The 144179-nt window shown below is 38.0% G+C and overlaps 1 protein-coding gene and 5 long non-coding RNA genes across 17 annotated transcripts; all 6 read left to right on the top strand.

Moving 5' to 3' along the window:
• Window positions 1-4015: 4015 nt before the first annotated feature.
• Window positions 4016-25316, top strand: LOC135302187 (uncharacterized). 2 transcript variants are annotated; one of them, XR_010363882.1, is made up of 5 exons: window positions 4016-8103; window positions 8253-8446; window positions 20244-20312; window positions 23989-24137; window positions 25147-25316. It is a non-coding gene; the product is annotated as an uncharacterized LOC135302187 (long non-coding RNA). The 2 variants fall into 2 exon arrangements; XR_010363880.1 differs by having other exon boundaries at window positions 4016-8446.
• Window positions 25317-33487: 8171 nt separating this feature from the next.
• Window positions 33488-45611, top strand: LOC135303833 (uncharacterized). Of its 3 annotated transcripts, XR_010365224.1 has the most exons (4): window positions 33488-35733; window positions 36014-36157; window positions 40514-40789; window positions 41964-45611. It is a non-coding gene; the product is annotated as an uncharacterized LOC135303833 (long non-coding RNA). The 3 variants fall into 3 exon arrangements; XR_010365223.1 differs by lacking the exon at window positions 41964-45611 and having other exon boundaries at window positions 40514-41953; XR_010365225.1 differs by lacking the exons at window positions 36014-36157; window positions 41964-45611 and adding an exon at window positions 39856-39961 and having other exon boundaries at window positions 40514-41953.
• A 2211-nt stretch (window positions 45612-47822) lies between these two features.
• LOC135302188 (doublecortin domain-containing protein 1-like) lies at window positions 47823-75910 on the top strand. Of its 8 annotated transcripts, XM_064422640.1 has the most exons (6): window positions 47836-47899; window positions 48696-48867; window positions 52574-52732; window positions 53209-53381; window positions 63771-63813; window positions 64182-64813. In XM_064422640.1, exons 2-5 carry the CDS (start codon window positions 48799-48801, stop codon window positions 63787-63789), a joined length of 420 nt encoding a protein of 139 aa, XP_064278710.1. In that variant the 5' UTR covers window positions 47836-47899; window positions 48696-48798; the 3' UTR covers window positions 63790-63813; window positions 64182-64813. The 8 variants fall into 8 exon arrangements, 5 of the variants coding, with proteins under 5 accessions (XP_064278710.1, XP_064278707.1, XP_064278711.1 ...); XR_010363884.1 differs by lacking the exon at window positions 48696-48867 and having other exon boundaries at window positions 47823-47899; window positions 63774-63813; window positions 64182-64807; XM_064422637.1 differs by lacking the exons at window positions 63771-63813; window positions 64182-64813 and adding an exon at window positions 74448-75910.
• A 474-nt stretch (window positions 75911-76384) lies between these two features.
• On the top strand, window positions 76385-82141 carry LOC135302190 (uncharacterized). The gene is made up of 3 exons (XR_010363886.1): window positions 76385-76889; window positions 76967-77212; window positions 82021-82141. It is a non-coding gene; the product is annotated as an uncharacterized LOC135302190 (long non-coding RNA).
• Window positions 82142-92633: 10492 nt separating this feature from the next.
• On the top strand, window positions 92634-96610 carry LOC135302191 (uncharacterized). The gene is made up of 5 exons (XR_010363887.1): window positions 92634-92708; window positions 92793-92851; window positions 93336-93465; window positions 94965-95103; window positions 96351-96610. It is a non-coding gene; the product is annotated as an uncharacterized LOC135302191 (long non-coding RNA).
• Window positions 96611-105657: 9047 nt separating this feature from the next.
• LOC135302192 (uncharacterized) lies at window positions 105658-116431 on the top strand. 2 transcript variants are annotated; one of them, XR_010363889.1, is made up of 4 exons: window positions 105658-105806; window positions 111913-112016; window positions 113556-113686; window positions 116274-116431. It is a non-coding gene; the product is annotated as an uncharacterized LOC135302192 (long non-coding RNA). The 2 variants fall into 2 exon arrangements; XR_010363890.1 differs by lacking the exon at window positions 116274-116431 and adding an exon at window positions 113953-114019.
• The last annotated feature ends 27748 nt before the right edge of the window (window positions 116432-144179 follow it).

A 144179-nucleotide genomic window follows, 5' to 3' on the forward strand; every position in this document is an offset into this window, starting at 1 on the left:
GAAGGGAAACTGATTCATTACTAATTGCTATGTGCTTGAACAATCAGTTTCTCTCTGTGTAATATCCAATTTTTAGCCTTTTCTTTACCTTCATTGCTTTATTTTTTGTCATAGGAAAATAAATAGACTCAGTTTGTTGTTCATGAGGGAATTCTAATCTGAATATTTCTCTATGAAGAGAATTGATAGCATTAAGAAGCAGCACTTAGAATGTTTGTGTAACTGAAATGTTTTATAATTTTCTTTTTGTTTTCATAAGGGAAACTATTCACATCAGGCAGGTTTCTTATCTGGAATGCCTTTAATGACAGTATCTGTTCCATTCAAAGCAAATACATTTTTAGAATGTCTGCTCCAAGTTTGTTTTTTTTCCTAAATATTTATGTTCCTAAATATCTATGTATGTATATTTCCTAAATATCTATATGTCTTGTATTATGGAGTTTATGTATTTTTTTCTAGTATTGCTTGGCCACTTCATTAAATACAGTTATTTCACTTAATTGTGCAAGATATTTCCTTGTGCAACAAATAATGAATTCTGAAAATTAATAGGCATGATTTTTTTTATTGAGACATTTTCTTTTGGCACCAGTTCTTAAAGTAATACGTATAAAGTTGTAATAAGTTGTTATTCCTTAATTATTTTTTGTCAAACTTACAAATTCAGAAAGACTTTGCATGACTCCAGGAATATTAAAGTAGTGTGCACTTACTAATTCCTTTTTAATTCAGCCAGCTTCTATATTTCCCTCCAGTTCACAATATTCTTTTTTTTAAAACCAAACTGAAATGCTTGAAAATATTCTGGGACTTAAATGCTGAGTTATTGTTGTCAGTCAGCCTCCATAGCTGTGAATTAATTGCTTTTTTAACTTCAGGAATTTTTTCTGACGTGTGATGTATTTGAGATTAAATGTTTGCCATTTTGTAGTTAAATGTAATAAGTTAATATTAGATTATTTGAATATACATAATATAATAGTTAATAACCTCTTTCCTTCATGTATGTGCTCAGCTACTCTGGGTTTATTTTGACAGATTCACTTGATCTTCACTCAGTGTTGGGTCAAAATTTCTCCTGTTTAAGTGCTTTGGGCTGCAGAGTGTCCATGACCTCAATAGCATCTCAAAATCCACAAAATAAATAAAATTGAAGGGGAAAAGGCATAGCTGGACTTGCTGGAAGGTTCTTTTGCTGCTTGCCTCTCACTTGTGCAGGTGAACTCAGCTCAGAGCCCCTGGCTGAGTTTCTGAATCCTGAGCTGATGTTTAATTGTCAGCCCTCCTGTGCAGGCAGGTTTTTCTCAGAGCACTGCTGAGGTGGAAGTCCAGTCTCTGTGGTTTTACTCAGAAGAACTGTAATGAGTCTGGGTTTTAACAAAGCTTTTAAATTCACCCTCAACTTCAGCAGCTGTTACTTTTATAAGATTCACTTCCCACATGTTCTCTGAGTTCCTCAGGGGTTATTTTCACCCTGGAGGTCACCTGCTTTCCCTTATATTCAGAATTTCATTACTCTTTAAGAGACATAAGGAACACCTAAAAATGTAGCTGATTCTGATGATAAAATCTCCTAAAAATTACAATTTTCAAACCACAAATGACATTTCCAGTGTACTGTAACCCGTAGCCCCACAGAGGCTCCAAGGCAAGAGAGACACAGCTGGAGAGCAGTGAACTCCCAAAACCCAGAACAAGTGCAGTGGTCTCAGCTGCAAATCTCTGTAATAGCTGGGATTTTACAGTGCAATCATGATTTTACACTCTGAAACTCTATTGATGAGCTTTTCCTGTTGGGCTTTCCCTATTGATCTGCCTTCTAAAATTTATTGAATGTTCATCACGGGGTTTTGGTGGGAAAATGCTGCTACATTTCTTTACTCTTGAAGAAATGCTCTGTAGTCTAAGGGAGTATTGGAAATATTTTGGAACAAGGATGAAGCTTATTTCCTGTGTGAACCTGTGCTAATTCCACAGGATGATGCAGAGATCATGGCTTTATTCTCCAGTTTCATTAGGCTCAACGGAAAAGAAATTTTGATTTCTGTGTCAGTGTAAAGAATACATTGAGTCTTGTTTTTAAATTGAAATGGAATTACTTTAAAATTAGTGAAGCTTTTTCTTTTTAAGAAGAGTCCAACCTAGACTATGAATGTAACTCCCTGCATTCCCTTGTGGAATAATAATATTGTTTATAGGACCTCCAATTTTATGGTTAAATCTCAAAGGTGAGAAATTATTTTAACTGATTGGGCTGAAGGATAAGGGTTCTCACCCTCAGCTTAACTAGGTGAACAAAAGTAACATTTAAATGCTGCCTTTTTTTTTTCCTGCAACTCGGAATTGAGGTGATTCAGCAACTGTGGGCTTATTCCCTTTTTTAGAAAAAGCATGACGTAGTACAAAGACATGTGAAAGTTCACTTATGTGCTCTTGAGTTCCTCAAACTGATTTCCTAAACTGATATTTACTCAGAGAGCCTTAGGACTAATTATATTTAGAGTTAATTATAGATATATAGAGTTATAATATATATATAGAGAGAAAGTTAATTATATTTAGAGTTAATGATATATGTAGAGTTATTATATATAGAGAGTTAATTATGTTTAGAGTTTAATGGCATTCCTTACACTGTCACAGATAAAACAAAGCCCATGAGGATGTTATTTCCTCCAGCTCTTGGCCACTTTATCTCTGTAAAATGCCAACAATATCCACAATATTCCCTCCCAGAGGTCTCAGGAGCTCGGTGAGACGTGTGAATTCCCTGCCAGAAGTGCGTGTACAAAAGCAGAGTGCGGGGCAGGGCTGCTGGAGGTGATGCTGTGGCTTTCCTGGGACAACCAGCAGCCACATCCCTTTTCCCATACATAAATGGCAGCTAGCAATAGCTAGAAACAAAAGGCCCCTCTCTCCCTCTCTGAATACAGTGACATTCATTCTCAGAGAAGCAGGGGCAGCTTTTTGAAAGCAGACTTCTTCAGTCCAACAATAACACACAATGAGTTATTGACTTGTTTATATATGGAGCTCTTTTCAGTAACTAACTCTGACTCCCCACAGTCTGGACAAATGATTGATTTCGTTGTTAGAAAAAGAGAAAGCTCTTGCACTAAACTCTGTAGTGCAAACTACTTTTTCCCCATTTGTTCCCCCACTGAATAGGACCTTATTAAAATGCACTTTCCAAAAAATACCTGCAGCTGGCCTTTATAAGCATGTTTTGTATATATAAATAAGTAATTTGTCCCACTCTTTTGTATGGTAACAAACCATTGGAGAATCTTGTCGACACAGATATGAAGGTTGAGTGTCAGAGAATTTTGGTTAAACAGTATTATTTCTATTGATCTACATAAAAAGCATAATTGTAAAGGTATTTACAGTACCTGTTTGCTGTTTGGTTACAAATAATGACTTCTAAAAATTAATCATTAGGCATGATTTTTTTTTGTTTCGACATTTCCTTTTGGCACCAGTTCTTAAAGTAACATGTAAAAATATGTTATTCTGATACTTTAATGTCTATGGTCAAACTAAACAAGTACTTTAATAACTATTAATTGAGCTTTTAACTTTTGCATATTTTTGTAATATACAATTTATGGGAGGGTTTATGTGCTCAGTATGTTAATTCTCCATATATGTATATACACAGAATTTTATTTTAAAGAAAATCAACTTTATATCTTTAATTATTATGGGTTATCTTTAATAAGCAAACAAGTGCTTTGTTTCTTTTTCACTAATTTGAATACTAAGGCATATTACTTTAAAAATATGCTGTAAATACCCCATAGGTGCATTGTAGGAAGAATTTAATATTGCCAAGAGGGGATGCAGAGTTCCAATGAGCCCTGCAATTTGTTGGTTACACATCACAAGCAGTCAGGGACTCATTAACATATTGCTGAAGGTGTTTTCCAATGCATTTTGCTGACATAAAAACATACAAATTTAAATGGAATTAATTAATGGAGCTATTGCCACAGTGATTCCCCAGGTTTTTATTTGGGATGTTGTGTTAGCCATGGCACACAGAATGGAAGATGTGAGCGTTTTGCTGCAGCTTCACATCAATTCTGTAGAAATGAGAAGTCAGAAGGAAGTGAGCTATCACAGCCCTTGTGTACATGTGACTATTCCTTGTGTTCCTTACAAGATGGAAGAAGTGTTGGGGTTTGGGTTGCATAGGTTTCTGTGTTTCTATTTCTGACTTAAAAAACTGGGAAAGTGTAAACTGTGGATTTCTAATGTATTAGCCTTGAATCTTGATTTTTTTTTTAATTCTAATTTGAGTTTATCTTGTCACACCTTGATTTTACTAATTTGTATTGTTTCTGACTTTTGTGTATGCATTTCTTTTACCTTCATTCTTTTCACTCTCAATATTTGTTTCCCCCCAAAATATTTTTTCTTATCACACTTCTTTTTTCTTTTTAAATGTATTTTTCCTGACATAATTTGTCTCCATCTTGGAGTGTCAGTACAGACAGTTCACCAGTTCCCACCTAATTGCCCAGATAGAGCTGTTTTACAAAATTAATAATATTAACTTGATTTAATATTATTATTAGAGAGCCCTAAGGTTCTCTGAGTAAATATCAGTTTAGAAAATCACAATAGGATATTCAGATGTTCACTAAGCCTTGATAGAACTCAGTTAAAATTATCAAAGATTTATTTTTAAAAAAAGAGCTGCAAGGGGAAAAATTAACAATGTTTCTCTGCTCTTTTCCATTTTCCTATGAACACCAGGTATTAGCATAATTTTGGAGAGAGGATGTATAAGCAAAGCAAAGACTATTTTCTCTAAAAGATCCTGTGTAGAGCAGAAGTTTGCTGCAGAAATGAATGCCTTTCTTGTTATCTCTAACTTCTGTTTATCAGGCTTGGGGGTGGAGACCAGGAGCTGGGAGCAGCATCATTTTCAGCTGGTTGTGGGGGCCTGGGGGAGGAAAAGGAAGAGCTATTCTTGTGTGTAGCTTCTGTAGCCTTTTGTGAGGACCCTGAGCTGCGTCAGGGTTTCTGTGATCTCAACGCATCCCCTCTGACAATCGAGTGGTGCCTCCCCCTGTGTGCCTGAATGTCCTGGCACAGACCCTCAGCTCTGCTGCCTGCTGGAGTTGGTGGCTTTTTGCTCATTTAATTGAGGGAAAAAAACAGAAAATTCCACAGATATTGGAGGGTTTGATCTGCAGCCCTGGAAGAAGCTTGGATTGTTGTAAAAATACAATATACAGACATTAAGCAGAAAAATCATAAACTTATGTTTCTAGAGTTGTAAGTAAGAATACGTCTTAAGTAAGTGAGAAACTGGATAAGTAAGATGGTGAAAAGTTTATAGTGTAGTAATATAATAGTATGGAGTAGGTTGGGAGTTTAGAAGTTATACTATGTATGCCTGTGAGTTAAAAGCCCATTGGATAAGAGTACCCAGAGTGCAGCAGAATTAAGTAAAGGTAATAGGCTAGAAAAACAAAATACACCCTGTGGCAACTGCCCATTGGGCTAGTAAGTTCTATACTGCCTTGTAACAAAGAATTTGGGACTACTCTGAGCTATGACTGACTGCTTGCTCCTCCAAAATCTCAGCCTCTGAGACTGATGTTTATCTGAGCAATAAATCGTTCTTATCTTAAAAATAATCCCATCCCTTCATTACTAACAGCAACAATAATAACGTCCAAACCTGGACTCAAGGCTTCACCACCTGAGGCTTCCAGAAAATCTGGGAACAGCAGCTCTGTGTGGCTCTCAGGCTTTTGTCTGACCTGCAGCTTCAGGTGTTGTGCACACAACCACACAAGGACAGTCAGAGCCTGGTCTTTGGAAGATATTTATGCCAATTTGTGGGATAAGTTACAGTCATTGGGCTGGAGAAATAAATATTTTCTATGAAATGCGCCAACAGTTGAAATATTATTGAGTCACAACAGTCCTATTTAGCAGTGATAGAAGAATAAAATTCAGCATATGCTGAGAAAGCAGGGCACTAGGTTTGTGTCCTCCTTTTTCACTACAGAGAAGTGAGGATGCAGTGTGTGATTTCAAAGAACTGTGACTGAAATCAACTCTTTTGGCTTAAACTTTTGTTTCATTTTTCTTTGAAGATGGTTTACTTTATTTTTACTTGTGCATGAAAGTTCAGATCTTTGTGCTCTGAAATCTTTAAGAGTTCTTTTAGAATTTGTCATAGCAAAGGTCTTAGCTCCTTTGCCAGGCATTTTCTCATATTTAGAATCAGTTTTAGCAATGATTTCCAGAGGTTCCATTTACCACTTGCTTCACTTGCCACTCGTTTCTTAGCTGAATGCTCTGGGTGGTTTAAAACTTTGGGATGGTAGATGTTTTCATTGGAGTCAGTAACTGATGATTTATGTTACCTGTTAATAAAATTGTTCATTTTTTCAGATGTTTGTGGTTCTCTTGCTCTGAGCTATACAGAGAACAATTAAGCTGAAATGCTCAAGACCAATATATAGTGTTCTTTGTAGTCTACAATTAGCACAACAATTTCAGAAGGTATACGCATAAAGAAAAGTAGAGAAAATTTGGTAAGGAAGATGAAGTATTTATGTACATTTTTATGGTTTATCTTAGCAAATTTTTGCTTACGATTTTCTCTAAATTTTCTCTAAATGTGAGTTCTTGGATGCCTACAGATGCAGACACAACTAGCCCACATGCAAATTTCCAAACTGATGCTACGTTCAAAATTGTTGAAACAAAAGGACAGGCTATCTTTAATTCTTCATGCCTTTGGAATTTGCATTTTAAATTCTGCCAATCTATATATTTATGTGCGTCTATTGTCTTTAACTTTAATAAACCTAGCTGCTCCTGGTGCCTTGGGAAGGCAAAAACCTGCCACTGCTCAGAGAGGAAAATGCACCTGGGAGGCCAATCCCACCATAGGTAGGGCACAAGTGCATTTAAAAAGTGAATTTAAACCAAAAAAGTGCATTTAAACCCCTCAAGGAGCTGGAAACTGGGAGTTTTATACAACCCCCACAAAACTGCTGACTACTGTCACAACAAGCATGGTTCAATTTTCTTTTTAACCTCATGTCTAGTGCATTTAACTTAGGCATAGCTTTCACTACTTTAAAATAACTTTCACCAGTTTCCACCACTTTCAAAACTTATTTGGAATATGTGAAGTTTTTAGATTATTCGTTCTGAAAAGGTGTGGCTTTTGTTAATTACTTTGCAAGCCAAGGAACTCAAATAACCTTTAAAAGATATCCATTTTCTATTTGATGCAAAAAAAGAGCAAGCACTTCAAAATGCTTCTATGAAAATGTATAAGAAAGTGCCATATGCATTTATATGAAAATTCTTCTTATGAGTTTTTAATCCCTGTGTCTGTAGTATGTCATTATTCATTAATCAGCTGGAGTTTGCTTTTAGGAGGAAAAAATCATTAGGTGTTCTTTCAGTGATAGCAGAAGAGTTGTGTTTAAAGCCAGAGGAAGTAAGTGAATTACATACAGCATTTTTGTTGACAAATAAGAGGAAAAGAAGACCATAAAGACTGTATTCGAAGGCCTGAAAAGTTATTTTTTGGCATTGAAGCTCACGGTGATCTCCATGTAAAATCTGGACGATTTCGTACCACTCTCCTTCTTAATGACCCAGTAAAGTAATTGCCAAAAACAATTTCAGGTTCCACATTTCTGAATCTTCAGATTTCCTTCTTTTTCTGTGGGGCGTTGTGCTCCACTGATGTAAGAGGTAATTTCTCCAAGAGAGAAAGGGCAAGATCAATAACTTAATCACACACCATAATATGATATTATATATTATATAATATATATATATATCAAACAAAAGTCTCCTGTACTATATGTATGTGACTCTATTTTGAATTTAGTCTCTCCTTAGCTTATAAAATATTCTAATTATTATTACTGTTCTATTAATAATTTTAATTATTCTTATCAGAAATAACCAAATACCTTGTAAAGTCAGCGTCAATACTGGCTGGCAGGGAAAACTTCAGTTCTTATTAAAGTAAATGAATTTATGATGAATGGCGACTATTATGAATAATTTTTATAGAACAATTATTCATATTCTGGAAGGCCTCTGAAGGTAAGCCTTTTTTCTTTGGAGACAATTCTTGCACTTTACCCCCAATTTTGTTCTCTTCCTTTGTCTTCCTAGCTCCATATTGAGTGGTCTGACATAGACTTGAACTTTCTTCTCTTTTCTGGCCTTTTCTGTGTAAAACCATATTGAAGTTTGACTTCCAGCTCCAATTACCTCCATGAAAAATCAAAAATTGAGTGGTGGGATGAAGATCCATGCCTAACAACCACAGATTGACTTCTGCTGATCTCTAACACTGATGAAAAAGGAAGTAAAAGCACCTAGCTCCCAGTTCAGTGTAAGAAGCAGAGCAGAGCCACTGATTGTGCCCCCAAAGAGAATTTTGGTAAGTGCAATTTCATTCTTCTTCCCTCACTGTGGCAGAATGGAAATTAATTTCATGACCCTTTTGCTTGCACAGATTTTCACCGCCTTTATTTTCATGATGAAAATGTAGAGTAAAGATTGTGTCCTCTCCTTCCTTATCCCTGCCAGCCCTCTTTCTGCCCATGTGCTTGGAAAAGGATAAAAATAAAACAATCAGTGACTGGGTAGGAATCTTTAAATGATGTAAAAACTCAATATATTCCAATTTAGTTGCTCTAGATTTGTTTGGTGTCATCCAAGCCCAGGTAGAGGAAGGATTCATCCTTCCCTGAGAGAGAACCTCCCTGACTGCAGTGTTTTTTTCTCAGATAATCCAAAGGGGTTGGGGTGTAGGTCATACTTTTTATCAATTCTGAACATTTCTAAAGGAAAAGGACATTTTCTTCAAATTTTCTTTGTTTTTCTAATATATGGTTGCTCTTGCTTGTAAACCAATTTTTAGAAGAGATTTTTCAACCGAGCAAAATATTTAGTATTCAGTTAAGAATTTAGGTAGATCTTTGCTTTTGTTAGAACTGTGCTGCTGCTTTAATTACAAACATTAAACTCTGTTCTTGTCTTTTAGGGGGAAAATGTAGTTTATAATGTCAAGATTCAGTAAGCTAATAATAAGATTATGCAGGAAATATTATAATGAAAAGCTATTAAATCAAACATTTTTCTTACAATATCTCATGCTGGGAAGTTGTCAGCAGATTCTACAAATGAAATATTAATACAAAATTGATGGCAGTTAAAAGTGAAGAATTATTTCAGAGTAAGTTTCTTGATGGCAAAAAGAAATAAGCCCTTCAGATATGATTTTATTAATACATGCATATTATCAGAATGCTACCTGTAAATGTATATTAATGGATATTATTCCATTTCTTGGAATAATTAAAAATATTTAAAGAATTATATCAATGATATTTTACTTCTCCACCAGTAATTAATAATTGAGGTTAGCTTGTCTCAGTAATAATACTTCTCATTATTTACTAATTTCTAATACATCAAAATTTTTTTAAATAAAACAGACTCACTAAACATCACATGTACACCTCAATCCTGATCTCATTACTTTGGCAGAATTTCTAAATTATCTGCCTGAGGTCAGCAGGAATTGCTTTTCCAGTTCCACGTACTTGGCAATTTTATCTCTGCCTACTACAAGGAGTGTACCAAACCAATTAGTTTTTATGGACCAATCACTTATTACCAGAAATATGGAAGTAGAAGACAAACAATATTAATTATGACCATTACCAAAATATTGCCCTGAACCACCCTTGAAATGTTTAGAAGGCCATGAAAATAAAAACAGAGCAACGAAATTCATGTAGATGAGGAGAGAAATATGTATTGTGGGCAAAATATTAAAAATGTTTTTGGTTCTAGATTTTCCACTGAATACTATTATTATTATTATTATTATTATTATCATTATTATCATTATCATTATTATTATTATTATTATTCATTAATTATATTTATATTCACATTAATATATAAATATATTATTGATGTTTATTTCCAGTAAATATTATTATTAGAGGTCACAAAAATATTATAAATATATAATTGTATATTGCAATTAATTTTTTATATAAATTTATAAAATATATATTATTGATATTTATTCCCAAGAAATATTATTTTTAGCTACTCCAATAAATATTATTCATTTAGAGACACCAAATTTTCTCTTTGGAGCACGTAAATTGATAACCTACACATACGAATCCATTTGATTTAATATGATGTTGAGAATTATATGCAAAAGCCATTCAGGTCATACACTAACTCGAGCAGAGTATTTTAGCTCTCCTCCAAAAGGCTTCTGGCCAACTAAAAACCAGGGAGGTGGTGCCAGGTACTGCCTCCACCCAGTGCCCAAACACCTCATGTGGGTCACACATCCCTTGGAATTCCTTTAGGAAGAATTTCTTACAGAAGGGGTGACTGGGCATTGGAAGGGACTGCCTTCAGCAGGGAGGTGCTGGAATCACCATCCCTGCAGGTGTTTAAGGAAAGGCTGGATGCTGCACTCTGTTGGAGCCCTGGTTAGTGAGAATTTCAGACTTTCTGTGCTGGCAGGCACTGACCCCCAAGAGAACACTGCATTGACCTGAGGCCATGGAGAAGGCTTCCAAAATGGAATGACAGAACTGGGATTGTGGGTGTGGAGTTTGAATAGAAGTGTGTGATATCACACGGTGGGAAACTCAGAGTTTAAAGGTTTAGAATACAGTAATATATATAAAGCAAGATGGAGGTTTTAGGGTGGAGGCTGCTCCTTCTTCTTCACCTTCTTCTTCACCTTTTCCATGGGTTTGGGTGGTTTTGTGTAACTGGATAAAAAAGTCCACACTGTGTGGTTGGTTATTGGGTTAAAAGTAAAAATAATTTAGGTGTCATTTCTCAGTTGTACAGTTTATCCTTAAAAGGCCTTGTGGAGAGGCAGATACAGCTCCACTTTTACCTTGTTAGAGTGAAGTGCTGCAGAACTCAGGGTTTGTGAGTGGTAAGAACCAATAAACATCTGAGTCCAAACAAGAAATACCATCTCACACATTTAACCCCCACCCTGGCAGAAAAAATAAAATTTAAAAAAAAAAATATTTATAAAACTCGACATGACTCAGTGCCATGGGCTGGGTGACCAGGTGGTGATGGGTCATGGGCTGGACTCGGTGACCTCAGAGGTCTTTCCCAGCCCAGCTGCTCTGTGACTCTGAGAGTCTGGGCAGGGATCTGCTCTCCCCTGGGCAGCTCTGCCCTGAGGACAGCCAGGAGTGACCCGCAGGAAGGGAGCAGCCCCTCTGAGCTGGGCAGTGGGTGCTGGGTGCAGGGCACTTGAGGAGACAAAGGACTCTGCAGATTCAATGTGAGTCCAGCAGAAGCTGTTTATTGTGCTTGTAAACATGTATATTTACTTCTTACCTTGGTCTGCACAGCCACACATTGTTTGATTGGTAGCTCCATGTGAGAATCAAAACACCAGAAACTTCCACAGACACTAAAAGATTGAATCTATGACCTTAGAAGAAGCTTAGATTGATATAAAAATACAATACACAGGCATTAAACAGAAAAATAATACACTTATGTTTCTATATTATAAGTAAAAATATACCTTAAGTGAAAAATTGTATTAATCAGATAGTGAAGAGTTTATAATGTAAGAGTACACTTGTATAAAGTAACTAAGAATTTAAAAATTGTAATAGAAACATGTACCTATGAGTTAGAAGCCCATTAAAGTACCTGCAGTACTGCAAAAGTAAGTAAAAATAAATAAATTAAAAACCAAATAAACCCTATAGTAACTGTCTATTAAATTAGAAAGTTCTATATTACCTTGTATCAAAGAAACTTGTGACTACTTTTAAGCTATAGCTAAGAGGTAATTCCTTTAAAATCTCACAGCCTCTAAGACTAATGTTTTACTGAATAATAAATCATTCTTAACCCAAAAATAATCCCATTCTTTCATTACTAACTGCAACAATAATATCTCTGCTTTGTCCACAAGGCAAGCAGGCATCTTTTTATTTATCCAATTGGTAGATGCTGTAAGAGTCATTTTACTTGGGTTGACACCCCTTTGTCTGTTAACAACTTTTCTACTTCTTTCTTCTCTACATCAGCTTTTTTATCCCCAAGGATGACCTTGTTCTTTAGTTCCAGAAGGTGAGGCTGGTTCATTCAGTACATGTCCATTTTCCTGTAAATATGATCCTACAGGTACTCACAGCTCTCTGATTCTTTTTGCAATTACAACATCCATTGCCCAGAGAATTTTTCTTTTGAATAACTATGCCAGTTGTCAATATTTCACTTGTCCTTCAGTGTGGATATTAATTTCAATGTCACTTGACATTAGCCTGCATACAAACTTGGTAGTGTTTCCACATTAAATGATCAAGCTTTAAATAGTCCCTATTTTTGTAATTTTTCTAACTCAACAACTTCTTGTAATTAAAACAGAAGGTGTTGATCACACTAGAGGGCATATTAATTATCATATGTATTCCAATAAAATGTAGATATATTTAATCAATCCCAGATTGGATTTTTATTCACTAACCATTTATACATTTAACCAATGACTAATTGTTAACATAATTGGTATCACTGGGCTACATTATATTTTTCATATTAAATATTTTTCATTTTAAAAAGGGCTGAATCTGAACATTTGAACCCACGGTAAATAATGAATTGTGGCACTGTTGCAGCCTTACTTGTGATGTTGGTTTTTTTCTGGTTTTTCATTACCTAATGACATAGTATTGTTTCTTTTTTACAATTAAAGCAATGAAGGGCCAAGAAAGTCCATTTCTTTCATCCCTTAGCCTTTCTCCTGTGAGATTCTAGAAGCTGAGTGCTGTTAAAGCTGTATTTTGAAACTATTTGGGCACATGGAGCTGCAGATAGGTGCACGATGTGATTTTCAAAATCAGGACAGTTATTCCCCTCTACTGGGAGGGAAAATGCTGGAAACTGGTGGGAATGTCATCATGACTTCACTCATTACTCATTAAGAAAAGTCTTCCCCATGATTCCCAATGGTGTTTGTTTTGCCTTGTTTAGAAAATAATTACAGCTGCTGAGCTCAGCTCGTGGCATAAATCAATACTGCAGCTGCTGAAGCCTGGCTGATCTGCAGCAGCTGAGGGTTTGTTCCTCTCAGTGGAAACTCTTACTGCTGCTCTGACAATTGGGTGTCCCCTGCCCCTTGTTCAGGTGGCAATTGACAGGTTCAGAGCAGGGTGGCTCAGAGCAATCTCTGATAACATGAGGGGCTCGGGGTAGCTGAGCATTAAAAGTGACAGCTGACTTTGCAGAGCCAGTCTAAACAGGAGAGGCATGAATGGATGCTGGTAATAACAGATGGACCCCATGCACTGACACAACACAAATACCTGGTCCTCCTGTTTGCTGGGGATTTACAGCAGCATCAGCAGAGCTGGCAGGATTGCCTTGAAACCAGTGCAGAATCACCATCATTAGAATCTGTGCAATTAGAAACCAGCTATTATAAATATTCATCAATCCAGGCACAAGTGACTTATACTATATACAGTATAGTCATATACAAGTGACTATATTATATATAATATAGTGGGAAGCATTGCCCACTGGAAAGGGTCCTTTATTTTGTTCTGAGGACACCTAGGGTAAGCTTGATATTTGAAAGCCTGGCAGTGATGATTTTCCCTGTATTTAGATCTCTTCTATTCTTCCTTGGTTTGAAGCATTCTCTTGTCCTTCCCAATTCTTCAATATATATGCAGATATATATATATATAAAGTGACACAGGCATCCCTCACCTGGGTGAGTTACGGAAGGAGAAAATAAAATAACCTCAGAGTAGCAAGAAATAGCCCTAGAGTAGCAAGAAAAGCAGGCTGCTCTCCTCAGGTGGAGCTTTGCAAGGCTGCAAACTCCTCTCCCATCCCTGCCCTTACCCTGCCACATGCCAGCAGAGGAGATGACCCTTCTATGTTTTTAACGAGAAAAGAAGTTTATTCTTTGCATGTGTTAGGTTGTTTTGGGGGCTTTTTTTTTTGTTTTGCTACGTTGTGCTCTTTTACCATTCCCCTCTTTTACCATTCCCCTCTTTTACCATTCCCCACCCAGCTCCTGTACAAGTGTCACTTCCATGATGAGTTTTCCTGGAGAATGAGGAGTAAAATGTGTAGGCTCTCTGTGGCACAAAGAAAGCAAGCATTTTTTTTCAACTTATGCGTACGTAAGCCTTCTTTTGTGAATAAGACTCATAGGGTCAGATAATGTTTAAAGGGAAAGGCTTTATGTCTCTCAGGCCTGCATGTTTCCACATGGATGCTTCTACACACACACAGATTGAATTATGAACAGACCTATTAATGCTGGGATCACAAAAGGTCAAGTTTTGTCTTCTTTTACCTCTATTCAGAATTGCTTTTGAAAGGGGGGAAAAAAAGGGATTTGCAGGAAAAAAAAAGATTCATGATGAAGAATTTTACAGGTCTTTTTTTTCCTGTCCTTTAGCAACATCTGGGAGTTGGAAAAAAATTCTTATTATGTAAAATAGTCCAGGGGTATTGTATTACTACATTTTAATATATCTCCTTTGGGTCACTTGGAAGGTTTCCTAATGGAATGACCTCCTACATAAGGAACAAAAACACCAAAAAGGAACTTTAGGAAAATATTCCTGCTACTATAATGGACATGTTTAACTGAAGAAAAATTGTCAAAGTATTCCAAGAAAAGTCTTTAAATGTCGGTCATCTTTTTGGATTTCTTTTTCAGGAAAATCTATCATTGAAGTTGAACTATTCCTTTAGACTATTCATTTGAAAAGTTATATTAAACTTTAATATCCACATCAGATGTTACAAAGTTCTCTGCCAGATCTCCTCATAAGTAATATTTCTATTATTTTCACCTTTTTTTTGCTATAAGAAAATCAAATAATCTCATTGAAGAGCACCCACTGTATTTTCACGTTCAATATCCAATGGTGCAAAGTCCTGAAATAACTCTAATACCTAAAATATAAATTCTCCTGTATGTTCCACAGAGGAAATGTTTGAGAGAACTCAGGAAACAGGAGATGATTTTAAGATGGCAAAAAGTTAAAGTTATACCCTAAAGCTCTGCATTACTTTTGGTACAGTTTTGGGTATGTGTTTGCATGTGTGCATCAGTGCAAATACTTGTAAAAACAAGTATTTAAGTTCACCAATACTCCCTCTTTGTAATTCTAAAAATGTATTTTTACATTTTTACATTTTACAGACATCAAGTAAAAATGTCTGCTTTTATTTGCAAAAAATGATACAAAACATCCTGAAAAAGAAAAATGCATAAGTGATATAAAATTTTTGAGTGTGATTAAGGCTGGACATTAATCATAGAAGCCCAGAGAAACCTATTGAAATTAAGGAAATTGATATGGTGATAACAAATTAAATACATTAATAGAAAAGGTGATTCACATGGAAAGAATCATTGGCATTATTTCTATAATTTAAGAATTGATGACTCAAAAATTGATAAAATCATCTAGGAATCCCTACAGGCTGAAGTAAATGAGATTAATGGAAGGAAGTCAACTTTGACACTGTATAAAATTAGGAAAGAAAATTATAGCAAAATACTGTAATGCTGCTGTATCAACACCAACCTCTGAAACTTCTTTTTTTTTATATTTGTTTTTTCCCACAGGCTTAGGAAAGAAAGCCATAGTGAAAAAAAAAGGCTTAAAGCTTTGTCTTCAAAAAGAGTACAGATATTTTATTTCAAGTAAAAATAACAGTGGCTCAATTAAGATGAAAATAAAACATTACAAAAATACCCATGCATAAAATAGATAAACAACAGGATTCCATCACAAGGCTCATTACATTTTTTTCCCTTCCAAGTACTTAATGAAATTCCAGAAGTCACTTTTGCATGTTATCCTTGAGTCCTGTTACCTTTGTTTTTTGGCAAGGGTCAGTGCCAGCAACAGCTGGGCTGGGCTGGGTTGATGACAATGTTCATATTCTTTTTGATATGCAGGAATCTAGGTTTTGTGGTTTTTTGATTGATATATTTTACTTATAAGGGAATAGAATAAGGTAAAATAATGTAGTAATAAAGAACAATCTGTTCCAGCAGTGGCAAAAGACTTCCCTTCTATATATGTGATGCTGTCCTTTAAAAAAAATTGTGGGGTGAATAAAACTGGAAAATCTCAGGCAGTTCAGGACTTCATGGGTGCCTTGCTGGTGTGAACATGGTTGTGTGTGTGAGCATGTTCTGTGTGTTTTGTGTTTTCCCTCTGCAGTGAAATTGTGTGGCTGCCCACCCAATCCACAGCCATAACTCCTTAGCTGCCATGCACAATCTACCCCAGTTATTTCTCCTGAGCCATTAAAACTAATGGCATATGTAATCTAATTTCCTTTGAGTTAGATGCACAATTACTCATGAGAAATGAATTGAGGAACCAAGGACAGCTGGAGGCACCAGTTCAAGCACTCTGTGGTCCCAGTATTTTGTGTTTGTAAATGTAAAGCTCACACTTCCTAATAACAATCAGATTTTTATGTGAGGAGAACATAGCTCCTTAGGTGTGCTCCTATGCTTCACTTATGTAACTGGGCTGTGACTGGTAAGACTGCAATTCTGAATCCTGAAAGTTCTGCAGAAAAATGTTTTGAAAGCATTTGGGCTGGGGTTTTTTTTATTTTATTTTGTAAGTGCCCCTCTTTTGAGCAGCCTGCTGATGTTTGCCCTTTCTGGAGGCCAATTCCATCAGCATTTCGTAGTGGTTTACAAAATGGAACATTGGGATGGTGGGGATCACACAGTTAGCATGATCAGCTATATTTGCAAAAATGTAAATTCTAAACAGGAGCTACATGGTTACTGTGTTCAGATGGAAGCATTGCCCACTGCAAAGGCTCCTTTATTTTGTTCTGAGGACACCTAGGGTAAGCTTGATATTTGGAAGCATGGCAGTGATGATTTTCCCTGTATTTAAATCTCTTCTATTCTTCCTTGATTTGAAGCATTCTCTTGTCCTTCCCAATTCTTCAAGAATATATACATACATATATAAATATAAAAAATATATAAATATATATTTATTATCTATATAATGTAATATACTCATATATACTATTATATATAATATATACAATAGAATACAATATAATATATAATATATATAAAATATTCTTATTATGTATATATATTATATATATTCTTATTTTATATATACTCTTATGCATATTCTTATAATGAAAATATGGTGTGATATATGTATAAAAGTATTGAAAATATTTTCATTAAAACCAGAAGAACATATGCTAAATATAATGAAAGCAATGTATAGCTAATACATACAACTTCTCTGGAAGTTAAAGAGCTCTGGCTTTGTTTTTTTAATTTGAATTTATGTCATTTTTCTGTGAATACAGAGATTGTAAATTACAAATTGTGGAAGTAATGAATGTGTTTTTTCCAGTTATTAAAGATCATTGTAAGCGTATAATTAGTGGTGATTTATGTGATTGCCTATAAAATGCAAGATAAAGGGGGAGGAAAACTGTGTTTATTCCTTGCATTTGCTCCTCTAAATTGTGGTTTTGCATATGATTATGCCTCATTCTTTGGAGAAATAAAAACATAACCATGCATCTATAGTAGAAATTAATTTCTGTATAGAAGTTACTCACTGAATTGTGTGTCCTCCCCAACCTGGAACTGCAAATTCCTGTAGTTCTGTGGGTTTGTGAGGAAAAATCTGAGAGGTGTGACACCAACTCAGCTCCTCCTGCAATTACTGAAATTTGATTGCTCAGGTGGGAAGGTTGAGTTGATGCCTTGTGCAGGCTGCCCCAGAGCAGAGGCTGGGCAGAGCTACAGAACAAAGCAGGGATTCATTCCAAGGATCTCCTCCATGGATGCACCTTGGGCAGCACCAGAGCCCAGCCAGGGCTGCACCCAAGATGAACCCAAATGGCCCCAAAATGCACGAGCGCTGCCGGGGTCTCTCCCTGGGCTCAGCTCTGCTCCATGTGCACATTGCAGTTCAGTGTCCAGTTCCAGCTGCAGCCCCTGCAGTCCCATCCTGCTTGTTTTTCTCTCTGCAGCCCACAGGGTTTGTGCTCTTGGGCTGAGATTTGGATCATTTGTCCTTGGTGCCCAGCTGGAGCAGGAATTGTTTTGTCTCCCTGCTCTGTGCACAGAGCTCACCATGCCCTCATGTGAAGCCCAGACCCACACACTAAAGCAGCACAGAATGTGAGAAATAGAAAAGCTGAAACGTAAGGCATCAGAGTGGTGAATTGCAAGCAGTACCTAAAGCTCTGGAGACACCTCTCTTACACGCAAAGCAGAACAGGGATCTTCTGTAGCTGTAGGTATGAGCCAGGGTGTCCCACAACCACAAAACCATTGCAGGATTTGTAACCAGAGGATGTTTCAGTATGAATATGGTCTCATAACTTGGTTCTGTTTGGTAACATCATACAAATTCTGAGGTGAATTTGTTCAAAATTAGGCTGCATTCCTGTTATGGTTTTGCATGGGATACATTTATGGAAGTAATTTGAGAGGAGGGCGTAGAGAAGGTTTGTAATAATTTTTCTCTTGAAGTTGTTAAAATATATAAAAGTTGTCAGTTCATTTCACTAACTAGTTTAATAGTCAGTGAGCAAGACATTATACACACACTCACACACACACATATATATTCACACACAATTAATTTACTTTTGGAAAATTAAATTCTATGAAATTAAAGAGTACTGCCCCAAATGTTTTCCCAGAACATTAAAAGAATTGCTTGGAGTTCTATGGTATTCCCCAAACATCTTAATACATCTGGAAAATACAGTCTTTTAACCTGTCCTGTAATCAACCTTCCTTTTACGGATAGATATTCTATGAATTCTTTGATTAATAGCACTTTAGCTGTGGGTGTGTGTATCCCCTTCTTAACCTATGACACCCCTTTAACCAGGGGATAGAAGTGGGAGAGCTGAAATAATTCAGGGTGAATTTTACAGAACAAGGTTTGCTCTGCAGTGCTTAAAACAGTGTTGGAGTTCTGCTATGGAGTTTATCAAGCCCAAGGGAAGGGAACAGGAGCATTTTTCAGGGTTTAGGCTTTATGGACATTGTGGAAGCAGTTTTGTAATTTGCTGTCTTAACTTTGATCCTAGCCTGGCTTTTGTTCTTTCAGCAGTTTCATTGCTGTAGTGAGAACTCCAAATCTTGTTTTTCTTGTTTATATCTTATTTTGTTTTCTCCCACAGAGAGAATATCCAAGTTTTACATGTTGTTTCCTATGGCAAATGATTGTACTGAATACTGGGCATTTTTTATACACCTACCAAATTCCTGGATATCCCTCAGGAAACCAACTTGCCACTGGCTCTATCTCTTTCAGGAAAGCCTAGCTCTAAAAGCAGAATTTTTCCTTTTGGCATTAGGCATTTTGCTGTATCACAAACTATATTATTTCAGACTTTGTTTTGAAGAAAAAGCTGCATTTCTGGACTGGAGAAGACAAGAAGAAGTTTTTGCAGGTCAGAATGTGGCAGTGATGTTTGATGGCTGTTTCTGGTGAAGTCTCCAGAAGGCAGGTGGTGAACCCTCAGAAAAGGGAGATAAGCTCTGTATTTTTGATTAAAATGCTCTAGCTAAGCTGTAACAGGCAGTAAAGTATTGATGACGTGAGTTATTCCTCAGAGTTAAAATCAATCACAGGTGCTCAGTTTTGGTGTTTTCTTTCAGAAACTTTTCAGAGAGAAAAAGGAAATTTGTGGTGGTGCCTATCAGAACAAGCCTGGGAACATCTGAGGAACAGAGAGTGCAGATGTTGCAAGTTAAATATCTGGTTATTTCATTTCAATTATTTCTTCATGTGACTGTGTCACCTACATAGCAAAACAGACTGGAAATTAGACCTGCACTGTCATATTTGGATATTGGTGACAAATATACACAATCCATAATCAGAGTTTACTCTTTATACATATACAGAATGAACCGTTGGCTGAAGCTAAAATATTTACCTGTCAGTACACACATAGGTTGTAACATTCATGTCTTCCTGAAAGAATCAGTAAGAAAATAAGCCTACAGCTATTTTTTTTTTTTTAATTTTGTGATTACCTCAGTGTACCTCTGTGTTACGCCTGGTTTGAGTGTGGAGTGAATATTCTTGTAAAAATTTTAACACTCTCTGTCAAAAATTTTTCTTTTCTTTTTTTTTTGTCAGGGGAAGACTTCTAATCTCAAAACTGTACAAGGAGATTACCTGCAAGCAGATAAATTCAGCATTCAGCAGGTAGGGAACTTATATTTTCTTTCTTTGTTTCTGTGAACATTTTGTCTTCGGAAGGCTTGAAGTGATCAATAAGAAAAATCCACCATCAAAAAACACTAATGATTTAGTTTTGGTTTAGGACTATGGTCTCTTGAGGTATTGATGATGGGGACATTTTAATATGCTGAAAAAAAAATCACATTATAAACAAGAATCCCAGATTGCATCAAATGTATTTTACACAAACATCAGCGCTACATTTTTGGACTTATTTATGGCTCACAAGAGAGCCCTGCTATTGACTTCAGCACGAATAGGGCTTGAATAGCTTTTGTTTAGAATATCATGTGCATGCTCACGTTTAATCACTGTATTTCAATTATTTTTTTTTCTAAATTTATATATCCAGTTATAAAAATGTCTTCCATCAGACTAGTATGTTGCAACAACCAGTCTCAACATGTGTGTTTTCAGAATGTCTTTCTCTTGAGAATTTTTTCCATAGAAAATGAAGAAAACTCCCATAATAAGGATTATTCAGGTTGCTAACACCTGGGGTCAATTGTTTAATAATAAAGTAAAAGGTGAGTGGGTGGGTGAGGAAATGTGAGCTGAGCTGCTAAATGGGATGCTTATTTATTGGGTTTTGAGGCAAATTTGACATCTGATTTATGGCTGTTCTTTACACCATTGTTGTCTGGTTCACAGTTATTCCTTAGTATGTTACAAAAAAGGTAAAAAGTTTATGTCACTGTGCATTCCCCCCCCTGCAGCCTCCAGTAAATTCTTGTCTAACCACTTCCCCAGCACAGACACATCTGGCTCTCCATCCCAAACCCCACTGAATCGAGCATTGTGTGTGTGCAGAGTGACTCTAATTCGATCATACATGACCAAACCATCCCACAGGTGCAGCAGCCTTTGGTGTGGGCAGGAAAGAGGGAGATAAAGGAGGAGCAGGGCTCCTAGAGCATTCCTCTCATAAGTGCTGTGCAGCACAGCCCCTGTAATCCTCTCACAGGCTGGAGTGTGAGAAGGGCCAGGGCTGCCCTGGAATGCCAAGACATGAGCTCATGTCTGCAGGGAATGGGGATCCTGCTCTAGGGTACAGGGATCCTGCATTGGAGAGCAGGGATCCTGCATTGGAGAGCAGGGATCCTGCTCTGGAGAACAGGGATCCTGCACTGGAGAGCAGGGATCCTGCTCTGGAGAGGAGGGATCCTGCTCTGGAGAACAGGGATCCTGCATTGGAGAGCAGGGATCCTGCACTGGAGAGCAGGGATCCTGCATTGGAGAACAGGGATCCTGCACTGGAGAGCAGGGATCCTGCACTGGAGAGGAGGGATCCTGCTCTGGAGAACAGGGATCCTGCATTGGAGAGCAGGGATCCTGCACTGGAGAACAGCAATCCTGCTCTAGGGAACAGGGATCCTGCACTGGAGAGCAGGGATCCTGCACTGGAGAGCAGGGATCCTGCATTGGAGAGCAGGGATCCTGCTCTAGGGAACAGGGATCCTGCACTGGAGAGCAGGGATCCTGCTTTGGAGAGCAGGGATCCTGCTCTGGAGAACAGGGATCCTGCTTTGGAGAGCAGGGATCCTGCTTTGGAGAGCAGGATCCTGCTTTGGAGAACAGGGATCCTGCTTTGGAGAGCAGGATCCTGCTTTGGAGAACAGGGATCCTGCTTTGGAGAGCAGGGATCCTGCTCTGGAGAACAGGGATCCTGCTTTGGAGAGCAGGGATCCTGCTCTGGAGAACAGGGATCCTGCACTGGAGAACAGGAATCCTGCATTGGAGAGCAGGGATCCTGCTCTAGGGAACAGGGATCCTGCTCTAGGGAACAGGGATCCTGCTCTGGAGAACAGAGATCCTGTTTTGGAGAGCAGAGATCCTGGTTTGGAGGATAGGGATCCTGGTTTGGCTCTCTGGGATCAGCTGCTTTGGCTCTGATTTCCACACAAAGCATCTTCTTTTGTGTGCCGTTAAAAATAATTATATAGTTATACTATATAGATAGTGTTCATAACTAGGTAGTATATGTATATCAATGTATATCTAGATAGATAAATATAACTAGGTAATATATATTTTTTTAATTTTATACTACTCTGTGCATTTATAGCTTCACAAAGAGGTTTAGGTAAATTCCAAACACCCAGAAGTTTCAGAGTTTAGTCCCAAACCTTGTAGATCTTCGTGTAGCAAGGCCTGCACTGGTTATCTGGCATTCTTCATCAAGAAGTGGCTTTGATTCGTTAATGAAATTATTGTACTGACTTTAAATTTTGATTGGAGTTTCCCTGCAATGGCCTGATTCTCCTTATTGTAGGAAATAGAAAGACAGGAACTTTCACAGATATTGGAGGGTTTGATTTGCAGCCCTGGAAGAGGCTTGGGTTGATGTAAAAATACAACACACAGACATTAAGCAGAAAAATCATAAACTTATGTTTCTATAGTTGTAGGTGAGAATATGCCTTAAGTAAGTGAGAAACTGTATTGGGTAAGATGAAGGGTTTTTAGTGTAGTAATGCAATAGTATGGAGTAAGGTCAGAGTTTAGAAGTTATAATAGAAGCACATGTGTGTGTACATTTAACAGCAGCCCATTGGATAAAAATATCCACAGTGCAGCAGAATTAAGTAAAGGTGAAAGGTTAGAAAATCAAAATAAACTTTGTGGCAACTTTCCATTGGATTAGAAAGTTATATATTTGCTTGTTATGAAAAAACTTGTGACTACTCTGAGCTATGTCCGAGATCTTGCTCCTCTAAAATCTCACAGCCTCTGAGGCTGATGTTTATCTGAGCAATAAATCGTTCTTAGCCCAAAAATAGTCCCTTCCCTTCAAATAAGGTGTTGATAATAACACTTATCAATTACAATTGAAAAGTTAAACTTGGGCCATGTAGCTGAAAGAATCAAGACTTCCATTTGGAAATGGAGTTCTCTTTTTCTGCTTAACTGCACACACAAATGTGTGTACAGATTTGTGCATGGTATGCCCTTATTTAAAGCAACAAAGAAATGGTTTGCATCCCACCCTCATAGCTTCCAGTTCTGAAATAGATTGGAAGATTGTAAACTTGAATTTTCACTTTATATACATAGTTATTTCTGAAGAATAAACTTTCTGTGTGATCTGTGTGCCTGTTTTGGGCTGTGCATTTCACCTTTTACAGAAAACTGTCCCTTAAACAAGTTTTACTTTAAATGAATTTGCTCTAGAGGAAGGGATTTAAACACAGTCATGCTCTGGATCAGGCATATTTGAAGGACTGAAGTGTTTAAATTTTCTTCTGAACCATTTACCAAATACATTTAAAATACCTAGATTTTTGCTGTACTTGTTCTATGTGGTCATTGATATAGAAAATAGTCTGTAACTTTTCTGAAAATATTAGCCTCTGACTAGCGGTAGATGGATTAATTTTATTTAATATTTTCTTCTTCCTGAATGCTGTAATCTGAAGGCAAAATAGAGATGTAGAAAGAAAAATGAAATTGCTTAGAAGAAATATTTGTTTTCCCTGTCTTAAAAGAATGCTTAGTTAAGTTCGATGATAAAGGCCACAGAGCTCTCAGTATGTGGGTGGTTGTGGCAATAACACAGCCAGATTTGACTCTAGTGCTTACATGAAGCACTCCCCAAGTGCTCTGCATGGTTTTTTTAAACAATTCTAACTTCCCTCTTCAGATATTCCTTTGGGTCCTTTCGTGTGGGCTGCAGAAAATCCTGGATCAGGGTCTGAGCACATCTTGTTCTTCAGCCAGAGCCATTTCAGCACTGAGATGTGCAAAATAACATCACAGGGTGCACACAGCTGAAATGCAGTTCTCATTTTGGTATGTCTGAAAAGTAAAAAATAAATAAATTTAAAAATGCTTAAGTGTAAGCATTGCATTTATCACGGGCAGTGCTGTGCACAGCAATAATCCTTATCTATAAAACATCTAAAGGTGTCAGCATTTATATTTGAATATAGAATATTAAATTATATTATATTGCATTGTATTATGCTATATTATATTATATCATATTATGTTATACTATATTATATTAAATTTTGATATTCAAATATATTATTTGGAGCTCAGGGCTCATACAGAGAAAGCTCTGAATTTGTGTTGGCCCTGCATTGCTTCTGTCATTCTGCTTAAAACCATTATGAGAAGGAAATAGTTGTTCTGAGCCTAAACTATGAGGTACAGAAGTTAAGATTTGCAAAATATCTTCTGTATTCAAGGAATATTAGGTTCATGTAACTGACATACTTTAGAATATCTATCTTCTAAACAAGAAGACTCTTTACACTTGGTAATTTTTTATACAGTAGTATAGACCTTTGTAAATGAACCAAATATTAAGAATATTTTAATACCAACTTTTGCCTTCAATAACAACATCTATGGCTTTTTCAAACCCATCCTTACATTCTTTTAAGCCAAAAAGTCTTGGAGAAATTCTAGGAGTTCTCAGGCAGCACCTTTGTCTAGCAAAGACTCACCCAGAGGCTCCAGAGAGCCAAGGAGGGAATGCTGCTGGTCCTGCAGCACTCAGAGCAGTTTGGTAGCTTGTGTTTGGCTGGCTCACACGTGATCTAAGAATATCTGATAAGAATACGTGATAAGAATATCTTGTTTGTGGTTGGAGAACATCAGGTGTCCTGCTGCTCAGAGGAAAGGAATCCAGTCCCAAGCCTACAGGGTGAAATGGAGTATGGAAAGGAGGGATGGCTGAGATGTTTGCCTTGACAGTGCCTTTCTAGAGCTAAATTAAAAGGTAGATGCAGCCAAATGATTACTGGGAATTAATTGTTTGATTTGCATCCTTTACTTGCATATATTTTTGCAGGTATACGAAGGTGATGAAGGCACAGGGGAAGTACTTCTCTATTAACAGAAAAGAATTGGGAAATTATTCTGAGAATCAATCCAGAGCTATTATGGAAAGACTAAGTAAGTGATGACTTTAAATTCAATTATCTTGTTCAGCATTAAGTGATTTTAGCTTTTCACTCAGAAAAAAACCCACATTTTTATAGGTTTGGTTGCTGACCCTTAGGATTCCCACAGGGCTCAGCATGCAGGGTCTGTCCCACATCAGAGGCAGGGTGATGTCCCTTGTGCAAGGGGACACGTGCCAGATGGAGCTGTGCTCAGACATCTCAGAGCCAGCCACTGCTCTGACGTGCAGGAGAATCCTCTGATGTGCAGGAGAATCCCCCCAGGAGCAGTAACACTGGAACCAAGCCCTGGTACAAGCTTGCACTGGCATTTCTCCTCTGTAGGGAGTTAAGGACCATGATGGGCTTAGGCCCTCTCAAGGTGCCTCTGAGTCAGAGAGCAGCTGATTTATCTCCTGCCACGTTATCTCAGCTCATTCCTGACATAGCCAGCATATTTTGTGGTGAAAAAAAAAAAATCTCCTTATTTCATCCCTTATCTGACCAGAATATCACTTTCTTAATTAACTGGAATTTTGTATCCAGAGAGGAATGTGTTCAGTTTTGAAAATGTATTTCCTTTTGTGCCTCTTCATGCAACAGCTTTTAAAAAAGTGACCAATTATTTACGCATTCGTGATAACCATAATGCTTTCTTCTGGTACCTGGTAGTTCTGATAGGACTTTCTAATCTGTAGCCAAATTCTCATGCAGAGACATTTGTAAACTACAGAGTCAGTCAGATTTTGTCAGTTCAGGCACAAAGTTGGTCAGACTGCAGCTTCTGTGTAAATTTCCATATTTTCTGTAAGTAGCTGTCTTTCCTCAGTCACTGTTAGATCTGTAAAATCTGGCTCTAGGGAAGCCTGGTAGAATCTGCTCTAGTCTGATCCATGCTCAGGTATGAATACTGGAAAAATAAAATTAATAGATAAAGAATTAAAATTTGGATCAAATTGCTCTTGAAACACCATAATTCATCAGTGCTACCTAGTGATCATTCTAGCTATAGGTTAAAGATTCAGCTGCTTCAAAAACAGTTGATAGAATCTGTCTCCATTCCTGGAGCTCTTTACTGAAAATCTCATGACAAATTTCACTTTTCTTTCTGGGAGTGTTTTTCATTTCTGGCAAACCACAAAATTTTGTCCCAAATGAATTTTTAAATTGCATTCAGGGCTATATCCATGTTTGAGTATAAACTACTTATGAATTACATTTTTGTCAGTAGTTCTGTTTCGTGCTTCTTCAGAATCAGGTGTCCAGGGGAATATTTATTTTAGCCAAGTCAAAATATTAAATGGTTGTCTAACAAAGACCAGATGAACTGAAAAGTGACACATGAGACTGCCTAAGTCAATTATAATAAACAGCATATACTAAATGAGATCTGTTGAGAGGGGTAAAAAAATCTATAAACAAATACTTTTAGATATTTGAAAGCAGCTTCTTGCTGAATTCAACAAATATGTGGTAATATCAGAAAGAAATTGTAGCAATACTGTTTGTGATGTCTTGGGCTCTTCATCCTTCACAGTGAGGCTGTTTGCTTCATTCTGCTTTGTTGGTTTATGGAAAAACATGTTCCCCAGTCCAGGGTCACACTGTTACAGTACTTTCGTAGAGTGGCTGATTTTCAAAATTACAATACTTCCAAAATTGTTTTGGTAAGCAATTGTTACATGCCTGACTTCTGTAGCTTAATTTGATTTCTCTAAATTGAGATTAACCACTGAGAGCTCCACCACGAGTGCCACATTTATGTCCACAGTTGCCCAACCAAGTGGCACTGTGCAATGGCTGAGAAAACTGGGATTGTCCAGCCTGGAAAAAAGGCTCTGGGGGTGGGTAAGAATCCAGGAATTTTACTCTGAAAGTGTAATTCTGCCAGATTCTATGACTTTCATCCCAGGTTGTGTCTTTTTGTTTATGTTTCACCACTGCTTGGTTTCTGCTGCTGTTCATTTTTGCAGTAGTTTCCGTCATGGTGTTCTATTAAGAATTTCACTGGGGAAATTTTTAAACTTTGCCACTATCAATAATAACAGTAACAATAATAACTGTATTATAATTATTGTATAATACATTATAATCTGTAATCATATTATATATATCTTATAATATAGTAAAATATCTAACAATATGATAAAATACATATACATTATTATTAGAATAATATATAATTGTATTATAATAGTACATAATTTTATCATAATTATATTTTATCTTAATGTATAAATTATGTTATATTATATTAATTATATTATGTTTATTATATTATGTTTATTATAGTAATAATATCAGTTCTGCCCTATCAATACTGTGAAGAGTGGAAGTCTATTCTTGCAGGCCTTTAGTATCAGGCTTGTTTTAAGCAGATCTGCTCAAAATCATGATGCACAACATTTTGTGCTGGATTGTTGCCACTATTGGTTGCCAACAGAATCTGGGTTTGCTTGGGCTGGGGATGGTGATGTGCACACTCAGACAAACCTGTTCCACACTCAGCAGAAACCCAGAGCTTTCAAATGCTTCTCCTATCTCAGAAGGCAAAATCATTTGGAGGTTATCCATCCTGAGTTGCTTTTTTTGGACAGAGAACAGGACAAGTACACCGCAAGTCCATGGTGTGAAACTGTTAAGGTGTGTTTAGGAGTAGAGATACCCCTCATATAAACAATTCAGATGCTTTAAGGGGCTGTTCATCATCCTCAGATGCTCAACTCAGAGCCCACAAAGGTGGCTGTGCTCAGAATTTTGCCCAGAGATTCCTAAATAAACCCCAGTGTGTACTAGGAGTACAATCCTGCCCTTGGAAAGATACCTGTCCCTTTACAGCTTTTGTGTATTAAAGAATCCATCGTATTTGTATGGACTCATTTCAGAAAAAACAAACTTGTGCTTTGCTTTTCCAATGGCGCCTGATTTGTTCTACTTTTATCTGCTAGATTAAACATTCCTTTTTATGGGGAGCCAGTGCTGCACTCAGTGGAGCCGTGCTTTTGTAGGTGGATGATCCCACATTTTACAGGAGGAGTCTCTGGGGACAGACCCCTTGTTTCTCTTGCTGGAACAACAGGGATTGCTACCTCTCAGCCCTTCTGTTCCTGGGATCTGTGACTTTATTAAGGTTCAAAGGAAAGATTATTTATTTATTTTCTCCACACATAAAAGACACATAAAACAAGTTGTAAAAATAAATCAGGACCTCTATGATCTTATTTACACTTTGATCTTTTCTTGATGGTTTCTTGAAGTTCATGTCAGCTTCTTTACTATTCTGTGTGTAAGATGCACCGTCCTCCCCTGCATGTTTCCTTGCTGGTGTGTTGGCTTTTATTAACCTTGATTCCCCCTCATCATTTCCTCCAACTCTTCTTGGTTTTGGTAACACTTTAATGTTTGCCATCTTCACTCACTGTGGAAAAAGTCAACTTTGTCTAGCAAGGAGAAAAGGAGGCATTGGCAATCCCATACCCCCTCCCACTGGGGAGTTGCTTCTCCTCCCCTTTTATTTCTCCCTCCTCTCCACCTGTTTTCCATCCCCTTGCTCAGAGCAGAGGAATGAACTGGACATGCCTCTGGAGGTTTCAGTAGCCACCTTGGCATCCAGGTGCTCTTCAGCTCAGCTCTTAACTCCAGTTCAAAGCAGGTCAGGGGTGGAGCCCTCTGCCCATAAATGCTGCCTGATAAAGCTTCAGCATCCTCTCACCCCATGGTTCCAAACTTCCAGAGATCAGCTTCTTGGAATCTGAAATGCAGGGAACTCTCAGGACTTTGGGCCTGTGAGCCAAAGCTTAGACTTAAACCCGGGATTTGATCTCAGACCTTGGAAAAGGCTCCCAAACTTGGGTGCTAGGAGCAAGAAGGTGGATTTATAATTTAAAGTAGAGACATGTTAAGCTAAGTAAAGTTTAGAGTTCTAGAGTTTAAGATATAGAAAAAATAAAAGTAGTTACAGAGGTAAACAAGAAGTTCAGAAGGCAGTACTGTAGGCTTGTGTCATAACATGACTGGCTAAGAAAGCTTACACTCCAACATGGGTCCATAAGGCAAAATATTGAAGGATTGGGTCAAAAGTATAAATATTCTTGCTAGCAGTGTTTTATTGGTCAATAAATCCTTAAAAGGTCTCGTAACTGAGGGTCTTGGGATCTTCTGAGCTATGCAGTGAAGATGTGAGCTGAACTCACCCTTCCTGCTATGTAGAAGATAGAAAAACAAATCCCATCATCAAAAACAACTCAGAGGTCCTGTCTCAAATTCATTCAAAATTCCCCACAGGTGAATTCTCACACTGGCTGGGAGCTCTGTCTCTGTTACTGATGAAATCTGATGTCCAGGATTTCCGCAGTCCCGGCCTTTGGGCTGCTGCTGGAGATGTGGTTGCCATTCCAAATGTTGCAGGTTGTTTCTTTGTTTGCCTCAGAGATGTCCTGTGCTAGATGCACAAATAAAACTAATTGGTTTTCCCTTAAGCCTTGGACCTCTAAGAATTAATCTGCCAGTCTTGAAGGGATTCTTTCATCTCTTCCTATCTGTGTCATATATCTGATTATTCCAGTGTTTTCATTATAATCAGAATAGTGTAAATATTTTTGCATGGAAATTATTTTTGCATTGAAATTTATTCTAAAATCCTCCTTATTTAAGAGACCATGATGGTTGGTTGGGTTTAAGCTCCTGCTAATAGCAGTGAAGTTCCTGATAGGAACTAGAAAGCTGTCTGATCTGTTTATTCTCAATAAAAAGAGAGAATGATGCAAAATGCCTTGTTTATCCTAAAACCAGTGTGAATAGCCTCAGGCTGGTGTTTATCTCAGCCTACAGATTACAGAAAAATCCTAAACCCCTACTTTAGACTGGATGACTTCTAAAATCTCATTTCTTCTACATGAAACTAGAACCCATCTTAAATTGGTGGCTGAAGTAGTTGTTGTGGTTACTGAAATTTAAATTGGCATGACTCAATTATCTAACTGGATGGAGGGAAATGCCCTATCCTTTTTTTTTTTTTTACTTTGTCTTCTATATATACAATATGTAAATTAGTGATTGAACTAAACTTAGAAATATGTTTATAGAAAACCTCATATTCCAAACAATAACATGCATTTTTTCATATTGCTACAAGCTGAAAAAGCAAGAAGATTAAGTGAACAATAAATTAAACAATTAAACTTCAGCTATTAGGGTATTGTCTTTATCTTTCCATGCAATCATTACAGACTTGAAATATAGATTTGAACTTAATTAATATTGGTTAATTCATAAATATTAGAATACCAAGACAACTGGGATAACAATGTGGAAAATATTGTTTGGTGTCTAATTAACCTCCAATACTTAATATCAAATACTTTCCATCAGGGTGGATTATTTAAAAATACAGAAGCCTAAATGTGTGTGTACATATATCCTCCATTCTTCAGCTCAAATGAGAATTTATATTATATATATATATATTTAATACATTTTTCAACCCCAAAAGCCTTGCCACATTTGTTTCCAATGTGCCTCTGCTAAGTGTGATTAGGAGAAAATTTAATTAAGTGTAAAATGGGATGTCAGTAGATAAGATGGACATGATTACACACACATATTTCTTTTAGTGACAAACAAGTTTAAGTAGTCCCTGTCTTTAACACCACATCCACATATTATTACCCCCTTCTCTCAAATTATTTTAAGTAAAAAACCCCAAAGCATCAGTTTTCCAGCCTGTTTCTTAGCATGTCTAAAAGAACAGTTAGGAAGGTGAAGCTGTGAAGAAAAATAGTGGAACTCAGTCTGTGGGTACGTAAAGAAGATGAGACTGAGGAAACTCAATTTATAAATAACCATGCTTCAAGAGAGTGCAGTAGCTGCAAGGATATTGCCTTTTAGACAGAAACGAGTGGCAAAATAAGAGGATTTATGATCCAAAGGAATCATTCTAGAGGATTCAAGATGTCCTGTCCCGGGGCTGGGCTGCCTAAGGGGCTCGGCGCGGCTGAGGAGCTGGGCTGTGGAGCCAGCCTGGGGCTGAGGAGCTGGGCTGTGGAGAGGGCCTGGGGCTGAGGAGCTGGGCTGTGGAGAGGGCCTGGGGCTGAGGAGCTGGGCTGTGGAGAGGGCCTGGGGCTGTGGAGCTGGGCTGTGGAGCGGGCTTGGGGCTGTGGAGCTGGGCTGTGGAGAGGGCCTGGGGCTGTGGAGCTGGGCTGTGGAGCCGGCCTGGGGCTGTGGAGCTGGGCTGTGGAGCCGGCCTGGGGCTGTGGAGCTGGGCTGTGGAGCCGGCCTGGGGCTGTGGAGCTGGGCTGTGGAGCGGACTTGGGGCTGTGGAGCTGGGCTGTGGAGTGCGGCTGTGGAGACCAGCCGGGCTGTGGAGTGGGGCTGTGTAACAGTTGTAGAGCCCAGCCTGGCGCTGTGGAGCCAGGCTTTGGAGCCAGGCCTGGCGCTGTGGAGCTGGAGCTGTGGAACGGGGATGTGGAGCCGGGCCTGGCGCTGTGGAGCTGGAGCTGTGGAACGGGGATGTGGAGCCGGGCCTGGCGCTGTGGAGCTGGAGCTGTGGAACGGGGATGTGGAGCCGGGCCTGGCGCTGTGGAGCTCCACGGAGCAGGAGCGGGAGCGGAGCGGTCCTGGCGCGCCCCCTGCCGGGCCCGCCCGCGCCTCACGGCCCGCTCCCTGCTCCCGGCCCGCTCCCTGACCGGAATTCCCGGGAACCCAGGGAATCCAGGGGCCGTTTGTCCCTCCGGGAAGCAGCGCTGGTTTATCACGGAAGTTAAAACGTCGCTTTGTTAGTTTATTTTTTATTGTCATCATCACTGTGGGATTCGGCGCTTAACGAGGTTCAAACCTCCAGGCCTCGCCATTCCCGCTCTGCTTCCTGGAGGGAAAAGGGCAGGAATTAAAGCTCTGCTTTAATGGGAGAGTGAGAAAAGAGAAAACCATTTAAAAATTGGGGTTTTTGCGGTAGAGACTCCAGGTAGGAGCTAAGTGTGCCTGTGGCTGTCAGCCGCATCCTCGTTGTCAAACTAATGCGAGGGGAAGTTTGATAAGCCCCAGGTAAAAAGCCCTTTGATTCTGATTTTAAATTCCACTAAAATTTTAGCGCTCCCGTTCGAGGCAGGATTGTTTTGCGGGATATGACATCTCTGTCTCTACTTTCTGTCCTAATGCCTTGTCATAGTTCTTGATGCCTGCCTGTCAGCACAGCGAGAGGGATTTTTTCATGTCTGAGTAGTCACCTTAATGATAGCAGATGGAAACGCCACGGGGGGCCCGAGCCCATCACACTGTCATTGTCACAGGCTGCCCTGACCCGCTTCCACTCCTCCGTTTTTTTGTCCCTTTTTAAAGGAGAAATGGATGGTAATTGAAAAGGATCTTAAGCAAGACTTAGGAAGCTGCAGACAGCGCGATTCCCCCGCTCTCTTCGCTCTGTTTTCGCAAATAAAGTCTTAACCTCTTAAGCACCAATAAGAGCAGGAAGCAAGCTAAATTGGTAAAGCTTTATAAAGATTGGCCTGCCAAAGCTTTCTCCTTTCCCTCCTCGGGATACATCCGAGCCGTGTTACATCCTTATCGTGGTTTATTTCCTTCAATGTAGCTTTTATTTGCACAGATTTATCGATTTCCTAAGGAAAATACACAGGCACTATCAATTCTTTGCTGTGTCTTGGTTGTGCATATTGACCAGAAGCTTCTAGGATCATACCTAAAACTAGTTAAAGACTTTAAAACTAGTTGTAAAGATTCATTCTGTGTTGTTGGCTTGAATATTTTAGGATTATTTTTTGTTAGGATTCTATAATCTGATTTGTGAAATCTGTGTTGTTACAATCAGTGAGAGATTAGATTTTGGTTTTAGTAATAGTTTTGAGCTAAGAAAAGCCATTAAATCATTACAACTTAAAGAAAGTGGTACGTCAGTGGAATAGTGGAAAAACATATTAGTTATGTACAAATATTAGTTATGTACAAATTTCTGTCTAATATCATGTGATACTAAAATACCCTTCATATCTCTAGAGGAAAAATTACAATCTCTCTAGAGGAAAAATTACAAGCTCTCAATTTTACTGGATTACAAATAACCTTCAGAAAGCCAGGGCTGTGATGTTTTACAGTGAAGAGACCACTTCTGAGGTGTGAAGAAACTTTGTGCATGGATTTGAGTGTTCCTTCTTCCATACAGAAATAACATTATTTTTTTTCCAGTTTTAAATATTTTTAAAAAAATTAGCCCAAATACTTTTTGAAGTGTGGTTTGTTTTTTTTTTAATCAGCCTCAGAACTATTAAATCAAATTATTTAATATTTTGGCTGCTTTCTTAAGCTGAAATGGAATCATACGCTAATTATCTTCATTGTTACTCAGGAGTTGAATGGAAGTGAAGAAAAGCATCAAAGCTAAATTCATTTCCTAAATTCTTGGATGAAAGCAAGTTCAGGATGCAGGAGAAGCAATTAAATAATTTTGTAGGCTGTCCCATTTAAATGAAGATAACACACTATGAGGGGTGAGCTGGCTTGTTTTATTTTTGTGGGGGTTTTTTGTTTGTTACTTTTTAGTGCTGCAGTGAAATGCCTACATCTGCTGAAATTAAATGTGGTAAGTGACAAGGCACTTTTGAAAAAGCTCCTTGGTACCTGCCTGAATCCTTAGACAATGAGTTACCTTTAAAAGCCTGGCTGTGATCAAGCTAATTGATTTTTTAAAAATCCATTTAATTGATTTTTTTTTAATGTCTGTCCTAAATCTAGATTCAGTAATACTCTGGGTAAATTCTGAATCAATTAGAATTGGAGAGTAAGCTAAATATAATTTATTTTTTTTTTACTTTTGTACTTGGTATAAGCCAATTTGACTCTTTCTTACATCAGCAAAGGATTGCTCTGGCTGTTCTCTCTTCCATACTCAAATGACCTGTGTTAAACCAATAAAATATATTAGTTCATAATTCAATGGAAAATCAGAGGTGGACTATTACATGATTTATAATGAGTAGTTATAGTATTCTAATTTCTAAAGCAGTTTTTCTGTCTCTCCTATCTCTTCTCCCATCAATTTATGATTGTTTTACTCAGAAGGAAATTCATGTATTGAGCAAATAACTTGTTCTATTTTGTACAATTTATAAATTTATATTTTGCTGTGTTTCTTTTAGTGTGTTATGAAATTATATTTCAGTCCATTGAATCTTACTATAAAGTCAAACTGACAACTAATACTGGCTAATTTCACCACAGTTAATTAAAAGTGGGTTTGTTTAGTTTTTAAGTTAGGCTGCTTTCTCAATAACCCTGCAGTAAAAATCAAACATACCACATAATCACAAGGGAAAAAAAGAGGATTTAGAAACAAACAAAAAGCCTCCTGACCCAAAACCCCAAAGAAGCTCCCAAAACATTTGCTTTCTGATTATCTGCCTGAAATACCCAAATCCACAGCAGGAAAATAAATGCCAGTGTGGTGGAGATGATTTAGGCACAAATACAGTAAAACGTACACAGTGGAAAGAAGGAAAAGATAGAATATAATTTATTAAATTTGTCTTTTCATAGACATGCACTTTCATGTGTTTTCTTAGTAATTTAATGTAATTCCATGTACTTGCATAGACATGTACTTTTTCATTACTTGTATCTCAAGCAAATTAATGAATTTTAAGAAAAGTCTCTTAAAATACCCTCTAATTAAAAGAGAACACGTTGTTCCTACTGTTCTAACAGACTCAATGTTTTCATGTATATAACTGTGTCACTGAACACTAACAGTCTTCAGCAGAAATTTCTTCATTGTATTCAGGTAAATAATGTTAGAATATTCATGATTTCCTAAAGACATTTATAACTTGTAATTAATTTATAAATAAACCGTCATATAGTTCAAATACATCTCTTTATGAACAGTTTTCATTTCTGGCACTATAAATCTAGCACAAAGATCAATCCCATGGAGTGATTCCCTACAGCCTGTAGGTTACAGAGGACAGAAATGTGGCTGCTGGGAGGTGTCTGAGTGGGAAGCACCTGAACTAACCCCAGCCAAGTGTGGGGCTGGAGTTTTGTGCCCACAAACATCAAAATGCAAGCCAGGTGTTGGTATTTCCTCTCCTAATTCACTCTGCAGAGCTCTCACTGCCATGTGGGCTGGCTCTGTGTGGGTAATCTCATTACTGCCTTTGCAGCTGTTTGATTTTACCCAGAGGTCAGCTTTGATGTGATTTCTATATCCAGGTCTCCCTTAAATCATGTTCTGAGGATGACCTTTGGCAGAGCGGCTGCGGCTGGGAACGGTGATGTTACAGTTTATTTACACAACTTCTCTGAGCCCTAAGTTTTATTTGCTGATTGGATGTGACAAGTGCATTAATTCCTACTTTGTCAAAGTTCTCTGATATAATAGAGTAATTGGGCTTAGAGGAACAGGGGGGAAAGAGATTTAAAAGAAAGAATTCAACACTGAAAAGCTAGCCTTGAGATTGAATTTCCCTATTGGAGATAATTGCTGGCTGGTAAGAATGTAGCACAACTAATTTTTATACCTGGTGAAACAATGACAATCTGGTAAAAAAACTGACCTTGTAACAGAGTATATCCTACAATAAATAGGAATGTGATCTCCATAAAATTTCTTCAGTGAAAATACCCTTTTCCCCCCCTGCTTTTGAGTGTATAATTATTAAATATTCTTTTGATGTTACTTTTGCTTTGATAATGATTAATCTCTACTGTTCTAATTTTTATACCTGTTGAAACAATGAAAATCTGGTGAAAAACTGAAATTTTATGAAGAGAGTGTGTCCTACAGTAAAAAGGAATAAGGAAAATGGAATATGATCTCCATTCCTGGCTGCAACAGTATGATGGGTTATTTCAATTCTGTGCTTACTGGAAATGAAGAAACAAAATGACACTTGTTTTGACATTTCCTCAAAGGTATCTAAGCAAAAATTACCAATAGCATAAACCTGGGGCTACATGAGTTTGTTAATGCCTTGTGATGTCTTTTGTGCGCTTTTGTCCCTGTACAACCTCGATCCTGTAAGTGCTTGGGCATCCAGGTTCTGAGCAGTCAGTGCTGGCCTTTTGATCAGCTTCACTCATTTTCAGGATGATGCTTCTGTGGTCACCACAAGCAGCCATAGGGGTATGTGAGTTTGCAGAATTAGAATCTATATTAAATACTGTTATATGTACATTTTGAGTCTTAAGTACTAGCACAAAAAGACAATTATCTACAACAGTACTAACCCAAATTTATCTTTAAGTCTTTCATTGGTATTTCTCCCCAGCTGGCTTTTGAAAGAAAAGTTGAGATTTGCACAAGCAAATTTGTTTTTTATACAATTATTTCACCTCATACTTGTGTGTGTAACAAGTAGTCACAATGTTTCTTGGGTACAAATTAAACTCGTGTCAAATGAAGAGGCCATTTATCCCTAAGAAGAGGTACTGGACTAGAATTGATGACCATAGCAGCATAAAGTAGTTATTTACTGTGAGTTATCTGGGCTACTTCTATATTTATCTGAGGTGGGTACTCATTTGTAAAGAGCTATCAATTTCATCCTGGAGTCAGTTTCTGGACAGGTTTCCTGCAATGCACTCCATTGGAGAAGCCAGCTGACTTGTCTTGGAGGAATGTCCCCAGATTGGGTTAGAGAGTCTCTACCCAGCAGTTTGTCATGATGGCCACAGCATCATAATCCCTTTTGGAGGAATTCCCAGTCTGATTCCATAACTGTAGAACTCAGTAGGCAGCACTGGGGGTGCTGGGTCCCCCTCCCAGTGGGACACAACTGATGGCTCAGGTTTGGCTTTTCTATTTCTCACATTCTGTGCTGCTTTAGTGTCTGGGTCTGGGCTTCACATGAGGGCATGGTGAGCTCTGTGCACAGAGCAGGGAGACAAAACAATTCCTGCTCCAGCTGGGCACCAAGGACAAATGATCCCAATCTCAGCCCAAGAGCACAAACCCTGTGGGCTGCAGAGAGAAAAACAAGCAGGATGGGACTGCAGGGGCTGCAGCTGGAACTGGACACTGAACTGCAATGTGCACATGGAGCAGAGCTGAGCCCAGGGAGAGACCCCGGCAGCGCTCGTGCATTTTGGGGCCATTTGGGTTCATCTTGGGTGCAGCCCTGGCTGGGCTCTGGTGCTGCCCAAGGTGTGTCCATGGAGGAGATCCTTGGAATGAATCCCTGCTTTATTCTGTAGCTCTGCCCAGCCTCTGTTCTCAGCCTTCACAAGGCATCACAAGGAGAAGATGAAGTGATTAGTACCTCCATTACTTGAAGACTTGAGTTTTACCCACCTTCATTTTGGAAACAGAGTAGTGATTTGCTTAGCAATTTTTTTTCAAAATAGTCAACGTTAACATTGTTTTTTGTTCAATGCTTTTATATTTTGTCATCTCACAGTTATCCAACATATCTCAGAGCTGTTTTGTGATCAGGAACATTTGAATATTCCAAGTTCAAATAAGTCATACAATGAGAGGCGTAGCTAATACAAACTTTAAAATTTAGAAATTGTGCTTGTATGTTCCGGCTTTGATATTAGACCACGGGATGAAAGGATCCCACAGTTCTACATCTGGAATGAACACTACATCACACATAGTGATGCAGTGTCTTCAAGAGGGACCCTTTGAAGCTAAATTTAGGATAAAGGTGCCAGGTACAGTATATTTTTATCCTCAGAAGCTTCAAGTTGAGTGAGGTACAGAAAACACTAAGAGGATTACACTAAGAGTGGATGCATGTTCTGGATGTGTGTGCTTTAAAAACATCTTCAGATTTAGGTATTAGAGCTGAGCCCCTGGCTGTTGCTTTTCATCTTTTATTGCCAAATGAAACCTCTCCAGCAGAGGAGAATTCAGGGTGTATAATCCTTGTGTATAAGCCTGGGATTGTAGCTAACCTTGGCAATTACAGCCTGTTGTCCTTTTATCACTCAGGAAGATCAGCTCTAAACCAGCAAGTTGGGATAGACAATCATCTCCTGATATAATCCCTCCGAATTGTATCAGATGTTTTGGGGTTTTTTTAGAGGCCTGTGGGGAGCGTTGGTTTTGGCATCTGGGTTTTGTAGAGTTCAGCAGTCTATTTCTGCTAAGATTTAGAAGCATTTTTGTGTACACTTCTGTGTCCTTGATCTGTTGAAGAATGTGGAACAATTTAAATTTCTCCCTAAAGATTACTAATTTCTTTCATTCATACCAGGAAATTTTCAGTGTTTTGCCTAATTCAAGTCTGATTTTCCATCATGCTGTTACATTTTATGTATAACCATTCAATAATCGAGGCATTCTGAAGAGGAGAAAGCCTAATAGACGAAAATAATTGAGACCCATTTATGAGTTAAACACATTGAGTAGAGCTTTAGCCCTTTACTATGAATACTTTGTCAAACTATTTTTATTAGAATTAATTTTTGTTAATTTAAAAAAATAGGAAAAAACCTTTACTGCCTGAAGTTTTGATTTCACTGCACTGGCATTCTTTTTGAAGCCTTTCCCCCTGATATTTTGTAAGATTACAAGGTTTTGCTTTGCTAAATACTGAACAAACCCTTTTTATTCTCGAATTGTTTTTTCCCTGTAGGCTCTTATTAGATGCCTTATACTCTTTTCTAATTTTTACTACTTGATTTGATGTTTAACTAATGAATGCTTAGTGAAAACTCAGAAGTGTCATCATGGCACCCTATCTGTGATGTGTGATACAATAGTTTTGCATGGCACAATAAAAAAATATGTGTAATTTTTCTTGCTCTTTGCAAATTTGACAAACTTTTTCAACTTTGTTTGCAATTTTGACTGTAACAATCAGAGTGGATTCTTCAAAGTTGAAAAGGCTGGACTAATTTCAATTTAAAAGAGAATTGAATGTTACAACATGGCAGTTTACTCGGCAGAAAAAACCAAGATATTACAAAATTATTTTCCTTAGTTTAGTTGCTATGAAGTAAACTCGGGTTTCTATAATTTTGCCAGTGCGATGATTGTAAAACTCATTATGGCGAAAAATGATCTTAAAATGCTTCTGGTGTAAATAACTTTTCCCTTTTCCCCTTTCCTCTCCTCTCTCTCTTTCCTTGTTGGGTTTTGGGGTATTTTCCCTGTACTCTGAGCAAGTGACACAAAAATCATTACTGTGCTTGGAAGGAATTGTGGTGTCTAAGCCTTGTGGCCATGGAAGTGTGAGGTGATGACAGAAAGTAGTCATAAGGAAAGTAAAGATAGAACTGAAAACTTCTATCTAATCTTTCTTGAAAAAGACATGGCAGAAAAATAGCACTGGAATTTACAGGCAAATTCCTGTAAAACGAATGCCCTGTAAATACCATAAGGAACAGAAACATAGCTGAATATCAGACAATTCCTAAACTACAAACCTGTTTGAAATTGCTCCCACTCCTATCTGATTTTAAACTTTATTCACTTAAAATACCTCTTTACAGCTATTCAGATGTTCTGGTAAATTACCTACATCAGTAAGTTTTCCCAGGGAGGGCTGAAGTTAGCACAGAGTTCGCTTGATTCTAGGATTCTATTCCAAATATCTTTTGTTCAAAATCAGGAGTAAATATTAGATTTCATTTCTAAGGGTTTTTCTCCCTCTGTAATCCAGCCCTGTGTTCCTGTCACATTTCATTGAGTAGCTTTGGAACAACTGATGGAACCTTGCAATACCTGTGGGAGCTTAATAGTGAGAGGAACCCAGAGGCTCTTTGGAGGTCAGTGCTGGGGGAGTGAAAGACAAGGTTTGGAAGAGAATCTTTAGTGATTGTAGGATGAAAAGTGTTCATTAAGGATGATTGAACATTGAAACAAGGTGCCAAAAGGATTGTGGAACCTCAGTCCTTGGAGGTTCTCAGCACCTGAAAGAACTCACCACTGAGCAACGAGGCTTCAAGTCAGGGCTGTCCCAGCTCTGAACAGGACTTTGGAGCAGATAAACCCCTCAAGTCCCTTGCACCATGAATGATTCTGTGATTAATCTTTTTTTTTTTTTCCCTCTCCCATTTCTCACCACAACCTTACAGGAGCAGGGCCTTTGCCATACACTGAACTGGACTGCCCAAATGGACCACACAGGGAGAATTGCTGGCCAAAAAGGGAAAATTACTGGCCAACCAGGGAGCATTGCTGGCTGTTCTCTTGACTGACAGCAGAGGGAGTGAATTCGAATGAGAGCTGAGATCCAAATTCTAGGGGGAAGGGTCAAGACAGGGTCCTGCATGCCAAGTTGTCAGCTAGCATAGAATAATAATTTTATTTCTTGGCAGGCACCCTGTTGGGGAGATGGGAGTGGGACAGAAATTACCACTGCTGTCCTCTTCTTGACTTCTTGCTGAACGATGTAGCAGAATCGGATGCCATAAATTGCAAATGTGAAGAACTTCAAGTGAACTCTTGAAGAAAAGGAGAAACCTGGCTTTTGCCACTTTATCATGCACTTTAATTGAAAACAAATGTATTTAACCTCTTTGAAAGCCTGTAAAAGCCTTGGAATACAATAAAACTGGAGTCCATGTAAAAAAAAATTTCATTATGAAAACCAGGTGATATTTCAACATAAAATCAAAATAATTTTGTGATTTACTTGTTAAAAAGCATGTTACATACCAGACATTATTAAAGCCTTGCTTAGCCCACAGTCAGATGCTGAAGAGCTGTTATTGATGTTGTGAATACTAATTGCTTCCACCACATTATCTTTGCTGTGAAGCTTCACCTCCTGATGAATGTAGCCAGTCTCTGGATGCCAAATCAGCCCTAGCAAGTTCAAGTCAAAGGTCTGGCAGCACCAGAACCTTTCCCCACTCCTGGGGTGCAGGAACATATTGCCAAGTTCCCTGCTCCATGTGAGCTCCTCGTGCTGGGGGATCCATCTGAAGGGAGGTGCTGATGCTGGGAGCATCACTCAGCACAAGGAGTATTTGCCCAATTAGCTGCTTGAGCCTGGTTACACCAACCATTATTTGGAGTTCGATACCTGCCAAGAATTACAGGACAAACAGCTTGTTCTGGGTGTGTGTGATGTGTGTGCACAACAAGTTGTGTGTCTGAGTGATTTGCAGATTTTAGTTAAACTCCAAATTGTTTATTTCTGCTGTTAAATCTTTTGTCCTGATACACCTAAATGGAAACATTCTCCTTGTTGACCTCACATAACTGACCATCCAGAGTCCACTCCTGAAAGCTCAGTGTATGAGCTTTCTAAATGTACCGGTTTTAGTTACATTTTCCCTGCAGTTTAAGAGGGACATTCACAGTACTCTTGAAACACGTAAAGCAAACTGGATAAGTTTTCAATAATCCTATCAAATCTGAATATTGATAGCTTTTTTGAAATTACGTAAGTACAATTTCTTTTTTTCTTTTTCTTCTTGTTTTTACTTAGGGGAAAAAAAAGGTAAGCATTTACTGAAGTATCTAGTGCTATTGGCAAAGTGACTTAAGTTCATTTTAGTAGATGATTTATTTTATAAATTTGTCTTTGGAAGAGTTCATCTGGTAATACAGCTCTTTTTATGGTTCCAAAATGCAATGTCTGATTTTATTCTCCTGCTATGCTGTCCATATGAGACTTGGGTATGATATGACCAATAGGCTTTGAGTAATGAAAATTCTAATATTTAAAAGCTTTTCCCCCCCACAATTACTTCAAAGTCTCCCTTTTCATCTTTATATTCTGCTTAATTGAAGTTCACCTGTCTTTTTTTTTTCTTGCAGGAAAACCTTTATCTATGGAGTTATGAAAAGCAATGTATACAAAGCATGTAACAGGAAGCTGAAATAGAACATGGAACCTTCAGAAGTTGAATTACATCAACACAGGGCAGTCTGAAAGCTCCTTTGAATCCACCTAAAATATTTTTAGATGGAAAACGCATGAAACTGGCATTTTTATGGTTTTCAGTATTTTCTTCTTTTGGTCAAACCAACAATTAAGGATAAACTTAGAATGTTTTCATTCCTGGCCTCTGGTAGCAGAATAATAACTTTCCCAGAATACCTGGGAAAGTTTAGATACAAATCTTTATCAGCACTTGTACAATCATGCAGTCCAGTTCTTGGATATGCTGCTGAAACATATATTTTCATGCTTAATTGAACAAAATAATGTTTTTCTGGCATTCTACAGTCCACAGTAAACTTCAATTATGCTTGTTTTTATCCCTTGCTCTTCTGTAGCGTAGTGTTGTCTGAAACATTTCCAGGCGTATGTGTACAGCAAATGTTTCTTAGAAATTAGGAACTGTCTTCTCAGACTGACATTTTCTTAATGTCACCTCTTAATCAGTGGTTCAGAATGGTTGTTTATGGATGTGCAGAAAAAATTCACAAGCAGAAAATGTTCTTAGAAATACGAATATAGAAATACCCACCATTATTCCCAGTCTAGAATAGATGTTAATGGCATTTTCTCCTACAACTTTTTAAGAAGGATTGAAATATCACTGACAGTGTCCTTTATAAAAATAATTCCCTTCATTCTTAATTTTTCTCACCTTGTAGTCAGTGTAATAAAATGTTGACGACTAAACACTTTAATTGTATTATTACTATAGCCATTCTTACTTTAAAATGGGATTTAATTAAAATATTCTTTTGAGCTGTTGACCTGTAGCCAAGGTTTAAATGATCTAATTCTGTAGTGAATGTTGCATTTGAATGTGAAATTATAATAATATCTGGTGTGTAACATGCTTTTTAAAAAGTAAATCACATGTTGTAAATGTTGTAGTAAATTTTGCGTTCGAAGCAAAAATAGTTCAGACTGCACTTTTGGTATGTTTAACCAACATTGTTTCAGACTTGGAGTAAAACTTTATATTGACCCAAAGAATATGGATTTGTTGCAATCTTTGCAGTTCACTGAACTTTTTTTTTCTGTGCATACATATTTCAAGTAAACTCTGTAGTTATAACAAGTGACACGTTATGGACCCTAAATCGTTGCACTGTGAAATATGCACAGCAAAAGGACAAATGAAGATATCAAGGGTCTGTTCCATTTCTCACTGAACTGTAAAATGCCACCCTTGTTGTACAGCAGATCACTGGTTCTGAGCAGGGCTCATTGACTGCTAAGTTGTGGGTAGTGTTTCACTTTCTGCAACTGTTAATATCCTGGCTTATCCAGGCATAATGACCTCTCTATTTGTGACACATTGTTGAATTTTCTGGTTCTTTTAACTTATTCAAACCTTTATTTTTTTTTTTCCTCCTCCTTTTTCTCCATTCATTGGAGGGCTGGAAGGATTCTGAATTGAGCTGCAGTACAGAGGTTGGTCAGCCAATTGCAGCTGAAATACGTGGTGGTGGCACATCTGTAAATGAATAAAAACTTACAAATGTGCAGGAAAGGTGCTCTGCATCTGCACTAACCCTTCTTTTATATAGGCTAATGCATGTCTTTTGGATAATATTGGTGTATCTGTGGTATAGTTTGGTTTCATTAGTTCTCATATAGTAAATAATCCATACTACAACAACCTCTATTATGTTATAGCTCACATTTGATATTTAAACTGATAGGAAGGAAATACCAACTTTTCAACTAGTCACGAAATTACCATTACATCTCAATACCTACGGTATTAAATATGTTAAATGTTGATGAAGATTTGCATTTTTAAAAACTTTGATACTTCAAAATATGCAAAGAAAACAGGGATTATATGCAGTGTATAACATTTGCTTTCCAGACCTAAATCCAGACCTGGCTTATATGGATTTAAAATTAGTGACAGCTAAAATTTTGTCTCAGGTTTGAGCCATGCCTATCTATTCTATAAAACAATGTTTATTTTGTTTTTATTTGCACAGTATATTCTGGGTAGCTCCAAGTTTTCTCTGGTCCTGTAGGGAGCAAGTTGCATTTTGGAGGGCTGCTTTAGCTGTCTCCAACAAGGAGTAGAGTGTGTCTGCACTATGTCAGGTGGATATTTTGCTCATCTTCAGCATTGTTGGCTCCCTTTTATGTGTTTTTTTGTCTCTTTTATGTGTTTTTATGTGTTTTTTGTGTTTTCTATGCCTTGTTTCCTCTTTAAAATCTGTAAATCTTGCCCAACTTCAGTGTTGTAATAGAAGAAAATACTTGCTGCTTTCAGCAGCACTGCTTTCACTTTGAAACCAGGGCCCCATATGGTGAATAGTAGGGAGGATCTAATATTCAGTACTGAAGGATTTTCTCCTTGTATCAATCAATATTTTTGTCTCAAACATTGAAATGTTCTGACATTTTTTGTTGGTAAATTGAAGCCTCTATGATGTGACAAAATTATATTAAAAAAGGAATCTATTTGTAAAAATATATTCATAATATATTCATAAATAAAGGAATATATATTCATATAAAGGAATATATTCATATAAATATTTGCTGTCAAGAACCTCAAAAAAATTCTACTTACTGTCTTTCTATGTGGCTCCTGTAAAAACACCTGCAAGTATTTACAGCATTCACTCTAACCAGGCCTAGGCCATCCCAGAAGAGTCCAGGGCAAGACCTGTTAATAAATTAGACCTGGCTGAGCATGCCATCCTTTGCTGGGGTGGATGTGCTCCCAGTGGCACAGCTCCAAGGGTCACTGTGCCTTTTATGCCTGGACTTTGCAGAGAGGAAACGGCGGCACGGGATAGGGTGAATGTTTTACTAGACCATTGGGCACATTGATTTTTATTTTCATGGATATGTAGATCAAATCGAAATAACCTAAAGGGGCTGATGTGATACCCTGGGACTGTTAGGCATGTCAAGATTTGTAGGAAGTCTGTGTCTTTCTGCTTCTTGGTACTCCCTGTAGAAAAATAGCGTGGGGTGTCATTGAGATCTGTCACTGGCTGACACTTAGGGAGAAAAAGAGGCCCCACCTCTGCCAGCCATTCCCTAGATGTGTCCCAGCTGAATAAGATTGTGTGCTGGACCTAGTTTGGATTTATTTACATTTTAAGCAAGTGCTGTGCGAGTCAGACATGCAGGATCCTGGCTGGCTGATATATCCTTGAGCAACTGTCTGCATGTTGGCATGTGAAGGATTCTTTCTTGCCTGATGTAGGACACTACTTGGGAAATGTGTTTTTGTAAACACCCTGAAACTGCAGGGCAAGAATAGCTTCTCTTTGAAGGCTTGATAAAACTGCATTTATTGAAGAAACCTCTGTTCAACTGTCATGTTAGAAAGAAACTATTTATAGAACCATAGAGCATCAAAATTCACAGGGAACAAAGAAATCTGGAAAACTGAAATTAAGGAAAAAAAAACCAGCACAAAACAAATCCTAATTGAAATTTGGGCTTTTGAATTTAAAGGCTTTATTACATGAATTTTTTTCACTGAAGGCTCAAAATATTTTGTTACATAGGTTGTGTAGATCTCAGAGAAAGTAGGACTATAAACTGTATTTTAAACATTAATAAATATTGCTCTGTGTTTGCAGTGCCTTTTCATTTCTTGAAGCTGCTTTTCAGTTTAAAAAAAAACTTAGATAAAGATAGTTATCTTTATATCATACATTTAGATCATATCTTTATATCATAAAAATTTAGCAGATATGTCTGTGGAAATTAAGTTTTGTGACTATCTGTTTTTTTGTTCAGCTGATATAGATAAAAATAATTTAAAATTTATTTAATGTTGCAGAGCTTGTGGGACTGGCAGGGAGATTTCAGTTTGGCCTTACTGTCAGGAATACTTTGTGTCTTCTTAGCATGTCTTGTTCCCAACTTTCACATCTGGGATGAAAATCTTGTCTGTCTTTTGGTATATAAAAACTAGTCAAGGACAACCCATTCATTTTATGTAGTTTGACTCATGAGCTGATTTTCACCTTTTCTTTAACCTATAAATAAATAAAATCTGGAGTGGTTTCAAGAACCTTACTAGAAAGTCTTTGCATTCCAATACGTTAAGCTTTCAAAACTCTGTAATATTTTTTGGTGAACCTTCAGAGGCAGAGGCAATTCTCAGGTTGAAAATCAGGTTGAGGTTATTATTCTGGGGAAATTTATTACATTCTGATATATTTACTGGGTATTTCAATAACACAGATGGTGAAACAAAATGCCACACACGTGTACAGACGTGAATCTTTGGATTTATCTATATATTATTTATCTCTATATGTTGAGAAAAGAAATTAAGCTCTATGAGGCTGGTGAGCAGCCACCAGTGGTGCTCCTGAGGGCCCAGTTCCAGGGCCACTTCAGTTCCATTCCATTATGGAATCCAAATGCAGGATTTGAATGCAAGTTTGCAGCTGATGCCAAACTGGGATGTGCAGTTGACTCTCTTGAAAGATGAGACATATTGCAGAGGGATCCAGATAGACTGGGGAATTGGACAATATCAATGGGATGGAATTTAGCAAGTCCAAATGCTGGATTCTTGTCTTGGTTTTGGGTAAATTTTGGAGAAAACCTCTGAAGAGGTTTCCTCTGGTAAGTAAATTCAAGTGGTCTCCTCCCTAATTGGTTCGGGAAAAAGATTTCTTTGAAGAAAAGTGGAAGAAACCAGTTTCTTTAATAGGTAAAGCATTTATTAGTACAAAAATGGGATAATATTAAACAATAAAATCTTTTGTCATTTTAAAAGAGACCATGAAACTCAGAAAGTTCCCTCTGCGGGCTGATTTAGTCTCTTATTAGCCCCTTCAGTGCTGGAAATGTTGTGGTTTAGGTCTGGTCTGGTGGGCTATAGGTGTGAGTTGTCAGTGTTTTTCTGGGTTTTTAGTCTAGAGTAGGTTTATATAGAAATTATATATATATATCCTTTTTCTTTTTCCTAAAAAAAAAAAAAGGAGAAACCAGTCCAGGGAAGTTCTTTGCCTCAGCTAATTAAAAACCAACTAAAAGCATCTGTCCTGCCATCTGCAAACACAGGAGCAGGAACGTAAAGTAATGATTGCAGTTTGTGGAAACAAACTCCATGCTTCTTCTTCCCCCCTCTTCACTCAGAACCAGCTTTCAAGGTGCAAAACCTATCTCTGGGCTAAACAGAAGAATGGGGATAGGAGCATCATGAAGTCACCCCAGGCCAATTCTGCCTCTGGGATGAGTGACACGAGGCACTGGTGTGAACTGGGAGAGGGTGGAGAGCAGCCTGCAGACAGGGGCCTGGGGGTGCCTGCCAGCCAGGAGGGCAAACTCCATCCCGGGGGGATTAAAACCAGCTCAGCCAGCCCAGCACAAGAGCTGATCCTGCTGAGCCCAGCTTGGTGGGGCCTCACCTCGAGCGCTGTGAGCAGCTCTGGCCTCCCAGATTGGGTGTGAATGTCCTCGATGCATCCAGAGAGGAGCAACAAAGCTCCTGGAAGGGTTGGAAAGGACAGGCTATGGAGGAGCCCCTGAGGATTTTGGGCTTGTCTGGTTTGGGGACATGTAGGCACACAGTTGGTGGTGATTTGGGCTGGCCTAATTGATCCCTAATTGGTCCCTAATTGGCTGCAGCTGTGCAGCACAGGTGAATGCTGTTGAAGGTGAGGAGCCATGGAGTGCCCAGGGGTGCTGCCCAAGCCCGCAGGGAGCAGAGGGTACACAGGGGCACTGCACCAACAGCAGGGCACTAAAGGGGGCTGAAGGACACAAGGAGCAGACATTTGCAGCCTTCTGAAGTGCTCTGGTGTTACTCTGTGTGGGCAGATGCCTGAAGCCCTCTGATGAGGTGAGGTGTTATTCTGTTTGGGAGAATGTTTAAAGCTTTCTGATATTTTGGGGTGACACTCTGTGTATGGTGGCCATCTCAGCTGTGACAGGGAAAAGGAGGCTGAGGGGTGACCTTGTTGCTCTCTGCAGTCTGCTGGGGAGGGGTAAGAGGAGACCATGGAATCTCTTCCCCCTGGGATCCAGTGGTGAGCAGAAACACTTCAAAGCTGTGCTGGGGTAAGTCCAGACTGGGTATGAGGATGCATTTCTTTGTGGAGAGGTGGTCAAATGCTGGAACTGCCTTCTAGAGAGCAGCTGCTGCCCCAGGCCTGTCATGGTCTATCATTGCTGCTGCTAGAAATGAAGGGATGGGACTATTTTTGTGCTAAGAACGATTTATTGCTCAGATAAACATCAGCCTCAGAGGCTGTGAGATTTTAGAGGAGCAAGAACTCGGCCACAGCTCAGGGTAGTCCCAAGTTCTTTGTTACACAGCAATACAGAACTTTCTAACCCAACAGACAGCTGCCACAGGGTGTATTTTGCTTTTCTAACCCATCACCTTAACTTAATTCTGCTGCACTGTGGGTGCTTTTCCTCAATGGGCTTCTGTCTCGCATGCACACATCTGCTTCTATTATAACTTTAAACTCTTAATTTATTCTATACAAGCACACCCCTACGCTATAAACCCTTCACCATCTTACCCAATACAGTTTCTCACTTAAGGCATAATCTCACCTACAACTATAGGAACATAAGTTCATTATTTTTCTGCTTATTGTCCATGTGTTGTATTTTTACATCAACCCAAGCTTCTTCAAGGCTACAAAACAAACCCTCCAGTGTCTGTAGAAGTTTCTGGATTTTCCAATTCCCACAATGGTTTAGAGGCATTTGGACAATGCCCTTTGTCACATGCTTTCATCTTTGGGCAGCCCAGAAGTGCTATGTGAGTTGCATTGTAAACCATTTCCAACAGAACTGGTATGTCTTAGATTAAAAAACATATATTTTCAGAAATCTGTTCTTTTTTTTCTTAATTAATATGGTTTGGGTTCAAATGCTGTAAAAGAGAAATGGGAAAAGCAATCATTTTGAACCTGATTTGTGAAGTCCAATGTTGTCAGTACCATATAGAGCTGGAAAACTGCTCTGGTTGAACTAGGTTTTCTGATTTAATTTGCGCTATTATTAACATTAATTCATTTTCCCTCCAAAATCTTAAGGCATGACTCATTTCCCAATTCTTTTATTCAACAGAGTAATCTGCACAGGATTTAATTCTTTTCCACATCTTTATTTACTGTACTAGGTGATTTTTTTATCATGTTAGTTTCAGAAATCAAGTGTTCTTTCCTGGTGAAACCATGCTATTTCAAGTATAAATACTGCTTTATCTGCTGATTTATTTTTGAGCTCTGGTAACATGGGTTTTGGAAACAGCATAAGTATTTGTATTTCCCGTGAAATGGATTTTTGTGAGGGTTTTTCTCACTTGTTTTTGTCTTCCCTTTTTCAAAATGAAGCTTTCAATGAATTGCTCTTTTGGTGTTGTGATGTCATTGTTCATGTTATTTCCATAAATATTTTATATTTCTTAAATAACTGGAAACATACTGTGTTTTATTAAAACCTTTTTAAATTGAACAGAACCTATTCATAATTTTCATAGGGAATTTTTGTTTTAATGATTTGTTCCTTGAAATGCAGTGCTTTTCTTATTTATTTATTTTAATTACGTGGCAAAAATGAGCCTTATTCTTTCATCTGTGTAGTAACCTGTGATGACAAAGAGTCAGTGTTTAGAAGTGAGGCCAGTCTAAAAAAAAAAAAATCTAAAGAATCATTGGTATCTAAAATTAGTTGTTTGCTTTTATATATATCTTGGTTAACAAAAGCTTAAAACACATTCTGGGATAGAAATTAAGACCACTGGGCTCAAGCTGGGTATGCTACTAATGCCTTCTATTAGCAGTTAACAAGCACAAAATAAAAATTATTCATTTATGGAACAAATAGGGCCAAACATTAGTAAATAGTGAAATGTTCTTTGATTAGGTTTGGTTGTCCTTACTCTTGCATAGCTGAAGAAAATAATCCTTTCAAAATAGATTGTTGATTAAAACAAACATATTCTCCTGGAGTAATAAACTGCTGAGAGGTTCCTTTCCAGTATGTCTGGTCAGATTGAGGGTTTAAATGGCAGTGAAACTCCCAATATTCTGAAGAAATGGTGACCATGTTCCCATTGTTCTGTCCATTATCTGGAATTTTTCCAGAATGATCCAGATCCATAAATTAAGTTGACAGCTGCACAATTCTTTATTTCTCTAAGCACATTCATTGCTATTTATACAAAAAAAATGTGGTTTGTGTATCATGAGGAGAGAGATTTCTGAAGTTTTTGAGAGTTAATAACTACAACACTGCTTGGTTCTTGCCTGTGTTTCTTTTTTTCAGGAAAGATGATAGTGGTTAACAGCAGAGCTCCTTGGAAAATGGTGTGTTTCTCCATGTATTTCACATCCACTTTATCTGGAGTGTCATGTTGTTTTAAGTTGCAGCATATGTAGGCCAACAAAAGCTGACATAAAGGAAAGCAGCACAGTGCAGGGTAATGATATGTGACACATCCAGATTGAGAAGGAAATTCAACTTTCTTGGAGCTAGTACCTACTGCTCACTCTGTTTGCCATGAGCATGACTTCCCTATGCAATCAGAAAATATTTATGTGGAAATACGTAAAATGTTTTGAAAAAACCATCCAGTAAAATCATCTGGTGTTTTTGAGATGATCCTTAATTCAATACCGATTTTACCCCCTATTCTTATGCAGCAACAACAAATTAATCTTGATATTTTCCCTTACATTTTAGTCAAAATATTAATATTTAATTGTATTCGTGTTTGTGAAAGGTCAAGTTATGTGCTCTCATTCAGGTAAACCTTATGGACAACTTAAACAAAAGACAAGTTGAAAAAAAGTACATTTAAAACTCCAAATAAATGAAAGTACAAGTCAATTATCAGTCTGAAGATATACTATGAATCTGAGTTTATTTACTCAGAATTAAAATGTGGATGGAACTATGAAGCAGGAGATAAATGTTTTGGAATATATTATCTATTGTATATATTGGGTGTTGTATTATATTTGTAATATATTGTCCATACAAGCTGATAAACAGCAGGATAGTCACTGATATTGATCAGTGAAGAACTTTTTTCGTTAAGGAATAAAAGCCCCTACTGTTTATTGTATTCTTGCTCTTGAAGGGGTTTATTTTAAAGTAAAATATAAGTGGTCTTAAATTGAAAATCACTGCACTCATGGGAAAAGTCTGAGAGAAGGCTCAAGAAAATGCCATGCAACTAAAGCTAAACTGTTGGAATTTTCCAGTACAAATCAAGATCAAAACTACTAAATGCTTTAATATTACTGAGTATTCTTAAGATACAAGGAAAAAAGGCTTCTCAAAACTCGAAGTTTTGGTATTTTGCTTTCCACTTGAGCTTAGAAGGTTCACTGAATCTCTGGGTTGCCCATTCAGAACTGGCTTTGGGAAATATGCCCAAGTGTTTAACTACTGCTGTGTTACCTGCCTTCTAAATGGAATTACTTCTGTTTATTCAATGAATGATGGAACAGAAAAATGGGGCTTTCCTTGTACTTGTTGTACATTTCATTCTGTGACTACAAGGTTACAATAGATTATTGATTTTTGTAAAATTTGTTAGCGTTACCTGTCATTTTCATAGCTCTGGTCTTGGTCTAATTTAGTCTGCCTAATATCTATATATTTTTTGTTAAAAGTAATATAGCTGCTCAAAGAACCTTAAATGAAAATTTCAATCATAAATAAATAATGTTTTCTGTAAGTTCTTCCCATTCCATCATGAGGATAGTGGGGTGACTACTGCTTGAATTGAAGTAACACCTGAGGAAATGCAAAATAAATAACATTAAACACATTTCCATGGTGCAAAATCTGGATTTTACAAGGCTAAGTAGATGAGATGTTAATGCCTTGAATTCAACAGATCATAGTTGATGATTGTCTGTCTTTTTTATTTGGGGCATTTTGCCCCATAAGCAAGGACCTAAAGAGCATTAATGAGGCAAATTGACTGAATTGAGGAATTAAACCAGTAAAATTTACTCGGGTTTCAAAACCATCACAAAGGCTTTTTCTGTGTAGTATGTGTCTTGATTTCAGACTATTATGAATATTCTGAACTAACATATTTCATGTATATATATTTCTAAATATATAATAATATTCAGAATAAATGCAATTTTAAAGTCTTTTAATGTACTACATGGAAATGTATCAAAAACGTCACCTATAACTAATTAAATATTCCCAAAAGCCAGGGATACAAAATTTTATCTTTCTATTTACAAAAATTTTTATTTTGAGAGCTGTTTTTCTTTATTCTCAAACTGATATATATATAATATTACAGTATTTTTGGTTTTTCATTGTAGTGCATATGAAAAGGTCATTATTTAACCCTGACTTTGAAAAGTTTGTGGAACACAAAGGCCTGTCCGTGCAGGAGCTCCTGTGACATTGGTGCACCAGCAGCCACTTCTCCCACTGCTCCCTGGTGCTAAGGCTGTTGTGATTCTGCTGATGTAGCTGATGTTGTTCCTCATTATTCCTCTGCCTTTGTCCTTTCCTCCAGGCTTACCCTGAGTTTGTCCTGACCTACCTAGAGGAGCTAAATGAAAGAGAGGAGGTGACCCAGACAGAAAACCACATTCACCATGGGGCCTGGGCTGCAGCTCATCAGGAGACAGACAGCAGCTCAGCAGAAGAGGTCACAGCACTGAGCCAGAGGCAGGTCAGAGACAGTCCTTTCAAAAACAGGTTTTGGAAAGAGAAATATCAGTGTGGAAGCTTATTTCCTTAAAAAAAAACCCCGAAAAAAAACCCCCTATTTGATTTCTTAATTTCTTAATTTTTCTTAAATGTCTTAATTTTATTTGTTTTCTTAAGGTGTTTGTATATTAGGCAAATAATATTAGTAGGATTATAGAAGAAGAAAAAATTACATCCATTTGTGTATCAGAGCAGTTTATTCTTATAGTGCAAATTCTGGAAATTTCTTATTTTCTATGTGGAAAAACTGAAGTAAGGAAGACAAACAAAAAAACCCCAAAACCCCAGACCACTAAATCTCTAGATTTGTGCTTCTTGATGCATCTTGACATAACTATTTGTATTTCTGACATTTCCTGCTAATCAACAGCCTTGCTTGAAAAAGTAGACACACATTATTTTAATTAGCAATATATAAATTGCACTTTCATCTCTTAGGTTCTGGGAAAAAAAAAAAAAACAAAAAATGTCATCAACCCAAATCAGAAACAACTTTCAGGACCTTTGGACGCCCATTTAATGCCTGCAGATCCCCTGGGGCAGACTGCACAGCTGACAGTGGCACTGGTGAGGAAACTAGAGGAGAAACATCCTAAGGCCCCAGCTCAAAGGTAAGCCACTGACAGAACTGATATTTATTGTTCAATGACATTAGATGTTTTCCTTCAGTTTCATGTAAGATTGATTTCCTGGATATTATTGAAATATCTCAGAAACCCTCTGGCTGGTAAGCAAACAGGGTTTTTGACCAAAATTAATAAAAAGGGGTGACATTTATGTGCTTCTTTCTTTTTTTTTTTTATTATTTTGAAGATTGATGTGGATGATGTTTGGTAGCAATTGCAAGTTTACTTTTAAATTTTTTATCTACAAACCTCACATGGTGCAAATTACAAAAATGAATTGGATTTGTTCCAACATTGTGACATATTTTGTGGCACAAGACTTAAATTTAAATGGTAAAGGTTTTGTTAGAAACCTGAAAGTCATGCTGAGCCAAAACACGAAGTGACAGTCCCTTTCCATGTAGGACTGGATTTTAATTTCAGTAAAAGATAAGGAGTAGTGTTCTTAATTGCTTCTACTGACAGCAGGCAGAAGACTTTGTCTTTCTTTAGATAACTGAAACAGTGTTTTAGAAATGGCATTTGGCTGGTTATCTTTGTGGTTTTGGAGGTATTTTTAGAGCAAAATATAATAAAAATGGAGCTGCCATTTTGGTCACAAGGCATCACTTGCTATCAGGAATGAAACTGAACTTCTAAAGTTGTTGTTAATGGCAGTAATTTGAGATTATTCAAGCAACAAGAGGGTTTGGTTCATCTAAGTTGCTGTAACTCTTCCCTTGGAAGAATTCCCCTTAGAGAAGCCATAGATTGGCTCCTCTGGCCTTCCTTCAAGGACTGCCACTTCAGGTATTTCCTTCGTAATATTATTTTACAAGTACTTTCGGTTTTATCTGAAATGTTTTTCGAAATGTTTTTCAAAGTCCTCCTTCAAGGACTTTAACTCCAGGTATTCCTTTATAATATTATTTTACAAATATGAAGTCTTTTTGTGCCTGAAATGTTTTTCAAAATGTGCCTGAAGGCTGTGCCTTGACTGAGGTGTTTCAAAGTGTTGGCTGCCCGCAGCTTTTAAGGAGCTGCATAGGTAGAGGTAGCTCACCTGTATTTTGGGTAATTTGATGGATCAAATAACTCTGAAGCTTTGTTAAAAATAAATTATTAAACTACTAGTGAATAATCTTGTATGTTTAAAATGTAAACTCTATTTATTGACTGTATTGACTCTTTCAAGAGATGCCATCTGCAAAGCAATGTGAAGATTTAACCACCATCATTTGCTCCTCTGTGCTTTGAGTATGGATTTGCATGCTTTAAATATGTCATGTGATGTCAGGGTCACTAAAAGCTACTTAACTTCTTTTCAGTACAATGAAATAAAAGATTTTCCAACTAAATGTCTGTTCTTTTAGCCTCAGGTTATAATAGGGTATAAATACTAAGCAAAAAAATCTCTTGCAGAACAAACATATTTGATTTAGAAAGCTCTCTGCAGTCAAGATCTTCCAAAAGTAGACTTCTGCAGCCTAGAACATTTTCTTGAACTTGAATTAGATGTATAAAAATTCATTTTTATACCAAAATAACATTATTTTGCTGTCAGAAATATTTGGCATTAAATACCAATTATAACTAATGCAAAACTTTTGCAGTTCCCACTGTTAGGGAGGTACTAAATGATTTGAAATCTCTTTTCTGCAATTTTCCACTAGATTGTGAAAAGTACTAACGTATTCTGTTAAACACCTGCCACATCCCACTCTGTAGCTGTAGAATCCTTTCAGTGACTGAAAAGCGATGTAAGATTAGGAGACAGGGTTTTATCTCCTGTGACTTGAAAAGCTGTTCAATTTTCAAACAGCAAAAAAATTCTGCCTAACGTGTAAAACTTCCAGGAGCACAAATGAGGTATGAACTGTGTGTTAGAGGAAAAGATACCTGTGTTCAGTTGGTCCAGCTACATGAGTTGATAAATTGAGGATTATGATCACTGTTCCTGCAAGGTTCAACAGGTTCTTGTGAAATTCTTTTGGTTAACAGCCCTGCTCAACAGGTTTGTCAATTTTGGTGAAACTTTGCTTTGCTGAGAGGGAGGGAAGGAGGCTCAGCTGCCCAGACGCAGGTGTGCAGAGGGGTTTTGAGGTGTTAGGTGGGCTATCACCAGGCATCCAGCTGCTTTGGAGTGCTGCAAGTCTCCTGCCAGAACCGTGATGGATTTGTGGAACTATGCAGATCCTTGGGGTTCAGTGACAGTCCCAAATACCAGCCAGTGTTTCCCTTTAAGCTACTGAGTCCTGCCCTAAAGGTTTTGTTTTCCAGCTTAGTTTCATAGGAACATACATCTCAGCTATGTCCAATTTAGTGTTTGGTTCCTGAGGAGCAGCCACCCTTTGACAGTGAGCCACAACAGCCAATGAAATCCTTACTCTATAAGATGGGGTAGCAGAACACTATAATAGGGTTAAGTTTCAAAGGATATAATTAATTAGGTTGCAAGGCTGTCTGCATAATTTTCATACTTTCAGACTGTTTTCCATATTTATCGTAGCTGGTTGAAGGCTGCAGGCAGTCGCTGTCTTACCTGCACATTGTTCAGCAAGTTTTACATGTTCCTCTGACATGTATTAAGGTAACAGTGAAATGAAGTTGTAGTTTTGGGGGTTTTTTTGGTGTGTCTCATGTTAGTAGTCTGAGCAAGTCCTTAGCATCTTTGCAGACATCTTACCGAGTGTTTTTCCAATGTTGTTTGCTTAATGCATCTCACACTTTTGACACTTTGCATGATACGTGATGCCTGTAAGAGAGAAAAGCATGAGCCTCCTCTCTGATTTACCTGAGAGAACCCCTGAGTTTGTCTGAAAGGCAGAAAACTTGTCCATTCCAGCAAATACCATGGAGGAAAAAGGGACAAGTCCCAAACAGACCAAAACCCAGCACAAGGCAGTTGCAGACATGGAGGGTCCAAGCTGCTGGCAAGACTTGGCTTTTAGGATAAGGTTGGGCAGAGCATTGAGTTGTGTGACTGTGATTTGTGCTCTTCCCTCAGTGCACAAGAGCTAATGACTTAATTGACTAATGACCACTGGTTTCCTTGCCATCCTAATTCTCATTCTCACTGTTTGTGTGTGGGAGATGGCTAATACATTGCCTCCTCTCACTCAAAAATAGTTTGGAATGGACAGTTTTATTAAAAATGACATATTATCTTTGATGGGTCAAGATAATAATGGTTTAAGTGTTGTGGAAATGTAACCTCTGTAACTTCTGGCAGTGTTTGAAATGATTTCTCTCATTGTTGTGGTTTTATATGTTGGGCCCAACTAGGAAAGTAAGAAGGTGCTCTTGTATCAGCTGCAACAGATTTGTGCTGTCCTAGCAGTACATTCAATGTCAGAATTGTCCCTTTGAAAGGTGCTGGTCACCCTTCTAAACTAATCGCCTGTTTTGATGCAGTTTTAATTTCAGGCCTTATTGGACCACTTTGTTTCTCTAAGTAACTTGCTCTCACAAGTTTCTGGGTACTTGGTCTCTAACCCAGACCTGAATTTAGTTATGCTCCAAGCTGGGTACATGCTAGGTACAAGCTCTCTTGGATCTGAGTCAGAATGTTGATAACCTTGTCACATTTACTCCTGACACAGATCCATCTGGGACACTTGGTTTCATTCTAGTTTTTCTGAATCACTTGGACAAATTCGGTTGTTACATTTTTCTAAGACTTCCTAGTGTAGGGAAAATGACTAAGAAATAGCCCCAAGGAAATGGAAACCTTCTCCCACTTCCATTGTTACAACTAAGCAAAGGCTTGACCTTGATTCTTGATACTCTGTTAACTAATTTTAAACTCCATGTGGGCAAAACAGAGGAAAAAGTCATTATCTATGTCTATATTGTAAATTGGTTACTCCATGAAGACAGAAGAAGAATGTATTAGAAGCACTAATTTATTACTGGAGTATTTAAAAAATCTGTTTATACACATTCCACAAAAAAAACCAAAAACAAAACAAAACAAAAACAAACAAAACAAAACAAAAAAAAACACAACAAAAAACAAAGGAGAATGTGTGCTTTAGACTGTGTTGTCTGTGTTCATTTTAAGTAACCCTTCAGAAATCTATTTGAGGAAAGTCCTCTCTGAGAAAAGCATCTTTTCCCAAGTTGCAATGATTTTTCATGATGCATCTGCCATGTGAGTGTTCTAAAAGTTAAAACTTCCAATTGGTGGCAAATTAGCTTTCATTATCTGCTTTAGTCACATATAACAAAATGATTCCAGTAGCTGTATCTGCTACAGATACAAATCCAGCACAGAGAGGGTTGCCACCTATCCATCTGAAAAGGAAGGTGTACTAAACACCACGCTCCCATTTGCAGGGAGCATTTGCAGATATTTGTTTGTACTAATTCCAGGAGCTTACCTTTATTCCAGTGGCATCAGAACTGGGGGGCTGTGGGGAAGTTGGGAGCAGCCGACAAAGCAGGGTGACCCAGCTTGTCACCCAGTGACCTGTGAGAAGGAAATAATGAACTGTGAGTGGCTGTCACCCTAACTGCTTCTGACAGTTTGGCTCTGGGCACATCTGTGGTAGTTGCATGGAAAGGCCTTTGTTGTTTTCCCACTAGTGACTCTGCAGACCGCTGTGGGCTTTGCTGGCTGCCCTGCTCCTGCACCTCCCCTCCTCTTTCTGCAGGAACAGCAGCTGCCACTGATAGAGCTGACATTTCTTTTAATGATTTACTTGGCATTTATGGCATTAAAGAAATTCAATTGAAATACAGCATTTATACAGCATATGAATGAAATGCAGTACAGGTAATAACTGTAAATTCATTTATGATTATTGTAAATGAAAATATTCTCTACATCCACCTACGACCTGTTGGCACTATTCACATAATCATTCTGTCTTAGCTGCATAACTTGCAGCAGGGTTCAGTGTCTGGTGGTACCCCTCCATCCCAAAGATTTGCTAAACACTTGGAGTAAAACATTGAGTTTATGGTAATAACATTTTAAATAATCTAGTATACAGTGAAACTAGGCAGCTATTTATATATCTATAAATATATAAATTACATATAAAATATGCATTTATATATAAATATGGTAATATATAAATATATAAATCTGGTTATAACATTTTAAATATTCCAGTAAACAATGAAACTAGGCAGCTTTTAATATATTTATAAATTATATATTATATATATTTATAAATATAAATATGTAAAATATATATTTATGGCTAAATTATATTTATATTGATATTTGTGTTTCTGTAATTTTATTATGCCAATCTAATATAATTAATGGTATTATATTTATTATATATGAAAATATGTATAAAGAAACTATACACATTTATGTATTTATTATATTTATGGCAAAATTATAGATTACAATATAAACCCAACCTTGCCCATTTGTTTACTGTTAAAAGTAACAATTATTATTGCAGGTTGACCAAAACCTGCATGTCTTTGCTGGTACAGCGGTGCTAAATCTTGGGTAACTTTGCTCATATTATTAGCATTTCAGCTAGGAGACTCTTAAATAAATGCTCTCATAATGGGTTCTTAGCTGATTTGTGAATGATGATAAAGAACAAAGTGAAATCCTGACTTTTGAAAAATTAATTAGTAAAAAATTGCTTAAAATGTGTGAAGATATTTCAAAAAAAGTGGAAGTTTTTGCATGGTTGCTATACCCTATTGCTTTTAAGTTGTTATATGCTTGGAGTAGGCTGGTGCAAATTACTTTGCAGGAGTTGAATATTCAAGACTGCACTCTCTAGACTGAAAGAACATCATGCTGGAACTGAAAGCTTTTTAGTACTAATTGTTTGGGGGAGGTTTAGGTTGCCTGTTTTTGTATTTACACTTTTTCTTATTCAAGTTCAAGCTGTCCTCGATAGCGCTCACATGCAAGGAAAAAGCAACTTATATTTTACCTCTGAGGGCAGAGATTTCTGAACTGTTTCCTTTGAGGGCTGTGGAAGTGTGTGCAACCTGCTCTAGCAGACAGCTCACAACCACTGCCTAACTGAGCTGATGGAGTCTTTGGACACATACACCAATGGGTCCTGTTGCTCCATTTTTGCTTTTTTGCTTCTCACCAGTGCAGTCCTGTGCCCTTTCCTGCTTAAAAGTGCAGCTGTGGGAATTAAACGGGTGTTGCCATTTCTATACTGACAAATTACCTGAAGCTGGACATTTCCAGCAGTATGGGTACCTTCATGACTGAGAGAGATCAGTTTAAATAATGTTTAGCATAACCAGAAAACATCACTGCCTTACTGTCACTGTCATGTTTTCTGGAAAAATCTCTTTGCCCAGCATTATTCTCCTGAAAAGCTGAGAAGCTTCAGAAAAATGAAAACAGTATTGTCTCATTTGCTTTTCCTGTCTTTTGCTGCTTTGGAATGTGTTTGGAGATTGTTTATCCAACAGGTGATTGTTTCATTGGTGTCATGTGAATTGTTTTTACTTGGCCAACTGGGGCCAAGCTGTGTTGGACTCTGGAGGAGAGAGTCATGGGTTTTCGTTATTATCTTTCTAGCTTCCTGTCTGTATCCTTTCTCTGTTCTTTAGTATAGTTTAGTATAGCATTCTTTAATATAATATGACATCATTAAACCATAAATTAGCCTTCTAGAAACATGGAGTCAGATTCATCATTCCTTCCTCCCTATGACAGGGTTCTCAGAAAATACCACACCTTACAGCAAGTATTGACACCCCTCTTTGTTGTAGAAAACAAACCACAAAGGGCTGAGTTTTGGGTTTGTGGGCTTTGGTAACAAAAGAGGGCACAGCTCTGGCTTCCCCTGAAGCGGACAGCAGCACTGCTGTCCACAGCAGCAGCAGGAGTTCTCTGTGCAGCAGAGCTCTGCATGAAGCTGCTCAGCTCTACAAACATTTGTGAGAGGCAGGTGAATGTTTTGGCAAAATCTGAAATGGTACAACATTATTTCTGGTGGGAGAAAATGAGAACTCTGGCACCAAACGCTTTTTTTCCCATCAGATCTCCTTGAAATCTGTTATTTCTCTTAAGAGGGGTTAATAATGCCACAGGTGCTGGTTGAAGCCATGGAGTTGCAGAGGAACATCTGTCAGATCTTTGAACCTGTTTGTTGTTTGCAGAGAAATTGCCCTGCTGTCATATCTATTTACATGTATCTGTATGCATTTAGGACAGTTAAAGGCATTATTTTTTGTGCTAAACTACTGTTCAAAAAATAATAATGGTGTGTTAATACATACTGAAAAGTGGCAGAGATGGTGGGCCTCGACTTCTACACATGTTGCCAGTTTTATTTGGAAACTCTATCCCTTCTTTTCCAGAGATTTTTAGTACTCACTTGAGTTTCAAGTCCAATGGACTTACCAAAACAAACAAAAAAACCCAAAAAACAAAACAAAACAAGTTATAATTTCTTTATATGAATTAATATTGTCATATAGGTAATGCTCTTGAAGGGAAAATGCAACTTTTATTTGCTGGTTGGGCACTCACTCATATAAACTTAGTTTTTTGCTATCATTGTCTTAATAGAACAATCACAGTTAAAAAATGTCAGCTATTGGAAAACTGTCAATCAGTCTTAAATTCCCAAGAAAGTGCAACAGCTGCCTCTTGGATCTGTCAGTTTTGAAGGATAAAAAGATACTGAAAATTTCAAATGAAAAGTTTGCAAGAAGATATTTTTTCACAAGAATTTTGCACATTTCTGCATTATTCACAAATTAATTTTTTGGGAATGTACAGAATACAAAACAATAGTAAACAAATTAAAGAGTCGTGCACAAATGCTCTCCTGAGGATGTTTTTCCAAGTTTTTTTGTTTGTAAGCTGGTTTTTGAGTTTGTGTAGTTTGGGGTGTTTTATGTGTGTTTGGGATTGCATTTTTTTTAAAAAAACATTTTCTTTCTGGGTAAAGTGATACAAGAGAGAGAAATGTGCTTATTCTTAACTTATATATTGAGGTAATCATGTCTTATTATCCAGATATAATTTAATTGGTGAAGGTAAAAGATGAGAATTTATCCTAAATTACAGCAAAAAGTAGTTATTACCTTGGACAACAGTTACAGCACCCCTTTTTCTTGCTAAAAGTATGTCTATCAGGAAGTGACAGTGAAACTGAGGAACGGGGCTGAATTTCTTTTGAGATAAAGCTTTAAAATGCAACAGATGGGATGGGATTGGCGTTGAATTTTTGGTGGGTGTTTTCTTCTTTGATGCCATGTGAAAACTCTGAGCCTTAGAGTGAGAAAAGGTTAGAAAATGTGTCAGTGCCTGAAATGGAGAGTGTCTGATAGGTTTATAATGCAATATGTGACAAAAGAATTTTATAAGGAGGCTTTTTGCCAGCAATCCTCATGTCAGTGCAAAGTCTTGGGATATTAAAATTGAGAAATGCTGTTTTACTCACTTAGCTTGTTATATTGAGCATCACCCCTACAAACACCCTGACAAAGATAAAACTGACAAATGCACAGCCAATCTTCCCACTCCCAAAGACAAGAAAATTAGTTCTGTGCTGCTGGAGCACAGCTCAAGGCTTCTGCAGCAATAGCAGAGATTAATTTGTAATTGTGTAATCTGTAATTGCCCCCTGCTCCTGCAGCCATCTGTAGGTGATGGGAAAGGTGGGAATGGCAGGAAACAGGGAGGGAACCCAAAGGCAGACTGAGATTTCCCTCCTTGCCATGTGTGATCTGTGCTCCCCCAGTCACGTTCTGAAAATGTCAGGAATGAGAGAAGAGAAAGGTGTAACAGTCATTTAAAAATCTTTTTTAAAGCACAGGACTGTTTTCTACAGCATCTTCTGCAGTACCTAATTCCCTTTTAAAGGACTGAAGGAATGAGACTTTCATCACTTCCCTTGGGGGTGGCTTTTCTGCAGTATAATAGTTGTCTTCTCTCTTAGGACTATTTTTTCTGACATTCAGCCAAAAAACATTGTCTGCTCAATTTACTCCCATCACTCCCCTTGTGCTGCCTAGGTTTGCACCTTCCCAGTGTTTTTGATAGGAATTTATCCCCCTCCATGCAATGGTGAAGCTTGGTTTAGCTGTGTGTGGTTACTTTGCAAAGCTGTTTAATGAGGAACGCCTTTGTCTAAATTACTTCACCTTGGCTCACCTCATTTCCAGGGGAATCTTGTGTTTCATTCCAAGGGTGTTTGCCAGGCAAAGGTTTGTATTCTGAAATATGTGTATGAATACTCTGAAATTATTGATACCCTTTTAATAACTGATTGATATCCTGAAATGAGTGTATAATACTCTAACCCCCTTTTTTGCATTCCAACTTGCAAGCCTTTTCTTGTATACTCTAAGTTTGTTTGAGAGAAAAGTCTGGTATTTAAGAGCTTTAACACAGTTTTTTGGGTTTTTTTTTAAGCTTGTCTAGGTTCCCAAACACACCTGAGACATGCAGGATCCAAAACTGAGGACTCTGAAATGGGGTCAGGAGCTTAAGAGAAGCTTCAATGACTTTTCCATAGGACAATATGGGACCTTAAACATTTGTAAGGTATTCCAAGTGAATGGTTAATGGTTAGGACTGGTAAATAATTGTACAAGCTCTCAACAAAAACAGTGCAGGTCTTTTTAATAGGTCGGGGGCAATATTTTATTGTTGCAATGCTATTCAATAACATCTTTAGATTATTTTTCTTCCTGTGAACATAAACTTTGGCCTTAGCACATCTTTTTGGTTTTTCTGACCAGGATTTCCTATGAGAGAACTGTACCTACAAGGAGAGCATTCCTAGTGCAAACACATTTATTACAACTTAAGGTTTCTGTCAACATAATAATACTTAATTTATTTCCCTCCATGCTCAAGAAAAAAACTATACTGATGAAAGCCTAGTTGCTGCTTTAATTCAGTGCTGTTGTGTCTATCACAGTATTGCACATGACCATTTTCCACACAAAACCACTCAGAAATTATAACATTTGTGGGTAGGTTTGTTTAATTTTTTATTAACTTTACTTTCTGATCTTTAAGAATTTGCCTCAGCTACATGGAATAAAGCTAAGAATCAAAATGTGAGTTTTTCTCTTCTATAAAATAATGTCAGGTTTTCCCCAACTTTAGGAATTTCAACATTTCTTTTTTGTTGTCCAGTGTTTTGTTGTTGACCAATATCATTACAGCTGTTTATAAATGTATTAAAATTAAACTGTACTTCCAGTGCACTTCTATTTGATTGCTAGAATATGGAATTTTATTTAATTTTTTTTTTCTTTCAGCTTAGTATTCAAGATACTGCTAGTTGTTTGCTTTCAGGTAAAGCTTAGTTTAGTGCTCACTGAATTATCTATTTTATAATTTTCCTAACTTTATTATCTATTTTGTAATTTTTATTTTATCATTTTCCATTCACTTTGAAAATGGTTCATTTATTTGCCGACCAGCAGAAACACTTGGCAGTAATAACCAGCTGCCAACATGAAAATGGTAAGTTAAACACTTTAAAATGGGAAAACCAAGACTCAATTTGAATCTGTTTCCAAAAAAGGATAGAAATTGTTTTTCTACTTGGTTATGCGCCTGAATTTTTATCAATGCAAGGCACATCAATTTTAAAAAGATAGAGGTTTTATTGTCTAATTACACTAGTATGAACTGATAATGAAACTGAAAATATAAGTATTTTTATTTTTGCCAGACCTCCATAAATATTGAAGGGCAGATGTAAAAATAAATGTTAGCTAAATAAGAAAGCCATCAGAACTTTGGCTTTCTTTTTGAACTCTGTGTCAGTCATTTTCAAAAGCCATTTTTTGCAGTGGAGCTTTCATTCCTTTTTCATTTGACTTTGCCAGCAGGGACCTCTGCTCAGTGTTTCATCCAAAGAAGACACCTTTGACAGTGTGGTTGCTCTTCCCCTACGAGCACTGTGCCTCTGTGGCACCACTGAATTAGAGCCTAAGTTTTTATCTTGTCCTTCAAGCCCTGTCCTGCAGGCCTGGAGGCAGGAAAATCACCAGCACAGCTATGCTGGGGCAGGAAGCAGAGCACACACACACAAAGATAAGATAAAACAGTGTGGAACCAGCAAAATCCAACCAGCTCTGTTTCCCTCTGCTAAAAAAAAAAAAAAAAAGCAAATCCCTCTTTCTTGTCTCTCCAAGCTTGAGTGTGACTTTAGGCAGCTTTGGCTTGCTCACTGACCCAGGAACAAGAACCATCATCCTATTAGTACCCTGAATGTGAGATAACTGTGCCATGGCAGTGGCTTGAACTACAGTGTGTACATATGTTTTGAGGCAGATGAGGATAATGGGTTTGGATTTTTGAAAGGGGGGGTGTGGTGGTGTCTCTTCATGGTGATAATTATGATTATTCCAGTCCATTAAAAAGAATTTTTAAAGAATATTTTGCTTAATGCGTAATGAATCCTCAACAGAAATAATTCAAAGGAATGCTGCAGTTGTGTGTGTTGGAACATATGTATATTTCAATTTGCTTTCTATTGCCGAAATGAAACATTTCTTAGCATAAGAAATTTAAAAGCCCACTGTGATTTGGCTCAAAAATTGTAGTCCTTCAGTAGCTGCAGCATTTTGTGTCAAGTTATTCCACAGGTTAATTAGGCACTTGTTCCTTGCTTTGTTCTGGAGCCTGATCATCTGATCAGCTGCAACTTCTAAAATTGAAATACCCAGTGCTCAGCCAGGCCAGGGGACATCTTAGTCCCTTCTCCTTGCTCACCCACTGCCATCATGCTCCCTGCTTTCTCATTCCACACTCAAGAGTTACACTCCCCTCTTATGTCTCTTTATGCTTTCCTCCAGTTTTCCTCTGTGTTCTTTTTCATATGGCAAGAACCAGATCTGCTGCTGTTCATGGATTTAACAGTGGCATAGGAGTATTTGCGGGTTTTTTTCAATGTCTGTTTTCCAAAAATATCCAAACCATGATCTGCTGTCCTGGCACTGATCTGCTGTGCAGGTGAGGCTTCCATGGAACCTTATTTTATTGCAATATCTGGTTCTTCAGCAGGCAACTGGTGTTAAATAACTGCAGGTTTTTTTCTACAAAATAATTGGAGGATTTTTCCTACAAAAGCTGTAGAAAACACAGTAATGTGTTCTAAGGAAGCATATGAACAAAGATCTTCTTTTGGAGGTTTTTTTCCCTTTTATGTACATAGATCTGTTCTAATAGGGATAAAGTTTGGTAAACATTGTAGAAGTGTTTCTGCACCATCTAGCTGAGCTAAAACTGATGGCTGTGAGGTGCAGAGGGCTGCAGTGGAAGCCAGGAGAGGGGTGGCATAACATTGCAAAAACCACTGCTTTCTATTTTATGCCTCTTCAAGGGACTCCTGCAGTGCTGGGTTTTGGAAGCACTCCATTCAAATGGAGCAGTAGCAGATTTCCAGGACCATCAGGGGTGTTTCCTGGAATCAGAATCCTGCAGCACATCTAAAGTGCCAGAAAAATAATCAAATATGTCACTTGAAGAAGCAACATCTAAGTTATCAAAGCATCTAGACTAAACTTATACTGGGTTCTTTCAAATCCCTGGGAAGGAGTTTTGTTAGTACAAATGAGTTAGGTGGAAATCCATCACATAAAGCAAAGGAGCTGGAATTCACATTCAGCCTCAGTTTCCCAGCTTTCATTCTGTGGTTTTATTTTCCCAAACAGTCATTTTTCATGGATTGTAGATGACATTTTACATTGACTTATGAACATTGATGGAGTTTAGTGTTATCCTTATAAAATTAAGCCCCGACTCCTTGGTCTTTGTGCTCTGAGCTTGTCTGGTAGTGCAGAGCAGCTGTGAAGGTGCTGAATTTGGTTCCTGGGGGATCCCAGCATTGCTGCAACACTTGACTTGCAGCAGGACTGCTTTTGCAGTGTGCCTGTGTTCTGTGGGGTAGCTGGGCTGAGCTCTAAGGACTGGGCACAGATCCTGATTGGAACTGAAAAGTGGCAGTGAGATGGAGAAGGATGGGTCCCTTTCCATTTTCTGCTCTCTTTGTCTCCCATTCAGCAGGAAGTGACACTAAACTCAAATAAACACTTCCAATAGCTTTAAATTAGGAGAAGTATTATAAAACATATTTTCTTTTTCCAGTTTCTTTGGAAATATTAAATTCCTGGGGCTTTTCTTGCCTTATTCCTTGATTTTAGTATAAAGCATACTTATTTTGGACTTTGCAATGTATTTGTGATAGAATGAGTGTTTTCTTAGACTGTTTATTTCATGATCTGCCAGAATTTTTACTCATTCTCCTCTGCTTTAGGCAATGGGAGGTTGGAATGAAGGAGAAGCAGGGAAGGAAATGCATCAATTTCACCAGGTCCTGCTTCCAATATAGACAAAAATTTTCACGGGAAAAGTTATAATTTCTAGCTAGATTATGTAATTTCAAGGTTGAGATCCATCAATTATTTAATTAAAGCATTTATAAAATAATTTATTAAGCATTGCTAATAATTACATGTAAAAGAACACCTTAGCCAGAAAATAAGAAATGTTTTTCTTCACATATATTTACGTAGTAAAGATCAGAACAATCTTCTGAGGAAGAAAAGCAATATATTTAGTGCTCTTGGTAGTTTTGTACTTAGGGACATAAATTTGCAATAAATAGAAATTTTAAATTCCAAAATCTTACTATTTTCTTACAGTGACTTCAGAGAATACAATCCTTTCATATTTTGCTTAAATGTTCTTTTTAAAGGGCTCTATAGATGTGTTTTAAGAGAAGATCAAATATGTTTAAAAAAACTCAATTAACATTTGAATAAATGTAGCACTTGTATGTGTCCTTAAAATGAAACAGGTCTTTAGAATTACCTTCACTCAAGATAATGCAAAAAGCATCTAATATTTAAGTGGGTGGTTTTATTTGCTTTTTATTTAAAGAACTTCTGTATTTTCCTCTGTAGTGTCTTCTTCATTCAGAGAGATAATTTCCTGCAATGCCACAATACCTTGCACAGATTCTGCCCAGTTTGAATGAAAAATCTATGTATCCTATAATCTTATTTAAAATGTTGATGGAAATTATTTGCTCAGCTGTTATGACCTTTAAACTTATGAAATGTATAGTGTCTAAATGATTAATCTGAAGGCACATCCATTCTGCGTATTTTCCACTGTACATTATAGTAATAGAAATGTCCAAAGAGGTATGAGCATTCCTCTGCCAATCAGAATTTTTAATATAAATAGACAACATTGTAAGTAGATAATGTAAGATTACTTTTTTATCCATTTGGTCTTTTTTCCCTAGGGGAAAAAAATATAGAAAAGGTTAGTTCTTTACTGCATTTTCCTTAAGAACTCAGTAACACTTTATTCCTGCCAAGCTTATTTAGAAATTACATGTAGCAAACTTATACAGATATTATTTTTGTGCCTAACAGAAAAATGCAATACATTAGAAGGCATATTACCTAGGAAATACTACATGTTCTTTTAGTTCAAGCTTTAATGGAACTTTATGAAAATAACAGTATAAATAGACTGGGTTTTAGGAGAATCCTTTTTTTACTCTTGGCAATCTGAAAAATCTTGCTAACTCTGCTGTTGATCTGTGGGCTTTAGCTTGCAAGGTTCTCAGCAGAGTTTTTTTTTCAAACACAGTGAAACCTTTGTCCATCTGGCTAAGCAAAAGGCACTAATGTTTGGTTTTTAGGGAGCCTTTTTGACAATACCCGCTTGCTCAGCACCAAGCACTCTGTGCAGCACTTTCTCTGATCTGTCAGGGTACAGAACTGCAGTGGAGAAGGAGACTCAAAATACAGGGAACTTGGAAGTGCAGAGGGCAGTGCCCAGACCTGATTCCTCTCCCCTCCATTTGCCTTTCCCAAGCACCTTTTCCTGACTCATTTATAAAGCAGAGGAGCCCCAGGTTCCTGCTTCTGTTGCATGTCCAACGTGGCTCTTCATTATGGAATGCCAGAAGTCCTGGATCACACTTCTGCACATTAAATACTTCTGTCTTTGGTAATTTGGCAAGTTTTCACACATTTATGTTGGGTGTTTGGTGGAAATAACTCTGTTCATAGCGCTGTCAGCAGAATGCCTGCTGTAGGACTGAGATTGTCCTGACTTTTTGAGTGGTGAGAGTAATCTTAAAACCTTCTTTTCTCCTCAGTACTGGTAGAACCAAATAGTTTTTGCTATGTTTACAAGAGAAACAAGCTTTTCTTTTGAAATCACATGACAAATATGATCAGCAGTCCTGTAGGAGAAACAGCATCCCAATATTTTCCTTATTCCTAATGGGCTCATTGGTATGTCAAACGAGTACGGAAGCAGGAAGGAGGGACCTGCATTTTACACTTTTAGTACATAATACATCATCACACTGCGTTATAATTTTGCTTTGCTTAAGCTCATAAGAGCCCAGGTAAAAATAACTGCGTTCAGAAGTATCTTCCTCTGCTTCACAGACTCCAAGGGCGGAATCTCTAAATTAGTTTCTTCCCCCCCCCAAGCACGCACAAAGCCCTCGGCGTTAGTCCCATTAACGCTCGGTAATAAGTTACCCTTGCCATACCGAGGAGCCCTGATGGAAGATAAACGTCCCTAAATCCCGTGAATTGACGGGCAGGAGGTGTTTTCCACATGAGCGGGGCCCCAGCCAGGCGTACATCCGCGGAGCAGCGGAGGTCAGGGCGGCAGGAGAGCGGCCGCGGAGCCCGGCTCTGGCGAAGCCAAGTGAAGCGCGCACGCCATGCTCAGTGGCATTTCCAAAATCAGCTCAGCTGGGGGCCTCTGCTTATTGCATCAGTGGTGCATCCTGAGAGGGGTGGAAAAAAGAGCCACACACACAAACACAAAAAAAAAAAAAAAGGAAATACATGATTTTGTCGAAGTAGCGGATCGCCATCTCCCCCCTCGTCCTCCCTCCTTCAAAATCATCACCGGCACGCGCTAATAGCTCTAATAGATACAGATTTTATGCATATTTCAGTCACAGCAGTATTTCTAATGCATATGTGAAAGGGTCCTTAATTTATGTCTACCAACTGTGTGGTGCCCTTCTTTTGGGTAATGTCATCATCCTAATGGTGTTTCTATTATACTCAAAGGTAGCAAATGAGGCTTATTGCAGGAAGGTAATTGATTTTCACTGAGTGAAAATGTAAATAGCCATAAGAAATCCTATGAAAGACAAGCAGTTCGGAATTGCCAGCAAATTCATATACATTACTTATTGGTGTTAGTACCTGTAAAATGTGTCTTATTATGAGAAGCCCACAATGACTGTATTTCACATTATTTTATTTCAAATTGAAGTAAAAATTGGAGAATTTAGATGATTTTGCCTTTACCAGTTTGACTGTGCATTTTATGAAAATTGCCATTCTGTTCGCTAAGGTTGCTTCATTTTGTCAGGTTTCTCTCAAGTGGAAGCGAAAACAAATTCCTGATAGAGACGTGTAAAGAGAAATGGTTCTCTGGGATTTCAGCAATAAGAGGCAGTCATTTCATGCACCTCTTTGTGGGCTGTCGGTGTGAGCCTGCCTTTGCATCTTGAAGGGTTATTTGGGATGGTGCAGTTTACTCAGACCTCAGGATTCCAGAAGAATGCATAAGTTAAAGTGAAAACATGCCCTTGGTGTTCTGGCTGCATCACAGCCACCGTTTTAGGGAATTGTTTTAGGTCAGCAGAAATAGCCACCTGTGGTTACAGTCTTCCTGTGTATTTTGCAAAGTGTGGAGGCTTTTTTTTTTCCCCCACTCAGAATATTGTCTTCCCATTATTTTTGCTATCCACAGTGTGCTCCTGATTGCCAAAGTGATACCTGCTATGAAGGGCAAAGCTGATTAGATGCACATTTATTTCCTTTCAATATTGCACTGGGAGTTTAAAGTTCTATGTGTTTTATGATCAAGGACTGGTGGCAATAGGTTATTTTTCTCCCATGAATAAACTGATTTTCAAATCTTCCAGTGAGTAAATGACCAGGAAATGCTGCACATTTTAGTCCCTGCTGGCTCTATCCATTATCTCCCAAGTCAGAGTTTTGTCCCAGCATAATTGTTTGAATGTTTTTGCCATGTGATTATTATTTTCATAGCAAAAACGCACTTTAAAATATTGATTTTATTTAGAGTTGGAACAGTTTTGATTTTCTAACTAACAAGTGTTTATCCTTCTGCAGTTTGCTTGGAGGAAAATAGAAAGCCCAACAGAGATTTCACTTAAAGCATGGACTTGAGAATGCTGAATTTTAATATGGAATGACAATACTGGAGTTAAAGGTTAACGTAGAATGTATTATATTCAAACGTCTTAGAAAGTTACAGATTAAATTGCTGTTAGTTCCTTTAATTTGCCTCAGCATTTGGCTTTTTTTTTTTTTGCACATGTTATGTGTTATGGCTGTTATAAACACAGGTCAAGTTTAGGAATGTGTGTCAGTGCGAAACTGATCAGAAAGCTCTCTAATTTTACAATAGCTCTTTAATTTTTACAAAGCTCTCTAATTTACAATAACAGAAAGCAAAAATGATTTGCGTCTTTTTAATGCCAAGTTCCTATCTTCAGTTTTATGCAACCCACTGCTTGACTCTTACTAGAACCTAGAGTAAATTTATTTTTAAAAATAAATCCATTATTCTTTCAAAAAACTATTCACCTTCTAATTGAAAAAAACAATTCTCAAGTTTTGGAAACCCTGTAGAAGTAACAGTATTGCAGAATTTTATATATGGAATTAATAGTATTGCAGTCTTAACTCTCTACAGGTGCAAACTGTGGTTTAACATCTTAGATGTACAGAGAGTACCTCCATTACTACCTGTTTCAACTTGCTATTAATCTGTGAAGCTTGAAAGCATAATAAAAAAATAATAATCCAGGTGTGCTGCTGAAATCTTCATATGTGGTGTTACCAAAGCAAAGCCCTGCTCCTTTTGAGAAGTACTTTTGCAATGAGTCTAATTTTTTGTCTTTGCAAAAGCCTTTGCAGATTTTCTGATATACCCATTTATGGTGCAATTGATAGCCCTCTACATTTTGGGTCTTCAGATAAAAAGGAAGAAAGATTTTTTTTTTTTACAAGAATGAGTAAACTGACATGGGCAGCAAATCTGAATATCCTGTTCTGTTCCCATAATTTCAGTATCGTGGCCTATTCAGGCAGGTCTGTGTTAATAAATTTAGGGAGGGATCAAATATAGAATAAAAGGAAAAGCTCTGTGCAGAAACATTCCACTCTGTTCAGCAGAGAAAAACAACTCAGATAAGCAAACAATTAGCAAAATGCTGTATCTGTCCAGTCACTACATAAATATCTGGCTGTATTATATAGCCATATGTTTCACTACTCTAATTATTACAATCTAACAATAATGTTCAACATCCTCTGTTTTTTTTTGTTAAAACTGAAAGAAAAGCTGGTACCGTGTAATTCTGTGGGGGAGATTTTTATCTGCAAACTTGAATGCTGGTTAATAGAGATTATTTGAAACTTGAATCCAAATGCTTTAAAAAAATTATGCCATTTTGTTGTTTGACACTAATTTTCTACCCAGCATGTATTAGCAATGACTGAAATTAGCTCCCAGTGAATTGTAGTTAAGCTGTTTTATGCCATCTGCAAGGAGTTTCTGATGGCAGCTCTCTCTGTTGTGTTCGCTGGTTTTGTTGGTTTGTTTGTTTGGTGTTTTTTTTGGTTGGTTTTTGGGTTTTTGTTTGTTTGTTTTGTTTTTGTTGTCATTTTTGGGTTGTGGTTTGGTTGGTTTTTTTTTTAGTTTTGTTTTGAGTTTTTTTATGTAATTCCCTGCAAGTTTAGAGCTCACAAAAGGTGAAATACAGCATTGTTAGCGGAGTTCCACCATTCCAGGTCCTTACCCTGACCCCAAAATACAGATTTGACCTCTGTGGCATTAATTCCTACAGTTAATTCCTAGAGTTCCTGAGCTCAGCTAACTCAGTGGGCTGGTGCTGTACACTAGGAGAGGAGGGTTTGGCCACCCTTTGGAAGTGGGAGTGGATTTTATGGGCTCAGGGGTGAAAGCCAAACCAGGTCCATATGGGTTAACCTCATGTGGCTTTTTGGGGAGCAGGATTTCACCCCTCACAGCTCCCCAGGGAAGTGGTCACAGCCCCAAGCCTCAAGGACATCTCTCTCAGACCCATGGTGTGACTCTTGGTGGTTGTGTACTCAGAAATCCAATATTTCTATAAAATCTACATGTGCTAAATCACCACGTTGTAGATGACACGTCGTGCACACACGTTTGGAACCACGTTGTGCACTATGATCTAATAATTCTCCAAGGGATGTGGAAAATGTCCTTAGCTCCTGGAGAACAGCCAAGATTCTTTGAACTTTGGATGTGCTGGGGTTTATCTCAGAAATCTGCTAGATTACGGTATAAAATTACAAAAGTTCTGTGTTTTCAGATCAGGACCTTTACCAAGCAAACACATTTGCAGTGGTAACATAAAGGCAGTATTTGACCTTCTCCACCCCTTATAAAGAAGATAAATCATGATGGCTGGTTAGTATTCATAAGAAGGCACCAAAGAGATGATTTGCCTTGGAATAAATATGATTGAATTAGAAATGCACAGTACTGATACCCTGACCTCAAGTAAATGGGTTCCTTATTTGTAAAAATGTACCTAGATACACTTCTCTTTCAGTCTGTTAATTGTGATCGTGCCTTAAGTAAATATGTAACTCAATTCCAAAAGTAATTGAAAGGTTTTATTTGGGAAGATGAAAGGAGTCTGGCAGTTCATTCAGACTTTTGAATAAACTAATCAGACTACTCTGAAAACTGATACATATTTGCATTTTAAAATATGAAATAGAAAATGTGTCTGCTTCATAAAGTAGATCTATTATGGAGTAGATCTATCATTTTTAGGGCTTTAATTAAAGATGATTTTAGATTGTTTGAGACTTTTTTGAGGAATTAATGTTAAGCTTTGGCAATGCTGTTTCTTTAATATTGCTCTGCAGTTAATGTTTCTAAGCTGCGAAACAACTGTTAAAGTAGTTGAAGTAAGTAAATAAGTAATAAAAAGCACATCAAAGTAGTTATGATGAGACAGCCAGATGGCAGAGAATTGCAGTTCTTGCTGTAATTTTATCAAAATTACTATTGTCATGGCATGTTAGTTTTCATAAGAATTTGTACAGTCACTGATCTCATACAGACAAATTAATTTCAGGTTCTCTCATGTGTAGTCGCATAACAGCTATACTTGAGCAGGCACAAAGGAAAATTAAATAATCATAGTCACATAAACTTGAAAAGCAGCACAATTTAAGTTTACTACTCCATAACGTCTTGGGATCAGTGATCATTTTTCTTATGGTAGACTCAATTTGATCTACAGCAGTTCTGCCATTATGTGGTTTCTGCTGCATTTAATCTTCATTATGAAAAGATATAGTATCATCTAATAGGGTGGAATTAGTAGTAATGCACAAGCATTGTAATAATTCCTCTGAGTTATTTCGTGGAGTTTCATATTTCTACCTCTCTCATAAAGCTACTGGGATGAAAATAATTGAACCACTTAAGTTTCATAAATATGTTATCATTATGTGTTCTCTTCTTGGTGAAGGATACCCCGTGTCTTATAAATGCTTGCAGAGGAGAAAAGATTGAGCACTGCATACAGTGAGCATGTAATCTGATTTTGATTTGAATCCCAGGTAGGATAATGGCAGTTTGTTTCCCCAGAGGAGGAAGCCCCATGGCAGACCACCAGGGGATTCCTCAACTGAATCAGGTTTTGTTAGGCAAACAGTTTTTTCCTGATATTTTGTTTGTTTGGGTTTTTTTGTTGTTGTTGGTTTTTTTTTTTTTGTTTTGGTTTGGTTTTTGTTTTATTTTGTTTTTGTTTTTCAGGTTTTCTTGGTTTGGGTTTTTTTTGCATTTTTTTTTTTCCTTTGTTTGATAGTTTGTTTGTTTGTTTTTCTGCTGTGTGAGTCCATGCAAATTAAGAAATGCTGGGTAGAACTGGTGTTTTAAAGGCTCGTGTGGTCTGGCCACAGCAGATATCTGTTGTATCTTTAGCCAGTTTAAGGCAATGTAACTAAATACTATTTTTGAGACTTTTCACTTTTCTTATTTTTTCTGTGTTGGCACAGGAACTCCTCAAGAAGAAGTGCTGAAAAACTTTATGGAGAAATCATCAGGCTGATACTGGTGGACCTTTGTGGTGCTGAAAGCTCATCAGTTTTCTTAGTAATGACTACAAAAAAACCACAGATGTGGAGGAAAATGAAATCTCACCTACGTTTTTACTTTGGTGAAATTATATTTGCTACAGCACAAATATAAAATCAGTGTAAGGAGGCAAGTTTAATGCTGCTCAGGTTTTTTCTCCATCCCTGTGTAGCTCCCCAATATATCTATACAGTCAACGTAGGTTTAGACATTTGTGCCTGCTGTTCTCAGTGATGTCAAAATACTCTAAGATGACATTTTGGGTTCTAGTGGCTGTTTAGTGAATGTCATCACAAGAATGTGGCTAAATACAATGGAAGCATAACAGCAAAACAGATTATTTCTACATAAACAGCTGTTTATTGACATATCTGGCATGGCAAGCAGTTACTGATATAATTCTAACAGCAATTGCAGGTTGTTTCATTTCAGTCCGTGTCTGACTTTATTGGTGTAACTGCCCAAGTGAAAAAATACCCTGCTAAACCACCAGAGCTGGTCACTGAATAGATTTTCCTACTGCTACAGAAGGAAATATTGTATAGAAAAAAGCTTTGTCGTGTACCTTGTGCAGTTTTTATTCTGCTACTTGACTTGAATATGGTTTCCAGGTTGTAGATCATCTGCAACTTACATGCACAGAGAGAGAAAAGTTATTTGCCACCAGGCAATTCTTCTCAAATATAAATTCCAACTACGTATTGATTTTGGTGAGCTGATGGTATGTTTACTTGAGCTGGTAATCAATAAATAGAAAGATGATATTATACTGTCAAATGAAGCTGTGTTCAGCCACAATTTAATCTCATGTATTTATGCCAAAAAACCCCAACAAAAAATTACTCTAGCAGGAATAATCATGATTTGATAAGATTGTTTTAATTTGAAACAGCAACAATAAGTCCCTAAAACGTAGCAATACAATTGAAACAAATCCCTCCTAGAGAAATCTATAGAATAGTTGAAATCTGGTATTGAAACACCTGGAGAGAGGGAAGATCGAAAGAGAAACAGGAAAAATTAAGCAAGTAATAACATGAGCAGCTGGGGAGAAAAAGAGAAACAAAATAACAGTTGATGAGAGGCAGAAAAGAAAAAAAAAAGGCACATTTTGTTCAAAACCTGTTATTACCAAGAAACAATTCTCAGTGTGGCTAAAAATCATGTTTAACAACAATCCAAGGTTTAATTCATTAAACACCCAAAAGCCTTGGGCTTCTCTTCTTGGAGGTTAGTGAACATAATTTTAATCCTGTACTTTTTTCCTGTTGTGTAAAATTTAAATAATTTTTATTTCAAGCAAATGCTTATATTTATCTGCTGGTCGATGGGTAAATTATTGGTAATAATGGAAAATAATCAACAGTGAACAAATGATCTTAGAATATGGGACAGATTGTCCCCAGCATGCTCCTGGATACTGATTCAGTCAATATAAGTCTTAATAGAATAATTTAAGTATATTTTTTAAGAATTAAAAATTGAGCTCAGGAAAAGTTATCTAAAAGAATTGGCCACAGGATCTGTAACATGACTGAGCTTTTCCTTGCCCCAGAGAATCCTGAAGGAGTCAAGGCACATGCATGTTTGACCCTGCAGGGTGTGCAGCACAGGGTGATGGTTTGCCCCTTTGTGCTGGCATAAACATCCCACAGTTTCACTAACACCACTCCAATTTGTTTTTTCTAGAGGAAACCCCTTGAGAAGTTTTTCTCCCAAAGTTACCCTAAACCAGGACGCCTGGTAAAACCACTCTTAATGGTAAAACCACTCTTAATTCCACCCCTCTCTTCTGTCCTCCACCTGACTGGCTGCTCTTCTGTGACTCAGAATAGGTATGGATCTGCCTTTTTAAATTTGAAATTAGTTGAAACAGGTGCAGCAATAGGGCAGAGCACATCTGATCTTCTCCAGGACAGCCAAAGCAGAAACTTCCCTTGTGGAGAATCCACTTCTCAGGGTGAATCTGATGATTCTTCTCATTTGATCTCTAACAAACAAAGGAAACACCCCACAACAAAACCAACCCAAATTTTTCTGTCCTTTTCTCTCTTTAAGAATAATTGTGAGGTCTAAGTATGGCTCAGGGGGATGGGATGTGCCTTGTGCAACTGAAGGAGCTTTATGCAGCTCCATTCATCTCAGTTATGCTGCATTTTTCTTTCAGAGTTCTTCCCAAAGAAGGAAGGGGACCTGAGTCATTACAAATGCTGTCTGACTGGCAGGAAATTTCTTCTAGAAAACACATGATTTCAATAATGAGAACTCTTACAAAATGTCTATTAAAAAAAAAAAGGAAAAGAAAAAGAAAAAAATAACGCATCAAACAAAAGCAAAAATGCCTGACCAAAAGCAGTGACAAGGTAAATTTAATTTCTAGCAGAAGAAATGGAGATGCAGAATTGCTGCTAACCCAGCACATGTTGGTTTCCTCCCACAGAAGCTCCATTGGTTCTTCTGGAAATGCTGCTCTGCTCCAGGGTTTGTGGCCATCGTTTATGGGAATTGCATCTGGGAGTTTGCTGCCCCTCAGCTCTCCCTCCTGGCGTTTCTGAGAGCAGCAGGGCCACTGCCAGTGATGAGCAGAGGTGGCCAGAGAGGGAATTGTGTGTCCATGGAAGGAGCAGCCATTGGATGGACAGAGCCTGGGGGGAACACGGGCACAAATCCTGCCACTGCTGGGAAGGTAGGGTTTAAAAACCTCCTTTTTGGCAAGAGCTGTGCCAGGAAGGTGTAAAGGCACTTACCTTTAGACACAACATACCCTTCTCTAGGATTTTTTCTATACAAAAAAACTGTATTTTTCTTTAATTTACCAGGCTGAGGGCGAAAAAACAATTTTTGTTTTAGCAAAGGATCTCGGTGAGGAAAAAGGCAAAGTTTAACAGCTCTTTTATGTCAAAATTTTGTCAGGATGTGTATGGTACCAGCACCTAACCCTGATTAATAATTACTGGGATAAGCTGTTCCCAGTGTGATAGAGCTTTAAGCCAGAGATCACAGCAATGGCCAGTGAGATGTGGAGAGACAATCCTCAGTGTGCATCACCCTTTATTGGCCTTGTGGCCAGTTACAGAGTGCCTGCCTGCTCTTCCTGGGGGAAAAATATTTTTAGACATGTTAAATGAAGCATACTAGTGTTGTTTATTCTTTAAAGGACCAGAAGCACCCATAGCACTTTACAAATGTGTACCACAGCAAAGTTCCTGCCCTTGCAAGCACCTGATGCACAAGAAATCATTTAACTGTGTGGACTAACTAGCAACAGCTACCTGGAAACAGCAGAGAGAAAGAAAGAAAGCCTCCTCAGTTTCTTTTATTGGCTAGAACTAAAATAACACATCATTTCAGTAGTAGTTAGTTATCTGTAGCAGGACAAAAAGATACCCTTGGCCATTGTGCAGTTTTGGTTGTTTTTCCACAGATTAGAATAAATAAAATTACATATTAAATTGGCCATTCTATGCCTTGCTACAAGGCTTTATCACCAAATTGAGAGACAGTTCCTGTATGTTTTCCTCTGCAGAGACAACACCCTGAGTGAATCATTTAAGGCAATCATTTATGCAAATCATTTAATAATTTCTGCAAAGGCACATGCCATCCTTAGATAAGCTCTCAATGCGCAGATATGCACTTGGAGCACATAGACACTTTTAAATTTTATTTTGGGCTCTCCTGAACACCTGTGCTGCCCGTGTTGCTTTATAACTTGTGAGGCATGACTTCTGGGCCCTCGGGCAATCCAGGGAGGGAATTCAGGCAGCTGCTTCTCCTTGACTCTGACTGTCAGCAGGGTCTGTTTACTCTGAATTCCCCAATCAGGTATTCAGGAAGTTGGATTGCTAACTTTATTTTTTCCGACTTTAGAAGTGAAGTGTGGGCTCTTTTCAAAGTACCAGGGTGTCGGGGTCGGCTGTCACTCGTCTCTGCCCCAGCACGGGAAAAGGTGGTTCTGGGCAGGCTGCACTTTGAAGAAGGAGTCTGGACTCTTGCTTTTGGTCTTCAGTTGAGTTTATTGTTCCTTATCTACAGAGTTTTTCTGTCTGTCCAGCCGAGGTCTGATCAGCAAGACAGCCAAGGGCACTCTCTCCCACCCACAGGGCAGTTGTCTCTTTTATAGTGAAAACTACATATATGATACTTACCTTAAATTTCCAATACTTTTCACCCTTGTTGGCAAGTGCACTTTCCCTATGAACCAATCCACACATGCCAACATCATCCTGAACATGGATGCCAAGGAGAAGAAAGAAGAAGGACAGGGCACGCCCAAGTTCCTCCATCTTGGAACCCCTGACTCCCATGTGCAGAATTTCAAACCCCCCTGTACAACACACAAAACCCCCCTGTACAGTGCATTATAATCTATGTTTCACCCAGTGAATATCATCCCCTCACCATTCAAACTTGAAATTCTCTCATCTCCTCACATTCAGGTGTCATTTCTTTAGAAGGATCAAAGTCAAGCCACCAGGCACTTTTGGCAACATTCCAGGGTTCCCGAGCCCCCCAAGAGTTGTCTCGGTAGCTCTGGACATCCGGAGTGATGTACTGAGTTCCCACACCAGGGGTGTGTTAACTTGTGAGCAGAGGTAGCCCTGAGTGCTGTCCCCTTCACTGCTGCAGCAGTGCCACCTGCCAGGGAGTCCTCCAGGAACCTCCAAAATCTATACGTATCTTTCTCTGCATGCTCACCAATTTTTCAAAATTATTTCCATTATAATTTTCATAAAGCAGCTATAATTTGTTAAGATAAGTTACCCACCATTCTTTCTGCCCAATGCTTTCTGATTGATTTTGCAGTGAACACTTATTTCATCAAATTTTATTGATTTACTTTAATTTTATATGCGACTACTTTTGGAAAACCTACATAATTTAGTGTAAACAGATTCCAAAAAGTTTCTTTTTAGCCCTTTTGGGTCATCAAAATATACAAAAAATCAAGAAAGTGCCCTGGAAGTAGCTGGAATTTTATGGAGGGACAAAGCAGATATAGTGGTGATGAAGCTACAATTTCTGAAGAATTTAAAAGCCCTTTCCAAACTTGTGGAGGGCATCTCTGAAATACATCAGGGCTTATCTGTGTGCAGCTCCCCAGTACTTCTTAAAACAACTGGTCCCATGTCTGGGAAGGCATGAACCAACAGCTTTTGTTCCATGGGTAGGATGAAAATGTGGAAAAAGAGCTAATGCTTGGAGTAATTCCTTTTCATCCTACTGAAAGTCCAGAGCAACCTCAGAGTAAGTGAGTCACTGGGTTACATTAGTCATGTTCTTTAGTAATCAGCTGGTAATTTTCATTTCTGGTAATTTTCACCCTTCTGTGAACATTGCCTTCCTGGCTGGTCACATTAATCAAGGAGAGCTCATGATGTTCAGGCACTCGTGATGTAATGATTTCACAGAGACCAGGCAGCTCATTTGATTAAATAAAGATTATTATTGTTATTATTATTATTATTATTGTTATTATTATTATTATTGTTGGTGTTGTTATTGCTATTTTTGTTGTTGTTTTGTTTTTATTATCATTATTATTATCATTATTATCATTATTATAACAATCATTATTATTATCATTTTTATTATATCATTATTATTATTATTATTACTGCAAGCCAACCATTCATTTAAGTAGGAAGGTCCAAAGCCTAAGTGCTCTCTAGTCCAGGGTCTGCCTGGATGAATTAAACTGTATATCAGGTTTGAGGTACCAGAAGTTTGGAAGCATCAAGGTTGTGGTTAATTTTTTTAGGTCTGATTTTTCTTGGTCATCTTCTACCAATACGAAAACTGTCAAGTTTTTATTCCTCTCCATCCCTTTTAAAGACACCTCAAGGTTGCTTGTTGATTTCCCTAGCAGAGATCCGAGAGTTTGACAGAGGAAGTGGGGATATAAGCTGGTCTGCAAATTATGCTTTTTCTCTTTTTTTTTTTTTTTTTTTTGGTTTTTCAGACTCCTTTTAAAGAGAAGTGGACTGTAGGTCTTTCATAACCTCAGGCGGGACACTTGCATCCACACATGATGTGCATGACTGGCCCCAGAGTGGAAGTGCTTTTAAATAGTTCATAAAGTGTGTGGCAGTGCTGTTAGTGCAGCAGAGAGCAGAATTTACCTTGGGAGCAGCTGACTGAAGCAGCTCCAGTGGGATAAGGAGAGCAAGCGCACTCTTGCTAACTACACTTGTAGATTAATACTGCTAGCAAAGAATTTGACTTCCCATAAAATAATTTATTTTAAGACAGAAAACCACTCCAAAGTTACAAATTCTCTGATACTCCAATGTTAAAAATTCTCTGGTGAGGCACAAAGACTTAATAAACCACATTTGATGTAGTGCTGTGTAATTGGGAGCTACTACTGGTAATGTAGGTCTGTTAGCTCTTATGCCTAGAAATATCAATCAGAGCCTGCTCAAATCTTAATTAATTTAGAATATTATGTAACTTATACCCTGTCCCACAGTGGAAGGTATCACCCCAAGCCATGTAAATTCAATTATGGCTAAAGCCAATATCTTGCAGAGAAATCAGCGTGCTGCACTGATTACAAAACTGACTGAATCCAACAAGATGTGTTTTCCATATTCCATGCTAGTTTTCTGGTGTAATCTCAAGTGCAATATGCTGCAATAGTCATTTTAGTAATGTAAAAAAAAGAGATTAGTGCTGTGAGTTCACAGTATTAAATTTAATATCTTAATCCTTAACGTCTTTCCTAAAAATGTTAGCAGGAGGAATGGAAATGGAAAATAATTCTGGAGTCCAAAGTAACTTTAGCACAGGGTGACCATGTTCTGTCTGTAAGGTTTGCTAATTCTTTTATTGCTTCTGTTCACAGTCCTGTCCCTCACCTGTGCTAATCAGCAGTGTGTTTATCCCAAAATGCTGAAAGAAATATTTACAAATAAACACCTCATTCACCTTCTGTGTCTTAGTGATACCACAGGGTAAAGCAAGCATGCCTCACGTCCTCTGGTTTTTTTTTATTTTTGAGGTTGGAAAACACTCCTCTTCAGCAAAAGAAAGTGGTATTTGCAATGCTAGTCAGTAGAGCCCAAAAACTTCCCTGGGGCTTTTCACGGGCCATTGGGAGCAAATGCCCAGCTTGCAGGTCAAAATCCACAGCACTGCTAGAACCCATGGACATGAAATCTCTCGTGCTCCATTGAACACTGTATTTCTCCTGTCTTGTTTTGACATTGCTCACAGTGAAACAGCCAAATCAATCTAGATGAACTCAATCCTTTCTGGGCAGGAAAGCAAGAAAACTGTTCAAATCTGTTACTTTGCAAGGATTTGTAACACTCAAACATGTTCGGAGATCATGCTTATTGGGAGGAAGGGCAAAAATTCTATTTCAAAACTAGTAATTCTCCCCTAGGATTCAGCTAGGAGATTTTGTTTTTCAAAAACAAAATACTTTCAGGGGAAACAGCATTGGCAATTAAAGCCAGGTTTTATCCCTTTGCTAACTTTCCTTTTCAGGGTGTTTCAACTTCACTAAAACTTCCAGGTGGGCACGTGAAGCTTTTGCATGCCAGGATTTTATGTTGTGAACAGGACGCGTGACATCTGTGAGCAAGCTGGATGTGCTTGAGAAACAAAGAACCAGGCAGGAAAAAGTGGGGCACTCTTCTGCTCCCCCACAGTGGAGGTTCCCTAATAGTTCTGAGAAGAAAACAAGCATAGAAGCACTTGCTAAGCACTGTGCACTGAGCTGTCACCTCCAATGTACCTTGGAAATGCTGGCTGTTTCTTAAAGGGGAGGATGGAAAGCAGAAAGTGTAGAGTTTCATTGGCAGAGACTTTGTCAGGGAGTGAGGCTGTGATATGATTTCTGTCAGAAACAATCTGCTTGAAATTTCTCTGTCTTTACTTTTGAGCACGGAGTTGCTTGTCTGTGTTCTAACCCTAGGTGATGGGATCTGCTGCCTTGTCAGATAACATTTGAGTTCACTCACTACCTGCTTGTTGACTAGTGCACAGACTCACTGTGGTGGCAGGGAAAGCCTTAAGGCTACCCAGCATCTGTCTCTTCTTGTAATTAGTTGCAGCCTTGTGTACAAAGCAAAACAGAGATTTTTTTATATATATATATATTTATTTTTTTTCTGTGAAAGAGTAATGTGCACAGACAGGAGCTTTTAAACTGCAAAAGAGTTTGCTGGTGTTTGTCACTCCTCTTTTTCAAGAGGAAATAGCTTTTTAGCTGCTGAGAATGAAGTGTTGACGTCCTTTTTTCAAATTACACCAAGGACACGGATTTTTGCGAGAGTTAACCTCTATATGAAATCTGAATAGCCAATATTTCTTCTCTTACATCTGATGGAGAGAATTGATTATTATGTTTCCTTAGACTCCTGCCCTGGTGATTTTTTTGTCCCATGTGTGCTTTGTCTGACAATTTGCATACTTGTGTTCTGAGCTGTGGCACTGGCAGCAGAGTGGTGGGACAGCTGTGGTTTGTGACTAGAAAATCAGATTTCAAACATCCAGGCTGTAAGAATAAGTACATTTGCCCCTGTGGATCTTGCTTCTAGAATTTTCCAGAAATTTCTAAACTCGATTACAACAGGTTCAGAAGTTTCAGACCTGAACTTAAAATCAGCAAGAACTGAGTAAAAGAAGGGTAGAGAGAACAGAACTCAAGAGTGAAAAAGCATATCTAAGACCAGAAAAAGCAGAAGATTAATACAGGGAGATAATATTTAAAAAAACCCCAAAGAACAGCAACAAGAAGAAAAACCAGGGAAAACAACCAACCAAGAATAAAAAACCAACCCAATTAATATATAATTTCTGCAATACTCTGTCCCATTCATCACAGCAGCTTTACTCTTCAAGGTTGCTGTGTCAGCACCAGGGACATCCCTTAGGCTGCTAAATGGAAAAAGAAGAAATATTAAAACTCAGTTTGATGTAGTTTACTCTGGACTAACTAAGTGATTTTCCCACTTTTTATTTTGTTCTCCTTAACATGACTTGCCTTAGAGATCTATTGCACCAATATTTTATAATAGGTAATTTCTGGGCAAAATTATTAAAGATGAACTATAGTTAGAAGTAAATATGCAGAAAAATATAAATGTCTACTTCCTCTGGCATTGCTTCTCAGTATCACCCCATTTTTAAATATAGGCACAGAGCTCTCTGCTATTTATTAGCATCTGTCTCCTTCATTTCAAAGAAAATATTTCTGTCATGTTATGAATACTAATTTTATCTTCCTGATATTTTGACAGTAATATTTAGCTTTCAACAGAACTTCTCTTTCTACAGCTGCAGAGGACTTCATAAACTGAGGTAGTAGTTTGTTTTTACAGAGGGGATACCTGAAACATATATTAAGTGATTCATCAAAAGCTATCAGGAAACTATATCCTTAGGCAACCTGAGTTTGTTCCTCACACCTGGCACCACTATATGGATTTTTTGGTTTTTTTTTCTGTTAAGGTTGGGGTAAAATTGGGAGACAGTTTTTTTCAGATGTTCATTAGTTCCTATCTATGTTACAAACTGTGAGTTTTACAGCACTTCACTATAACAAGCTTAAAACGGAGTTGTATTTCTCTCTCCATAAGGCTTTTTAAGGATAAATTGTTTAATTAGGAAATGACACTTACATTATTTTTACTTTTAACTTAATAACTAACTAATCATGTCCTGCAATATGGACTTTTTTATCTAATTACATAATATTACCTAAACTCATGAAGAAGAAGGTGAAGAAGGGCTAGTTTCTGCTTTAAAACCTCTATCTTGTTTTATATATATTATTATATTCTAAAACATTAAAGTCTAAGTTTTATACTATGTGATATTATACACTTCTATTTAACCTATACACTCATAATCTCAGTTTTATCATTCAATTTTGGATGTCTTTTCTACAGTCTTAGGTCAAATGCAGTGTTCTCTTGGGGGTCAGTGCCTGCCAGCACAGAAAGTCTGAAATTCTCAGCAGCCAGGGTTCCAACCTTGAGCCCCCTGACAGTGAAACCTTTCTTCCCATATGGAATCTGAGTCTCCCCTGTCTCAGTCTAAGGCTGCTTTCCCTCACTCCAGGCAGAGCAGGAGAGCCTTGCAGGCAGTTGTGGAGAGCAGAGTTATGGAAACCCAGGGCACTGGGAATGTTTCTCTGTCTGCTCTGGGGCACCCTGACCCCCAGGGGAGCACTGACTTTGACCCTCATCCATGGACAAAGTTTCCTAGACTTCAAGACAAGACTAGAATCCACAAAAGTGTGCAACAGATTATAGAGAGCAGTGTGGGTGTGTCACTTGGTGAGAAATTTAGGTTTTGGGATTTTACTATATTGTGGCTGGCAGCAAGATGGGAGGGCACAGGGTGTTGTCCTGGGTTTCTCCTTCATGCTTCTTCTTCCTTCTTCTTCATGGGTTTGGGTGGCACTTTGTAACTGGACAGGAAAGCCAACATTGTGGACTTCCAGGGATCAGTTATTGGGTTAAAAGGGAAAACAATCTAAGTGTCAGCTCTCAATTGAATAGTTTAGTCTTAAAAGACCTTGTAACAAGAGATATGTAGCCATTTTGTGCCTTCCAATGAAAAGCTGCAAAACTCACATTAGTGAGTCTGTTTTACTGATAAGAAATAATAAACACCTGAGTCTGAACATGAACTACTGTCTCAAGTGCCTTCAAACCCGACCCAGAGAAACCAACACAGCTTCTCCAGACTAACCAAACCCAGCTCCCTCAGCCTCACAGGACTTGTTCTCTACACCCTTCACAAGCCTTGTTCCCCCCTCTCTGGACGCATCTTCAGTGGGATTAGAATCCTCTGTTGTCCTTCAAAAGATTCCCATTCTGACAGACAGTAAGGAAAGTGGTGAATAATGGCAGGTGTTAAATAATATCCCTTTGAGCTTGAACTGTGAGTCTAGTCTCTGTTCTAGGTCAGCCTTCACAAGGCACCAACTCAACCTCCTCACCTGAGCAGTTAAATTTCAATAACTGCAGGAGGAGCTGAGGTTGGTGTCACACCTCTCAGATTTCTTGTCACAAACCCACAGACAGCATCTTCAGCCCTGCTGGAAGGCTGGGGGTGACACCTTGTGCAGGCTGCCCCAGAGCAGAGGCTGGACAGAGCTACAGAACAAAGCAGGGATTCATTCCAAGGATCTCCTCCATGGATGCACCTTGGGCAGCACCAGAGCCCAGCCAGGGCTGCACCCAAGATGAACCCAAATGGCCCCAAAATGCACGAGCGCTGCCGGGGTCTCTCCCTGGGCTCAGCTCTGCTCCATGTGCACATTGCAGTTCAGTGTCCAGTTCCAGCTGCAGCCCCTGCAGTCCCATCCTGCTTGTTTTTCTCTCTGCAGCCCACGGGGTTTGTGCTCTGGGGCTGAGATTTGGATCATTTGTCCTTGGTGCCCAGCTGGAGCAGGAATTGTTTTGTCTCCCTGCTCTGTGCACAGAGCTCACCATGCCCTCATGTGAAGCCCAGACCCACACACTAAAGCAGCACAGAACGTGAGAAATAGCAAAGCTGAAACGTGAGGCATGAGCCTCAGGAGTGCAAAGGTCAGTTCAGATCAAGTTCAGTTAACTAAAGATTCTGAATTATATTCTGGGTATATCTGAAAATCATGATTTAGGTTGTGGTAGGGTGTGTCCAACATGTTGCATCCATTTGGAAATCCCTCAATGACAGATCTCCCACAAAGCTCAGGGAGTTCAGGATATGTTATTGTAATAACAGGAGGATAGAGACAACATGGGAATTAACTTGTTATATGAACAGAGGCTCCCAGAATAAGTTTTATTTTCAGTATTCATGTTCTCTTTGCTCTAATCCCTAGCAGTGTCTATAAAGTATCCTCAGACAGAAGATGCAAGGTATGAGCTAAGTGAGGATCCAGGCTGGAGTGAGGAATAAACCATGTCTCTGTTTCAGCTTGGCACTGCAGGAATAATAAACTTACTGCAATAATAAGAACAATTAACTGCAATAATAATAATAACACTGATAATAACAGGTGGGAATCCAGTGTTGTTCCTGGTAGATTTAAGAAGATAGGGCATGTTTAAAAGTAAAGTTTCCTCCAGTTAATTGGAAAATTATGAAATGAAAATTATGAAATGAATAGTTATAAAATGATTATTCTTTTCATAATTTTGCAGTGTGGGTACCCAAAAAATAAATCACTAGGACAGTACAAAAGAACGTTGACAGGTTTGTTCTAGCAACAGCAGCCCTCTCATTATTTTCATGCCAATTGCTTGGTTGAGCCTGTGGTAATATCTGTATATAAAATATACAAATATTAGTAATTGCCTGAAAATGAACATTTAAGATTGCAGGTAACAGAACTGGGGTTCAGGAAAATATGTAAAAGCAGAAATAGTGTCACCAAATACATACCTCAGTAAGACTTATATGTTGGGGTTTTTTTCCTGATTCATACCATTCAATTTCCAAATTATTTCTGGTCTTCTCCACCAAATATTGCACCTTGGTTTCAAAATCTTTCATTTCTGTGCTACCCATTTTTTTGTTTCTACACATAAAACCCCAGTAAAACATACTTTTCTGAGCATCCACCACAGTAAAAGATATTTTAAGGACATTTAAGTTCAATTCCCTGCTTCTGGGTCACTAGGCTCATACCCAGAAAGCAAAGTCTGTTGTTGCCTTCCATGCAGCATTTCCCTCTGAGCATTGTGGTTTCAGAACATGGGCCTAAAGCCAAAGGTTGGTACCTCAGCAGCAAAAATGGAGCAGCTTGCCACCTGACTTCTGCAAGGCACAGCATCAGCCTGGCCTTGATCAGCTCCTTTCCTTGTGCTCTTTTTAATGAGTTTTAGTAATACCTCTGTCTTGCACTTTAGGAAAATTTGGGGTTTTTTCCCAAAGCTGGACTCTCAAAGCCACCCTTTCATGCCCATCCTTCAGCTGAGAGCATCACCCTGAGCCAAGGAGGGCCAGTTTGGCACTCTGGGGATGAACTACCTTAGGGGGAAAACTGAATTTAAGCTGCAGCTGAGCATGCTGGAATCACCTCAGCTGACAGCTCTGGGGGTGCATTAAAGGACTTTTTAACAGCTCCTTGTCTGCTCCCTAGATTGCTGAAAAAGGGACCTTGTGGGGCCACATGTGTTTGTAGAGGAAATATCTGTATGTGTGATTTTATATATTTATTTTTTTAATATATTTATATATATATGTATTTATATATATTATTTGTTTATATTTATTTATTTATATATGCGTGGATATGTGTATAAATATACGTATGTATGAATATATATATTATATATACACATATAAATGTGTGAATATGTGTGTGTATATATATGTATGTATAGATATGTGTGTAAATATGCATATATATGTGTATATATATGTATGTATGCATGTATAATCTTTTTTACATATGTGTCTTGCTTGGTTTAAATGTGTAAATTAAAGGACACATACTTTCTTTTAAGGCTGAAATAATCAGGCTGACAAGATTTTTTACTTCCAAATGTTCTCCATGTTTTGTTATAACTGTGAATGCAGGCATTTGTTTTCTAGAAATGCTGATTTTTGTTGGCTTTCTGCACTGTTTGCATTCCTCTGGCAAAGGAAGCACATGATTTTTGAGGAGGTGTGATGCACATCCATCATGTTTCCTAAATCTTTAACTCCTTGCCCTGAAACCTGTCCTGTGTGATCACGTGCTATTAGACAACAGATATTTTCCATCCTCAAATGTGTGCCCACAGCTTGTAAAATAATCTCTTCATGCCTCTCAAATCCCATGAGATTGTGGCAATTATTTGGAGTTAAACACCAGAATATCACTTGCAACCTTTTCAGTTGATTCAGAATCCTCACAGGAAGCTGTTACATAGTAGTTTTTTTATATATTACCTATTATAATAGCAGAACTGTTCCAGTAGGACATGATGAGTGCAGCTTATAAAAACATTATATGGATATCTGTGACAGAGTAATATATGGAAAGCTGTCATATAGAGAAGGGCTTGATAGTTCTCTTATTGTATTTCTGTATTAATGCAATCATAGAAGGTGTTTTCTACAGAAGGTGCTAAAGCTTGTTGAAAGACAGTGAATAGCAACTATTTTAAACTTGGTTCCATTTAGCAGGGTTCTAAATCAGTCAACTGATCTAGTAATATTTTAAACATGTTTTGCTGTCTTTATAAATTGATTTTCTTCCACACCATTTTTTTGAGGGAAATGTCTGTTTGGTTGGTTGGTTGGTTGGTTGGTTTTTTTTTCCCTAAATAATTAACTGTCTTCACTCCTCACACTTTAGGTTTCACCTGTTTGGTGTTTTTTTTTTTCTGAATAGATGAATTGTACCATTTATGTAGTCAAGCTGTTGGGTATCCCCAAACTTACCACAGTACAGTTGTTTTCAAAAATCACAACTGGGGGAGATGAGGAATGAATTTGTAGACATTTATAGGCATCAAACCCTACGGGTTATGTATGTCGGAGATATTAAGGAGGTCTTGGCTGGAGGCTGGAGACCAGGCAGAGCTCTGGGACCAGTGTGGGATCCTTGGTGGCTTTGCTGCAGTTGTGACCTCAGGTGTTGTGGTTTAACATGAAACATTCCAGAGTATGATTGTGGCTGTCAGTAATGAAGGGATGGGATTATTTTGAAGCTAAGAAGGATTTATTGCTCAGATAAACATCAGTCTCAGAGGCTGTGAGATTTTGGAGGAGCAAGCAGTCAGTCAGAGCTCAGAGCAGTCACAAGATCTTTGTTACAAGGCAATATAGAACTTTCTAATGTAATAGAGGCAGTTGCTACAGGGTTTATTTTGTTTTTCTAACCTATCACCTTTACTTAAATCTGCTGCACTGCAGATACTTTTATCCAATGGGCTTTTAACTCACAGGCACACATATTATAACTTGTAACCTCCCAACTTATTCCATAGTATTACATTACTACATTATAAACTCTTCACCCTCTTATCAATACAATTTCTCACTTACTTAAGGCATATTCTCACTTACAACTATAGAAATAGAAGTTTATTATTTTTGTGCTTAATGCCTGTGTGTTGTATTTTTACACCTACAGACCAAACTCTTCAGGGTCTGTGGAAGTTTGTGGTTCTGATGATTCTGATTCGAAGGAAGGGCTGAGCATGAAATTGGTCATGCCTGCAAACACATATTCTATTTGGGTGTGCAGTAACACACATTCAGCTGTGCAGCTTAATGAAAAGTAGCTCATTAAGCTGTGGGTTAATCAGACCTGTACAATCACAGCTTTAATGTGTGCAATTCATAGGGGCCATCTCTGCTCCAGTGCCACAGTGCCTCTGTTTTTCCAGCTCAGACTGATAAAGACTGTCTTTTCTCTATTACACATCACATTTACTCCTCGGAGATTAGCTTTGGGGATGTGGATTTGTGGGAAGACTTGTAAAACGAGTCTCTGAACTGACATTACATATTACAATTTTCAGAACATGGCTCTGAAGGGAAAACTGCCTTTTCAAAATTCAGCTTCCTTATAAGAGAATGCTTTTTGTGAGAACATGTTCTTACACCTGGATTCAAATTCCAAGTGAAAATTAGAGGCACAAGTGTTCATATTCCTGAGTGCTAGCAATCTTACAGCTGTAAAAATGACAGCTCTGGCTGACAGCATTGCCTTATTCCTTAATGCCATAAAGAAACACTTTTGCTCCTTTCCTAAAAGAAGAGAAATATAATTTTTTACAAAGTAAATAAGAATAGCTCTTCACACTTATAGACTTCAATGTTAGTATCAATAATTATAAAATACCCATCAGTGTAACCTCCTTATCCTAAATTTGTTTTCAAAGTCTGTTGTTTAAATCTAAATATCCAGTTTTATGCAATTTTATTCTGTGGATACACATAGATATGTAGAATAATGTACAGAATGTGTTAATTTGTAGACAGAACTTACGTTTTTGTGTGTCTTAACAGCTTTAACATTAGAAGGTTGTTTATGTAAGGCCCTTACCACTGCAGTATATCACCAGATGATTTCTTGAATTGTATCTAAAATCAAAATATAATTTGTACTTTGAGCATGCTGACCAATATAATTTTTTTCATCACTAGGCAATATGTTTTTGTAAGTCCATTTGTTTTTATTCCGAAATTGGAAGAATCCCCTTATGAAGCATTCCCACAGCCAAATGTTTACAAGGGCATGAGGAATATAAAACAAAGACAATTTTTAGGATTTTGTTAAGACTCATGTTTATCACAGTGTGGACAAAAATGCAAAGAGAAGCATTTTCTTATCTATTCCTGTTACATTAGAAAAGTTCATGCCCCACTCTTAGCATTTTCCAACACAGCTGTAGAGTAGTTTAAAGCCTATTTTTTAAATAAGTGATGCTCAATTTGTCTTTGATGATCCGCATGATTCAGGTGAGATGGGAGCACGGTCGGGCCCTTATTTGCATAAAAATTAATCACAGAAAAATGTAAATTGATAAAATTTTGCCTGGCTTTTCCCCCCTATTCGGGAACCCATGGATGGCTCCCAGAAGCAATCATCTCAGTATGGTGCCACGTTGGATGCTACACAAACGATCACATTTGTGTTGAATACTCATTCATTTAAATGTCAGCGCTGATGGGGCGGTGCGCCACCAGAAAAAATGAAAAATAAATACACAGCAGCTGAAGACCATCAAATCTGTGGGCACTCTTTAGGGATATATGATCTAATGCGAAAAAATTGTAGATTAATTATCCTTTTTTCAGAATGGTAATTGTTTTAGTATCACAGCAGAAAAGAAAAAAAAAGGCAATTTATTTGGAATCAAACAAAAACCAGTAATGTTAAATACGTCATTACACCATTGTGTTTATTAGAAGGCTGCAATTAATTCCTGAGGCTCCTTTGGTCTCTGGGACTGCATAAAATGGCACAAAAGAACATCACTATTAATTTTCAAACACACTCTAAACCTGCAAATAATTTACCCAACAAAAATAAAGTAAGTAACCATTCAGAATACAAATTTTGTAGGTTTTTTATTTTTCTAAATTGTGTATTTGCATGACACTGCTGTCACATAATAGAATCTCCATAACAAATTTTTCATCTTTCTAAAGAAATAGAATAATTTTCCTAATTTCATATATATGTGTAATATATGGAATATATTGTAATATATGGAATATATTGTAATATTCTGGAATATATTGCAGAAAAATTGCCAAATCTCCCAAGAGTGGGCGGCAGAGAACCCACCCCCTCTTGTAATTTTATGTTAAAAAATAAACTTTTTTCTGCTTTCTCATGGTGTAAATTTCAAGTAAGAGAGTAAATAAATGGTTTGCAGTGGCTATGGCTCCAAATTTGTATTTCTGACTGAGCTAAAACCAGCACAGAGAAAAGAAATGGTAGTTTATTCTCCTTTCCTGGTTTGTTTTTCTTTTTTTTTTTTTTTCACCCTCTGCCTTTAAGAAGCAATCTCTAGAAAATTATAGCAACACAAGGCCTTGTGTAATTTATAATCATCTGTAATAGGTCAGGCACAGTGCATTAGATCAGTGCATTAGATCTTCAGGGGCTGGAATTCTGTGTTTCAGCAATGCAGTCTGAGCCTGAGCTCAGAGGAGAAATTTTAAAAGCCATTTATTAGGCCTGAGTTGGAGAGCTTTGACTATTAGTATAATAAATAGTATAAGTGATTTTTTTTTTTCTCTTTACACTTTTTGTTTTAATTTAGAGGAATCTGGAAGTAGTTGCTTATGTGATTTATCAGAGACACAGCCCAACTGTAATTCACGTGCCTTTATATATTTTATTTACTGTGCCATTATATTAAAAATTGCATTTTATATATATATAATGTATTATATTTTAATTTATATATTATTTTATATACATTTAAATAAAAAAATATATATTTGTATATAATACAAATTAAAAGAACCACCTTATCATAGTTCCACAGAACAACATCTGACTTTTTACAACAGTTTTAAATGCAGAGCAGAGGTTCTACTTGCAGCTAGAATAAGATATATTTATTTATATATATATATATAATATATACTTGTTATATTTTTACATATTATACTATATAATTTTTTTTTTCTTTTGTTCCTGAAGCCCACATTTCAGACCCTGGCTGCACTGAGGTTAAGAACATTTTGTCAGCTGTTTCAGCTCAGCAAATATTTTGGTAAGGGTATATATTTTTTACTCTCTGAAAATGTAGGGAATTTGAAGTTTTGGCTATGAGTAATTGTATTTTTGTGCTGTAAAGGACACAGTGTGGGACTGCATGGTTGCTGAAGGAGGCTTGGAGAGCACCTGCTAGCACAGGTGAGGATGTGGGCAGTGCCTTGGGTGTTGGCAGGGTTTGCAGGCATTGCAGGGATGGGAATTTAACCCCTGATTGGAGCAGTGGGGTTTTTTTAGGGTTGCAATCCTTTGTTCAGGTTTACAGCTGCCAGTCTTGGCACTGCGGTTGTGCCCTTCTTTCTCATGGATTTCCTTTGAGCCCTTTGACTGTTCCTGTCCCTGCTGCTCCCTTGGACATGCAGATCCTTCTTTTGTGCTGCACAAATCTGTATTTTGAGTATGCTAACCAATATATTTTTTTTTTCATCACTAAGCAATGTATCTTTGTAAATCCTTTTGTTTTTATTCCAAAATTGGAAGCATCTCCTTATGAAACATTCCCACAGGCAAATGTTCACAAGGGCATAAGCCTTGACCTCATCCCTACACACTGCCCATGCTCCTGCCCCATTCCCCATTCCCCATTCCCCACTGCATTTAACCCTTCAATATTGATGATTATCAGCAACTACTTCACTTGAGATCATCTGCAAGCAAAACCAGGTTAAACTCTCTGCAGCATGGTACTCCCGTGGCAAGAAGTCAAAGGAAAAGCTCAGATGACCCCTCCTAAAGGTTTTCTTTACATGTAAAAGGTAAAGAATTTTTTTCTTTCCTTCTCCCTTAACCCCTGCACATAGAGTCCATATTGGAGATATGGAGAAACATTTATGAACAGCATAACACCAGATATGTGGAAAATACTATAGCTTGCAAGAGGAAGGAAAGTATTATTCCCCATCAGATTTCATGGAATTTCTATTTTTTATAAATATTAGATAATTTCAACAAATTTGCTTTAGTTAACTTTAAGTTTTCTTAAGATAAAATCTATCTTTTCAAGCCTAGTACAAAAAGGGATATTTCTGCTAACTCTTCAGTAAAGAGTCTTTGAAAATCTGATTATTCTTCTCTTACAGACTTCAGAGTGCAATTTTAAATACCAAGGCTTCAAAACTTTAGTCTGTATTAAAACACAAAGAATATAAAGACAAAAAACAATGTGTTTTGCCATGTGCAAAGTGAGTAACTGCAGAAAAGCTTCAGTCCTTGGCAATAACAAGTCCTGATCTGTTAAGTCTTTCATGCATGTTTGTTACAGACATGCTAATTGGGTGCTTTGGGTTCCCTAAAGCTATTATAATATATTATATTTAATCATTATATTATGTTTAATAATTATATAAGATTCTATTATAATTTGAGTGATAATGATAAACAGTATCATATTCAAATTATATCCTGCACTGGATCTTGCACTTCATTGCAACACTACAAAGAATATAGTTGTTTTTTTAACAAAAAAAAGGCCCCTTTTTATACCTTAAGATTTAATCCTGTATTTCATGTTTGACTCTCCACACAAGAAGAAATTCATGGTATTCTCCCTATGTAAGTGGAGCCTTCTTAGAAAACATGGAAAAGAAGCAGAGCTTTTTTTAAAAGTAGTTATTTAACAGCTGGCTTTAAGGGTTCATCATACCAAAAAGTCATACCTATGTCTTATTCAAGCTCTTAAAGTCAAATTACCAAGGGAAAAACAATGCTCTGAAATTCATTCTACTGTCAGCAAAATCAGGCCCAAAGCACGTGGCTACCCTGATACTCTTCAAATCCTATCGTGGAAGATTTAATGGTCTTTTATCCCCCCCCTTTCCTCTGGTTGTTGTGAATATACACACCCAGCACAGCTTATTAAGTTTATTTTTCCCAGATTTCATATAATTACCCTTTCTTCTCGGGAAAGGAAGTAAAGCAAGGTGCTGTGAGTGCATCAGGAAGAGCCAGGATTCAGAAACAAGCTAAAAAAAAAATAGACAAACGCAAACTACCTGCCCTAACAGGGACTCTGACAATGCAAAATCACTGAGAATTATAAATATACTGCAGTTGCTTCACTTCAGTATAAAGGGATAGCTGAATATAGGCATTTATTTGTTCCTCCCAAACGACTCAGTCTGTAACTACTTTTTTAGTAATAAATTAATGGTAATAATTAATTACATGAAAAATGAGTGAGTCATTGAAAAAAAAAAACTAGAACGAAGAGAAAAACCTAGCTGGTATTTTGTGGTTGTTCTTGTTCATTTGTCAGAAACTGAAGATGGAAATAAACTGGTAATGAAAGGCTCCAGAAGGATATCTTGGATTTTTTCCTGTACGTATCACAAACTATAAACAGAAATTCTGCCTGCCCTGAGTAGGACCTTCTTTGGCCCCTTTCACATAATCAGGTATGCTTAGGTATTTGTTTTTCAGGTTAGATGTCAGTAGTGATAACCTGTCTTAAAGAAAATAAGAACCAAAAAAATACATTAAGACTGGCAGGAGCCTTCTCATTGCCAAAACAGGCAGAAAAACATCATAATCCTGATTAAACCATGAATACTGAGATGGATTCAGCTGGAGACCATCTAAACTACAGAAGTTCCTTAATTCCAGCTGGAAATAATGTTAATTTTGGTGGATGATTATCGGGGAGTTCCAAGTGTATAACTAACCTCAGCCACTGACTTTGGGACGCTCAAGCAGCCAGACCAGATCCTTTTCCCCTTTCAGTAGACAAAAAAAGCTGTGGGACAGCTGCACACCACAGCATTGTGTTCTCTGAGAGCTGTCCTCCTTGCTTTGAGGAAGAATTCTTTGGTTTTTTTGAGTCTGGATGTGCTCTCTGTCACACCAATCAGCAAATTTTAGTGCATTTACATCTTACAAAGAGCTGGGTGCCTCAAAAGGCTCTCAGGTGAAGCCAGTTAATCTTTGTGTTGTTGAACAAAAGTCAGAACAGCTTCCACCAGCACACTAGATGTACAGTATTCTACAGTATTAATACTTATTTTTCCCTTAGAAAGGTGCAAGAGTGCAAAGAAATCCAAATAAACCAGGCCAGGCTGTATTAATTCCAGCCAGTTTGTGATGAACATCAGCAGCCTGCCACTGCAATTTGCCAGGAGCCTACCAGGGCTCAGCTAGCTGGAGCAGATGTTTGCAAGAGGGTCCTTTTGGATGCATTGTTCCAACGTGGCTGCAGAGACTGCAGTCAGCCACAGCTAGGTTCAGCCAAAATCAGGATCTGAAGTTTGATTGCCATTGGGAAATTAGCTCACACTCCAGTTCAGTGTGTTTAAATGATTTTTAAGTCAAAACAATGTCACTGCCAGGAGGTCCCATCTTTCAGACAATTGGGAGATTGTGCACCAGCACAAGAACTCCAGCTGCTTTTGTCTTAAACAGCAGCCTAAATAAAAGGACTCACTGCACACCTGACTTCCAACTTTTTAATAATTCACACATGTCAGATTTGCAGGCTGTGCTGTGTAGCTCCTTTCTGCTAATTACACGTTGTCTCACACTGATGCCATATACCTCCTCAAATCACGAGCCACTTCTGAAAATTTAACCCAAAATATCTGCACAGTACTCTCCTGGCAGTTGTTTAGTTACAGGCAATTCTCTTTCCCTGTTGACTTTTCTGTTTTAGCATCCCTTTTCTTCCCAAACCTCGGTCATGGGAAATCAAAACTAAGGGATGGGAAGTGTGATGTCCATCAGTGTTCCTGACTGGCACGTGAGAGCTTTGTCCAGCTGCTAATTGGGAAGCTGCTCTGTGGTAAACACAATAAAATACACCTGGTAAGATCAATATGTTGACTTATGTGTGGGGAAAGTAAACTAGCAGGTATAGATTTTTGTTTGTTTGTTTTGTTTATTTCCAGAAATTTCAAAAGGACACTCAATTACAAATTAGGGGCAGGGATTTTTCTTATGGGTCAAATAAAAACATGATCGGTGTTACTGTTGCTAAATAGATTTCACATACACTAAACCTGGAAATAAAATCCTGGTCCTTTGTTTATAGTTTGCCAGGAGTTTTGTGATTTGCATTTACATATGTGTGTGTGAAAGAGATACAGGGAGACCTGCCAGCTACTCAAAGCATGAGTAATTTTATTTCACTTTTTTGTAATGGCTACTAAAAAAAAAAAAAGAATTCCAAACAACAGTAACTGTGCAATCTGTAATAAACTGAACACGCCAAAAGAAACCTTGTTCTCTGGCAGTGACTGGTTCAGCAGAGAGGAAAGCATCTGTCAGGAAGCTTTGTGTGAGTCACTATCTCCATCTAGTGCTGCCAGCAAGGAATTGGGCTCCTAAACCCTCCGTGGCAGGGACACTGCAAGCACAAGAGATTCTGTAATGATACAAAATTATTCTTCATATAAACAGTTACTGTTTCAGTCATTAATTCATTATAGATTAAAATATGTCAATGTTTCATTTGTAACACACAAAGTTTATAAATTTGCTTTAAAAGTTCACCAGGTGTTGACATTTGCAGCTCTCAGGGTTTTCTGCAAAGACCTTTTGGTATACAATCATTAATATGTTCATTATTGTTAATGAATATGTTCATCAATAATAAAGAGCACAGAAATCTTGGCAGGAACTTCACTGAACCATGGAGTGCCCTCGTGGCTGCAGAATCTCTGGGTCAAGGATTAATTTCCAATTGACCAATCTGTAAATCAGTGAGTGGCTGATACATTACAGGCAGTGCTCTGAGACAGGAGAAAGGGGCACAAAGCATAACTTAATTCAAGGAATTAAAACTGACAGGGTTATACTATAGCAGCTTTCTAACAGGCTCTTTCTTTACAGTCTCTTTTTTTTTTTTTACATCTTTGGTCCAATACCAACTTAAACAATAATTGCAAATTCACTGCTGTTTGCATTACCTCCTCAAGCCTCGAAGAAAATTACTGTGAAATAGTATTCAGTCCTATGAATAAAGCATGTGCAAAACATAAGTTCCCAGCTCAGGAAATAGTGTTTTGCAGTAATTCCAGAAGCAGAAATACCAAGACAAGCAGTGACTTTGATCTGCAATATGTTTTATGCTTTTAAACACTCAGTGTGAGTACTCACTACAAATTTCAGTCTTGCTTCAATATAGTGAACTACCACAAGGAATTAGCTTGTCCCTTTATAGGGAATTAGAGATGGGTAAAAGTGTGACTGATGGAGTTTGTGTGGATTTCTGTGAGAAACAGATTATGATTTCATGGAGACATACCCTATCAGACTCTCTTTCTAAGAAATGTTTTATATCTATTTTTTTGTAAGAAGCAATTGGAACCCATTTTATGATGTTGTAGTGCTTTACATGACTCAAAACCAGACTAAGCATCCCATGGTATCCCATGGTCTTTTTGGTAGGTACATTGCAATTTTAATTTTTTTTAAATTGTGAAATTTATAACAACCATCATAACTGAAATTATCTAACCCATTTCTATCTCTTTGGATAATTTTAAACCCATGCTGTTTTCTGATTATGAGCTGTAACTAATGTATCTACTCTTGCTCAAATAAGATAGTCACATCTCACCAGTTTTGTAGGACATCTTATAAATTCAGATTTTAACAACGTAAATCAAGATTAGAACTATAAATATTGCTATAAATTACAATAGGTTAAATAAATCAGGATAAGAATGGTGCTTAACTATTTTTTTCATATTTAGTTCAGACTTTGAGCATTGTTTGGATCTAATTTTATTGGTTATGATATACAAGTGAAGTGTTGTATTAAGTACTTTCCTACATCTTCTGCATAAAGAAAATACATAAAAACAATTTGATATCAAGTTGGGCACAAACTAAAAACTGTTGTAATAGCCTCAGATGGTTCACATAACTTGCAAGGTTCATTTAAATATCTGAGTTCCACTGTGCTGTCACATGGGCCTTTGGAGTTCTGTGAGATTGTCAGGAAATGATACATGGATATGATAAATGGTAAATTATACATGGATTAGTCTTCCTTTTAGTCCTCTGAGCAGAGGAGGCAGCTGTTTAGTCCTGCTGCAGCCCTTGCTGAAATGGACAGGCTGGGGCAGAGACCCTTACGTTTCCCTTCCAAGGGATGTGGAAAAAAAATGTCACTTTTTCTCCACACTATGTTTGAGATAATAATCATGGACCTGTCTTCTAAGCACCTTTGTGATTGTTGCTTCCTAAAGGGAACATCTCCAGCAACCCAGCCTGGGCATTCTCAAGCGACCCAACCCTTTAAAGCCTCTCTGTGGTTTGGGATGTTGGAATCTGAGGTACAGCCATTAAAATCCTCTGACAGAAGGCAGGTAAAACCTTTGCCTTAGGTTGCAGGATGTGTCTGGGGGTGTGTGCTCTGTCCCCCTCTGTCAGAGCTGGGGCAATTCTCTCTGTCCATGGGGCAGCTTTCTCTTTATCTCTCCCACAGCCAATCCTCCCTCCAGGAGATCTCTGCTGTCCATGGCCACTGAGTGTCCCTGCAGGGCTGATCAAATTCCAGCATCCCATGGGGAGATGCTCCGCCCAGGGCAGGAGCCAAGCATTCCTACCTGGATACAATCTGAGCCTGGAACAGCACAGCAGCCTCTGCCCACTGCATTCCCAGAGGAGCAGCTTTCTGCTGCCCTGCATTCCCAGAGGGAGAGCAGGCCCATCTCCAGCAGCCCTGGAGCTCCAGAGGAAAACTCCAGCCTTGTGCAGGATCCCTGCTCCAGCAGAAGCACAGCTGGCACTGCAGGAGGGCTAAGCCCCCATGGGATGGGACTGTGCCACCACCCTGACCCACAGGGGCAGCTCCTGCTCTGATTCTGGCAGTGGTTTGTGTTACAATACTTTTATTTTTAATTTTTCTAGTACAGAACTGTTATCCTTACTCTCCCATGTCTTTGCCTGAGAGCCCTCCTTAATTTCAAAATTATAATAATTCAGGGGGAGGGGGTTTGCATTTTCCATTTCAAGGGAGGCTCCTGCCTTCCTTAGCAGACACCTGGCTTTTCAAACCAACTTTGCATTTCTGTCACCTGAGAAAGTCACTGCTTCTCTACTCAAAGAACTGCATCCCAAAAAACACCTCCTTCCTCTGCACTTTGTCACCAGAGCTCTCAAGATTTCCTAGACCGAAGTTGTACCTCTAGCTGCTCTAGGGAAGGTGTGTAGGGGTGCAGGAATTAATTATACACAGTTACATGCCAGCAGTTTGTCATAGCAGGGACTGACAGCGGCACAGGCTAGAACAGATTCTGAGAAAACATCAGTGAGTGTTTAAAAACTTCCTAAATCACATCTCCAGAGAGAAAGATGAAATTATTTAATGCTGCAGTTGGTGATCTGGGGCCACATCTTGGCCATCTGCACCCAAACTAAGGTGCTCAGCAGGATGCTGCATGCAGGATCACACACTGGATGCTGCTGGTTTTTTAAAAGATGTTTCTGTTTCTAATTTTCATTGATTTCAAAGGATTATTCTTTAAAAATCAAGTGCTAAACCAATGAAGTGGACACTAAAGCTACACAATAAAAGTCAGTATTTATAACCTCACGTGGATTACAGCCTGCAGTATGTTTATGTCCACTCTATATTATGTGATATGCTATTGTATTTTATTACATTATATATGGTTATATTTATTCTATGTATTCTATTCATACACCACCACTGAACCACCAGATATCTCAAACAGGGTTGAATATATCCAGTGTACACAAAAAAACCCAACCCTGAAGGTCTGTGTTTTCATTCTCCTTCTGTAGATGTATTTTTTTGTTGCTGCTGCAAATCTTTATTTTTACCTAGTCTATGTTTATTTGCTCTAATGTTCATAATATTTAAACTGCTGAAGAGAACTGAACCACAGTCACATGCAAATTTATTTAATTCTTTAGTATCTCTAATATTCTATTTTTTACCATTTTAGTGATTTTTTTCTGAGGGTTAGCTTTTTTGTTTATCTCAGTTTCATTTGACTTTCATTTCTTGCCAAAGTAGCAAATCTCTTGATTTTAATTTTGCAAAGATAGTTGATCACATTCAATTACAAATGAACAGGAAAACTAAATTAATATTTTTCTGAATTATTTCTTTCTGCTTCCACAACAGATTTCTTTTGCTTCTCTAGAAGTAAAGTTGTCCTACCTGGGCTACTGTGACCTACAGCCAAGTGTGAAGTTAAAAAGCAAAAAAAACAAAGCAAAATGAAATCTCATATTTGCTGAAGCAAAACTAAAGAAATAAAATATATCCTGAACTGAAGTTCACTCCTTTTTTATGCCTGAGTTGCACAGAAGCTGGAGCTGCTCCTCAGCAGAGTGCAGCATCTGACAACTGCTCTGTCTGGGCTGCACTGCTGCAATGTTCTTTTTTTGGGGTTCTGAGAACATTTCTTAACCCCTCCATCCCCTGTAAATGCCGCAGCAATTCTATGGGGTGAATTTAGTTTGGGCTGGTCTTTAGTTTTTCTTTGATATTCACCTGCAGAAAGTATTTTAATTGATTTTTCCTTAAGATCCCCTAGTGCAGTTTGGGTTTTTTAACATGAGATATTAAATTAACTTGATAATTCAACTATCACTCTATTTATTTCTCTACATATTTCTAATAATTTCTTTTAAAAATTTGTCTGGTGTTACAGATAAAATACATTCTGATTTGAAGACCTTATACTTTCTGAGGATTTAACTGAAACTCTTATATATCTTGATTATATTTCTGAGAAGAAAAGTGAGACCCTTCAAACCTGTAGAATTTCAGAAAAACTTCAGGGAGACAAGGAACCCTTATTAATACGAAATATATATCTCAAAGAAAAGCATGCCTTAACTTCAGCTCTGATTCCAGGATTTCGAGGTGGTCCAGGGTGAGTCCCAGAGGTACATCTGGCGTTCAATGAACTTTTCTGAGCCTGGGATCTGCATGACAAAGAGCCTGCAGTGAAATTTCCATCTGCTGAGTCTGTGTGGAAGTGGACAGCTGACATTATCAGACAGCACTGGTGGAACACTCTAGTAAGTCATTTAAGTAATAAATAAAATATAAATTTAGGCACAGGTACAAAATTTGGTAGGTTTTCACAAAGGGATGAGTTCTGCATTTGTGCATCTGAGAAAGTGGGAGGCTCTTAAACAGGTCCTGTAGCTGAAGTATGATATTTTTGAGTTGTGATTGGTGGTGCTTCATATACCAATTGATCATTTTATTTACTCTACACTGTAATATTTACTATTTAACACTTACTTTAACTTTTTTCTATGCAACACATAGCAAAATATAAATAATAAATAATGTTCTTAAAATCAATAATAAATATAAAAAAATAAATAACATTTATTTTCATATGTTGAGTGTTTTCCCATCCAACCAAGTAGCTGTTTCAAATGAAGCTCAAAGATCACAGTTCCAACGTTAGACCTGGATCAAAATGGGACACATATTCCTGGGAGCTCAAGTGCACGTGATCAGCTGTAGAATCAGGGTGTTGATGCACTTCAGGCTGTGTTCTCCATCCGTGGAAGCTGCACCTGAGCATCTCCTTCAGCACTGAATGCAAGTTTCAAGCTTCAGCATTCAATCTTCAACACCCAGACCTGTAGTTTCACTGGTGCAAGGAAGAAATTTCACTTTATCTACTTACTAATTGTTTTCCATTGTCCTTTTCTAGGACTTACCTATATTTTCACATGGCTGTGAAGGGACAATGAAGTCTGACCAGCAGACACATTCCAGAGCAGAAAATTCCTTGTGGAACAAGGTGACATTTGGCTGTCCCTACTGCCAAATGGAGATTTTAATGCAGTAAGTGCATCACAAGAAGCAGCATTGGTGGCAGTTTGTTTCATTTATGCTTGGTCTAACAATGCAGAGCAGGTTTAATTTTTCTGTGCAGACATATTGTGTGAAGGTTGCCATTTGAAAAGGAATAAATGAAAGTGCTCGTTGGTTAGGAAAAACCACAGGAAATTAAATGAAACTTTAAAATTTGCTCTGTTGACCTTTAATGTTGAAACAGCAAGCTTCAGAGGCTGCTATTTCCATGACAGCATGGTACTGGTAGTTTAGATTTTTAGAGAAGCTTTATCCCAGTGCTTATTTCATCAATGTTCACCTGGAAATCACATAAATTAAAAAATATGTACTTTCTTGGCACTTGGCCAAGATATCCTTTCGTATCTGTCATGCTTATTTGCATGTAACAGCTTTATGTGTTGGGTTTCTTTAATATACCAAATAGTCTTAAATTACAGCAACAATGGTTTAACTGCCTCTGAAGAATATAACTCCATTCTTAATCATGTGAACACACTTGTTGCAACTGATAACAGACAATTACAACTTGGAGTGTTTAACAGGACTTTAAATTATAAAACTTTACAACTGTATTGAACCCAAGCTAGATAGATTAACCTTGCTCAATAAAATAATAAATCAGGAATTGAAGCAAAAGTTGTCTGCTTCAGTAAGTGACTGTTATCTGTCAGGCTGTGTAGTTTTAGTAGCCTTCACTTGCCAACACATCCATTGAAACAGAGATTAAAAAATTACATGAGGGGAAGAGAAGGGGACAGCATTCATTTATGTGTGCTCAACAGTCATTGAAGAGGAAGGACAATGACAGCCACGCCAAAAACTGTTTCAAACACCCAGGTGCATTTCTAATAGGACTTTCCACCAGGGATGTTCTACAGTCACCTCTGATCATAAAATTAGAAGGCAAAGTATTCTGCAAGGCAGTAAAATCCTACTCCAGACAAGACTTAGTTATGCTTGATTTCTGCAAGCCATCACAGTGGCAGTGGTGTTTGAAAGGGGTTTGCTGTGTTTGCACAGTGAAGGTCACACTTAAGACGTACCAGGTCCTATGGAACACTTCCTTTGGAACTTCAGATGGCTTTGCATGTCCATTGCTTTCAAGGTTGAGAAGCTGGAAATACCTTCCTTTGTGCTCTTGCACAGAAGATGCCGTTGCTCTCTATAAACATTTACAAAGTACTTGTCTGGGGTTAACTTTAAATACACACTTCTCTGCCAGATGCTGACAAGACAAAGCAGAAACTGAGAGGGTTTGTTGAAGCAGATCTATCAAATTACAGTCATGTTTTGCTCTTTCACTGAAAGCACTTCTGCTTTCAGCCACTTGAAGTGCTGCTCATCCTTAATAGCCTGTTCTCTAGAGAAGTCCCCAGTCAACAAGTCTTACTGCTTTATGCCTCTGAAAGTGCAAGGCTGATGTCATGGAGCAGGAGACAAGAGCAAAGCTATCAGCTATTACTGGAAGAGACATCACAAGTGTGGTAAAAAGAGAGCAAGGAAACCGTAATTCATTTTAGTAGTGGTATAAAATTAATTTCTTTGATCCCAGTTAACTTTGAGTATATCTTCAGCTAGAAAAAAATAAGTTTTCCATAATTTAATCAGTAGCTTGCTCTAAAAACCACAGTGCAGGTCACCACTTTTTCACTATGCAATGAATTCACTTCTTAATCCAAACAGACATTGAAAATTACCCTTTGAGCATATTTTACCATGTCAGTGGTTTGCATTCACGTGAGCTCTTCCTTCAAATCCCTTCTGCTCGTTTCAGAAGGAACTTGGGGACTTGTGAGCTAGAGCTGAAATCTTGCTTAGCACAGAAAGTGCAGGACTGATGGACTTGGGAGGATTTTTTTTTCAATATTTCTTGCACCAATATTTTTTATATCATGCACGAATGTGAGGCAGTGAATATGGAAAATAAAAGTTTCCAGTCCAAGTTTAAGGCATGGCTCTGGTGCCTGTGAGCAGCCACTTTTCCAGCTGGCTTGGTGTGCCTCCCACCCCGAGCTGACCCCCCTGAGGATGAGCCTGCAGTGGAATTGAGAGAGTTCTGGCCTTATATGAACCAGATTTTACCTGTGGCACCCATTGTGGAAGTGCTTGTGGAAAGTTGGGCAGGGACTGAAATCCCATCTGGAGCAATTTAATGATGAGCACAAGAACTGCTCTGTCAAAGGTTTTTGCAGCAAACCCTTTAAAATGCACAGCAACTCTAAAACAGTTATTTAAATATCTTTTAATAAATGTTGAAAGCTTACTTGATCAACTCTACATATGATATTTTTAATCAAGGGGATAACCCTCCACATTCTCCATTGTGATTTTATGTGGAAAGGATAATGTATATGCCATGAAAAACTTGTATGTAATGAATAAGTTAAATATATTGTTTCTCCTATTATTAGCAGAAATGTTACCTTTTGACCTTCCTTTTGAGATTTTTTGGAACATTTGATGCTTCTGATAATAGTTTAATATTACTTTCTTCACATTGATTAAATACACTTCATACATCACTGAACAATGAGTAACATTCAAATAAGGCTGTCCATTGAACTGCCTGCAAAAATGATAAAGTAAAAAATTAATCTCCAAAGTAAAGTCAAGCCTGAAATTGAAATCTTTGATGCATACATTTCATAATTAGTTCATTCTGCTATATCTAAAATGCAAATACAGTGCTCTTAAAATAATTCAGGTCTTCCTGCTTGGAGCATTAATGAATTGTTCTAGCTGCTGCACCTCTGACATGGAAGGATTCTGGAGTCATTTGGCTTTTTTGTCATTTTCTTTGTTAAGTAGCTGAATTTTCCTTTTTTATAAAGTTACTTAAAATAGCCCTCCTTGCCTCTTGTGTTACTTTAACTCTTATTTCTGGCTCAGGATCCACCTACACACCAAGGGGGGAAAGAAATTCCCAGAATATAAGCAGGATCAAAGCCTAAGGACACAGTTGAGGTCATTTCCCCATTGCTCTGCTATCACCAAGTTCTGACCATTTTTTCATGGTCCAGCTGCTGTAGAATGTTCTCTAAACTACAACACTGAAATTTTCCTGTTGTGGGGGGTTGGCTGGCTTGAGGATTTTTAGCCTGTGTGCATGGTTTTCATTTTGTTTTGTATTTTTACATATTTTAGGTTGGGTTTTTTTCCTCCATAACCTCCTTGGAGACCTCAGCAGCATTAAGCCAGCAGAAGTGAGGGTTTGAGAATGGCCAAAAATGTTGTTTTCACTTGGTGTCTGACCTGAAATCCTCTGTCAGGGAAATGCTCTGTTTCCTTCCTGTAGCAACCATGGTGAGTGATAATGGAAAAAATAGGTCGTAATTGTTGTCTTTTGAGTTTTCTAACCTTAACTGCAATTTGAATACAAGTCCCTGAATCTGACTTAACCAAGTATCTGTATCATCCTTTGTATGGCTGAGTTTCTAATTTTTTGTGAAATTACTGACTGGTTACTGGACTAAAACCTTGCAAGGTGTTGAGAACTGAAAGGTTAAATCATGAACAGTGTCTGTATTAAATTAATAAGTCAATATTCTTTGTGTGTCACTTCTAAGACAATAAATCATTGCATTCAAGGGTGAAAAAACTTTAAATAAATGATGCAACTTTGCTGATGAGTGAAGAAAATTAAATGTTACACTTTGGCCCAAAGAACATGGCCTTCTTCACTGTAGAAAAATAAATCTTCTGATGTAAATGTTAAAACTCAGCTTATGAATAAGGAAAATCTTTATTTCATAGCATCTAAGCAAGAAAAATAATTACAAAAAGGAAATTTTAATGCTTATGAAACATCAGCCCTCTCATACATTCTGAGAAAACCTATTTATAATCTGATAAAAGCAGAAAGCCAAAATACTTACTTCTACTCAGATATGGTACAAATCATAGAATCATAGAATGGCCTGGGTTGAAAGGGACCCTGAAGATCACCCAGTTCCATCTCCCTTGCCATGGGCAGGGACTCCTTCCACTATCCCAGGCTGCTCAGAGCTCCATCCAGCCTGGCTTTAAACATTTCCAGGGATGGGCAACCTGTGCCAGGGCCTCACCACTCACACAGCAAAGCATTTCCCTCTAAATCTAATATGAAGCTACTCTTTCATTGTAAAGCCTTCCCCCTTGTCCTGTCACTACAGGCCCTTGTAAAAGTCCCTCTCCACTGCTCTCGCTGGCTCCTTTCAGGCGCTCGAAGGCCACGGTAGGTGACCCCAAAGCCTTCTCCTCTCCAGGCTGAACAATCCCAGTTCTCTCAGCCTGTCCTCGAGGGAGAGGTGCTCCATCCTCTGATCTTGCTGGTCTCCTCTGGCCTCACTGCAGCGGGTCCCTGTTGTTGCTGTGCTGGGAGCCCGGAGCTGGATGCGGAGCTCCGGGTGGGATCTCCCAGAGCAGAGCAGAGCACAGGGGCAGGACCCCTCCCCAGCTGCTCTCACGCTGCTTTGGGTGCAGCCCAGGCTGGGATTGGCTTTCTGGGCTGCAGAATGCTGCTCATGTCCAGCCTCTCACCCACCAGCACCCCACGTCCTTCTCCCCAGGGCTGCTCTGGATCTGCTCACCCCCAGCCTGGACTGGTACCAGGGGCTGCCCTGGCCCAGGTTCAGCACCAGCACCTGGCCTTGTTAAACCACAGGAGATTTCCATGGGCCACTGCTTGAGCTTGTCCAGGTCCCTCTGGATGGCAGCCTGTCCTTCAGGAGGGTCAGCTGCACCACTCACCTCATGCATCTCCAGCCCTCTTACGAGATGTAATACTTGTGTGTGAGTTTTGTTTGTAAATTAGAATACCTGGCCTGAGGAATTAGAAGGGTTCAAGCTAATAGGAACAAATTGGGAATAGAGCAGGAGACTGTAGGCACCGTAAATCTTGTTTGGAGCTGGAGAATTTTTGTTCTGTGTGGAATTTTTTGCTTTGGTTATTTTATTTTTTTTGGCCATCACAAGATTAAATTGTAATCCTAAGTATCTGTGTGAAGAAAAAGAAAAACCAAACTGTAAAAAACAAAAAGATTGATAAGTTACTGTTATTATTTGTGTTGTAGTGTGTTGGTGTGTTGTGGGTTTTTTGGTATTTTTTTGGTAGGGGTAGAGGGTTTTTATCTACATTTATTTTGGAATGATCCGGATTTGTAAAGTGATTTTTGTTGTTGTTGTTGTTTGTTTGTGTTTTGTTTTGTTTTTCTTTTATTTTGGGTAATGATTTGGTGGTTTTGTATTTTTTGTAGACTATGGGTAAATTTTTTTTGATGTTACATATTCTACATTTGAAATATATTTTTTTGGTGAGTTTTGTTATTGTTTTTGTGGGATCATTGTTGAGGAGTTAGATGGAGAGTTGTGAGGGGTTTTTTTTTTGGTTTTTGATTTGTTGTTTTTACAAGTTTTTTGAATTTTTTTTCACAAGGTGTTTGTTTGGATTGTTTTTATACATTGAGGAGTGTTTATCTTGTTGTAAGTTTTTATTATTTGAGGTAAGATTGGTTGTGGACTGGGTAAGGTATTAATTATGTGTTTGTATTTTGTGGGTTTAGATTCTGCCTTAGTTTGTATATAGTAGGAGTTTAGAGAGAGCACATGTTGGAATAAGACTGGAATAGGACCATCAGTTTCTCCATGTTTTTCTCTATTACTAATTCTAAACAACTTCCACAGGACACACCTCAGGCCACAGCATCAATGTAAGAGCCAAGGATTTGTAAGTAGTTGTGGCATGCACTGTTATTTTTCTCAGCAGCCACCTCAAGAGTGAACCTCTAAAATTTTAAGAAATCTCCCTGTACTCAATGACATAATTCCCATTAATCTTTAACCAACCCCACCATTGCAAAATAAGAGCATTATGCTTGTTTCAGCATTTTACTATGCAAGTTCATTGAAATTAAGCTTTCTAGTGTGAAACAGAAGTTGACGCCTTGTGCAGGCTGCCCCAGAGGAGAGGCTGGGCAGAGCTACAGAATACAGCAGGGATTCATTCCAAGGATCTCCTCCATGGATGCACCTTGGGCAGCACCAGAGCCCAGCCAGGGCTGCACCCAAGATGAACCCAAATGGCCCCAAAATGCACGAGCGCTGCCGGGGTCTCTCCCTGGGCTCAGCTCTGCTCCATGTGCACATTGCAGTTCAGTGTCCAGTTCCAGCTGCAGCCCCTGCAGTCCCATCCTGCTTGTTTTTCTCTCTGCAGCCCACGGGCTTTGTGCTCTTGGGCTGAGATTGGGATCATTTGTCCTTGGTGCCCAGCTGGAGCAGGAATTGTTTTGTCTCCCTGCTCTGTGCACAGAGCTCACCATCCCACAATATGAAGCTCAGGAAACACACACTAAAGCAGCACTAAAGAATGTGAAAAAATATAAAAGCTGCAACCTGAGGCATCAAGGTAGCCCAGCTTTTCTGGAAACAGCTGAATTGTTGTAACAGCAGAATTATGCAGAGGGCAGTGAAAATCGAGGAGGACCTGGAGGAAGCAGCTGCACTTCCTGCATGGAGCAAGAGATGGCAATATTTTCTTATGTGTTGGGAGAGTTAGATACAGTATCTCACTCTAAAAAAAATTTATAAATCATACATAGGCACTTCTTGGAACCCAGCATAAAAGTTGGTTCTCAGAAACTCAGTGCATGTATGACCTGTCAATAAATGTTAGTTTTAAGAGCAGACTGCCATGTGAAAATGCCTTTTTTACATATCCAGACCTTGAATATAAAATAACCCAGACCCTTCCCTGCTACGGGTACTCTCTGGGTTTAATTACTCCGTGGCCTTTCAGCCCAGAAGATGATATGATGTGAACGAGTAGCAGGGCAAAGATGCTCCCTGAGGAGCGTTGTTAATAGAAGAGATTTTACCTGTTTAGAAAAGATGCAGTACACAGGTCTGTGGGAGGTGAAGAGGCTAATTTAGCTACTTGCTGAAAAAGACTCCATAAATTCCCTGTGCAGAACTGCACAGGTACTTGGCCTTTGCATGTGAGCACGAGGAACAAAATGAAAGGCAAGCCTTGGGAGTGTCCAGAAAACACACGGCAAGCCAGGAGAGCATGACTCCTTCCAGCATCCCCTGGGAGATGCCCAAGGGAGTTGCCATAATTTCTGCTGCCTTGTCCATAAAGCAGACCAGCTGGGAGATCAATCTCACAGCCAGTGTTCCTCTAGTATTTCAAATTAATAAAAAGTGAGCTTCTCCTGTCTCTGACATGGAGGGCAGTAAATCACACATGGGACTGCAGCTGCTCCACTGCCAGCTTCCAGCACATCAGAAAGAACCCTGGGCTCTGGGTCACAGAAGAATTATTTTCTAGTATTAACATACCAATACTGGAGAAAAAAAATTATAAATTTTATATATATATATATATACACACACACATAAAAATTAATCCTTAGATGAAGGACACTGAATGTGTTCACTGCAGAGCATATTTTGCACCAAATACAATTTTATCTTTTCTGGTTTATTTTCTCAAGCAATTTACATGCCAAATCAAACTCACAAAGTGAGTTCTTGCTTTTTAGTGCACAAATACTCCTGGCAAGAAAACACTGGTGAAATTGATCATAGGATGGATTCCCAAAAGACAAGAATGAAGAATTGTTTGAGGTTATGAACTGGTAAAAGTCACAAGAAAACAATGGCCTTATACTTTCTTTGGAATAATTTCCCATGCAGTTTCTCTTCTTTTGCTTTTCTGTTTTTCTTTTTAAATACAAGCTTCTAATTCTATCTCTCTGTCCACAAGATTGCATCATACTTACTCTTCTAATATAGTTTAAGAAAGTTTCAGTAAAAAGTAGAAACTCTGAATAGTAATGTTTGTATAAAACTATCAACATTTCAAGTTCACAGGGTGTTTTATCAGCATAAAATTAAGCTGTTTATTCAGATCTCATAGGTCTATGCAAGATTTTAAAAAGTGCAACCCAGTGGTTTGAGTTCAGATAATAGCACAATCCCTGCCTTCCCTGTTTTAGGGATTGGGGGTTTCTGCCCTGGGTGTTAGGGCTGAGGTTCTGTCTCAGGTTGGAAATGCAGGATGTGTCTGGGGGTGTGTGCTCTGTCCCCCTCTGTCAGAGCTGGGGCAGTTCTCTCTGTCCATGGGGCAGTTTTCTCTTTATCTCTCCCACAGCCAATCCTCCCTCCAGGAGATCTCTGCTGTCCATGGCCAGGGAGTGTCCCTGCAGGGCTGATCAAATTCCAGCATCCCATGGGGAGATGCTCTGCCCAGGGCAAGAGCCAAGCATTCCTACCTGGATACAATCTGAGCCTGGAACAGCCCAGCAGCCTTTGCCCCCTGCATTCCCAGAGGAGCAGCTTTCTCCTGCCCTGCATTCCCAGAGGAGCAGCTTTCTCCTGCCCTGCATTCCCAGAGGAAGAGCAGGCCCATCTCCAGCAGCCCTGGAGCTGCAGAGGAAAACTCCCCCCTTGTGCAGGATCCCTGCTCCAGCAGAAGCACAGCTGGCACTGCAGGAGGGCTGAGCCCCCATGGGATGGGACTGTGCCACCACTCTGACCCACAGGGCTCAGCTTCTGCTCTCACTCTGGCAGTGTTGTTTTGTATTACTGCATTTTATTTTTTTTTTTCCCTAATAAGAATTGTTATTCCTGCTCCCATATCTTTGCCTGAGAGCCCTCCTTAATTTCAAAATTATAATAATTCAGAAGGAGGGGGTTTGCATTTTCCATTTCAAGGGAGGCTCCCGCCTTCCTTAGCAGACACCTGGCTTTTCAAACCAAGACAAGTGTCCAGGCTGCAGCAGCCAGACCAGCTGTACAAAGACAAGGACAATTCAAAGTATTGCACTGGCCTGTGTGTTTAAGCCCCAGAGTTATGAACACAAACTCTTCACTATTTCTTAGAAAATTAATGCAACATTACGGATGGTTGTCTGGCTGGCCTTTATTGTGTTTGGGAAAGAATCGGGTTTAATGCTTTAATAGGTCTCCAATATTCCCCTGTCATTTCCTTACTTTATTAGGCACTATTTCCTGCAAAGAGTCTCACAAATGAATTTGAGGAAAGCTAATGTGCTGCTCTAATGACAGATTGCTTTCAGGGCTGATCTCAAGGAACTTTCTTCCCATCTCACTAATGAATCACAGTCATTCAATAGTGGCCTGTTGGATAGATATGGGAAGTGCTCTCTGCTTTAAAGCTTTCCCAACATGAGGAATGATCTTAGGGCCACAATATCATCAAACAAAAATAGGATATTGTCACAGAGGCTCCGATTAGTATTATTATAATGAAGCCAGGCATTATGTCCTTCAAAAAACAGAGAGAAAACATCAGCATGTATGCACTATTTGCCTTTAATCAGAGACACACTGACAATGCTCAAAATGCCAATAGTTTTATAGATTGCTGTGCACTTTAATACTTTTTCCTCTGCCTTTTTTTTCCCTTAAGAGATGAAATCCACAGCAGCAGCATGACAGAAGATATATTAAACCAGTCAGTGAAGCCATGAAGAGAGAAACTCTGTCTTTCAGCAGTAACAGCAGAAATTCAAAGTAGGTTTCAGGAACAGAGAAAAGTGTCTGACTCCAACAGCAGCATTCTCTCTGCATCTCCTGTAAATCAAAACTATTCCATAATATTGAGGATTTATATGCCCTGGACTATATTTTCAAGTTCTTCCACACATTTCTGATAAACCAACTCTTAATTATATCTCAACTCGTTTAACGATTTTGCAAAAACTAGATTTCAAAGAAAACTCATCAGAGTTCACATATTTAATACTCACTAATTAATTAAAATATTTTTACCCTAGCCGCTTTTTGATTCTTATTCTCAAAGAAAAAAAAAAAACAAAAAGAACCACACGCTCTTACGTTTTTCTTCTGTAGGATTCAACATAATTTTTTCTGGATATCAAATCTTTTTTTTTTTTTTTCCAGAGACAACACTCTGTGGCTGTTATTATTAAAAACACTTCATTTTGAGCTGGCCACCACAGTGTGTGTTGCATGAACTGTATCACTGCAGAACTGCTGCTGCAATTCTTTGTGTTTAACCAGTCAAGCTTCCACTGTGTTATAGGGTCATGGAATCATTTATGTTGGAAAAGATTATCAAGTCCAGCCCTTACACTCACAATTATTCTTTTTGAGAAAATAACTATGGTCAGATTGCTCTTACAGGTAATGGAAGCAAAAAGAAAGGCTAACAGAAATACTGGAATGTATGAATTAATAAAAATGTGAAGATATTTTCTTGATCACATCACACAGAAGCAGCTTTAATTGATGTAAGGATAGAAAACTAACTTGGTAAAAGTAGTTTTCCTGATGCTAATTTGGGAATTATGTCCACCAGGCTCTGCTGGTAGGACACAGGGAGAGATGGCTTTTGCATCACTTGATTTCGTGCTTTTTGGGGGGTTTTGCACTTAGTAGTGTCTTTATCTCAGTTCATGAGGTTTTCCTCACTTTTTTCCATGCTGTTCTCTCCCCAACCCCACTGTGTGGGGATGAACTGCTGGCTGGGGTCAGCCTACTCCAACATGTTTCAGATCTGGTACAGCAAAGGAGTAGGAACCACTCCAACTTAAAATCCCTTTAGACTAATCGGATTTTCTGCTGAATTTGACCTAGTGATTTTTATTTTATTTTATTCTATTTTACTCTTTTAGTCCTAAAGCAGCAGCTGCATTTTGCAAAGTCCTAAATTCCATGTGATTACCTGTCCATATTTCATATAACAAGCTGCCAGGCAAAATGAAGGTGGTGTTCAAATGACTTTTTTTCCCCCTGAGGGTCTGATGTTATTTTGAAATGTGAACTGTGTAATTCTGTATACCAGTATTTTCTTTAATTTCTGTCATTGTATGGCACTTAAAGAATGCTTTCCATGGTGGAGGCAGACTCTTCTCGTCCAGTATAAAATATTGTGCCTTTAAAAATAACAACTGGGAATACCAAGGAAAAATAGCAAGGGTCTGTGGGGTTTTTTACTGTAGTAATAGGATATTTTTGCAGGGCAGGGATCACATATATCTAAATGATATAGGGAACAGAGTTAATGACAAATATTTCCTTCTCTCCTAGTCTGAAAAGATAGCCACTACATGGTAATTGTGAAAATCCCAGACACTGAAAACCTGTGACCTCCTGGGGAAGACTCAAACAAGAAACTTTTTAGGACTGTCTTCAAATTTGCTCATTCCATCAAAAAAAAGGTATCTCCTTCCAGTTCTCTAACACACTGACATTTTTATGTTTTTCTCCCATGAACAGAATTTGTTACTGTAGGAAATAGCAGGAATGGTTATTCATTTGAGAGTGAACTGGGAAAATTCAGAGGTATTCCAGAATTGCGTTTGAGACTTTGAAAGAGAAAATAATCACTCCTATCATTGTAGAGTTCTGAGTCAGATCAAAACCAGAAATACTCATTTTACACCTAGAGAACTGACTTTTACCTACATTAATTTACCCTCTAAAGGACAGAAGAAAGGGGAGTTTGTTTGGGGACCATCCCCTGTGGCTGAAGGCATTCAAAGATAATTCCACATTACCATTAATTTCTGCCCCTGAGATTGTCCTGCAGTGAGGATCAAAACCTGGTGACAGAGGATTCATAAAAGCAGCACCCAGAATGAGTTTTTGCCTAAAAATATCCAGCTGAACAAGTGGGATCTCCTCCAGCTGAGTTAGTGTTGCTTTGTGCTACACAAATTTGCTGTTGACCTCTTTGGTGTCACAGGCTGTGAAAGGACAACAGCCACATTCAGGACACAAGTGTGAAGGGAAAACTAAAATTGTGGTGCTGGTGAAAAAGTGACTGCAGTGGGCATTGCAGGTAAAAAACCAAAATCTCAAAGTTTCAGTTAACTCTTGTTTTTGTGTGTGAAGAGGCATATAGATTGTTTTTCTTACCTATAGTATTTTGTTATGGAGCCAAAATAAGATTATTTCCAAATAAATGCTTGAAACTATCTGTGGAAGCCCTTTACCTTGATTCTTTATTTTCTTAAAAATAAATAACTCTATTAGGAAAAAAATAACTCTATTAGAAAATATATTAACATTGGACAAGCATACTGTTTATTTTTGTATTTTAATAGCATCTCTTTGGACTGGGTTGCACTGTCTACAGATATTACTTGGAAATTTTTGTGAAAAGTTGAAGGGAATACACTTAGAAGGCCAGAATTCCACATCATCCAGAGCACTGATGTGCCTAATTTGAAAGCATAATTAATGTCACTGTATGTACAAATTGTACTGGTTGCTGCCTAACTGACCATTACTTTTACAAATTTTTAATCTATGTACACAACTGCAGTCATTGCACAGGTTAATTAAATGCTATTGAAAATCAGATTTGGTGTAAAGGTTAGTTATATTAAATAAATATCAGGCTACTTAGGAATTATTAATTGATCAGTATTGAATGCAAGATGATATACATTTCAGAACAGGCTTCTGATGAATTTTTATGATACTACTGTTAATCATTTTTATTACATACTTGATAGAACTGAGAGTATGTAAAGATTGATTGCTCTTAATGCCATTGAAATAATTGGAAGAAGAAGAAGAAGGCTCCCCAGGCAAGGCTTAGCTCAGGAAGAACTTGGGCAATGCCTGGACTCCAACTCAGCATTTTCTGGGGTTCCATAAAATGGTTCATGGATCCATTTTATATTCTGGTTGTTGGAATCTGAAATGCAGGGAACTCTCAGGACTTTGGGCCTCTGAGCCAAAGCTTAGAATTAAACACAGGATTTGATCTGAGACCTTGGAAAAGGCTCCCAAACTGAGGTGCTAGAGGGGAGAATGTGGATTTAGAGTTTAAAGCAGAGATGCATTAAGCTAAGTAAAGTTTAGAGCTTTAGGCTTAAAGATATAGAAAAATAAAATTAGTTACAAAGGCAAACAAGGAGTTCAGAAGGCAGTGCTGTAGGTTTGTGTGCCATAACATGATTGGCTAAGAAAGCTTACACTTTAACATGGGTCCATATGACAAAATATGTAAGGATTGGGTCAAAAGTATAAATATTCTTGCTGGCAGTGTTTTATTGGTCAATAAATCCTTAAAAGGTCTTGTAACTGAGGGTCTTGTGACCTTCTGAGCCACGCAGTGAAGATGTGAGCTGAACTCACCCTTCCTGCCTATGCAGAAGATATAAAAAATAAATCACATCATCAAAAACGACTCAGAGATCCCATCTCTAATTTATTCAAAATTCCTTCAAGAATCCCCAAAGCTGGTCCATTGAAAGAGTAATAAAATGGAAACAAATATGTGAGGATAGCTAAAAGATTAGTGGCAAATACAAAAATACAAAGGAATTTAATGTTAAATTCACAATTATGTTTTGGATGATTAGTTATAAGATGGGTTGGCAGTCCAGTAAGTTCAGATTATTTAATTCCATTTACATTACATTACATATTTAATTTTTAATGACAACCATCCCCAAATATCATCGCAGTTATTGAAAGTTTTAAAGTTGAATTTGTACAATCAATGCCAGGATTTAGATACCACAGAGGTGGTGGCTCAGAAGTCAGCAACTTGTTCCATACAGTACCACTGAATGAATTACACTCAAGACCTGTGGACAGACAATAATGGAGGAGAAAGACCAGAAATGAAGTTTTTCTGTCTTTGTTAAATACATAACTGAACAATAAGAGAGAACAATATTTCTTTTTGGATTTTGTCTATCTGTCCTCATTAGTTTTAAATGTATAATAACCTATTTCATGGAGTGAAGAGATTTCTGACCAGCCCTGCTGTGTTTTGTGTTTTAACAGGCTCCTGAGAGTGGGACAACAATAATCAGCCCCTGTGACTTCTTCAGTGGCTGCTTTAGCAATTAAAGTCTGCCATAAAAACAGGGGATGGACAGCATGTGCCCTTTATTAAACCAAGGACCTGAAGAGTGAAGTACTCAGTGTAACACTTCTTTTTTTTTTTTTGTGTGGCTTCCTTGGTTTTCAGTGTCTTCCATTTTCAACCCCTTTTTCATGCACCAAAACAAGTGCCTTGCTGTTTCTGTTGCAGTGCAGTGAGTGCTGCACACCTCAGTTCCTCCTGTACCTTTAAAAATCTCCACCAAAAGTTATATTTTAACCCTCTAAGCAATTCCTGCTTCACAGTGATTAGATCCACACCTACTCAATTGATAATATTTTTTTTCCTTTCCTAATTTCTTTTTCCAGTTCCTAAGCAATGTTCACTCCTACTTTTTCCATCCCTGGCTAGCTGCTGCCCTGTTGAAACTCTGAAAATCAACACCATTTACCTCGCTGGTAAAAATGATGAAGTTCAATAAGAGGTGATAATAAAAGGAAGATTGTGAGGTAGTTATCACTCTGTAGGGATAACCAGGAACAGCAGGGATTCCTGACATATCAAAAACTGCCAATGTCACTTCTTTTTTATGCTTTTGCTAGCAAAACTGAATCGATGGGCTAAGAATGTATACACTGATTTTAATGAGTGCCGTGCTGCCTGGAGAATTAATAGATGGGGAAGGAGTTAAACAAACACAAGCTGTGATGTTGGAAAGAACTGTGATTTGGTGTATCAAAAATGAGTTCAAAAGAGAGGGAAATCTAGAAAGGGAAAGCCAAAAAAAACCCCACCCAAACAAAAAAAAAGAAAAAAAACCAAACCAACCAAAAAAACTAACAAAAAAACAATCCAAGAGGAAAAGAAACACTTTAAGAACCAAGGGGCAATCTCTCTTTAATTTCGCAATGTTGAATAGTTTGCCTGGCATTGATGTGCTATAGAATATGAATGTAAACCCTGTTTGGGACTACTCACTTCAAATAAAAACAACACTGCAATTTTCAAACTCCACATTTAATATTTTTGAGTGCAGGGAGTCTTATTCTGTGTGTGGAGGGCAGACTGATACTGCAGATAACAAAATTACCTGTGCAGTGACTTATTCCACCCATTTGGTAGCAGAGAAGATGGTTTTTTTGCATTTTTGCAGATTTTCTCCCGCCCCCAAAAGGACTTTGGAGACTCCTTAATATTGTGCAGTGTTAAATTTTGAATTCTAGGTAATTTTAAAATAAATTAGACACAAATTCCTGTGCTGGTGTTGTTCACAACTTCAGATTAAAGTCAAATTATTGGCATTAACAGTGGGAGACTTGGCTACTTGAAAGATCCTCTGCTCTTTGTGTATCTTGTTTTACAGCATAAGGAAGGAAAGTTTAAGATTATCTAGGCTTAGTTTATTAGGCTGTATCCTAGACTTTTCTAGGATTTTCTCTTAAAACATCCTACCTGAGCTATGGTTTAAAAATACAAATTCCAGAATTGAGAAAATCTTGGAGTTTGTGTGCTAAAGAAAAATGCAGAATTTTTCATTTGCCTGTATGTAATACAAACGTGGATGATTATGGTGGTTACCTGTTTTAATCTATCCATTTGTGTGGTTAATTTTTTTTAATTTTTCTTTTTGATAAGCATTACAGGGGAAAAAAGCAGACTTAGGAAACTAATTCCTAATCCCTCTAAATCTTCTATTTCATTGCTTGTATGACATTATCACTGTATGAATTTTTAAAGTACTGTGATTCAGTACAAACTACTGTCAAAATACAGAGAAATTCCGCCTTTTAATCTGCTTCTGTGCTGGTTTTAAACTTTTATAAACATATGGAAGTATAAATATTGTGATATCTGATCCTTTTGCATTTGACGTACCATTCTGTGTCATACAGTTTTAGCCATAAATTAACTCAGAATTATAATGGCAAAAAAAAGTTTAGATTTAAAAGCTGCTATCTTTATACTATCGATAACTGACTGCTGTCACTGAATGCTACATGAGTAAATCTGAGTCTTCTAACCACCCTGTTGTGAAAATCAAAGTTTTAAAACAATGCTAACCTGGAATTATTGATATTTTTAGCAGAACATTTGATACTAGAATATCAAATGTGATGCTAAAAAAAAGATCAGCTGGGAATTGCCACAGGTTATGTTCTTTAAGCCCTTCAGACCCACAAAGACCAAAGTGGCTGAGGAGTTTTATGGACAGTACAAAAGAAAACGTAACATTTTTTCCTTTGTTAAAGATCCTCACACTTGTCCATTCCTCAGCAGTTCTCTAGGCAGGTTTAATAATTTCTGGGGTTTCCTAGTCCTTCACAAAGTAATTTCTGATTCGTCAAAGATCATCTTCATCTAAAAAGCTAAGATTCATGACCTAAACAAAATCCATTCTTGAGGCCCTTCAGTTGTTTCAGAAAACATTACTGAAGGCATATATCAAAAGGCAGTTCTAGTTCTGATCTTTAAATATTTTTTTCTACTGTAAAGGTTTTTTCTGCAAAAAGAATAACAGTATTTTTTTCTTCCCTGTAATTAACCCAACAACTATAAAAATGTAGCAAGAAAATGAGGTTTTCAGTATAGTGGATACAAAAATTCATTTTTCTGGATTTGAGTTTACTTTAAATGGGTTTCAGCAAAACCTCACAAAGGTTATTTACCCAAATTTTCCCCTATAACCCTATAAGACATCAGTGTGTACCTCCCTTGTCTTCAAGAAGTAATGATTCAGATTTGGCAATATCTCATGCAACTCGGTTTAAGTACAAAGACTTCTCTTAAAACAGCTGAGACTGGCCTTTTACACAACTTACTGCTTTTTTCATCATGGACCATTCAGCAAAGTGACCTTCTACTGCTGTGATATTAATGGTGATTATGGTTATTATTTTATTCTAATAAATAATATTTATTAGATTTTCCTTCCTGGTCATCTTCTCCTTCTGTGGTATAACTGTTGCAACTCAACCTTTTATTAAATTTTGATTTATTAATGTTCAGTAAATGAACAAATGAATGAAATAGTGTTGGTAGCTTAAATTAAACCAGTAAGATCAGAATAAATTCTTTCTCCTTGCATGTTAGAAACTTTGTCTTGGTTTCATTTTCAAGGGTAAGAGCTTTAAGTGGGTGAATGTTAATAAGGTGGCACAACACCGTCTTCAATGCCTGATGGAAGTGTGTAATACTGGAAAAGTAAATGTCAAAAATGCATTTAAAATACATAGAATTTTTTTTTTCACTTGGAAATATTTTTGTTAATCCACCTGATCTCTGGAACTTCTTGAGGGCAGTCAGTTATTTTTCACTCTTCTCCTTTTTCAGAGGAGGTATTTTCCATAATAGCTCTGATTATACTGATTACTGCAAATCCATATGAATCTATTAATGGGACCATTATAAGAACTATAGATGCACTGTATGTATTTTTGACATATGTGGGGAAAAAGTGATGAGACTTATTTAGAAAATAATACATTTTTTACTGACCTAGATGCCAAAAAACTCAAAAGGAGAAAGGCAGAAGTTGATGTCATAACGCATCATGCAAGGCACTGTTTTGAGTGTAATTTGGAGTTTTTCTTGGAAGCTTTTATGAGCTGTAAGCAATTCCAAACTTGCTCATGCAATTTAGCACTTCTATCTTTCGACCTGGAAAAGCCTTTGTGCCATATGAAGCTCAGTCTGTACAGATTTTTGGCAAAAGGGATCTCTTATGGGGCATTGGAGGAACAGTATTGTCTGTTTTGAAGACCAGAACTATTAGATGCAGTTTCACAAAAGGGGTGGAATGTTCAGGTTTCCTAAAAACAAAAGAGTAGAATTCACTGTAGTTTTTACAAATCTATAAACATCACTCAAAGCAAGTGGCACTTACAATTTAGCCAATTTTTTTTTTTTATTAAGTGGCACTCAATATTTTATTAAAGTGTACTAGATAAACCTTAGTGTGGAAAACCCCAGCAGTTTAAAAAACAGAGTTAAATACAGCAGATTTTATTCCTGCGTACAGAGAGGTGCTCTCCTAGGAGAGTGCTAGATAGAAAGCACAGGCAACATAAAGGAAATTTGGGTTATTTTCAAGCAATCCCTTATGCCAAAATATGTACTTTGATAGTAGGAAAATGCATGTTAAATACAAGTTAAACACGATATGGAAAGAAAATTACATAGGCTGTTTTTGCTTTAGCATCTAATGAATTTTTTTTTACATATGAGCCCTTGGACAAATTCAGATACAAATCAGATTAACAGATTATTTGTTCCTTTGACTTTTTCTGAAGAGAATGATACCTAGGCATTTGCTAGAGCTCTGCATTCCTGAATACTTCTTTTTATTTTTGCCTCACGTTTTTTTTAGTATTAAAGGCTCAATTACCTAAGACACATCATTTTCATCTTAGGCAGGTGAATACCAGCCTTTAAAGCAGCTACACTGGCTGAGACAAGGAGCCCTCTCCAGTGGTAGTGAAATCCCACAGCAGATGGACTAAAAAACTCAGGAATTACTCAAATTCAATGCAAATGTACAGTATGCAGAGGTATTTCAATACACTTTATATCCTAGATCAACACAGTATTTTTCATGGTATTCAAGAGCTTTATCAAAGACTGATTTTTAAGACCCCATTGAGATCCTGATCAGATTAATTACACTGTCTATGAAGGCCTTTACAAGACACTTGAATATACATGTGTTTTATGTGTAAATGTACTTTAACTGATTAGAAGGCAAGAACTATGATCTTTTCGGAGACTAAAAAAATAGTCATGTGGATATGTGCATGAACATTTACATACAGGACAGGAAAACTGGATTCAGTGCTAATAACTCCTTAGGGGGGCTCTCAAAACAGCCAGGAGTGAAAAGCACAAGGAGGGAAAATACTTTCAGAATTTAAAAGCTTCTTTTCATTCCTACAGGTGAGCAGTCAATATTTCAGCACCTGGTCATGCAGAGGATATGTGGTCAGATTTTAGGATATATGCTGTAGAAAGGGAGAGGATCTTTTCATTTTGCCCTTGGAAACATTTTCCTCAAAGCTGTATTGAAATTTCATGGACTGTAAAACACAAAACAACAACTGGTGCTAATAACCTTAATAGTGTGTAGCTTGCTGATGTGTTATGCAGTTTGTTGAGGGTGTTGACATCATGAAATAAAGCCCAACACATGATAACAAGTTAAAAAATCAAAAAATTCAAAATCAGACTGGAGAGATGAACCAAGCATATGTTGTACAACATAAACTGTGGGCAAACCACATTTCTATTCTGAACACAGAATGGACAGGAAAAGCAGCAATTTGAAAATTGAGCATTAGGGCAGAAATAGCTGTTTTCTTCAGTATAAGATGTGTAAAGATCCAGCCATGAAATAGAAATGAAAACTGAAATATCTTAATTACAATTTAAGCAATATCTGGACCATCTGTTGGCCATAATCAACTCCAGAACCAAACTCCACTCAGGAAGACACTGTTGGCTAAGCCCAAGTACCTTGATTTTTTTAAAATAAAAACCTCCAGATTTTTTTTTTTTTTAAAACCAAGTACCTTGATTTTTTTAAGGACTCACTGAATTATTTAAAAGGAATTGTTTATTTGATTTTTAATTTACCAAATCGAAAATCCTGAGAGAAATTTGTAGCAATATCATTACTGAATATTTTGCCACACTGACATACTGCTCATTGTTACAACTCAAAAGAAATTTTTCATTCTTACTTAAACTGCTATCACCCAAACAGATGTTTGTTTGTATGATCAACCAGCTGCAAAAAAATGTGCTTATCTGAATACTTATAAACCCAACAAGGGAACTTATGCCTCAGGAAAATTAATTGCAGAGGTAGAGGTGCTAAAGAAGAGATCTGACTTGAAAAGATGTGCTTTGTATGACTGAGAGGGTAAAACAGCATAAAGCTCACTGCAAAAAACATGGAGATTCAAGGATTGATTTTTTTAATTAGGAGTGATTTCTTTATTAGATTATTTCCACTGATCCCTGTAGCACAATCAGGCTGTTGAGAATTTAACTAGAGTTTCTAACTATGTTGTTTATAAAGAGCTACTCTATATACTGTCTAGAAAATATATTTATATATAAGTTTTTAAAAAAATATTTTATTGTATATGTGTTTATCATAAAATTAACGAAGAAATGGTCAAAACTGATTTTCTCTGATTCACTGGATTGCTGTCAAGTTGTCTTGGGTTGATCTGATATGTCTTCGATGTGTACAACCTATTAGTGACCCAAAATGAAAAATTATGTCACCACCAAAACATTGGAAAAGACAATAAAATCTCTCCAGCAGTACGGTGTGTTGCTTGGGGCTGAGGTAGAGTTATTTTTCCCTTTGTGTGGGGCTGTGCTTTGGATTTTTGCTGGAAATAGTGTTTGAGTAGGGGTATTTTTGTTATTGCTGAGTGGGAGGGTTTGAAGGAATGAGAGTTGGGATCTCTGGGTTGTTTTTGATGATGGGATTTGTTTTTCTATCTTCTGCATAGGCAGGAAGGGTGAGTTCAGCTCACATCTTCACTGCGTGGCTCAGAAGGTCCCAAGACCCTCAGTTACAAGACCTTTTAAGGATTTATTGACCAATAAAACACTGCCAGCAAGAATATTTATACTTTTGACCCAATCCTTACATATTTCGCCTTATGGACCCATGTTGGAGTGTAAGCTTTCTTAGCCAGTCATGTTATGACACAAGCCTACAGCACTGCCTTCTGAACTTCTTGTTTACCTCTGTAACTACTTTTATTTTTTCTATATCTTAAACTTTAAACCTCTAAACTTAGCTTAATGTGTCTATGTTGTATAGTATATAATAGTATTACAGTATAATAGTATTATTAGTATAATAATGTCATTTTGTTAATTTATAGTATTTTATTTAATTTATAGTATTTTAATTTATAGTACTATTAACTTTTATAATATATATGTAGAGGTTTTTAGTAAGGGCTCCATTTTAAACTGCCATAGCAGAATCCACAATGATGAACTTGCTATGTTCTTTATTTTATCTGCTGCACAAGTGCCCCTTTCAGCCCAGGGTGCAGGAGCCTGCTGAGCTCCCCAGGATGAAGTTCCCAAGCCCTGGGTGAGACAGGGACCAGCTCAGTTCTGTTGGTTTCTTCAGGAAAACCCTTCACCAGCAGAGAAGGTAATTAATCACAAGTACTATGCCTTTTATTGAGGAAGAATAAATGTAACTGTACACTGGGGGTAAAATCCAAATTCTTTTGAAGCCAGGACTTCAGCTAAATTTAAAATATCAGTAAGACTTTCATATAAAGCTCTCTTCTTTTAACAAACTTGGTTTTAAATTATAATTAATGTCACTGAACTCACTGGTTTTAATTTGAATTTTCTGTTCTAAATTTGAATTTTCTGTTGTCCTTTAAAGCTTATTTCTGACATTATTGACATTTGCACGATAAAATATCCTTACTGTAGGCAATTTATCCATTTGATTGTTGGTTTCTAAACTCCTGCATTTATATTGTCTTCAACTGAATTGAGCATCTGATAAGACTGAGATTACAGATGAGGGAAACTGTTTATTCTATGGCTCTTTAGCTTTAAAAAGCTAAAGCAATACCATCTTTCATCAGTTTGGATATTCTTGAATTATATTGTAATTTGACTTAATGGAGAAATAATGAGAAACTGAGTGGGAGCAGAGGATGCATGCTCACCCTCTGAAATAAAAAATAAACAGTGTAGGAATTAAATAGCAAGGGACACAGAAATTACAGCAGATTCCATTGATGCCTTTTCCTCTAATAAAATGAAATATATTCTGTTCAGCCAATATGCCTGTGGTAATTGGCATCACCAATCATATTTCAAAGGAGCACTATGAATGAGATTGGCCAGAAAAGAACAGTGAATTAAATGACTGCATGTGAGGAGCACAGACAGACTTTCCCCCTCATTTAGTCAAGATTGAACGTAATAACCAAGGAAAACTGATATAACTAACCACTTCTGACTCCTGTAAATTGATACGGGATGGAGCTGTCAGCTTCTAATCAGATTAAGTCCTTTCTTAGGCCATTTTTAATCTGAGTTCTACCATGAAGTTTTACTTTAGGGGAAAATAAACTGCTTGGCGTTCAGATACGAAACATTATTGATTTCATAAGATGACCAAAAGATATTCCACTGCTAACCACACATTTAAGTTGTAGGGTGTGTACTCTGAGTGCTTTTCACTTGTCCTTTACAGTATTTTAGATACTGTGAGGAAAATGGGACCTCGTATCTTAGATTGCCTTAAACCTTAAAATTTAGTATTATAGATATTTGTTCTCTTGAGTAACTGCGGTACAGGAAGACATTTAATATAGTCATTAACATAAAAAGTCATATACATAGACAGAAATACAATTTTTATGAGGGACCTTATAAGCCTCTGATTGCATACAAAAACAAAAGAATACCAGGAAACATAGGAAAAACAGTAGAAACAAACAGAAACAGTTAAAGAAATAGACCAACCTTTTCCATAGCTAAAACCTTGACACAGCTCCAAAATTAAAAATTAAAAAAGAAAATAATTAAAAATTTTCAGACATCCAAAATTATCAGTGAGAGCTCTCAGTTACCATTTCTGTTACAATGGACTCATTTACATTCCTGATACATTACAGATGTTAGCATTTTTCTGGGTTTACTGCTCCATCCTGCAACTGGAGGCTTACAGTTTTCCATCTCCTTGGTTTCTCAACCTCTATGCCTTATGCTATTACAATCCCCCTTATGCTAACTTAAATCTACCTAATATCCCAATAATGCTTGAATTCTAAAACCTGATTATCCTTTCCACTTCTGCAAGGGATGAAATGATGATCCTCTTTTGAGAGGTAATGAAGGAGCAATACCAATAATCCTGGCTTTCTCTGGATTCCACTGGAGCTCTGTGCCATCAGAGGTCCCCAAGATTTTGGGGAAAAAAATTAGACTAAAATATATGAAAGGGATTTCATACAGTCTCAAATGTTTGACCAGCAAATCCAGGGTTCTTTTCTATGTGGATCTCCTTTTGTCACTGTTGTGCAGGAATGATTTCTCCTTTGGGAATGGTGTGGGTGATGCTTTAGGAAAGAGAATCTCCACTGATGTTAGGGTGGGCCAAACACCACTGAATGCCTTCCCTCCTATCCTTTCTAAGGATATTTGAGCCATATCTCCTTTTCCTCCCTTTCCATGAACCTTACATCTGAGAATACAACAACCTAGAAATTCCAAAAGCCAATCTATTGTGGTTTTTTAATCTTCTTTTCTACTATGATTTATTTCTCCTTACCTATTAGCTTCTTTCTGGTTGTGGGCAGCTGTCAAAAAATATAAAATTTTTGATAGTAAATTGACCAACAGACACAGTACTACCCTGAGATTCTGATTTATTCCCCCTGACTTCTATAGCAGCTTTTATTCTGCAATCTGTGGGTTAAAGCCAGATTGTGATAATATGTACACTTGGTATTTTCCTGGTTATATTTTTATTTCTTTAGTTCTGCATGGGTTTTTTGGATAGAATACAAACTGACTCCATATAATAAATGTAACTCTTTATACATTTCTATTTATGTGCTAACTTTAATTGCTCTTTCAGCATCCAAAAGCAGCAAGATTCAGCTGCAATGAGTACTGTTTTCTCCTCCAGAGAAATCGAAGAGGCAGATGTTTTGATGCAGGTGTTTTACATACAATCTAGAAAAGGCATGTGGCTACTAATTTCTTTTTTTTTTAATTAAAAATGACTAATTCCATCACAGTGTAAGTTTACAAAGTTCATTGCTATACCTTCTGACTTCAAATAATTGATTCCTACAAGAATTCAGAAGTAGAAATTTAACATATTTGAAGTTCCCATTAAAACCAACATACAGTACTCCCTATAATCAAAGATTTTTATTTGACTTTATTTAAAATATGTTTTCCATTCTATAAGAGCCACAGATGCCTTAAATATGGTAAATGCATGATAACTTCCATTCATTTTTTCAACAGATTCAAGTTAATCTAAAAGAAATTTCTGTGACACTTGTGAAATCAAATTAATTTTTTCCATGCCCTAGGAAGCTTTGTCATCAAATTCATGGCTGTAACTTCCAGGGGCTGTTGTCACTTGTAATATTTTCCTTTTAGAGTGATGTAGGCTGCTTTCTCTTCAGTAGAAAACAAGCAATAAAACTGTCAAAACAAATAGAACACAAAACCCAAAGAAGTTCTCCAAGTAAGTGAGTTAAGAAGTCTGTTACCTAGTTTTTCAGAAAGTTAAAGTGCATGAGAAACTTGCTTTTAATGTTACATTCCACTTGAAAAAGATGCAAATAAGAAGTGACATTGAGCTAGGATTAATAATCAAAACCTGATTGTTACTAGTTCATTACTCTTCCTCATTTTTCCATCTCATCTGCAAGCAGATTGCAGGCCTGATGAAAGGGGCTCATTTTGCCAGAGCATTCACTTAAAATCTCACCTACTTGCCTGAGATGAATTTTTCCATAATTCTGTTTTCCAGTGTGGGTGAGCTAGCCTAACATTTTGAGTGGAAATGGAATCCCCAGATTCTCTCTTGTTCCCCACGATATAAGCACTGGCAATTCCTCCAGAATGGATCTCTCATTTTTAAATCTCTCATTTCTAAAGGTACAAAAAAATCACCCCTGCTATAGGAAATCTTTTTCTCCTAGCATGGGGAGAAAGAAATCCCAGCATGGAAATATCCATCGGTTCTCCTCATTGAGTTTCTCCAGTTTCATTTAATTTCCTATTAATACTCTGAAATGAACAACAAAAAAAAAAAAAAAAAAAAAAAAGAAGTACAAAGAGTTGTTGTGTCCAATGGTTAAGGGAAAGATAACTGCCTAAACCTCCAGTACATTATCAGCTACATAAAAAACAAGGGTTACCATAGTTCAGTATTTAACCAAAAAGGTGTTTGAAATTAAGTCTGAATAATGAGATTTCTGTAACAAAATATACAAAGTTGAAGGCATGTTTGTCTTCAGTCTTAAGTGAAAATTTGTCAAGTAAATTACATATCTTTCCCTCAAAAATACTTCAATTTCTGAAGAAATATTCCCTGTGGTTAAATCTTAAATAGATTGTTTGGTAAAACCATGACTTGTGGATCTGATTGCCACCTACCATAATTCTTTAACAAATGCAGTCATTCTTGAAAGGCTTTTGAAAATTTGCATCAGGTATTTGAAAGCCACAAATCAAAATGCAGTATTTTTTTTTTTTAGATGAATGAGAAGCCATGCTGTTATTAAAGTGGGAAGGTACCAACACCTCAGAGCCTGACAGCATCCCAAGGAAGATGCATTTCCTGCTGCTCCAGGAACAGGAGGGTGATCCAGAGGTAAATCAGCAGTGACAGGTCAGTGACCACAGTGCACACTCAGCAGCCTCAAGAGAGCTCTGTTTGCCTGCACATCTCAGGCTTTTCTTGTCTAAAGGCTTTTCCTGTCCATAATTAACAGGAGGATTTGAGAACCATAAAGCATTTGTTTGCAAGGTGTTCTCAAGCAAAATGAGGAATAACTCATGCTGTGACTGAACAGCTCCCTTTCTGTGACTGGACTGTGGGTTTGGGCAGAGTGGCACATAAATTGAAGTCTCTGACACTTTAATGCTGCTACAGCAGCTTCAAATCAATTATAGGAGAAGCAGAGATACACATTGCAAGATTACAAAATATGCAAATCCAGCTCAGGAGTTTGTTGTTTCTGTTATCTCTCTAGAATTTATATGCTTATGGTTCTGCTTGACAGAATAACCTTATATTTATACATATTATACATTATGGATAGCCTTATTCCATGGCCTTCTTTCTCTGGATTGTTTTATATGAAGAAAATTTGATTTCTTATGTGTGGACAGAGGCTGTTCAGTTTCCTTAATAGTTCATTAATGTTTTGGGATGGTTTTCTAAAAATAAAGTGTTAGCATTTAGATAGAGGCTGAAAGAAGTTAAAAGAAAACAATCTTGTTCCAAACTTCTCACTTCTTAAACAATGTCTAGTTGAAGAACAATTAAAAAGTCAATATTATGATGCAGTTATGATTATTGAATTTTCTTTCATGCCAAAACTCTTGGTTTACTCCTAAGCCTTACTAGCAGTGCCTATCTCTGCTTGAAGAACAGATTGCTCAGCATGTCATTCGCCAAGCAGTCAATGTCCTTCTGAGCCCGTGCATAAAATCTTCAGGAATTTTACTGTCATTTTACCCAGCTTAGGACCAGGTTAGAAGCTGTTTTTCTGGGAGAAGTTTGGCCAGAAACAAAATGCTGTGGTTATCACATATTTAACAGCTATGACACTGTCCACAGCAACATGAAAAATCCTATATTCTCAAGGGCTTGGTTCTCAGAATAATGTCAAAGAGGACTTCCTCTGTCAACATGAAGCAAGTTCAAACTTGAGGAGAATTTCCTCATGCTCAGTGCCTTATCTAGCAAAGTTATGTATGTGCAGTTCACCACAGGGAAGCCAAGCTCACACACTTGGCTAAACTGAAGCCTAAGCCCAAACCAGCACCTCAGCAAGGAGAAAAAACCCAGAAATATGTGTAGTAAACAAAGAATGGCAGAAAAAATGGCAACCATCATGGACCGTTTTACACCCAGGAAAAAGGGAAAATACTAAAACCAGTACTCTCAAGTAGCTGTAGAGAAAAAAAAAGGTTTGTATACAGTTTACAGAACAGATCTTTAGAGAAATGCTGCCCTCCATAGAAAATATCCCAGAACTGCCCATGATTCCACAGGACTTCCTCAGAAAATACTTTGCATAGAGGGGTGTGTAAGTCTTTAACTGTTTTGAGTTTTTTTGTGTTGATGAGAAGGTACCTGTATACCACCACAACATCAAAAAGTTGTTGCAATGGAAGAAAAACTGGCAAGCAGCGTGAGTACCACACGAATGCAGAATCTTTCACAATTTCTGTTTTCTAGCTAAAACAATTTGTCATGCTCAGGGTCAGAGCGTGATGCAGCCATCAAGAGCAGCTGTATCTTTAGGCAAATTTAAATGCCAGCTGTCTTCACTGGGACTCTTTCCTGCTTAAAATTAAGGACATCTTCAAATCTTGGAGAATAAAAAACTAACCTTAAGTGCTTATTTTTTCAGTACCATGATTGTTAAGCAGTTCACAGTTGTTGTTGTTGTTGTTAGCATTTGCCCCAAGACAGATCACTGACTACATGAGGCTTGATAATTCAGGTGGAAACCCATCCTATCAAATGAGATCCTGCCTGGCAGAGGTAGTTTTATATCAACAGCTCACTCCCCACTGGTGCCTGGCAGTTCTGGTCTCATAAAAAACTACATTTGAGGATTCTGTTCTTTTTCCAAGGGAGATTGCTGTAGAAAATCAACAAAGTAGTACTAATATTAGAGAAGGCTTAGTTTGAGCATCACGTTTAATTAAAATTCCAAAACCTAGCAACGTATTCTTTTGTAAAGGAAGCACTGATTCCAAGGAGCATTCTATTTTCAGAAGTCAGGAAGGAAAAAAGAAAACTTGACGTTATTCCCTTTAAGGATTCATCTTGCTCTTATTCATTATTATTAGATCCTGGAAAAAAGTAAAGGTACTACGTTAGGTGACTTTAAAGGACCTAAAATACATCAGTAGTATTTTCTTCAAAGGTGAGATTGGAAAAGTTACCATGATCATATCCACAAAAAAAAATGGTTTAACACTAAGAAGTTACCAGTTAGAATTTTTACTTGTCTTTCTTCCTTTGATGTAAAAAAAAAAAATAAAATAAAAACCTTTAGAGATCGGAATGTAGACTTAAAACCAGCAAAACTGCTTAAAAAATATAGTGGAAGACTTAACCTTTTGACTTCTGGCAAATGTCCCAAAACCTACTGAAAATGTTCAAGGTGATTCAGTGAAATGAGTTCAAAGAAATTGTGTCTCATCTGCAGCTAAGAGTTGAAGCAGCCCTTTAATTTGAAAGGTTTTCTCTGCATTTCCACACTCCTCCTCTTTCATCCTGTGACATTCCCTTCTTTCTCCCAGTTATTTCTCCCATCTTTGCCACCTTTCCATGGTGCAGTTCCTGTCAGGTCACTCCTTTCATTCCTTCCTCAGCTGAGAGTCCCAGCAGTGAGCAGGGAAATTCTGCCTGCAGAAATGCTGTGTCAGCAGAGCCTGAGCCTGCTGCTGGAACCTTGGAAATCATGAAAGGAGACATGGAAAAGATGAGAGAAAATCACCGTCAACACCTCACACCAACATTTTATATCAATTTATATTTTTATAAAAATATAATTTTAAAATATTTTATATTTTTAATTATATAAATGTTGATATAAATAACTTTTATATCAATTTTTATATCAAATGTGGCAACTCATTTGCATATTAAATATTCAAACTGTGCAAAAATGAAACACTGAGAAGATTTTTGGAAGCGATTTTTGATCAAGAATCTGTCATTTGAAAAAAAAAATGTAAGCAGCTCCACTGAAAATTGGATGATATATTTGCTTAACAGTAGAATACTTATTTAGGCTGTCACAATCACAAGTGGCGTAATAAAAATCTGCTCAAAACCTCAAAAAATAATATAAATTGAAATTAAACTGCCACCTGTGTCCATGCTAATAATTTAAGTATCACACTTATTGAATGGAGAGTAGTGTTTGCTGATGTTGTTTCACCTAAAATTGGAACTCTCTGGTGTTAGTTACTATCTATCCTGGGCTTTCTGCTTTAATTAAAAAAAAAAAAAAAGAAAAACCAAAAAACAAACCAAAAGGGGAAAAAACCAAACCAAACCAAACCAAACCAAAACGAAAAAAACCCAAAAAAAACCCCCCAAAACAAAAAAAAACAAAAAAAAAAAAATCAAAGTGGTATTTGTCCCACTACAGGGCACAAGAGCTTTTTACAGAGAATTCAGTAGCTGGAATTGCTAAGGAAATAGAGCCCAAAAAACAGTAGAGTACTCTACAGAATTTATGAACATTAAGTGAAGAAACCACAGATTAAAAAAGAGGTAATTTAACAATAATGAAACACTAATAGCAAAATTGATGATATTACTTACACTCTCAGCTACAAATGCATTGAATCAGGCATCATATGCTCTAAAATATATTAATAAATTAGACTATAATTGCTCAAGATGCTATTACTACAGCTTTCGTTTGGAGGTGCTTCAAGCTGGCCAGCTCTGGATAAAAGTGTGCTGGCATATAACCAATCCCTCTGGCCTCTGCTGGGATGGGCAGAAGAGATTTCAACTCTGCTGCTGCCAGAAATGAATGGAAGGGACTATTTTTGGGCTAAGAACGATTTATTGCTCAGATAAACATCAGCCTCAGAGGCTGTGAGATTTTAGAGGAGCAAGAACTCGGCCACAGCTCAGAGCAGTCCCAAGTTCTTTGCTACACAGCAATACAGAACTTTCTAACCCAACAGACAGCTGCCACAGGGTGTATTTTGCTTTTCTAACCCATCACCTTAACTTAATTCTGCTGCACTGTGGGTGCTTTTCCTCAATGGGCTTCTGTCTCACATGCACACATCTGCTGCTATTATTCTAAACTCTTAGCTGCTCTATACAGCCACACCCCTTCATTATAATCCCTTCACCATCTTATCAGTTTCTCACCCAAGACATATTCTTTCTTACAACTACAGAAACATAAGTTTGTCAATTTTCTGCTTAATGTCCGCGTCTTGTATTTTTACATCAATCCAAGCTTCTTCCAAGGCTGCAAATCAAACCTTTCAGTGCCTGTGGATGTTTCTGTTTTCCCAATTCCCACAAACTCCACCAGCAAAATAATGAAATAAAAAAGATCTGAAGGAAAAGTATTTCAGAGGACACAGAATAACGAAAATCAAGACTTCTCCTGAATGTAGAATGAACCAACTTTGTGGTTTAGGTGGATCCAGACCTGTCGTGCATTTCCCCTTCCATGGAGTACATCCCTTCCAGAAGTGCAGAGATGTGCAGAAATCCCAGAGATGTGTAGGAAACATCTGCAGAGAGCAGAGCATCCCTGGAAACACAGGCACGGTTCTTTGCCATGCACTCACTGCAAAGAGTTTCCAATTAGGATTCCAGCTCATCAAGGCAGTGCCAGCAGGCTTCTGGCTGGGTAAGCCTCCAATTTTAATTGAAGTGCCTTTAGCTGGTGATAAAATCTGTCTTTTTAAACAGGCAAACTGCACAGTTCCTGTAGCAAGTTAAATTCAAGTTGGGGTTGCATCCAGGATAATTACATGGAGTTGGATCTAATTGATTTAGTTGAAACGTGGATTTTATTCGCCAAAGTGCTACAAAATGTAATTATGTTTTTTTTCCATATCCTATTTCTCGCCTCTTTTTTTTTTTTTCTTTTTGCCATCATGTTGTTCCTTTCAGAATAATTAATTTCTAAGGAATAAGGCATGAGAAGAGTTTTCTGGTTCAAAATTGAGGTCCTTCAGAGTTTCCATATATATGGAAAATTAGACTAAAGGCTAAACTTGATTCATATAATCAATTTTATACTGCCAAAACCATTCAGTACTGTGTGAAATTTTGAGAAATATAATAATTTATAAAACAGTAATACCAGTGATCATTGGAGCTTCTCTATCTTTGTATGCAATAAAAGAAGGAATGAGACAAAGTATATTTTTCAAAGATATTCACAGATTGAAACATGGTTTTAAAACAAGAAAATCATGACAGACTTTGGAAGTATGGAATAATCTCATTATAATACACATAGCAGTCATGTATAAATAGAAGTACAAGACAGTTTTTGTGGGGGAGTGAAAATAGAGTCCAGGTATTCTTTAAATCTCATCATATGAAAGAAATTATAATTATTAATTGAATAACATTCTTAATTAAAGAGGTAGAATGAGGGTACCTTTTAAAAGTTTCAGGCTGTTTTTAATACTCTGTTGGTGTGACTGGGACACTATGACAATATGGTGAGAAAGCAATTATTGATCTGCAGTTGCAAAAGCAATATTCAGGATGAAAAAAGAATTTTTTGAGATGTTCAGCAACAAAACCTAACAAATGCAGCAAAAAAAATTGCTCTCTGAAGTGTGCATGTTATTCAAAACAATTATTCTCTAAGGTGTGTCTGATATTAAAAACATTTTAAAACCAAATTTTTCTACCCAAAATAATCATCAGTTGAAAGTATGACAAATGCTCCATCTTCCAGCAGTGTACTGTAAAACATCTTCTCTGACACTTAGTGACAAAGGAATGCAATTTTATTACTTGGCCAGATAGTTCAGATTTCTGTTCACTCTTAGCAAAAACCTTTTTTTATAACATTTATAAAACTTTATTACAGACTTATGAGAATAAAATTGGATTTCATAACTCACACGAGATCTTGAGGGACCAGCATCTATAAGCTTTAAAATCAGTATTAAACTTACTGCCTTTATTCTACTAAAATGTGGTTTTTTTCCAATTTCTCTGAAAATTTTAACCGTATTATTTCATTCTCTGGACACATGAGATTGGCAATCATTTAAAAAGTTATTTCATTTTTTTAAAAATCCTATAATTAGTTGAGAAGTTAGTTGGAATTTACAGGCATATTTTTTGTGCAGAAATCAGATTTGCAAGTAGGTATCTAAATCTAGATGGTACAAATATCTCCTCACAAGGAATTTCTGTGGAGAGTGTTCTTGCAAATCCTGTCTCCTGTGTTATGAAGTTTAATACAGAGAATTAAATTGTATATTCTAAAACACTTCTCTAAAAGACAAGACTTATTGTAGTTCTGGATTTAAAAAAAGGAAGCAAGTTAGCATGAATGATGTAATTTACCTCAGACTAAAAAGCTTCACTTGTTAAATACAGTCTTCTTTGAAAAGTTGAGAAATGTTACAACATCATCTGCATTATAGCCAAAATTATTTTTAAATTAGGGATACCAGGCAACATCTTCACCAGAGGTGAGAAATGTTAGAACATTAGAAATGTTCCAGTTAAGTCACTCTGATTTTAAACCCTGTAATTGAAAGCAAATCTGTTTCTTTTTGGGGCTGTTTTTTCTGAAATGGGATTTCTGTATCATACAGATGCTAGGATTCATTAACTGCATTATTCTGAAAATCCCCTTCTCTTCAGTTCATCTCTGGGTTCTGTTAAGTAAGACTGCACAAAACTGGTTATGCAGAGGGGAATGTCTAGATTTTATCTCCAGAATCCATAGCTGAAATAACTGGCTCCCCTGTTTTAAGGAGAAATTTAAAATTCAGAGTCATGGCTAGGCCAGGCTCATCCATTTTAGGTTTCATGAAGAAAACACAGAAACAGCAAAAAATTCTGTGTAGAGATTATTCAGATTTGAAAAAAAAAAAAAAAAAAAAAAAAAAAAAAGAGGAAAAAAAAAGAAGACAAGGGATGAGGAAGAATATTCTCTAACTCTTTTCCCTAGTGTGTGAAAATACAGACTGAAAGAGGATATATGCAAAGGTCAGACCAAACACAAGAATATGGAGCCCCGAGACACACGTTCCTTAAGCTGTGGATGTCTGGGTACACCTGCCTGTACCTGTTCCAGGTAACAGCCCATTTCCCAGCTGCACTTCAGCAGTCTTCACCCATTTCATATTTTTAGCACAATTGGCCACTCTTGTATTTCCTTTTTGCATTGATAGTTTTGTCAAACTCCTTCATTATCATGAGAAAACAATTTTCATCCCGTGATATGATACATCCTTACACTAAGGACTGAAGATCTGGGACACACTGAGATGGCAAATTTCACCACTGGGGATAACGCACAGATATCCAAACCATGACTGAAACTGGGCAAGGTTACAAATGAAATGGTGCCACGCACATTAGGAAGAAAACTTTCATGTAGTTTAATGCAGTTTTTAACTTAGGCTTGATAAAGCTTTTCCAAATACACAAAAGACCTGGCTGGAAGCTATGGTTCTCCAGCTTGTATTATTTAGTATGACTGAAGGAGGCATAACTCAATAGTCTAGACATGTATTTTAATTTAAATAGTTTTGATCTCATTATTTGAGATTCTGGTTAAAGTTTTTAGGGGATATTAGGACGAAAAAATTATCAAAAAGGAACAAATAGAATGTTCTTAAAAGTCACTTTGATTCTATGTTAGATCTCATTATTAAAAGTATAAAAGAGAAATCATTTTCCACAGAAAAAAGCTAAATCTGATGCCCACAGTGTTCTATTACAGAGACAGCAGCAAGTGGACAATGACAAGACTCTGATCTTCATATTATTTTAAGATAATTGAAGTTGATGGGGTTATTCTAATGTAACTGAGAGTGAGGCCCAGACTTTTGAAATATCTATTTAAATATCATGAGAGTAGTTTTAAGAATAAGAGCTTCTGTAATGACACATAATTTTGATTATTCCAGAATTAGAGCCCCCTGACAGTAAAAGGGTTTATTGACATTTGTGAGGAATTTTGAAGTAATTTGGGATGAGATCTCTGAATTGTTTTTGATTATGCCGTTTCTTTTTCTTATCTTTTATATAATCAAGAAGAGTGAGTTCGGCTCACATTTTTATAGCATAGTTTAGAAAGTCACAAAACCCCTAGTAACAAGACTTTTTAAGAATTTCTTAATTAATAAAATACTGCTAACAAAGATATTTATGTTTTTAACTCAATCCTTAAAAATTTTGTCTTATAAACTTACACTACAGTGCAAACTTTCTTAACTAATCATATTATGACATACAAACTTACAGTACTACATTCTAAACTTCTGATTAATGGAAAAGAACAATGAAACTTATTCTTTGCAGATGTTCTTCACAGATTTTACTTTTCTTTCTGGAAGTAGATATGTTTAAATCAAGAGAAGCACTAGTGCACCTTCTCCTATGAGCAAGGATTTCAAGAATAGAACAATTATCAATTATAGTCTGTTTTTTATTGGGAAATAATTTAATACCTTGAAATATGTTATTTTTGTATGTTTACAATCTGACACCTAGAATTACTGCAGGATCTATAAATAGTAACTTCTTGTTTTTATAAGTGTTTAACAGGAAAGACTACATGTGGTTGGTGTCTTTGGCACAAAATTCAATTTGCTTTTTCTGTCTCTCATCGTTTACATGATGAGTAATTCCAGCAATATCTAAGTTTGGCATGGATGTAGCATGTATTTCTGTACTGCTGTTGGTTTATGTATTCTTTACCACATAAACTTCTTTCTTTGGCAGAATCTCCACTGGAGTTTTATTTGCAGTTCTTGGCTCCTTTGGATTCACTGGATTCATGCACCATCTCCAATGGGAAGAAACAACCCATGCCATAAGCCTCCCTGGCTTTTTCTCTTACTTAAATCATAAAAAATTATTCACTTAGCAGGTTTAAGCAGAAATAGTACTTTTATTCATAGTTCCACTAGTCTGATATAGTGTCTGATCCTGTACATCTTTTAAAAAAGCCCCTTAACATAATGTCATATTTAATACATCTATACATAACAGAGATTCTAGCAGTTCTTTGGTTCATACAGCAGCTTTTATTAAACTGCATCTTTTTAGTAGTTTCATTAAAGTAGAAAAATTGCTTTGAAGTTTATATTAAAACTTGTTTCTGATAATAAATGTAGGAAGAAGGGAATGCTCTCAGTCTGAGGCACCAACACAAGACAGGGGAATTGTACCAATTCCATCTGAGATTTTTGTTACTTCTTTTTTGGTAATGATGCCCAAATAAACAGAGATTATTTTCTGTCCCTTCCATGCAATCTTCAGAGATTCTGTCAGGAGTGGGCTCAGGAGGAAGACCCCAAGATATGAAAGGCTAATAAATTTTTTTTTTTTTTTAAAGGACTGCTAGGATTCAAGCTGCTTTCATATTGATCATAACACTTACTATAGCATATTAAAAGGTACAACTGTTCTTAGGAAGACAAGACATGCACTATTGCATTTCTGAAATACAAATCAAAGGAAAGTACAATAGAATACAAACATTTGTACATGTTCTAAACTATAAGTCTGGGGAAATAGTATTTGCTACTCTAGTATTTCATGTCTCTAACAACACACACAAAACACCAAGAATGCTTAGGGCCCCTAAGCCCAACAATGTGACTCTTTCTGTTCAGAGTCCTTGAAATACAGAATAATGATCATTATAGATTTCTGCCTTACCCTGACATCTAAAACCCTCATGGAAAACACACCAGAGCGGCCTATAATGATAGCACAGAGAATGGGCACTTTTAAAACCAAAAAGAAGGTAGCATTAGGAGGCAACACATTATTGTTGTGGTTTTGTTTGTTGTTTTTTTGTTTGTTTTTTTTTTTAATTGCCATGTGGTGAATAGGGAGAATAATTATTCTCTCTTTTTTTTTTTTTTTTTAACTATTGTAGTGAGCGTGTTCCTACCGACACCACGCTCAAGAGTGAAGAGTGCTGGGACACGTAAAACACACAATAAACACACAATTGCACAGAGCAGCTCCTCGGAGTGCGGGAGCTGTGTGGGTGCTGCAAGGCTGCTGAAGGAGGGGATCAGGGGAATTGTGGTTTGTAACCCCTGTGCTGTCCCTGCCCCTGTCCCTGTCCCTGTTCCCTCTCCCGCCCCATTCCAGAGCCCGATCCCCGCACCCGCCGCTCTCCGCGGCCCCCGTGCTGCTGAGCCGGGCAGCTCAGCACCGTCTCCTCTTTCATTCGCGTTTTTATTGCCACACCACACGCTTTGCTGTCGGGCTGTAAGCAGCCAGAGCACTCGGGCAGGGAGCAGGGTCACTTTTAGCAAAATGACAGTCTTTTATACCCCCACCCCGAATCTGCTCGGACCGCGTGGTGGCGATGGGACAACCCCACTAATTCAGAGCACGACTCAACAATCTCAGACCCCCTTCTGGCCTTTTCCCTTCCCTCCGGAAGGGCCGGACACGCTCTCCCTTGGTCGGGACCCCCATTTGCCGCCCGCTTTATCCATTGCCATCACCGGGCATGGCCGCCCCTCATGAGGGATGGGCCGCCCCAGCGCCGCCAGGTGGCGCCTGAGGGCCGGGCCCGTGCGCGCTGGGCGGGGCGGCCCCGCGGGCCGGGTCTGACCCTCGAAGGGGCCGGGGCGGGGGACGGGACTGGGCTGAGGGACGGGACCGGGCTGGGAGACCGGACAGGACTGAGCAGCCGGGCTGAGGGACGGGACCGGGCTGGGAGACCGGACAGGACTGAGCAGCCGGGCTGAGGGACGGGACCGGGCTGGGAGACCGGACAGGACTGAGCAGCCGGGCTGAGGGACGGGACCGGGCTGGGAGACCGGACAGGACTGAGGGACCGGACAGGACTGAGCAGCCGGGCTGAGGGACGGGACAGGGCTGAGGGACGGGACCGGGCTGGGAGACCGGACAGGGCTGAGGGGCGTCGCTACCCAGCGGCGGGAAGTGAGCGCTGGAGGCTTTTCTGACCGAGTTCGTCTCCAGACTTGACTTTTTCCAAACTCCTGCAAGTTTCGAGGGGGTCGTGGTAACGATGAACCAGGGGATGGGGCTTCGCTGCGTTTGTCTGAGGAAGGGCTTTGCGTTCAGGTGCAAGTGAACATCTCCACGTGCTTGCTCAGATCTTGTCCGTAACATGCTCCAGTCTCGAGTTGTGCATTTCAGCGGCCTCTTGTTGTGTTTTGAAGGTCTCCACCAGACTTACCCGAGTTGTTCCCAAGTGCACAGACACAGCCCGTCTCCTAGGCGGGCACGCGTTTAAAATGATCCATATTCTTTGGCAGGAGCCGGCCCCGGCGAGCTGTCGGGCTCCCTTGGGAGCTGCAGGAGCGCTGCCCGGGGCTGCGGCGGTGCGGGAGCGCCATGGACACGGGCAGGCACGCAGCAGCTCCGCCGGCCGGCAGTAAAGCTTTTATGGTTTCATGTCTCCTGCGTTGAAGTCTTCTTGGACGGAGAACAATATAGCCGTATCTTAATATATGGCTGCACTAAAGCTTCAGTGACTCTGGTTTATTTCAGATGCGAGTTCATTAGGTCCTTTGTATACGGTGAAATAGACGGCAATTGAGTTTATTGTTCAGGTGCTGCTTTTGGGGTAGCAAGGCTGCAGGGCGCAGATGGGCTGAGGCACTGGTTGTGGATTGGAGTATTCGTGCATCAAATATGACTGAAATACTACTTTTCAGTCAGAGAAAGTGGGCTTCTTTGAAGTGAATGTGCCCCTTTTTTGTATGTGTGTGTGTGATTTTTTTCCCACCCCCCCCCCCCCCCCCAAACACCACCCCCGCCCCATTTTATTTGTGCCTTTTCTTAAAATGATGCATTTAGGGTAGGGTATGGCCCTGTCACAGTCAGCAAATACAGCAGAAGTTAATGCCTTTAGGGCTTAAAGACTGATTGCAAGACAGGTTGCTCAGGCAGACATTGTCTATTTACAAGATACTCAAGGATTCCATTTTCTTAATGTGTTTTTCTCGGCCTGTTAAGGGAAGCAGCCTGCAGTTTGTGTCCTATGAGTGCTCTCCATTGAGCCAGGCATGATCTGGGCTTTGACGTAGAGTTTCTGGTGAACTGAACATACATGAATATATATGGCTAAATTGTTTTACCTTGCTGAAGGTGACAGTAGGTATTCTCACATTGCTCTTTACTCAGTGTAATGAGACCTTTCTTCTCTCTCTTTGCCTCTCAGGCACACCAGAGTTATTAACCAGGGAGAAATTATATCACCACCATGTGATTTCTTTAAAAATCATCCAGCCAAGGAAGTCACTCTTCTTATGGTAACAAGAAATGAGTACGTCATCTGATGTTCTTTTCATAAGCGTAATTTAGCTGCTTGAGGGGAGATGATAGGCTGCTTTAAAACCAACTACTTTAATTGGCATTAAATGGTTTGAATTTTAGTGTTTTAGGGGGAGAACTTTGTTGGTAGTGAGATCAATTTTAGCTTGACCATATAAACACACCTTGCATGTGTTTAAGCTTTTCTCTCATGTGTTTAGTCAGTTTTCACATACCCAAACTCTGGATCAGATGAGCTACTGAAACAGCACAGCTGTGCTGACAAGAAAAGGGCTGTGACCACTTGTGCCAGCTGAACATGTGTCCCCTCTGTGGTCACACTTACATGTGATTTATTTTTAAGTAGAGAATGGGATGGGCTTCCTGGTCAGAGAGAGGATCTGTTGTCAGAAATACAAGTTTTTATTTCTGCCCTGGTCTTGGCTTCTTGTGCAACCTGGAGCAAGCACATAATTCCCTTACTCTTTGTCTGTAAATTGAGTATTATTAAGTTTAATTCAGTGATGCATAGAATGGGAGAAATACTTAGATGAATCAGCCTGCAGTGGCAGTCAGAGTGTGAAAATAAGCACCTTTTAAAGCTGTGAGCCACTTCCTCAGCCAGGTTAAGCTGAAATGGTTTCCCTAAGCTCCTGGAGGTATCAGGGTAGGTTCATATGATCTGAAGGCCTGATCCATGTGCCTCTTGGGAGGTCTTCTGGAGTTCAGCCTTTGCAAAAATACCAGGTTTTGCATATTGGACATGCTGTAAAGGCTGGAAGGAATCTGTAAATGTTACTTATTAATGGTCTCTATTATTAGAAGGAAAAAGGCTCGTGTTAAATTTTTCAAATTGGCAGTGCATTTAAAGCTGAAGCAAATTTGATTCTGCTGGCTGCACAGAAGTGAAATAGGTCATCACTACTATGGTGGGCTTTTTTCCTTCTTTGCTTTGACAACACTTTGCAAAGCTTGAAGAGAAAAATTACACACAGCTGTAGTATACTTACTTTAATTAAAGAAAAATCTATGTCTGTATAATCTAAGGGAAGGAAATAATAAAGCTGAGGAAACAAAAATATCTGCAGGCAACTTGGCTTTGGTAAAGTTACTTTGTATTGAAAATATATACTGTAATTGCCCAATAGAATGTAAAAAATTATTTATTTACTCTGTGATGAAGGCTGACCCACTTATTTCTGTCCCATGTTAAATGGTGAGGGGCATGAACACTATCTCCAGGTTAATATTTCACTGTTCTCCACATCTTTTTGTCCTTGTCAAATATTACACAGCTTCTCTGTATGGCTGAGCTTTTCTTGCTAGATGTGGTTAGGAGAGAAAATTAGTTTTGGTCCACGTCATGTAGACCTCCAAAAGAAAAGGCCTGAGGGGGAGATTTTATTTAGTAACCCTTTACAGCCCTGCACAGCAGTCAGGTGCCTCGGCACAGCCCCAGATGCCTCTGTGGAAGGCACGGGTTGGTGTGCAGAGGGCATCCCTCTGCTCCTGGACTGGCAGGGCTGGCTGCAGAGTCTGTGCAGCACTGCTGCTCTGGGGCTGTGCTCTCATCACACCCTGCAGGGTCTGCAGTGCCCTCTGGGCTCTGCTGTCACACACTGACCCAGCTCAGGGTTTATAATGCATAAAGAAATGGATGGGGTAGAGTATGGATGCAAGCAGCACAGCACTCCATGTCTACCTACATCCTCTACTAATTCTTTATATGGGATGGGTCCATTTCTTCTTTTCAGTCCCTGTGACCAGCAAAGGCTGTCTAGGTGACAGAGTAATGGAGTTCATTTGTTTCACAGAAGTGTGTTGCCTCTTGCCCACACAGGTTCCTGATGCTGCGAACATCAGGATATTAAGAGTGAATAGTGAAAGAGAATGGATGCACTCCATATTCCTGCAGACTGGTGGGTTGTGCAGGCAGTGGGCACTCAGCAGTCCTTAGCTTTAGGATGTCAGTGTTGGGATACACGTAGGAAGATGTTCCCAGACATCTTGTCTCTAGGCAGATATCCACATTAAATAAGGAAAGACCAGGAGGGAGAATAAGCTTGGAATTGCAAGTCTATGCTAGGCAATAAAAGCATGTGCTATTTGATACTTGGAGAGAATCCAATTTTGTTTTTCCCCCCTTGTACTGAAGGTGATGAGAAATGGTGAGCCTGGTTCTGTTCCCGCACCACAAAGTTTAAGATAAATATCTCCACACAGCTTGACTCCAGGGGCAGGTTTTCTGTCCCTACTTTGTTCTTTATGTTATGTTCAGGCTATTTGCAACTCCCTTTGACATTTTGCTAGCACTTCTATGGCTTTTCTTTCATCAGTATATATTTTTAAATTGCAGTGTTCTCCTTTTCCTCTTCTACGTCCCCCAGAGACATAAGCATCTGTGTTTTGCTAGACCTTTTGCTCTATGTTGGTTCCCTTCTGTCACAGGAGAATGTTGGGTGAAAAGAATACTACTACTTTGTCCCTGTGCTTTCTCCTATGTTGTGTCATTTTGTTCTGCCAGACAAACTATCTTTGATTTAGTGGGGTTGAAGTATGAGTGCATAATAGATTATCTGTCACAGGACCAAATCAATCATGGTTAACAGTGTATTGACAGGGCATATAGCAACTATCCTTGACCTGAGGTTTAAAGTACCTGTTGTCAACATCACGAGGTTCTTGCTCCTGCTTGGCATGAACTTTGAGGCAGAATATTCTTTATCAGCTCTTTTATTATATGTACTAGTTTTTTTGTCTGACCTTTTTTTTTTCTTTTTAACTAATATCGGCCTCCCTTTTCATTGTGCAGCAGAGAAGAACCTGGCTAGACAGCGCTCAGAGTTTTAAAAATAAAGAGAGAACTTCTTTTGATTCAAATAGAAGCCAGACTTTGAACACTGAGATAACTCTGAGATTTTCATTGTAGTTAGGCTGCCATTTAATTGCCCCGGCCAGGATATTTTATGTATTCATTTGTAGTACCTGTTTTTGGAGGGAAAGTATGGAATTATTTCTGTCCATTGTGGCAGTTCCTTTGCTCCTTTACTCACTTTAGGCATTTATGTTTCAGTATTTCTTTCCCACAGCCCTAGGCACTTGTAACAGCATCATTTAATGTTACAGCCAAATGTTCCTGCTGTTTGCTGTGTGGCAGCAGAGCTGCAATAGTTTCTGTTGCAGAAGGAGTCCTTGGCCTCCCCAGGGAGGGTGTTTTGGTGTCTGCCCCATGCTCCTGGTGACAGGGCCAGGCAGAATCGTTCCCTGGGCTGTGATGGGCAGGTGAGGTGGTGAGTGCTCTTGTTCCCAGTGCTAATGGTGCTTGTCTGAATTCAGAGATCCCGAGGGTGATTTGAGCATGTGAACATCCCTGCTGACCTTACTTAAGTTCAATATGTGCTTAAGTGCTGTGCTGAAGTGGGAGCTTATTTGGGGTCTCCATGCATCTTTACAAAGATGAAATGGTGATGTGGAGTAAGTAAAGTGATTACTGCCAAGTGAAAAGTAAAAGACTTGGAGGAATATTATTGATGTACTTTGCTACTTCAGGAGAAATGTATTTGGTCAGCTTCCAGGCAGGCAGTGTCTTTGCTGTGGTTTGGCTTGGGGTTTATGCACAAATGAAAATAAATTTTGCCTACAAACAATGGCACTAAACCTTCATCTCACTTATCAGGACACGCAGATATTCACACAAGAACGACCCAGCTTCTACCAGAATGGATTTTTCCTCATTGTTCCCTGTTTTATGGAAATGGGGGGTGTTTAGCCTGGAGAAAAGGAGGCTGAGGGGAGAATTATCATTCTCTACATCTGTCTGAAAGCAGGTTGTGAGGATGTGGGCCTTTGCCTCTTCTCACAGGTAACAAGTGACAGGATGAGAGGAGATGCCCTCAAGTTGTACCCAGAGAAGTTCTGATTGAGTGTAAGAAAAATTTCTTTACAGAAAGGGATGTAGAATATTGGAATACACTTCCCAGGGAAGTGGAGGAGGTGTTAAAAAATCATGTACATATGTCACGTGAGGTCATGGTTTAATGGTGAGCAGGGTGGTGGTACTGGGTTGGTGGTTTCTCTTGATGATCTTAAAGATCTT

Source organism: Passer domesticus, chromosome 6 (assembly GCF_036417665.1).
Source record: "Passer domesticus isolate bPasDom1 chromosome 6, bPasDom1.hap1, whole genome shotgun sequence".
Lineage (NCBI taxonomy): Eukaryota > Metazoa > Chordata > Aves > Passeriformes > Passeridae > Passer > Passer domesticus.

Excerpts from the sequence above, each read along its gene's own strand:
- LOC135302188 (XM_064422637.1), top strand. The coding sequence starts at position 48,799 with ATGCTTTCATCTTTGGGCAGCCCAGAAGTGCTATGTGAGTTGCATTGT. Across the intron at positions 48,868-52,573 it reads AACCATTTCCAACAGAACTG|GCTTACCCTGAGTTTGTCCT; the intron begins GTATGTCTTAGA and ends CCTTTCCTCCAG. Across the intron at positions 53,382-74,447 it reads CCTAAGGCCCCAGCTCAAAG|GAACTCCTCAAGAAGAAGTG; the intron begins GTAAGCCACTGA and ends GTGTTGGCACAG.